The sequence below is a fragment of the Myotis myotis genome, unplaced genomic scaffold (genome assembly GCF_014108235.1).
Source record: "Myotis myotis isolate mMyoMyo1 unplaced genomic scaffold, mMyoMyo1.p scaffold_m19_p_18, whole genome shotgun sequence".
Classification (NCBI taxonomy): domain Eukaryota; kingdom Metazoa; phylum Chordata; class Mammalia; order Chiroptera; family Vespertilionidae; genus Myotis; species Myotis myotis.
The window spans coordinates 34,309,685-34,452,143 of record NW_023416322.1 but is presented as its reverse complement, the minus strand read 5'-3'; the positions used below and the strand labels follow the sequence as shown (position 1 = coordinate 34,452,143).

At 48.6% G+C, this 142,459-nt stretch overlaps 3 protein-coding genes across 19 annotated transcripts; 2 read left to right on the top strand and 1 right to left on the bottom strand.

The window, feature by feature from the left end:
• Positions 1 to 46,586: 46,586 nt before the first annotated feature.
• Positions 46,587 to 87,610, top strand: SLC22A15 (solute carrier family 22 member 15). Of its 12 annotated transcripts, XM_036342710.1 has the most exons (14): positions 46,724 to 46,944; positions 56,787 to 56,999; positions 61,194 to 61,326; positions 62,216 to 62,380; positions 64,739 to 64,868; positions 67,529 to 67,744; positions 71,227 to 71,367; positions 73,276 to 73,361; positions 78,631 to 78,751; positions 80,137 to 80,209; positions 80,556 to 80,681; positions 81,703 to 81,891; positions 87,127 to 87,214; positions 87,469 to 87,610. In XM_036342710.1, exons 1-13 carry the CDS (start codon positions 46,858 to 46,860, stop codon positions 87,169 to 87,171), a joined length of 1,725 nt encoding a protein of 574 aa, XP_036198603.1. In that variant the 5' UTR covers positions 46,724 to 46,857; the 3' UTR covers positions 87,172 to 87,214; positions 87,469 to 87,610. The 12 variants fall into 12 exon arrangements, 9 of the variants coding, with proteins under 9 accessions (XP_036198605.1, XP_036198611.1, XP_036198603.1 ...); XR_004973222.1 differs by lacking the exon at positions 87,127 to 87,214 and having other exon boundaries at positions 46,727 to 46,944; positions 80,556 to 80,598; positions 87,469 to 87,578; XR_004973221.1 differs by lacking the exon at positions 87,469 to 87,610 and having other exon boundaries at positions 46,727 to 46,944; positions 80,556 to 80,598.
• An 8,157-nt stretch (positions 87,611 to 95,767) lies between these two features.
• On the top strand, positions 95,768 to 120,174 carry MAB21L3 (mab-21 like 3). 6 transcript variants are annotated; one of them, XM_036342724.1, is made up of 8 exons: positions 95,768 to 95,935; positions 101,946 to 102,055; positions 103,462 to 103,701; positions 108,248 to 108,388; positions 109,777 to 110,068; positions 112,125 to 112,303; positions 112,776 to 112,970; positions 117,655 to 120,174. In XM_036342724.1, exons 3-8 carry the CDS (start codon positions 103,621 to 103,623, stop codon positions 118,009 to 118,011), a joined length of 1,245 nt encoding a protein of 414 aa, XP_036198617.1. In that variant the 5' UTR covers positions 95,768 to 95,935; positions 101,946 to 102,055; positions 103,462 to 103,620; the 3' UTR covers positions 118,012 to 120,174. The 6 variants fall into 6 exon arrangements, with proteins under 6 accessions (XP_036198617.1, XP_036198612.1, XP_036198616.1 ...); XM_036342719.1 differs by having other exon boundaries at positions 112,125 to 112,309; XM_036342723.1 differs by lacking the exon at positions 95,768 to 95,935 and adding an exon at positions 101,037 to 101,820 and having other exon boundaries at positions 103,496 to 103,701; positions 112,125 to 112,309.
• Positions 100,517 to 100,942, bottom strand: LOC118672829 (40S ribosomal protein S24-like). The gene has a single exon (XM_036342726.1). The coding sequence runs from the start codon at positions 100,925 to 100,927 to the stop codon at positions 100,532 to 100,534; it is 396 nt and encodes a 131-aa protein (XP_036198619.1). The 5' UTR covers positions 100,928 to 100,942; the 3' UTR covers positions 100,517 to 100,531.
• Positions 120,175 to 142,459: the final 22,285 nt, after the last annotated feature.

The following is a 142,459-nucleotide window of genomic DNA, read 5'->3' as shown; positions in this document are numbered from 1 at the left end:
CAGGGCAGGGCTCAGATGTATAACCAGAGTCTAGCAGCCATTGCTGGCAGAGACCTGTCACACATAAACACTGCATATCAGGTAAGAACCATAGACTGAGCTGCCAGCCTCCTGCACTGAGTTCCTGCCACCTGAGTCAACACTTATAAAAGAGTTCCTGGAATAGTATTTCAGCCAATGAGGTGAGACCTGCCCCTCCCGTCAGAGCTGCACGGCTGTATCCTCATTTGCATCTTTATTAACCAATCAGAACAGCTCTGTAACAATCAGGATGTGAGATTTCTGTGGTAGGCTGAAAAATAGCCCCCTCCCCAAAAGGTATCCAGCCATTCAGGACAGTGCTATTTGGACCAATCAAACTGTGTGAATTTGGATTCCTCCTTTGCATAAAAATGGACCAGTCAGGGACCAGGGAGGGCACTTTCTCTATATAATCTGATTTCCCCTTCGTCCTAGGAGAGTGTATTTTCAGTTTCTTCTGGAGGCTGCATATCCCTAGTTTGCAAACTGAGTAGTCTCCCTTTTTCTGCACCCCAGATTGGGGTCCTCTGTTGGCTTAGGTTGCTGGCAGCGAGCTTTTGTGGACAGAGGTCAGTAAAGGTTGCCACAGGATTCTTGTATGATTATAAAGCAGATGGAAAAGGTCCTTAGAAATGTAATGGGGAAATTCCCTGGTTTCTTCTTAAAGGGCTTAGGTCTTAAACTCCACATCCATATTTTAAATCTCATAACGGAAATCTAAATATGCTCTTCATTTGTAGTTTGTCAGCTGAGGGAAAATTACAGAATGGGGCACAGCAATGGGAAGATTATGGGTTGCTTCTGATAAATGGCTATTTACACGTACTGAGCCAGCTCTGGGGTATTCTCAGGGCATAATTTTATAGTAGAGTTAACATCATCGCATGAAATATGACAACAGGTTTTTCACTGCCAATCTGAAACGAAATCGCAGCCTTCTGTAATGAGCAAGTAAGGCCCAGAGGCAGAATGGATTGAGCTGTACCAATACCTGTCACCTCCAGCCTTAGGCCCTTTGAGTGCAGAGGGGAGAGATGGCAGAGGTGACAGGACACTCCTGATTCTCTCATGGCACCTGCTACCCACTTTGGGAGGAACAGGTTCTCACCTCCACGTTATAGACACCACCGCCTTCAGCCCCGAGGCACCTTTTCTAAAGCTTGGGTATAAATCAGTCACATCTCCTGTTGACTCCGAGCATCATGTCATGGGTGACACACCTTCACTCCTATCGATCTTCCATTGGCGAGGACTCAGCTCTCCGTCACTGCATCCCTCAGCTCCGTTAATGATTCATGAAGGACATCTAAGCGCCCCGGAGGTGGTCCACACTGGAAGGAACTACTCGAGTTAATATTTTAAGGGCCCTTTTTGAAATGGAAATACTCGAAGCAGTGTTAATCTCTTTGGTCACCTGGGATTTTGTATCCTCTAATTGTGGGAGGGAGGGGGCTCTTTGTGTGAGCACACCTGTATGTTCCAAGTTAATTTTTCTTGGAGTTGGTCTCACTCCAAGTGAAAGCAAAATATATTCTGTTCTCAGCCCGGACCTGCCGGAATTTCTATGTAGTGAACCCCATTGATTCCAGGAATCTGAACAGTGTTGAGAAATAGAAGTGTGGACTAGGGTATTACACTTGCTAATGAAGTCATGTACTCGGTTTTTCTTGTCTTATTCTCTTATAGCTGGCTGGTCAGTACCACCCACTTTCCCTCTGTTGGTCATTTTAGACATAAAGAACCTTCATCATACTTACTTAACATATTTGAATATACATTTGATTTACATGATTCCTCATCCCCTCTCCCAAATAAAAGGCCAGCTGGCACTGCACACAGGGAGGGTTCAGGAGCCACAGGGTTGCTGAAACTCTGCCCCTATTGCTCTGGGCAAGATGGTGCTGGGGCCTGGCTGTTCCCAGTCACAGCATCTGCTCCGTGGTTTCAAATTACTTGTTAGTGGCAACCAGGAGTGAAAAGAGAAATGCTGACGTTTTCTAATCAAACTTCATGTCTCTGAGTCCTCACATACCTTTTTCTTCCATTAACATCACAAAGTAGACCCTGCCTTCCCCTTGCCCACTGCAGGCCAGCAGGTAAAGTCTTAGGATAGATTACATTGATTAGGATGTGAGGCAATTTTGGAAGGAAAGCTAGGCTGAAAGTTACATTTTCACATAGGGCATTTCCATCCCCTTTCAAAAGATTGAACATCCTTCTTTAGTTAGACCCTCTCCCCATGCAGAACCCCTGGAAACCACTGATCTGGTCTCTTTCCACACTTCTGCCTTTTCTAGAGGGTCGTGTAAATGGGATCATATAGGATGAGACCTTTGGATACTGAGATCTTTCATAATGCGTTTGACTTCACCCATGTTATTGCGGTATTCATAGTTCATTCATTTTTATTGCTGGATAGTGTTGCGTTGTATGGATGGATCATGGTTTGTTTAGCCATTCATCCATTAAAGCTATTTAGGTTGTTTCTGGATTTTTTTGGAATAATGCTGCTAATAAACATTTACGTACAGATTTTGTGTGAGTGTAAGCCTTCATTTTTCAAGGGTAAAAACCTAGAAGTGGGATTGCTGGGTCACATGGTAAATGTATATTTAACTTTATAAAAAACTTCCAAACAGTTTTTCAAAGCATCTGTACCATCTTACATTCTTACCAGCAATGCATGAGGGTTCCAGTTGATTTACATTTCAACAACAAGTAAAATTGTCATTTCATTTGCATTTCAGTAATAAATTATATTTAAGCAACTTTTCATCATGTCATTAATCTCATAAATCATAAGCATCTTACTTGCTATCAATATATCTTCTTTGGTGAGGTGTCTGTCGAAATTTTTTTACCATTTTTAAATAGGTTGTTTCTAATCATTGAATCTTGAGTTCTTTATGTATTCTAGATACAAGTCCTCTTTTTAATATGTGATTGCAAATATTTTCTCCCAGCTTATGACCTAACTTTTTATAAGATTTTAACAATATCCTTTGCAGAGTAAAGTCAAATTTAACTGTTTTCTTTTATAAATTATCCTTATTTTCCTGTTTCTAAGAACTCTTTGCCTAACTCAAAGACACACAGTTTTTTCCTATGCTTTCTTCCACAAGTTTTAGAATTAATTTTACATCTAGTTCTAAATAAGCCAATTAGTTTAGAATTTTAGCTAATTTTTCTTTTGGTTCCATGATCCGTTTTTATTTCAGCTTTGTTTTGTTGTGAGGCACAGTTCAAGTTCATCTCCATTCTGCTATGGAGTCTCTCTGGTGAATTTTTCCATTTTAAAATTTCCATTTTGTTCTTTTATAGCTTTCCTTTGTTGCTGAAAACGTCTATCTTCCCATTTATTTAAAAATATTTACCTTTACCTCTTACAGCATGATTACAATAACTACAGTAAAGTCTGTCTGACAAGTCTAGTTCTTGTCATCTCAATGTTGCTTCTGGTGATTGTTCTCTGAGAATTTTTTGAGTTTCCTGGTCTTTGGTATGTTGAGTAATTTTAGGTCATATCTTGGCCATTCCAAACGGTAGGTCATGAAACTCTGAGTCCTGTTTAAATCTTCTAGAAAGTATTAAGTTTTTTGTTTCTATATTGTCCTTTGCCTACTTTTTTTATTATGGTCATATAATTCCTCTTTACTTCTTTAGGTATTAAGGATAGAAGACCTTTTTCTGAAATACTTGAACCAAATACATGCTCTCTGCCAACAATGCTTTGTTAGAAGGTTTTTAAATATTGTAGAGTCTTTTGATGGACTTCTGTTGTGTATTTTCATTAAGGATTCTATTGCTCTTTTCTGACTCCCTCTGTTCCCACGCAGAGCTCTGACAAGTTTTCATCTCAACATTTTCAAATTTGGTTTCATTTTAAATTTTCTATTTTACCCATCTGGATTTATTTTGATACATTGTGTGTGAGACAGTACTATTTTTCGTTGTTTGCAAATAGCCATATTTTTCAACAGATTTGGATGGACTGAATCTTGTTATAAAATTGGACCAAAAAGGAGGTGGTGGTGGGTGGGTGGTGAATGAAAGGATTTGGTGATGAGAGCAGAACCAAGTGGGGACAAGACCAAGCCAGAAACCAGAGGCGATAGTGGGCCAGCATTCCTTAACCTGGGCCATGTGCCAGGCACCGCATGTGGTACTTTTAAAGTTGTGACACCACATGATCTTCACAGCCACTCGGAAGTAATTACTGCTTTTCATCCCTTACAGGTTGGTGCGAGGCTGCATGTATAGTATGTGGTGGAATTTGTTAGACTTAGAATTCCAAGATCCTAACCATTGTTTTTACCAATGGTGGTGCAATGAAATGGTTTGGATCAGGATCTGACATGGGAGATGGAGTTGGGGGACAGTCAGGACCCCAGTGACTGGGAAAGTAAGGGTCCCCTCAGTAAGCCACTGTCATTGCAAGCTGGCTGGTGGCGACCCATCTAGCTCTCTGGGCCTGCTCCCAGGGCTTCTAAGAGGCACCCAGACTTTTTAAAAAATATTTTTTTTTATTGATTTCAGAGAGGAAGGGAGAGGGAGAGAAAGTCAGACACATGAATGATGAGAGAGAGTCATCGATCAGCTGCCTCCTGCAAGCACCCCCACTAGGGATCGAACCTGTAACCCAGGCATGTTCCCTGAGTGGGAATTGAACTGTGACCTCCTGGTTCATGGGTCCACACTCAACCACTGTCTCATGCCAGCTGGGTGACACCTAAACCTTTACTACAAAGAAAACAAAAAGCATTTTTATATTTGGCAGAGGACAAAACCTGTGTCCATTGCTTAAGATCAGTATTGCCACTGGTATACTATAAGCCAGCGATTGCCAACCGGTGGTCCGTGAGGTCCGAAAGGTTGGCGACCATTGCTATAAACAGATGACAGAAAGAAAATAAATCCTTTCAGCATTTATGCTCCTTCCTTAGTCCCCACCCAGGAAAGTGACTTCAAGGTGGAAGAGGTAGGAGTCCCACAGGTACTGGTGATGGAAAATGAAGCCCAAGGCAAAAGAGCAGGCTCTAAAGCAGCGGTTCTCAACCTGTGGGTCACGACCCCTTTGGGGGTTGAACGACCCTTTCACAGGGGTTGCCTAAGACCATTGGAAAACACATATATAATTACATATTGTTTTTGTGATTAATCACTATGTTTTAATTATGTTCAATTTGTAACAATGAAATTGGGGATCACCAGAACATGAACTGTATTAAAGGGTTGAGTCATTAGGAAGGTTGAGAACCACTGAAGAACCCTCAAGCCAGGGCCTGGCCCAATAATTAGATTCTAGGAGACTGCTGTCTGCTTCAAGGGCTGGAGCGTTGAGGGAAGGTGCTAGAAGCCCAGCCACAGTACAAATGTTGATCTTTTAAATAAAGGGCAGGGAGTTTGGATGATCTCCTGTCTTGTGAGCTGGACACTTGCCGGTGAGAGGTAAGGAGTCCATGCATAGGCATATGCACTTCTTTCTGATGGAGCTGCTGGACTGGTTTTCTGGTTGTTGTGTAAACAGAATGCTTTGGACTTGAAACAGTGCACCTGAAGGTGAAGTCTGTGCTTAAAGTGAGATGCACGTCTGGGCAAGGGCTGATGGTGGCCAGGTCAGGTAGGCGCGTAACTGACTGGATGCGGAGAACTAATTAATGGGCTGACGTGGATCTAGAGAAGGGCTCTCTCACACCACAGGTTTCTGGCCTCCGTCTTTCCTTGTTAAGTATTTTTATGAATGACTTGGATGGAGACATTGGTGGCCTGCTGATAAAAGGTGTGGGTGACCCAAAGCTGGGAGAGCAGCGGGATTGCAATGTAAAAAAGATGCGGCAGGCTGAAACAGTGGACCGGACCTGCTAAGATTGTGTTTAATGGGGGTAAATGTAAAGTCCTACACTTGGCCCTACACGAGCAAATAAAATGGAATGAGCAGCAGAGAGAGATGTTTGGCAGCGGCCTATGTTGACGTGCTGGAGGTGTTTCCATTGATCGAAGGCTCAGAATGGGTCACTGGTGCACTGTGAGCTTTGGTTGCAGTGGGAGTGTGGGGAGAATACAAGGGGGGCGACATCCTTCCTCCCTCCAAGATGATGGCCCCGGTTTGCGGAGTGCTTCCCATATGGCAAACATCCTTGTGTGGATTCTCTCCCTTATTCTCACTATTGGCCTTTGGGGGCTATTATTACCCCATTTTACAGATCAAGAAACGGAAGCTCAAAGAGATTAAGTCACTCGTCCAAAGTCACATACTAGAGCTAGAGCCAGGCTATGGACACAGGTGTTCTGACCGAACAGTAGGCTAGACCGCCTCTCCAGGCTGCCTGCAGGCCCTTAGCTCAGACCTAGAGAACTCTGTGAGGTTTTGGTACATCGGTTCACCTTATAAAGTGAGCATTGATAAGCTGAAGGACTTGAGGACTTGAAATCATGTCACGTATGGAATTGGGAAAGCTTTGGGGCTGGGCCATCAGAGAGGGATGTGGGGGAGGGGTTACTGGTGTTATGACCCCTGACCTTGTATGTGTCACAGGCTTCGGTTGTTTCTCTCTGGGGTCCTGGAGTGAAAGCCAAAGGGGTGAAGATACAAACTGGCATATTTAGGTTCAAATGAGCAGGAATTTTCTAATGATTCGAGCACTCGGCCAGTGCCTGGTACCTTGCGAGGGAGGCTCACTAGATGGCTTCAAGCACAGGCCGTTAACCACTCGTCGGGAAGCAACCTGGGACCAGGTGACTTTTGAGTTCCTATCCCACTGAGAGGTCTGTGCTTCTGGACAGTTCCTGACATCTGGATGTAGAGTCTGGGCATTTGGGGGAACGGGGGAAATTCCTGGGGTTTTCCATTTATTGCATTTCAACAGTGAATGTGGGTAACTGGCTCTCCTCCAGGGAGTTGCTTTATTTATTTATTTTTTTACTTTTATTCCTCAGGGATTTTTGAAATATGTACTACTCTTTACCTATATAGCAAAAGCCCCTAGACAGCTGCCTCAGATCTACCGTGAAAGGATGTAAGAACAAATAAGGAAACAAACACACACATGCACTTTTCCCCGCCTCACTGTAGTATCTGTGTCTTCTTACTTAGTGTCACTTCTCGGATGCCACTCTGATGCCGTCAGGATTTGATATAAATCTAACAGCCTTTGACTTCATCCTCCCTAACCCAGAGGTGGCCTTTCTAAAGTATTTCCTCCATTCTGCCGTGGTCTGATGGAAGAGAACTATGACATTAATCGTTAGAATTATAAGGAGAAGATGAGGAAATAGGTTCAGAGAAAGGAACTGAAGACATACAATCAATAAATTATAGATCTATCATACATGAACTTCAGTCCATCCATTGATGGCTCAGGGACCTCCCTCTCCCCACTCTGCCAAAATTCTAGGGTATTTTTTAACCTTTGTTCTGGAGAAGTAGGATTTGTGGACTCATGAGCCCACATATAAAATCTTTTAAAAATGTGGCCCCCCCATATTAAAAGCAGAAGCGATGGCCTAACAGGGAGGCCTACATTCCATATGCACCCAGCCAGCTCACCCATGGGAACCGCTCCTGTCACGCGCCCAGTGCTGGAGAAAGCAGCGGCTGCCCGGGCAATGGGATGCCAGGCATCTAGGTAAATTGTGGGTAAGCACGCGTGGGCCTGCACTCGACAGTCTCAGGTGCAGCCGCATTTTCCTAGGAAGCCCCCACCATCGCAGTCGTGCTGCCAGGGAAGAAATTCTCTTCCCTCTTTTTTCCCCCAGAACCTATTTCCCCTGTACCCGTTAAGCACATTAAATCACTGTTAGCACGCGGAGTGGGCATCGTGTTAGCATAAGATCTAATCAGAGCGAATCTGCTGGTCTCCAAAGGCTTCATTCTTTTTGTCTCTTTCCTCTGTTTTCTTGTTAGACTGAAGAGCCTTTTTTGACATCCTCATTTGTTCTGCTGTGTAATAGCATGAGAGCTTTCCGAGCTGTCGACATCTGCTCCGCTCTGGAGAGCTGCAGGGCCGAGCCAGCGAAGCAATCATCATTATGCCCGCCTGGGCTGCAAAGGATGCGAGAGATGAGGAGGAAGACAAGGAAAAATACATCCGGTGCAATGGTGCTCTAACTGTGAGTGTGTGTGTGTGTGCGCGCGCATGCGCAGCCTATGCATATGCATATACATGCACAGAGGCCATACACATATGTGTGCATCATGGACACAAATCATGGACGGGGAACCAATCAGGCTCAGAGTTCTTCGAAGTCCCCAAGCTTTGTTCCTTCCCCCGGAGCCCACAGTTATGTGGGTGCTGCTTTCCGCATGTGCAGTGGTGTTTGCAGATGCTGGGGAGAAGGACCCTTTTGCTGTCCCCCGCCCTTGTACACAGCTGGGTCGGGCAGGGCTGCGTGTCTTCTTCCCTGGATACCACTCTCTGGGATAAATTAGTCTCGCTGGGAAGATGCTGTAAGTCTTCCTGATTGTCAAGATACTGGCTATTAAATAACTGGTCTGCTGGCCTCCGACTAATATTAAACAGTGGTAGCATCTGTTGGATGCTTAGTGCCTGCTTGGCACTGTGTGAGCCCTTTGTGTGCAGCGTTATTCCCTCTTTTTTATTTTATTGATTTGAGAGAGAGAGGCAGAGAGAGAGAGAAACATCGATTTGTTCCACTTTTTTAATGCATTCATTGGTTGCTTCTTGTATGTGCCCTGACCCGAGATCAAACACACAACCTTGGTGTATTGGGGCATCACTCTAACCAACTGGGCTACCTGGCCAGGAAATGCTACAAGGTAGATGTTGCTCTGATCCCATTTTCAGACAAAGAGATTAGGACATGGAGTAGTCCCGCAGCAACACAAGGTGGCTTCTGGAATTGACCTCAGGCCTCTGCGGCCCCAGCACCTGCATTCTCAGCTACTAGGCCATACTCCCAGAGGCCTTGCTTGTTCACTAACAGAGGCTGATGTTCTAAGGCTGTGCTTACACAGGAACGAGAGAACAGACCGTGTCATTCATAGGTGAATCTCCAGCTAAGCAGCCGGACTGCTCAGTGACACACTTGGTCAATTCTAAGAACAACCTATCAGTATAACGAAGAGAACTGAAATAAAATAAGCCCCCCAACCAGAGATAACCAGCGCTTTTTAAAATTGGGTTAACATTATTTTGCAGAATCCAGGAATCCTGCTGAGGCCAAATGTCTTGAAGTCAACCAGGACCTGGGGTGAGTCAGCCCTGCATCCCAGGTGAATCCCAGGGCCCTGCTTGGTCCTGAAGACAATGCACTGTGGATGGACTAGCCAGCAGCAATGTGGGAGGCAGGTAAGGCCGTCCAGAGAGCATCTCTTTCCTGCCCAGGCATCCACCTCCCCAGCCTGTTCCCACCGGGACCCACTCCTAAACTTGCGCCATAACATTCTCCCAACATCCTCTACCGCTCAGGCCCTGTCCTCAGAGGCTGGTGGCAGATTGAGCTAAAGACAAGGGTGCAGAACTTCCCACGGCCAGGCTCAAGAGCAGGAGTCCTGAGCTTTGCCGGTTCAGCCCTTCCCCAAGTTAACATTATAAACTGAGAGATGCAATACTTCATGCTGTTCCAGGGAGAAGGGGTGGTGTGTGGGGGGGGGATGTTTGACCAAAACAAAAGCTTGGGCAGAAAAAAGGCAGCAGGGATTACTCTTGGGAAGGAGAAAAATCCCAGGCCTAGCCGAGGAGACAGAAGAAAAATCATGTGCGACACACCGTCTGTAGGCAGCTGTGGGCTGAAAAGTCACCCAACGGGAAGAGTGGGCAGCCAGCGAGATGGAAAGAGCCAGCATAATAAGCACGGAGGAGAGCAGGGCTGCGTGGCCAGGATGAAACTGGAGCACAGCTGGGACCCAGAAACATAGTCCCTCGTGCACATGCCCCGCGTCGGTGCAGACTGTCAGGCCCAGAGTCAGCTGTAATAGCCCCACTGTAGTTACGGCCACGCCCCATTTACACAGGTAGCTCCCAGGACCCCCAGCAGTCATGGTGTGGAATGCACTCGGCCATGGGGGTTTGTATGCGGTGAAACTCCTTCCACCTATGTAGAGAGTTGTAAGCCATACGTGAGCTCTAGTGACCATTTGGGAATTCAGAGGGTCTCTGGAAACTTCTATATGGCCTTCTGAGTCTCCAGCTCTGTCACCTGGATCTGTAGTTGATCTCCCGAGTGAGTTGGAATAATGTGCCCATAGCCTGCCAGCTCTGAGATCCCTGAGGGGCCAGTGGGAAACAGGCCGTGGTCCTCACTGGGAGACGCACAGAGAGCTCCCCCTGAGAGCAGCCCTTGCTGCCAAGGGCCACTGCCTGGCTCAAGTCCATCCTGTCCGCAAATCCTCACACTGCAGTTCTGGGGACTGCTGCTCTTGATTTAATTAATTCTCTGAAGAAGGGACTATTAGCACATCGAACGGATGTTAAAAGTATCCTTGGGCCCTAGCTGGTTTATCTCAGTGGATAGAGCATTGAACTGTAGACTGAAGGGTCCCAGGTTCATTCCAATCAAGGGCACATGCCAGGATTGTGGACTCAATCCCCAGTAGGGGGCATGCAGGAGGCAGCCAATCAATGGTTCTCTCTCATCATTGATGTTTCTGTCTCTCTCTCCCTCTCCCTTCCTCTCTGAAATCAGTGTGTGTGTGTGTGTGTATATATATTTTTTGTCTTCCCTCTCTTTGGTAATAATAAAGACAAACCTCGTTTATCACTTTTCAGTTTCAAGAAATATCACTCAGATGCGCTAACCTTGCCCAGCGAGGCGCCAGGTGGGAAAAGTGAAGCCGGGCCCACTCTGTGAACTAGTTGATGGTGAAAGCCGAAATAATTTCTAGAACGTAGCTACTTTGTTAAAATTGCCTCAAATCTGAAAACTGCCAGAGGCGTGTACGCGACTTCCCTTGCCCCCTCCTCCCACCTAAAAGCTTCGGTGGGGAGCCTGCTGGGCTGATAGCACTCGGTCTGCCTCTCCTGGGAGCACTTGGTAAATGTTTTTAGAACGCTTATGTTTATGACGCCCCGGGAAAGAAGGCGGGCATTCACCTCAAGTCAAGGATGTGTGTGCAGCCCGTCTCTGTCCCGCCTCCCAAAGAGGAGAGAGGGAGAGCAGCAAAGCTGGAGAGGTTAGGAGCCGCCCGAGGTTTGATTCAAGAAAGAAAGCGCCTCTGAAGGCGGGAGACAGAACCAGAGGGTAGGACCACGCCCCTCGGTGGCTCGGGACACCCCAAAGCGCAGGTGAAACCAACCAGCCACCCCGTTATGCGCACCTCCGGGAGGACCTGGGAGAGGTTCTCTCTGTGTGGCAAGCACAGGGATGGGCAACAGTAGGTTTCCGTTGTGCGTACGTAAAACACAGTTTATCCTTGCATGATTATTTATTTATTTATTGTATGATTTATTTGTGTCGCAACGATAAACCAACTTTTGCCCACCCCTGTGTTCTCAGTAAAATCTAGCCAGTCTTTTTATGGAAACTGTGACAGTGAAGACCTGTGGAGCACTTTTACAAACGAAAATTTCATTCCTTTAGCTAAAAAAAAAAAAGTATGTTAGTCTTGTATGTAACACATGCAGCCTCATTTTCTGAGGAAAAAAGATACTGGACATCATTTGAGCTTCTTCTTTATGGTCATCAGCTGGCACGAAGGAGCCTGGTCTTATCTGGAAACTGGAGAACTAAGTTCAGAAATGAACAAAGTATCACGCGGACTAGAATGACTTCTGTAGAGGAGGGATGGTGCCCATTGCTTCCCTCCCCCCGCCTCCCATGCCTGCTCCTGTCTCCTCCTGCCTCTGAGAACCCCAGTTCCTCTGGCATGGCCCCCTCATCAGGAAGCCCCTGTGCCTCAGGGGATGCTGATCCAACCCAGCTCCTGTCTCCACTCGCTCCAGAAAGGGCTAGATCTGACCAGGAGTCACTTCACGCCCTTCCCTGGGGCTGGTTCAGGCCAACAGGCACAAGGGAGGTTTCCTGGAGCTTTTGGGGGAAATCCTTCTTCAGAGACCGCCCTGGGAGGGGTCTCTCTGGACAAGGCTGGTCCCAAGTGTGAGGCCACAGCTGTCTTGCTACCAGGCTGAGGATGAGGCTCCAGTGAGCAGAGGGAAATGGAGCCATAAAACCATCCACCCCTAAGCCTCGGGTATGTCTGGACTTGGGTTTTGTGAGCTCTTTTATCTTATTTTACAAGCCAGCTTGCGTTTTCTGTTGTTTGCAAATTAAGGAATCTGAACTAATACAAATTGTCAAAAACTAAAACCTTCTACATAGCACTAACGACAAAGCATTTTGCTTACGTAAGGAAAGAGTGCGATGTTGACTAATGGATAAAAAGAAGGGAAACTGCGTTGTAGTATAACCAAGACGACATCCTCTGCAGAGCGAATGACTAAGTTGTGAATAATTCAGCACCAAACCTGAACACTGTCATCACTCAAGAGAGTGTGATTCTGACTAAATGATCAGAAGTTTTAAAAACAGGTGTCTACCATGGCCCTCCTCCACCTTAGCTAGGACCTGTTGGAGAGCGTGAAGCAGCTATAATCTAGTGTGCTGTCTAAATGAGAATCAAGCCTTGGCCGGTGTGGCTCAGTTGGTTGAGCATCTTCCCTTACAGCAAAGTGTCGCCAGTTCTCAGGGCACATTCCCCGGGTTGCGGGTTCTGTCCCCAGTGCAGGTGCGTGTAGGAGGAAACTGATCAATGTTTCTCTCTCACATCAATGTTTCTCTTTCTCTCTCCTCCCCCTCTCCTTCCTCTCTCTCTAAAAATCAATAAAAAATGTGCACCCATTGCAACCTGGGGCAGAAGGTAGTTTGCTCTCTTGTCCAGGGGCCATAGAAAAAGGAGAGAGAATCAAGATGCCCTAGTCAAGAGTCAGAGACTCTTCTAAAGGCTCTGACAGTAACGATGCAGTTCCCCGTGGGCGTGCATGGCTGGAGGAGGGTCAGTCAAATTTGTGGGAGCCATGGTGAGTTTTGTGCATAAGTAAAAACAGAAGGCTTCAAGGAATTGGGGGAAAAAGAAGGCTTTTGTGAGAATGAAAATTCACAGGGTAATCCAACAGTTAAGTAAAAATATTGTGGAATGTTTTGGATTTTGTGATGCTCGCAGCATTTAAATCTTTTTTAAATGTAAACTTTATAGCAACTTTTTCATTCTAAATACTCACTCTTGCCCTTAATTTTGTATTAGTAATCTTGTCTTCTTTTTCTTTTCTTTTTTTTAAAAAAAAATCTCTTAAATGATGTACGCTTCAAATCCCAAAAACAATAATTTGTTAGAGGAGATCTTGGATCCACCTCTGCTTTTATTCATTCCAACTCTGGGAAATTAAACCATTACTCAGATTTTAAAATATACCACACACACACACACAGAAGAAAAATTTATAAAATGGGTGAAATGAACTAAAATGGATTTTTCCATATTATCGATTTTTCCTCAATAGCACAGAGACCCTGACACTCCTTTGGATGTGGGTGGGAGGGTGAGAGATATGTGTGCAGGGGACGGAAGGACATTAACAGGGCTCAGGGCTCTGAATTCAGAGGCCCCCCCCCCCCCCCCCCAGGAAGCCCAGGGTCACTGCCCTAGGCAATGGCGTCTAAAGAACAGAGAAAAAATTACTTTGGACTTGAAATGTCTTGGGCTTAAATCCCCATCCCTCTACTTACGTAGTCCTGTGACTGTGAGCCATGGGAGCCTTGATTTTCGTATTTGTGAAAATAGGCAGAATATGAAGTGTCTTTGAGAGCTTTTGTGGGAATTACAGGCTACTGTTGAAATTAAATGAAGCTATAAGAATTAAATGAATAGGACTGTTCAGAGGAGGAAGTGCCCTCCGTAATAGGTGTTCTGTAAATGTTAGCTTCCTTCTGAAGGACACGCAGCAAGGTGTCCACTTAGGCAAAGAATGGACATTTGTTCTGGTCATGAATGTCCGTGCATTTTCTGACAATGCCAATGCATTCGTACAGACTCTGTGGATTATGTTTCACCCTTTTCCCTTATCCTGAAGCTAATACTACCAAATGGGGTCATGGCGAGTATGGGGTAGTTTACGAAGAAGAAATAAGAATGTCTGGCAACGTAGCAAGAATTGTTTAATGTACCTGGTCATCACACACAACTGAACAATCAGAGAACATTTCATCCCTTCTATTGGCAAAGAGTAAGGAGAATGAGAATGTCCGCCCACCGGTGCTAAATGTGTGAGGAGAGGAGCGCTGTCATAACATTACGTGGTTGGAGTTCCAGTTGATACAACTGTTCATTGGCCAATTTAAAAGTAGACACTTCCACCTACCAAAAAAACAACTTTAAAAAATATTTACCCTGCATTTAAAGCTAAACAGACGCCTACTTTATGACCTGGTAATTCCACTTCTAATTGACATTTAAAAATGCATGCATATATCCTCCAAATGACACATACAAGAATATTTATAGCAACTTTATTTGTAATAGCCTAATGTCTATCACAGTAAAACGAATCATAAATTGTAGTGTTTTCAAAAATAGAATACTACATAGCAAAAAAAACCAGAACGAATCACTGCTATATACTACAGCATGGATGAGTCTCACAGACATGTTCATTGAAAGAAGCCAGAAAAAAAAGTTACATACACTATCATCCCATTTATATGAAGTTCAAGAGCATGGGGTAGGCATTGACTAGAAAGAATTATTGAAAAAGAATTCTGGGAATTGCATATATCTAATACATTAATCTGTTAGTGGTTATACACTTGCATATATATATTGAAAATTCAGCTAGCTGCACACTTAAGATTTATTCACTTGATGTATATATGCTGTACCTCAATTTAAAGGTTTTAAGAAAACATACCCTTTGACTTAGCAATGATATTTTCATCCTAAAGGAAAAAATCAGAGGCTGACAAAAAAAGGTTTATATCCAAGAACCATCATCGTAGGTTGTTTATAGTAGCAAAAACCTGGAAATAATTCAATTCACTCATCAGGAAATGGTTAAATAAATTAGACCTCCAAATAGTAGAAAGCTGTGCAGGCATTAAATAAGATGAATAGAAGAATAATTTAAAGCGTAGGAAGTTATTCCTAATGCATTGTATAAAAGGCAGGTTAACCAAATGGTATTTAAAGTTTAACCCTTAGGTGTCAGAAAATTATTAGCCGTGATGTGACTCTTAAGACACGGGCTAAGGCTCTTAAGTTACCAGACTAACTTAACTGTTCTCCTTGGGCATCTGCTGACCTGTTAGCCCTTGCTCTTTAAGGGGTAACAGAACACTGCTGAGATTGGGGGGCAGGGGGGGGGGCTGACTTATCAGTCATCTGAAAGGCCACGGGGACAGCCCTGTCTGATTGGGACTTTTGTTCTGAGCCAGGTCTCAGGATTCATTTGCAGATGCATCAAATTCCTGCTGAAAGCCAGAGCCCGGAGCACATCCTGAGTGTCCCCGGGGGACGGGATGGGGCCCAGGCTGCGCCACACTCCCAGACCTGAAAGCTCGTTGGAAAGTTAGGGCCGGGCTGAGTGGCTGTCTCAGGCAGGTTTTCTTCCCTCCTCCCCCCCCCCACCCCACCCCACCAGGGAGGTGGAGAGGGAGGTGGAGGTGCCTCCCATAGAGGGTTGTAGTTTCACTGTCACCACTTCCTCTTTCCCTTCTTCCTGCTTTCCGTGTGTCTTCCCACTCTTTTCTAAAATGTCCATTTCCAGGGCCGCTTCTGTGCTTCCCTGTCCCCGCGCCAACCCGCCCCTCCTCGCCTCCTTCCTCCCCTTCGCTCTCTTCCTTTGCGTCTCTCTTGAGACAGGTCTAGTGGCCTGGTTGCCATCTGCTGCCTTTTTTTTTATGAGGTTGAGATCAGATGGCATCTAATCGATCGTCATGGTCTCCATGGTTACCAGGGTGACAGAGCACTTGGGAGAGACACGTTCTCCAGCCTGGGGCTGTCAGACCGTCCCTGAGAGGGGGGAGAGAAAACGAAACCTCTTCCATCATAGACACACATGTACATCTTTCTCAAATGCAGGAACACACCCTGTTTATGTCTCACACAGCTACCTAGTGGCTTGAGGCCAGGGATGCAGACTTTTTTCTATCCAAAAAAAAAAAAAAAAAAGGACAAAAGTAAAGATTTTATAAACCTCAGAATCGCTCTCCCGACCCCCAACCCCATACACATAGACCATCATCGTTTTTTCCTTCCCCCTTTGACTGTTTGGGCATTCATTTAATAATGCTCACTAGTTGTTACCCTCCCGATAAACCACAGAGCAGTTCTGAAGCTGACAACGGACACCTATGTGCTTCAGAAAAGAAACAGCCCCTCATGGAACTAGCAGCACTTTCCCCTAACGTTAGTCACGACTTGATTCTTAGGCCAAGAATTCTTTGTGGTACAGGATCATTGTTCCCAGGAACACTAGTCCGATATGATGAAATGTAAACAGAAACTCCCATGATGCAAACAAGTCCCGGACCGGACTGGTCTGTAATGCCTTAACGCCCAGGGCTGGCCAATCCGGGCCTTATTGTAGCAGAACAGGATGGCAGTGACAGCCCAGGTCTGGCTGACAGAGACACGAGAAAGGCCTTGGTCATAAGGATGTGTAACTGAGGGAGCAAAGGCTAGATTTCTGGAGAAACTCAGACAAAAGGAAACAACCCATCACCGAATCGTGGAATAACGTTGAATAACGTGAGAACTGCAAATGGAAATCCGTCCTTGACTTATTCACACACCTTCAGCATTAGGGACAGATGACTTGGAGCTACAGAGCTGTTCTCCTTCTTCACCTGGTAGTATTTTATGCTTTGTGATGCTTTCTAGAATCCTGTTCTTGTTTACCTTTGTCAGAAAAAACCAAACCTAAAGTGATGGCACGGGGACAAGGCCTGGAGCTAATTAGTTTTCACTTAAAGATATGTCACCCCACGGGGTGGGGGGACAGAGCTTGCTTTCCTCCTTGCTTCTCGCGCCCAGAGGGCCCTCAGACCTCCATCTCCTGTGCCGTGTTTTAGTGAGACTCCGATGTATTCGCCGGCGGTGCCGTTGGCTGCTAAGCAAATAGCACGGTGACATTTGAAATAGAAATGATGCCATCAATTGGAGGAGAGACTTTCATAGAAAGGGAAAATAATTTCTCATGCACAGGAACCCTCTTATTCACCTCGGACCTCTGCGTCTGTGCCAATGCCTGCCTCTCCTTCCCCCGCACGCCTTGCCGCCTCAACTCTGCTCTTAACTGGTGATCTTCATAAAATGGCCGGGGCAGGGCTTTTCCTAAGTCCCACCTCTTCAGAGAAGCACTCCACTCCCCCTGGCCACCAGGCCTCATCGCACGCAGACCTGAACTCCTAGTGTTCTTTTGGTCCACACTTCCCATTCAGGACTTAGCCTTGCACTGCCTGACACCCCTGCTGATCTATTCGCTACGTATCTCTGTTGCCTCTCATTTCCATAGTAAGTGTCAGAGGGGAGACCGTGTCCCCTACTTTGTAAAGCCTTGTTCTTAGCCGCCCTTGACCTGCAGTGGTTTTACTCTGTGTGGGCCAGGAAGCTTGCCTTCCCTCCTGGTCTCTCCACTCGTGTGTGTGCCAGTGCGCTTCTCAGAGAAGGTGGGTCCCCCCTGGAATGAAATGAGTCGTTTGCTCCCATCAGGACAACTGCCACAGCAGGTGTCAGCTCACTCCCGCCTCTGGTAAATTGAGTTTGTCAGTGCTCAGCCACACAGCTGAGTGAAGCCTTGTGTGATGCGGGCTGTCTCCGGGGAGAGAGAAACTGGCATAAACCACATCCTAATGGGATCCAGAAACAAAGAAGCGTGAATGAAGTGTTAATTGCATTCATAAAGACATTAACAAAGGAATTAAAATGGCAGAAGCTTCCGTCCCCACCCCCCACCCCCCACTGGAGATTCAAAGGAAAATGTTACCCCAAAGAATGTTTTAACAATAATTGTCACAGTTTATTATTTGCCCACTCTCGATAAATATTAACTTTTCAAAGTACAAACATTTTTGTCCGTTATCTTGAGTATGTGAACTGGCAGGCCGTTTAGCCTCTCCCTTCACTGCCTTTGTACGATGCAAGTTTCTAGAGAATCAAGAGACATTTTCAACGCTGCTTCATTAACCACAAGGATGTCTGTTAACGGTCTGAACCTAATCAATCCTACAGTTCTTATTAGAGCAGAATACTTATTATCTGGACGTTATTTTTGCTTTTTGAAGTAAAATTACAAGCCTGGGGATGGTTCATTTTCCAGTCCTTGAAGATTCCTGAGATGATCTGCAATGTAGGCTACCCCGGGGCTCCCTCCTGAGCCGGCTAAAGGTCAGAGGCTGCATTTGACTGAAGACGGATCACATGGATGGATGTTGCACCTGCTTAATGAAGTCAAGCCACGGATTTGGGGCCTTTTATGGTTCTTCTCCATTCACTCAATTTCACCTTCACTGACCACACCACTAATCCAGCCAATGATTTTGCATATACATGCAACTGGTGACTGGGAGACCAGATAAAAGTAAATGAACCTCATTAGAAAACAGTGGCGGGAAATGGCTGTCTATAATGACATCGGAAGTAGAAAGTGTGTTCGCATAGATTGTCTCCTGTAATGCCTGCAGCAACTCCTTGAGCTCTATGGAGCGGATATTCCTACCTTCATTCTGCAGGTAAGAAAACAGAAGCTCATAGAAATTAAAGTCCCGGGATTAAAAAAGAAGGAATTCTTACCATTTGCAACAGCATGGATGGAACTGGAGACCATTATGCTAAGCAAAATAAGCCAGTCAGAGAAAGATGAATATCACATGATCTCACTCATTTATGGAATATAATGAACAACATAAACTGATGAATAAAAACAGATCCAGAGACAGAGAAGCATCGATCAGACCGTCAAACCTCAGAGGGAAGGTAGGGGAGGGTGGGGGTAAGGGGGAGAGATCAACCAAAGGACTAGTATGCATGCATATAAGCCTAGCCAATGGACATGGACAACCAGGGGGGTGAGGGCATGAGTGGGGGTGGGGTGTGTGTGTGGGGGGGAGTAATGGGGGGATAAGGACACATAAGTAATACCTTAATCAATAAAGAAGTTTTTTAAAAAAATAAAGTCCCAGGATTAGAATTCAGGTAATTTTTACCATTGGACTGCTCTTTCCACCGCAGGAGCCTAACTCTCTGGGGATCTCATTTGATTCTCACAAGAACCCTGGGAAGGGAAGCAGATTGTGTAAACAAGCGGGTCGATTTGCTGGGAGCCATATTCATGGGACCGGAGGAGCAGGTGTCTTCAAGCCCACGCCTAGAATGTGGCTGAACTCCCCGTTTACCTAAACAACTACCTTTTTCAGTCTCATCAACATCAACCATATTCATGAAGGTGGCATCCGCCCAATGGGTGGCAGATTGAAACGTGACCCAGCGCTGGTTTGCTGTAGTGTCCGGCTGATCCATGGGTCGGTCAGAGGAAGGGGCTCAGAAGTGCCGCCTGTGCCTTGGGGAGCTCCCTTTCCAGCCACCAGAATTAGACCCACTGACTCTCTGGTCACTTACCAATCCTCTCACAGGTATTGGGGATATTTCCTCCCAGACATGACCTGTGCACTGAATTTTAGAATATCACTAAGCCTAATATAAAAATGGGGGGATTACACACTGCTTTGCATTATTGTGCTAGTCTCATATATATATAGGGTGGGGCAAAAGTAGGTTTACAGCGGTTCGTGTGGAAGATAAGACATTAATTAATAAGCAATAATAAAAGAGTAAACTGTGTTTTGTGTACTCCCAACTGTAAGCCTACTTTTGCCCCACCCAGTATATCACCACCCACCCAAGAGCTGATTGTCTCTTTTTCTCATTAGAACAAGCCATCGACAGTACTGGACTCCTTAATTTTCAAGTGATGGCAAACTTCGCTCCATTCTAGGCCAGTCGCCGACTTATTCAGGAGTCTGATCCAAACAGCACATTGTATTAATTACCTAGAGTTTATTAATATTATTATTTGCATTTACTTCATATTTACATAATTTTTTGTTCTGGTTAGTGGGTCCTATTATACCTTATTTTGCTCCTAAGATGGAAGACTAGTGCATTGCAGCCTTACTTGTCTATGGCTAAGAGTGGGATGCAAAGATGTACAAGAAATGGGGGTGGTGGGGAGGAAGCAAAGTGAGTGGTTGGTTAGTTACACTTTCAATCTAGACCAGCGGTTCTCATCCTTCTGGCCCTTTAAATACAGCTCCTCATGTTGTGACCCAACCATAAAATTATTTTCGTTGCTACTTCATAACTGTAATGTTGCTACTGTTATGAATCGTAATGTAAATATCTGATATGCAGGATGGTCTTAGGCGACCCCTGTGAAAGGGTTGTTCGACCGCCAAAGGGGTCGCGACCCACAGGTTGAGAACCGCTGGTCTGGACAATTGAGGTTAAAGCCTTTTTCATCAATAGCAAAAGGGATGAATATTTTTCCTGGGAATTTCCTGGGTCCAAATGCATCACTTTCAATTGGCTATAAATGTTGGCTGAGAACATGAAGTTTTAAGCACCTAGTTAATGATCTAATTTTTTTTTAAACCTATTATTTGGGTATTGAGAACATACGGACAGAAATGCCACTTGGAAACTGGGGAAGGTGGGGGCAGTTTCAGACATGTATGCTTCCTATTTATGTCAAAATCAAGAGAATTAGTTAATGCTCCTAAGTCAAAATTGTGCCATTATCACAGGGTGATCATTTATTAATTTCCGTTCATGGAAATCCAAACGGACAACATCATTTTACAGGGTAGCATGCTCCATTATGGTAGCTACTAGCCAAATGTAGCTATTTAAATACAAAATAATGAACATTTAAAATTCAGTTCCACATTCTAAGTGCTCAACAGCTACCTGGGGTTAGTGGCTACTGTACTGGACAGTGCAAGTTCATAGAACATTTTTGTCACCACAGAACGTTCTACTGGACAGAGCTGTTCTAGAGCCAAAGGCTGGTGTTCCCAGAGGCCACAGAAAGGCACACTCTATCCAGTTGCATAGTTACCTGTCAGATACTCCATACAGTTTCAGTGATAGTGACTTGTGGGACAGGCTGCTGGGCCTGGGCAACAAGGAGCCGGTGGCCTGCAGCCTTCCTTCTCAGACCGTGAGCTGGCCCCACAGTCTCTGTGCGTCACAGGAGAGGATGAGCCAAGTCTCTGGAGAAAGGGCAGGTGCGAGTGAGCCATTTCCATTTTCCACTCCTGCAACTCCCCGAACCTCAAGTCAGACCTGCCGCCAAGTTGTGCTCACACAGAAGCCCAAATCAAAGCGAGTTTTGGATTAATTTTCTGGCCGGTATTTTTTATTCTTTTCTTTTCCAAAATCGACCTTGTGCCTGTGATTAAAGACTTTCTTTTTGCCATGAATTTAGATGAATTTGAACCTACCAGTGTTTTCCACCAGCCATGATATTTGGCATAAGCACCGACCAAAAGAAATAAGGCTTTGGACAAATAAAGATTATAACAGAAGGCTAAACAGTACAGACCACACAGCTCCTAGACTGGACCTCTTTAAGTGAATGCCATTCATTGGCTCGTCATCATCGCTAGTCAGCAAGTAAACATATCCACAGGCTGGTGAAAGGTCTTCTTCTAGGATGAAAAAGGTGGGGACAGTCTCCAGTGTTTGCTGCATCAGCCACTTCAAACTTATACAAACATCAAAATAGCCCAGCCAGAGTGGCTCAGTGGTTGAGCATTGACCTGTGAGCCAGGAGGTCACGGTTTGATTCCCAGTGAGAGGACATGCCCGGGTTGTAAGCTCAATCCCCAGTGGGCAGCCGATCAATGATTTTCATCATTGATGTTTCTATCTCTCTCTCTCCCTCTCCCTTCCTCTCTGAAATAAATAATAAATAAAAATTTGTTAAAAGCATCTTGTTTCTTTAAAAAAAACATGTAAAAATAAGAAATCACCAATCATATTCTTTTCATCTGTGTATCTCACTAGGACTGTCTCTGCTATATTAGAAAGGAGATTGAGGCAGAACGTTTGCATAAGATTGTTTAGTCAATTACAGCAAGCACATGCGATATACAACTCGTTATTTTATCACATGATTCTTCAAAGCAGGCTTTATTGGGAACATGTTTTATTTTCTTAGGAGACTCTAAGTCCCCTGAAACTGCTAATAATACACATTTGCATCCCACAAGTATTTGATACAGTAGGGAGTGCTCAGCACCTTGGTTCAGCCCCATCAACAAATACTTATCAAGCAGATGAATGAATGAATAAGGAGATCACCAGTAATGTTACCGATGCCAGGATGCTTGGGTTCCTCAAAATAGAAATTGAGAGAAAACCCCAGAGAAATTTCCAGACAGATGTTATTAAGCTTATGCTCAAGCACACGGGAGTCACACGGGAAGAAAAGCAGAGGCTCTGCTTGGCTGCTTTTACAGACGGGACAAAGCTGCCTTGTGGCAAAAAGGCAGGCCTTTTTAAGAAGGTGGGCTTGCAGGATTTTCCAGTTCAGGATTGTGTGATTTCCTTTTCCAGCTTCATTGCCTGGTGACTGTGTCCATGCCTGCATTGGGGAGGGCAAGATGGTGGACCACTCATTAATGCCACCCTCGCAAGGTCATATAGCAGTCAAATCTTAATCAACTGCACATGCCAGTCAGTAGTTTCAAGGAAGCAGACAGAAGGGAGACAAAACCAGTGGCCTCTGTGTTTTTGAGTAGGGAGTGGAGAGGTGGCAACATTCTTTCAGTCAGTTTATCTGGCAGTCCTTCTGGCCAGATCAGCCAGCATCCTGGTCTTAATGTGGCTTCCTGGTCACCTGGTATTTTTCCATTCTAGGCCCAAGTCTCAATGAGGAAGGGTAGTAAGAAACCAGGAAAATTCCTTAGCTAGTGGAATGGGAAAATGGAGACAAATAGCCCATTCAAACTGACCTTATCCAGCATCCTGACTCACCTGCCTCCCCCTCCTTGCACATCCACTCCCTTAAGCATTAAGCCCTCAGGACAATGATCAGCATCAAATAATCTGAGGAATAAAGCCTCAGGTCTGTTGACCACAGAGACAGGGTTTTGGTCAAACTGGAGACAACATCTAGGCCTCAGTTATATTTCAGCTCCAGGCCCAGAAAAGCAGCAAATCCAGACAAAGCGACACCATGGCTGACATCAGGACCAGATGCAATGACCAGTGACTCCCTACCCTAGTACCAACCAATCATTAGAGACCACATCCCTGACCCTATATGCTCATTTGATGAATCAGCATATTAAAGGCACACCTGGAAAGTTGGTGAATATTCTATTGAGATGCTCCTCTGAGAGCTCCCCTAAAAGTCCTGCCTTTAGAAAACAGATAAAAACCCTTAAGACAAAGGACCCAGTGCGTTCTTATTCTCTCTCTCTCTCTCTCTCTCTCTCTCTCTCTCTCTCTCTCTCTCTCTCACACACACACACACACACACACACACACACACCCCTTCTTTCTTCAGGCATGTATCATTGCTTTCTTTCTCCTAAGCTCTAAGGCAGCGGTTCTCAACCTGCAGGTTGCGACCCCTTTAGGGGTCGAACAACCCTTTCACAGGGGTCGCCTAAGACCATTGGAAAACACATATATAATTACATATTGTTTTTGTGATTAATCACTATGCTTTAATTATGTTCAATTTGTAACAATGAAATTGGGGGTCACCACAACATGAGGAACTGTATTAAAGGGTCGCGGCATTAGGAAGGTTGAGAACCACTGCTCTAAGGGTTATTATGAGACTTGCAACTAGGGGAGCAGTGGGCAGTGTCAGCTTGTCCTGGACTAACTCCCTGAGCCTGTCTCTAAGGGCCCTTCTTTTGCCTCTGTAACTTGCTTCCTGAGTCCATGCAGCCCAACTGGTTCACTTCTTCTGCCTCTGACTTTTTTTCTAAAAGGCCAAGGCAGCTCTCTGAGCAGCCCACTCAAATCATCTCTTCCAGCAGACTTTCACTTTGTGTGCTAAACAAACTTCCTCTTGCACTAGAGGTCTTGGCTCAGAATTCTTTCTTTGCTGAATTCAAGAACCGAGAGCCAACATCACTACTGATATCTGCACTGTCCCAGTAAACTAATCTGTCTAGCCTGGTAAACTTGAGCTGATAGCTGTAAAAAAGGGGGGAGGGCATAAGAGCTGCAGAAATTTGAGAAGAAACACAGATTGTGAGCTGATTGAAAGTATGTCACTTCAAAGCTTCCTTTGAATTTCCATAGGGATATGATGGGAGAGAAAACATTTCTTAAAGGGCAAGTGCGTGTCGATTGGAGCAGAGGTTCAGAGACACGCATCCACTCTGTTGTCTCCTTAACAGAATGTCCTTTCTGACATTCTTCCTGGAAGTAGGGAACCTAGAGGTACTGGCTATTTTGTATTGTCTTGTTTTGTATTTTTGGCTGAATGGCACAATAAGAAAGTTAGCTGACACTGAAAACGATTTATGCAATCGAGCCCAAGCTCCCATACACTTCTCTTTTCAAAAAAGATCCTTATTATTGAAAGTATTACATAGGTCTCCCTCTTCCCCCATCCCATACACTTCTTTACAAACAAAATGGAAATGAATCCTGAAAGTAAAGCGACCACAGGAAAACCTTGCAATCCATCTCCATGCTTCCAGTCATCTCTGATAAATCAGGGTCCAACCCAGTCATCAGCATGCCCAACCTACAAATATGATAAAGGCCGTAAAATAGTTTTTAAAATGTGGGTAAGCTCTTGGGGGTTTTAACAGTGCCAATCACCAACGTAAATGTTGCGATGCAGCTTTCTAGTCCACGCACCTTTAAACCACCGTGACTCTTGTTTGTCTCTTGTTCCCACTGTTTCCTGGTGCCTCTCTCGCTGAAATGATTTCAATTAGAGCCTGGAAGGCTTGCCTCCCAACTCTTGCGCGGCGCTTGCCAACACGGGAATTGGTTTTAAACGCTGCTGTTTTTCATCCAAAAAAAAGTCCCCCCTCCCTGCCCTTGCGTTAGAAGAGATTATTCTCAGACAGGCATTTAGCTGATTTTTAATGTCAAAGAAACTTAATTTGCAAACTCGTTAGAAACTCTTTAGTAAAAGCTGCCTAGTAAAACAGATGATTAATATTGGTAAGCTCCTCATTTGCATGTTAATTAGTCTCTATACTCAACTAATTAAAACTGCACTGCCGGTTTTAGGACTTCCTTCGACTGCTGGTCTTGTTTCTATGAACAGCGATGCCCTACTTAACGACAGGTGTATGTTCTGAGAAATGCGTACGTAAGCCATTTCATCATTTTGCGAGCATCACCGTGCCCTTACACACCCAGATGGTACAGCCTCCTACACGCCCAGGCTCTATGGCCTCACCTATTGCTCCAGGCTACTAACCTGTGCAGCATGTTACTGTGCTGAATACTGTAGGCAACTGGGACACAATGGTAAGTATTTGTGTATCTAAATATATCAAACCATAGAAAAGGGGCATAAAAAATACAGCACAAAAGGTCAACGATGGTGCACCTGTGTAGGGCCCCTGCCCTGAATGGAGCTGGCAGGGCTGGAGGCTGCTCTGGCTGAGTGAGTGTGAGTGCCTGGGAAGGCCCAGGACATGACTGTGCACTGATAGGGACTTTATAAACACCGTACACTGAGGCTACACTACATTTATAAAACAACACGAGATTAAGTCAAGCACAAGAGAGAATCATGCAATCAAGAGACTTGGTAGCCCTAACCGGTTTGGCTCAGTGGATAGAGCGTCAGCCTGCGGATTCAAGGGTCCCAGGTTCAATTCCGGTCAAGGGCATGTATCTTGGTTGCGGGCACATCCCCAGTAGGGGGTGTGCAGGAGGCAGCTAATCGATGTTTCTCTCTCATTGATGTTTCTAACTCTCTATCCCTCTCCCTTCCTCTCTGTAAAAAATCAATGAAATATATATATATAAAAAAAGAGACTTGGTAAACATGAGATGTATGAGGCTGCTGCCCGGTCTAATATGGCACGCTATTTTATAGCAAACTTTTTTAATAAGTAGAAAGAATACACTCTAAAAGGATGATTAAGTGGACAGTATAGTAAATACATGCACCAGCATCACAGTCGTTTATCACCATTTTTGAGTACTTGTACTGTATATAGTCGTATGTGCTATATTTTTACAGTTGACGGTGCAGTAGGGTTTTTCACACCAGCAGCACCACCAACACGTTAGTAATGGGTTGCACTGTGACCTTACTACGGCTACAGTGTTACTAGGTGATAGGGATTTTTCAGCTCCATTAGCTTATGGAGCCACTATTGTATATGTGGTCTGTCCTTGAGCAAAATGTTATGTGGCACATGACTGTGCAAGCATGTATTTTAACTAAATTAAGGCTTACTGGGACAGCTGGGGTCTGGAATTCTCTCTCCACAGTCTTTTACCCTCCCATAGGCTCCTTGGGCCCCCTATCATGGTGGTAGCTTCGTTCCAAGGCATCCAGTCTATTATGCCTCCTTTCTGACATTCTCCCTGGGAGTAGGGAACCTAAAGGTGTTGAATTAATTTGTATTCTACTTGTTGTACCCTCCTTCTAATACGAATTTCTGTCCTACAGAGGCTTAAAAGCTGAAAGACTACTATATGTTTATCGGACTCCTTACAATTAAGGTTCTTAATGTGACTTAGCTTCATCCAATCAGATGTGCACATTGAGGAATGACTTTGAAACTATATCAAGTAGGAAAATAGGCAACAGCTTAAAGGGCATTAAAGGGCCTTGACTTTGGCTGGTGTGACTCTGGCAGCTGTAGCACCCCTCTGGGAGGTTGGAGTCACGTCCCAGATGCATGGCTCTGATGAAAGGCTCTCAGAGGCTGCAGTAGGTGTGGAATCTTCTGGGCTCCTGGCATTCCAAGGCAGCAGAGGGAGCAGTTCCCGTGGCCGGTCTATGGTGGCATCTGGGGAGCCATTATTCATGGAGGTAAAGCTTGTTCCTTTAGTTCTTTCAGGACTTTAGAAAGGACCAAGTTCCCTTTGTGTTTAAAGTAGCCAGAGTATTACTGTTTTCTGCACCAAACCCTGATGGGTAGATTTCCTCCCAGGGCACTTACGTAGTTTACATGAGACACTTGATGTAAAAGTGACTGACACTTAGAGTGAGTACTTAGTAAATCTTAATTTTCCTCCTCTTACAATGTGTATATACAAAATGACCCAAATGTTTTGAAAAATTCTGATAACTTCTCTCATAGTTTTCAGTTGACATGTAAACACCATCTGTTTTTTTTTTTAAAAAGATTTTCAGTGGATTTTTAGAGAGAGAGGAGACAGAGAGAAACATCAATGTGAGAGCAGCATCGATTGGCTGCCTCACGCACGCCCCCTACCAGGGATGGAGCCCACAACCCAGGCATGTGCCCCGACTGGGAATCAAACTGCCAACCTTTCAGTACTCAGGACAACACCCAAACAACTGAGCCACATGGGCTAGGGCTGTTAAAGCAGTCTTTAATCAAAAACCTAGACTCACACCAATACATAAACATAGAAATAAATAACAAATCGGAATCATTCTTACAAGTGAATTGGATGCCTGCTGAATTAATGAGGAGAAAAATTGTGAATCTAAGCAATTAATTATTAAACACCTAACGGCCAAATATAGTACCTATGGGCAGAGGGGGCCTCTCCTTTGAGGAGGTAAAAATTAATTGCAAAGACAGAGCTGCGGGGAAGTCACACTGGGAAGCATGGGGTGCGCAAAGCAGTTGTCCTTTTCCATTTGCTGCGCCACATTGAAAGAAAGGTGGGGATCTAAGAAAAAAAGGTATTTAAAAACTCTTGGGAAATTTGTTCAGTAAGTACGCATGAAAAAGAATAGGTGATCATGGAAGCCAGTGAGAAAGCAGGTGAGGGGATGTTTACACTGGGTTGCAGGGAGCTCTGTGAGTCCTGAAAGAGCACAGGTGTGGCACACAGTGGATGCTCCAAAATAATGAGGATAATCATCTAGCCCCTGGCCGGGTAGCTCAGTTGGTTAGAGAATTATTCCAATTTGCCAAGGTGGCTAGCAGGTTTGATCCCATCAGGGCAGATACAAGAATCAGTTAATGAATGCACAAATGGGTGGGACAACAAATCGAGGTTTCTCTCTCTCTCAATCTATAAATAAAAATTGTTTTAAAAAGAAAATAACCACCTAATCAATGGATAGATGCATGACTTTTTCCCTCAAAGTTTGAGAAAAAAGAAAATGTTATATTCGTAAATATTACTGAAAATAGTACCTATTACAGACTGAACGTTTATGTCCCCCCAAAATTTATATGTTGAAGCCCCAACTGCTGAGTGTGATGGGATTTGGAGAATGGCCTTTCGGAGGTCATTATGGTTAGATGAGGTTATGAGGGTGGAGCCCTGGTCTGATGGGATTAGTGCCTTATAAAAAGAGACACCATAGAACAGTGATGGCGAAACTTTTGAGCTCAGCGTGTCAGCATTTTGAAAAACCCTAACTTTGGTGCCTATTTCTGCTTATAGAAATTTTTTGATATTTGCAACCGTAGTAAAACAAAGACATATTTTTGATATTTATTTTATATATTTAAATGCCATTTAACAAAGAAAAATTAACCAAAAATCTGAGTTCGCGTGTCACCTCTGACACACATGTCATAGGTTCGCCATAGAATGTACAGCACCAGGAGCGACCCCTAATCTCAACTACGGGCTTCGGGGAATAATGGTGCATGGTGTAGGCTCATCACGTAATAGTTGTACCTACCATTCTGTGGGGGATGTTGATAGTGGGGGAGGCTATACATGTGTGAGGGCAGCAGGTAATTGGAGACTCTCTTAATCTCAATTTTTCTGTAAACGTAAAACCACTCAAAAAAAAAAAAAGTCTTAAAAAGAAGAAGCAGGGGCAGTGGAGAATGGATTTCTGCAGCAGCCCCAGCGGTCCCCAGGCCGGCAATGCTGGAGGTAGGACAGCCCGGACGCCACTATTCACAGCGCAGCAGTGGGTTGCTCACAGGCAGTTCCAGGGGTGTAATTGATCGTGGTGGTGGCTCTTACTGCCTCACCCATTTGTTTCTGGTCATTTCTGACCAGATTCTCCAACTCTCCCAGTGAGTCAGCGAGCAGCCCAACATCTGTTCCGTATCATTTTCCTGTCTGTATCTGCAAGAACTGATTTTTGTTGTTCGTACCTAAGCCATCTGACTGAAAACATGGTTGTTTGATTCATTGAGAATGAGGTTTTCTCTTTTTCCTTTGATCTTGTTGGGGTTGAGGGTATCAAAAGATGGCCAGAGATAAATAGTTAGTAGAATGCAGGTCATACTTACCAAGTCTCTATTTTAATGGCCTCTTCTCTGTAAAATGTATACGCCCTAAGGATATCCTGGGAAAAGGGATCTAGCTGCTTGCAAATCCCATTGATGGAGTGCTTCACATGAGCCAGGTGCTAGAGAAGCGCTCCAGTGCGGACCGAGTTCTCACGTCTTCCTTTGAGGAAGAGGTTGCTGTGTGATCTGTGTCTCTGGGTGAGGAAGCCGGTCTGAAGACCGGTCACACATGGTGAGGTGGCCATTTACTTACACCATCGAAATGAAAGTGGCAGGTTTTCCCTTAACATCTCCACCAGCCTGCTCAGCCGGAGTTGAAGCTAAGATCAGAAGCATCCACCTTGGAGTCCATCCAAAGGACTTTGTTCTGGACGGACCATAAGGACACTGATTGCTTTTTAATGTGCAGTGAGGTCAGTGACACACACTCGGAAGTTGCTCTTAAAGTGTGGCTCCAGGCAGTGAGCTTCCCCCGCCTGGCACTGGGCTCCTTGTGGAGCTTGTCCACCCACGTGCCTTCTGAGAGGAAGTCCCGCCTCCACCCAGTCCCTGGAGCTGAGGCACACATTTTCTATACTGATTGGACAGCTGACGCGTGACAGACAGCTTGCCCAAAGGCCACCAGTGTATAGACCAGCCTGTGGCTTGTGCAGCCTGCGTTGTAAAGATGGGCCGTTCGGGTAGATCTTCGAGGAACTAGGAATTGGGAACCTGAGAGTGTGGGCGGGTTAGCAGTGCAGCTGAAGGTAAGGGAGGCTCTGATGTCAGCCTGATTCGAAATCACACAAAAGCTAATGCTCCGAGGAGGTGAAATTTAAGCTCCATAAGACAGAGGACAAGGAAGTGATTGGTAGAGCGAAGAGGTGCAGCGAGACACAGAGACACGGAGAGAGCGAAAAAGGAAGGGGAGGGCTGAGGGGAGAGAGGAGAGCAGCAGAGATGCCAAGAGAGAGACCCAGCCCTGGGGCTTCTGGGATTTTCGGGATTTTCCAGGAAACTGGTGAATTTCTGTTCCTTACAACCACGTGATCCTGTCTGAAACCCTCTTTCTCACCAACCTTTGAAAAGAAAACGTGTGAACTAATCTGTCACCATCTCTTTAGCTTTACCCCCATTCTTCCTCTTGCGAACTAGCTAATCCTAAGGCTGGAACCAAGAGAAAGTGGAAATGGAGGGAAGAACTGGAGTAGACTGTGCTGAGCCTGGGGCCTTTGTAACCCTCTGCTCCCCTCTGTGGACAAAAGTAGAATTGAGGTTATTTTTCATCCTCCGAACTCTAAACACAGAAGCAAAATGCATTTCTCTTTTTCTCTTTCCATTTCATAACTTCAAATGTGACACATCAATCCACTTCTTTATGAAATATTTTTTCCCTGATTTAGCAACCTGCTCCAGTTAGGTGTAAGGCAGCGGTTCTCAACCTGTGGGTCACGACCCCTTTGGGGGTCGAACGACCCTTTCACAGGGGTCACCTAAGACCATCGGAAAACACATATATAATTACATATTGTTTTGTGATTAATCACTGTGCTTTAATTATGTTCAATTTGTAACAATGAAAATACATCCTGCATATCAGATATTTACATGACGATTCATAACAGTAGCAAAATTACAGTTATGAAGTAGCAACGAAAATAATTTTATGGTTGGGGGTCACCACAACATGAGGAACGGTATTTAACGGTCGCGGCATTAGGAAGGTTGAGAACCTCTTGTGTAAGGTGTTCTAAACACACACCGCTGGATCCTTTCTGCTGCCAGAGAAGGGTCTCCTGGCCCCTCCCTGTTCCTATTCCCTCTTCTGTGCTATGGTTTTGCTTTGATCGGCGCAGCACAGAACACGAGTTAGCAAAGAAGGAACAGTGGTGTAGTGTTTATACCCCTGGACTCGACACACGCTTCTAGGGCTCAAATCTTGCTTGTGCCACTTACAAATCTCAGTCTCCTCGTCTGGAATATGTAGGGAACATAATCAGTTTCTACTGCGGGACTGAGGGAGCTATTATTTGTAAAGGGTCCAGTAAGTGTCTGCTCAATCAGGTAGCAGCTCCTCCTCCCCTGACAGCACTGCCAGACTGTAGAAATTTGTTTGAAACGAACTGAGTTGTAATTGTCTGTTATAAAGTGATTTTTTTTTCCTGGCAAAAGAATGTCCATTTGCTAATTAATCTCTACTAGGCCACTGAATATGCTAAGGTCAGAAAGAGTTTCCAATGATAAGTAACTTGTTTTTAGAAAAAAAGGAAACCAAGTACCATTTAAGCAGAGGTTAATTAACTGGCAATTTAGAGCCCACAATTCAGCAACAACAAAAGGAATGGAGGGCTTGGCGGAAGTTGTGCCAAAAGGCCTGGGCTTGATCCCAACTCTGCATCCTTTTCATTGTTTGACCTTTGGCAGGGCCCTCACTGGCCCTGAGTTGTGTTTGCATAATGGGGACACTTTTGCCCACTCGCAGGGTGGTCCTGGGCATGAGGTAAGAAACACAGCACAGTGCCGGCCAGTGTGGCACTTAATGACTCAACAAACGTTTGAATTTAAATTTGAAAATAGTTTGCACGGTGCTCGTGCAATCCTTCAGTGCTTGGCTCAGGACCTGCTAACTTCTTCAGGCAGTTAGTTCTACCAAGATGGGCCATCGGATCTGTGGCAGGCAGTCGAGAACGCTGCAAAGGGGGACATGTGCTGACCAGGTTAGAGAGACAAACCTGGAAGAGACAAGAGACATACAGGGTGTCCCCTAAAAATGTGTGCACACTTCAATAGCTGGTAGCTCAGTTTTGAAAATGAAATGTATTTTAGTAAACACTGCCTTTATAATTATTCAAAGCGTGTGTATACATTTTTTGGGACACCCCATATAAATTAGAAGATAGAAACTTTTATAAAAATAAGAAAAACAACTCCAGAGTTTAGTTGTCTGGGATCTTAGTGCAGGTCAGACCTGAGTCCTCAGCCCAGGGCAATGACCGACACTCACGTGCTCTAAAGCCGGATGGCGGACAGACATGCACCACGCGTGTCTCTGAAAGGTCCTGTCAGGACTGGACCCACAGAAGGGCCCACCAGACAGTCTTGGATTATTTGAAAATGAACCTCAAGAGACTAGGGAAGGGGCTGCTTGAGGCCCCGGGTCCTCACAGCAGGGTCTTGAAGGCCAGAGAGGCCGGGAGGACACCCTCTCACTATAAGAGAAGAATCATTCAGAGCCCAGGTAACGTGTGTTTCCATCCATTAGACACGAAGCTGTCTCCCCTCGAAGAGGAAAAGAAGGCCCATAGCAGAAGGGACTGGCTGGGAAGGGGGGAATGGTCAGACCTTCCTGGAAGGTCTCAGGAAGAGACACAGTACAGACAGCAGGCAGCCCCGTGCCACAGGCGGTTCAGTGCTTGGCCGCTGCAGCCAGATGCCTGGGTTCAAATCCAGCCCTGCCTCCTCACTGTCCGCACAACCTCTGCCTTAATCTGAATCTCTTCTGCATGAGATGAATACCATGTAGCATTGCCGTGAGGGCAGTTGTGTTAATACACACCAGGTACTGAGAAGACATCCCAGCACACTGCAATCATTTGACCAAGGTTAGCATCCCTCACATACATTTTACTGGCCTGTAGTTCCAGTAATAGATGATTGCGTTGCCTCAACTCCACTTGCCAAAAACAATGCTGTGCCCTGACTGGTGTGGCTCAGTGGTTGAGTGTTGTTCTGTGCACTGTAAGGTCACCCATTCAATTCCTGGTCAGGGCACATGCTCAGGTTGTGGGTTCAATCCCTGGTCAGGGTGTGTGCGGGAAGCAACCAATCGATGTATGTTTCTCTCTCCCTCTCCCTTCCTCTCTCTCTGGAATCAATGAAGAAAATGTCCTCTGGTGAGGAAGGAAAAAAAAAAGCATGTAAAATCTCTCAATTATTTATTTACTCATGTTGAAATATTTTGGATAGATGGGATTAAATAAACTAACATTAAAATGAATTTCACTGTTCTTTCTGCTGTTTTTAATGTGGCTACTAAAACATTTAAGTTATGTATTTATTTTTATTACTATTTAAAAAATTTTTTTTTATTCTAAGTTATGTATTTAAGCATAATGTTCGGACAGCACTGAGCTGAAAGTTGCCATGCCTATGGCAACTGAGCTGAGAAGGCTGGGTTCTTTCCAGAACCTACGGTCTCCTTCAAAGAGCAGCTCCCGGCTCTGGAATCAGGCTCTAAATTATGTGCCTTCAGGGAGTGGTCATGAAAGTCCTTTCCTTAAGAGTAAGTACTTTCCCCGGGGGGTAGGTAACTTCCCAGGTTTTCAGGTAGATAAAGGCCTAAAGGCAAGCGGACCATCAAGCACCAGTTCTGTTGAGTCAAAGCAGAAAAGCAGAAGCGCCCTGCAGGGAATTTCTTCTTCGCCTGGGCGCGCAGGTCTGGATCTGTTTAGATCAGAAACATATTAAAACTTGTCGCTGGGCACTTGGCCGAACAGAGATCTCTCCACGTTTTGTTTTCGACATCTCCAGAAAAACTGGAATCAGATAAATATTTATTTGAGTTTCACAGGAGGGGCTTTCAAAAGAGAGGCCAGATGTGAAACAAAACTCAAGTTGTTGTTTTACAACATACTTTCTTTTTCTTGTAAAAACAAAGCTTGGGTCTGGGAGGCATGAGAGGCACTACACTTAGAGTTGAGGTTTGATTTGCATTGGAAATTGTGAGAGCTCTTAAGAAAAAACAAAAACAAAAACCTTGTAGGGTGCCAAAAATAAGCCAAACCAAAACCAAACAAACTTAAAAAAAAAAAAATAGGCATGATAGACGTTCAAATTTGAAACGGACCCAGGATAGGCTAAGTAATGGCCCTCAGGGAAATCTACATCCTACTCCAGTGATGGTGAACCTTTTGAGCTTGGCATGTCAGCATTTTGAAAAACCCTAACTTAACTCTTGTGCCATGTCACATATAGAAATTTTTTGATATTTGCAACCATAGTAAAACAAAGACTTATATTTTTGATATTTATTTTATATATTTAAATGCCATTTAACAAAGAAAAATCAACCCAAAAAATGAGTTCGTGTGTCACCTCTGACACGCGTGTCATAGGTTCGCCATCACTGGCCTAGTCCCTGGAACCCGTGAATGCTACCTTATATCAAAAAGGGACTTTGGAGATGCGATTGAGTGAAGGATCCTAATACAGAAAGATTAGCCTCCATGCAGGCAGCTTACCCTGTGCTGCCCAGGCCGGCCCTAAATGCAATGCCAGTGTCCTTCTAAGAGGGAAGAAGAGGGAGACCTGACTACAGAAGAGGAAAAGGCGATGGAGAGATGGGACACAAGCCAAGGGATGTCAGCAGCCACCAGAAACCAGAAGAGGCAGGGAACGGACTCCCCCTGGAGCCTCCAGAAGGACCCAGCCCTGCTGACACCTGGAGCTCAGCCTCCTGGGACTCCTTTCAGACCCGTGCCCTCTAGAGCTGTCACAGGGTAAATTTCTCTGTGAAGTTGTTTTCAGCCACTGCATTTGTGGCAGTTTATTATGGCAGCAAAAGAAAACCAAGACAGGATCCCAATGACATGCCAAATTTAACCTAGAGGCTGCATTTCCCCCTTCAATCACATTAGTTTTTACAGGTTTAAGGCAGGGAAAATAGAAATCTCTAAGACAAAGGTCTTAAGAGAACACAAATCAAAGGATTAGGTGCTCCCTCACCTTTCCTGTCCTTACCTTTTATCCCACTCTCTAGTCTTGGATTCTCCACCCCCTTGTCCTTCCCTGACCTCCCAAAATCCCTCCACCTCTAGTTTAGCACTCCATCCAGATGTGCCTTCAGATTTATTTTAAGTCTGGCTCACCAAGCCCCCATAATGTTAACCAGAGCATTCCAGTTTTCCTTGTCAAGCTATGTATGATACGATAGTTAAGAACTATAATGATCAGCTCATGGCCTATTATAAACATTAATTCGTTTACTCAACAAATTATTTGTTGAGTACCAACCATGCTCTAGGCACTGTGCTGGATCTGGCGAAACACATTGAACAAGACAGCTGCCTTCATTTATAGATTATTAGCAAAGGGGATAAACTAAAACCAGTAAATAAGTTGCCATGTGTGACTAAGTGCTATGACGAGACAGAGCGTGCAGTGACAGCGAATCGCAGAGCTGGCCTCTCTTGGAAAGTGGCATTTGTGTTGCAAAGGAGCTCACCTTGTAAAGAGCAAGGTGTCGGGGAAGGGAGCATCCCACAGAGGACAGCACTCAAAGGACCCAGGTGGGCAAGAGGTTGAGCACAGTGGGAGGGGAGGAGAGATGAAACAGGATGAAGTCAGAGAGACAGGCAGGGGGCAGATGACCTAGGGATTCAAGGGTCATGGCAGACTTCTCTATTCCCTTTTCTCCAGGGGGACAGCCTGAGGTGTCAGGAGCTGGAAAGCTTCCGGCTAAGAAATATGCCAGTCATTGGAGCTTTACCAACTTTATCTGGACATCCTCCACCCTCCAGGGAGCACTTTAGACCATGATCACGGAATACTTTGGTGGGAATGGGTTTTCTGGACTCCTTTCCTTCACCCAACATTTACTGCATGCCCTCTCTATGCCAGACAGCCCCATGGGGGCGGGGAGGGGGGGGTGCTTTGTCCTGGGTATGGAGGCTAGGAGAGACCCTGGCCATGCCCTTGTGGAACACAGTGGTGGTGAAGTGCTATGACATGGGGCAAATGAGAGTGGCTCCCAAGAGGACTCAGACTGAAATGGACAAGGGAAGGTGATTTCAAAGAGGAAGTGGCAATTGAGCAAGGAAGTGAAGGATGACTAGGAGTTGGTCAGGTTGGTGTGTGTGTGGAGAGGGACTGAAGGGTGTGATCCAGGCAGAAGGAGTCCTGTGGAATTAGCTGGAGGTGAAAGAAGTCCAGGGCATAGAGAGCAAAATGAGAATGAAGAAGAGAGGACTGGAGGGGAACTAGCCAGATAGCACAGGGCCCTGGAGGGCCTGGTAAATGAATTTGAACTCTACAGGCAAAGAGAAGCTGTTAATGGATTATAAACAGAGGAGTGATAGGATAAAATTTGCATTTCAAAAAGATCACGCATGTTTTGGTGTGGAGTGGTTATTGGAGGTAAATGTGAGAACATTTAGGGAGTGATTCAGGCAAGACGTGATTGTGGCTTGGGTGAGGTTGGTGGCAATAGAGATTCCCTCATTACAGAACCTACTTAATCTTTGCATTTGCCCTTGTTCACAATTTAGGTTAAATATAGTCTTTATCAATGATGTAGTTCATATGTTGGGTATGATTTTTGTTCCTCTACAAAGAAACAGAACATTCTCTTTTTTTATATAAGCGAATTTGTGTTTCAAGCCTCCATTCTTCGGAAAGTTGGAAATGTGATTTCAGTCACTTTGGGGGTCTCTTCCAAAAGTGTACACTGAGATCTTGTACAAAGCACTATAGTGTGTTTAATCTGGACTTGACCTACCCCGGAATCTACTGATGCATTCTGGGTCCATCTGACCTATGGTTAGAGGTTCACCCAGTTTTCTGCTGCACCCTGTATCCTACCTTGACACCGCCCCAGGTTCCCTGATTCCTACCTAAACTGTTCTCCGAGGATATAGAAAATGTTCTGCTTCTTCCAAAGCATTCTGGCTGCGGGCCACACTCCGTAGCATGTCCCGGCCGCTCTTCCTCTCTAGACCCATGTGTGGTGTGCAGGACCAACCAGGATCTTGGAGACACAAACAAGTGACACTTAGAAGGAAAAATAATGGTATGGGATGGTTCAGATTCATCGGGAGTGAGCCTTCAAGAATGACTCCTAGATTTTTTTTACATGAGAAACTGGATTGTGCCTTTCGATGAGACAGGAACCTTGGGAGAGGAGCAGGTGTGGGGCAGAGGGCTGGATTCATGAGGTCTCTTTAGACCCTGATGTGTTCAAAGTATCCAAGAAGAGACATTGAAGAGGTGGTTGGTAATGGAGGAGTCTGAGCTCGGAAGAGGTCTGAGATTGAGTGGTACATGCACACACGTGGTTTCTTCAGTGTAAATCGATGGTAGTGGAAGCAATGGGACAGCATGAGATCCCCTGGAGAAAGAGAGACTATAGAGTAAAGTTAGAAGATGGCTGGGGAAAAAGAAAGCTCAAGGAATATTCAAAGGGTGGAAGGAGAACCAGCAAAATAGCTACGAAAGGAAGAGGAAAATAAGGAGAATGTCAAGAGACAGACATCTCAGAAGTGTTTCAAGAAGGTGGGGTGGTTAACAATGTTAAATGCCACCACCAACAACAGATCAAGGAAGATGAACATTGAAAAGTATCCTTTGGATGCTAAGTCATTGGTGATCTCAGAAAGCAATTCCAGGATACAGAAAAGGCAAATGGGACGAGTCTACCGTGAACACCTGGAGCAGGCTCAAGGCCCTTGGAGCCATGCCTGTGCAGAAGACTCAATTAGTCCTCAGGTAAAGACTATTCCAAACCCACCTCAACCAAGCTTAAGAACAAGCTTCGAAGGTCAAGTGGATGCACAAGTAAATTAACCGCCTGCTAGAACAAAGTCTACCACTCTTCCATTAAGACAACAAAATCTGGTGCTCAATAATAAAAACTCACCATTTCTAGCATTCGATAAGCAATTATTATATACTAGAGGCCCAATGCACGAAATTCGTGCAAGAGTAGGCCTTCCTTCCCCCAGCTGCTGGCACCGGCTTTCCTCCGGCAAAAAGACCCGGGCTTCCCTCGCAGCCCTGGCTTCCTCTGGAGGGTTGTCTGGTCTAATTAGCATATTATGCTTTTATTATTATAGATTATTATAGTTGAGAAGCAGAAATTTGGTACCTATAACCAAGAGAAAAATCAGTCAACAGAAATAACCCAGAAATGAAGAGATACCAGAATTAGCAGATTAGCAGACAGGGACTTCAGAAGTTATTATAAATATGCTCATGTATTTAAAGGAAAGAATGACTTTGATGAGAAGTGGAAGATATAAAAAAAGAAACGATAAGCAATCATAGTAAAAGTTCTCCCCTCCCCCCCCGCTACAAACCCCCCAAAAACTATAACCAGTCCTATAACCTCTTTTCTATAAAAGATTGTCTCATGAAACTTTGTACGTTTGTTTCCCTGTGTGGAAGTATTTTAGAATTGTCCTGGGAACATTATACATTATGTATAATCCTGAAGTGACCTTGACAGGTGCTGGGGGTAGCAGGAGGAAGGGATGATTGTGACAGAATTCCAGATGCCTTTCTGCCCCACACTGACATTGTTGGTAGGAAGTACAGGACTTCTAGGTCGCTGAGGACAGAGCAGCAGGCTAAGGCTGACGGATGACCAGGTTGAGAACAGGTTGGTATGTCAGGTCCACCTGCCTGTTGGCCCATCTGACTCTAAAGTCTAATGGGCTGAGCCTTATTGTGGCAGACCTCTCATAATTGCTGGCCATAATATCTTCCCCCCTCTCCTTTTCACTATCCTTTAAGGGAACTTTTTAAAAATATATATTTTTATTTATTTTTTTGAGAGGAAGGGAGAGGGCTAGAGAGTTAGAAACATCAATGAGAGACATCGATCAGCTGCCTCCTGCACACCCCACACTGGGGATGTGCCCGCAACCAAGGTACATGTCCTTGACCGGAATCGAACCTGGGACCCTTCAGTCCGCAGGGCGATGCTCTATCCACTGAGCCAAACCAGTTAGGGTAAAGGGAACTTTTTAAGGAACACTTAAAATGATAAAAGCAATGTTAATTAAAAGCATTAAAGTTCAGACATGATATGAAATATTTGTGAAAGTCTCTATCATAGCTATGTTGAGTCTCAGACAAAGCAAGCAATGTAGGGTCTAAGGAGAAGGCCTGGGTCTTCTCACCTAGCTCCGCATCCCCCTCAAGGAGGTACAGGTCTCTCTTATGTTCAACATACTTAACACTGACCGGTCTCAAAGCTGAATTTTCAAATTTGAAATCTCCCATATGATTAGCTTTTTAAGTTTGTTCATGTGGTGAAGAACTCATGGGGCTCACAAAATTTTAGTCCATACATTACCTTAGTTCCTAAAACACTTCTACCAACTTTAAATGTTAAAATGATAGATGATTGGAACTATTTTTATTTAGGATCGTTCACTGAAAACTCGTTTATTTCTGCACTGCCCCATGCCAGTAAGAGAATTGGAGATCGTGTTTTTAGCTATTCCCTGGATGAAGGAAAATAGAAACATGGGTCTCAGTTGAGTGCCCCAAGCTGTCATGCTTATATTTGGTGCCAGCTGGTCACCTGTTGGCAGGGACGGCAGAGAGCTCCATCCAGCTTCAAAGAGAACATCTGGGTCAGAACATCTACGCCCTGTGCAAGCCACTCACCAAATAGAAAACTTCTCTGCTCAAGTGTTTAATACCCAACAAATTAAAAAATAAATTAATGAAAAATCTTTCCATTATATGTTGTTTCAAGAGACACCCATCTCCTTGCAAGAGAGCACATTTTTATCTCACAAAACCACACAGAGTTGGGAATAAACAGGATATGTTTTAAAAATAAAAACATAAACACAGAACAACTCAAATATCTTTATTCTCACCTGTACGAATGCATGTTTTGCCTTGGACATTTTGCTCTGAAAATCTCTTCTTTCACTTGCCTTAGTGCTTCATTTTGTCCTCTATAAACATGTCTCCCCTGGGAGGGAGAGGAAAGAAAAGGAAAGCTGGTCACGAGGACACGGTGATGACAATGAACATCAGGAACACGGTCATTGAACACACCAGGCTGAGAATCCATTAGCAGCCCACACAGATCATCCTCTCCATCATCTGAAATTAAAAGGGACCTCCAAAAAAAACAAAACCAAAAAAAAACCACCCCCCAAAAAAACCATTTACTGCTCTGTCTGCAAAAAGTGCTAGAACAGTAAACCAAAGAGACAAAACAGCCGTTAGTGGATCCTTAGAGCACTTCAGAAGGTGTAAATGGTTATTAGCCATATGCTACCCTCTCACAGACCATCAAGAAATATGCCTGACGGGGCAGGAGCTCCGTGGCCGTTTTTCAGGTCAAAGGCAGAATGGCTGTTGAGTAAGGAACAGTCCACAAAGGAAAGCTACACTAGTCCATTCTTTGGCCTCACACACAACAGATGAGAACACTCTCTTCATGGGTCTGTGCTTGTAGCCAAGTTGCCGAGTTAGTACATATCCCAACTAGTGTCCTGGCTTGGGAGACAGGAAGTGCCTCTTCAGCGACAGCCCCACCCTAAAACTGACCTAGTTACTCTGTTTACAGAGGAATCAGAGCACAAATGTGTTACAAAGATACTGTTGTTTTATATTAGTATTTCCAGATAAAAAAAGGTTCAGAGGCACGGCCTATACCTGAGAGTGGCTTCAGATTGTAAGACCAACCAACCAACCGACCGACCAACCAAACAAAAAGCCCACACACTTCTGAGAACTTGGTTTTATGTGTTGTTCTGCCAACGGTGTGACTTTCAGTAAATATATTATCTAACCTCCTGTAGCCTTAATCTATCATTTTTATAATGTGGGAGTTGGACTCAGCGATTTTTAAAAAATGACATTAACAGTGTCTGTGGGTATGAGGGCACCCTCTCCAGCATCTCATTTTCCTGAGATAAACCATTAGCTTTCCTTAGATTGGCAGAAGGTCCTGTGACTAACAAAGGTTAAAGGAAGAATCTCAGCCTGGTGGGAGAGGAAAATGAAACAGAATATTCGCAATCTTGTGCTGGAACAGAAAATTGACAGGAGGATTTGATTTGCTAATTTGGCTGAGAATAAGACACTTTTCTCATGCAAATGAAGACTGAAGAAGAAGATGAGTTTATATGGTTTAAAATGTAATACGATCCTTTGGCTCAAATAGCTGTATGCCAGTACCTTAGGGATTCATTTGGTTCTGAAAATCATGCCAATTCTCTTTGTGAATTTGTGCATTCATGTAACTTTCTACTCAGTGGCTTTCACTATTGGGAGACAAGATTTGGCTACATTCTTCTTACAGCCGATAAACACAGGGACAAGAGCCCTTCGAAGACTTAATGGATGATAAAGTCTCCTTTATAATCTAATCTACTTGGTTCAGGCTGTTATGTGTTGACTTGGGGTTGATTTCATGATCAGATAACAGAGCAGCAAGCGTGTAATTTCCATAGCCAACAACTCCTCCTTCTCCTGGCTCTCGCCCCACCCATCCCATCCAGTATTATGGCCAAGAAGAAAATCTTCTCTGGAATGTAAGCACCGCCAGGGACTGGTAGAGGCCTTGCCAGTTTAATGTTGTAAAGCAATGCCCAGTAGAGCTAACTGCTCAGCAAGCCTTTGTTGAATGAACTGTAATACTTAGGAGTTTCAGAATGGTTTAGGATTGGCGACCCCTCTTTCTGAGACTGCGTAGGTCAAGTGTAGCAGACTTGACTCTCTGAAATCGACTTTGGCTTCCTATTTTCTGAAAGCAATGTGGAGTGCTGGTTTTAACTTATACAGTCCATTTGGAGCTACGACTCTTGATACGCAGGCTACCATCCTCTCTGTGCAATACTTTAACCAACTAAAGAGGTTCAGACTGTTCCAGAAGCATCCAGATTTTAATTATAGGAGCATTGAGGCATTTCTCCTCCTATAGGGCACATTTTCATCCACCCCATCAAATCACAGCCTCAATGTATTGATCCCTGAGTATAGTAAATTCACCATTTTGGCCTGTATTACATAGTTGTACAACTCTCCCATGTAAGAAACACCAGCAATAACAGCAACAACAACAACACTGACATTTTCATTAAAGTTGGGCACTCAGGAATGAATTTGTTGAATTAAATGAATGTCTTATTATCTAAGCTCAGTGCCTCTTGAAAAACATGTAAATTTGGACTCTTAGCAAACAAAACACTCTAGTATCTAAACTCAAACATAATTTCCCCCATATTTCATATCTCTCTACTGTAACTCCTGAATTTTAGACCTACCTCTATTCCTACTCTTTTGTTTTATTGCTAAGGTTTGAGACATAGAAATGGCCTATTTCTCCGCATTAAACTTCGATCTGTTTTAATATATATATTTCATCAACTTAGGGATGGTTTTTGAATGATGGGTGTTGGTTTGAGCAGCAAGATGACAGACACATGATGTCCATCTCACTGCAAAGTCCATTTTCTTTTTGCTTCTCCTCCCTTTGTCTTCTTGCTCCCTCCTTCCAGAAATCTACCCACAGAATCTGGCTTCCTTGTGATCTGATTATTCCCTTGTATTTGCTGTGTTTATATCAATTTAAGGTTGGCAGGTATCTGCACTCTGACTACGTTCATTAAGGCATCTTGCTGTGACAAACTAACAATCTAGGCAGGGGTGGGCAAACTTTTTGACTCGAGGGCAAAAATGGGTTCTTAAACTGGACCGGAGGGCCGGAACAAAAGCATGGATGGAGTGTTTGTGTGAACTAATATAAATTCAAAGTAAACATCATTACATAAAAGGGTACGGTCTTTTTTTTTTTTTTTTTTTTTTTTTTAGTTTTATTCATTTCAAATGGGCCGAATCCGGCCCGCGGCTGAATTCTAGGGTCATCTCAGCGTGAAGGTTCCTGCAGAAGGAACAACATTCTTCAGATTTCTTAAAAAGACAATAACTCCAGGTACATTTAGGCTGGTGTACAACACTGATTCCCAAAGGATCTGATACAACGCTTAACATACATGAAGTCTATTATCTCGCACAGCAAGTTTCAGTTGACTTCTGGGACACCACATTAGCTGTGAAGCAAAAGACAGGACACAGTGGTTAGGTGTGCAGGTTTTATGATCAAACTGTAATGATTGAGTATAATTGCTTCAGAGCTTTATGTAGTTCACCAAGTTAAGCTAACCTGTTTTCCTCTCATAGACCCCGAGCTGTGTATTGGATAGATACCCTATTCTAAACATTGTCTTATAATTTTTTTACTATTTGAAAAACCTCAGATGTTCATTACTCTTGAGTTATCAAAGAAAGAGACAGGTACTGTAAAAATTATGGTAGAAAAGACTTAAGAGAAAAAATGAGAAAAGAATGCTTAGATGGGGAAACTGTGCTCTCAAAATGGAGCTCTTTGCCGAGAGCCACAGATGCAATACCTTGAGCCCCAGGAGAGCATTGGTTAGTCCAGCTCTGCCTTCAGCGCATGCTCAGAAGCTCTGGCAATGACAGTAAACTGGGGCACGGAAATCCAGCTGGGCCTGGGTGGGTTAAGAGGGAAGGGCAGGATCTTAAAGGGGTAGTGACCATTTAAAAAAGCAACACTTCGCCCTGCCGGTTTGTCTCAGTGGATAGAGGGTCAGCCTACAGACTGAAGGGTCCCGGGTTCTGTTCCAGTCAAGGGCACATGCCCGGGTTGTGGGCTGGATCCCCAGTAGGGGGCGTGCAGGAGGCAGCCGATAGGTGATTCTCCCTCATCATTGATGTTTCTATCTCTCCCTCTCCCTTCCTCTCTGAAATCAATAAAAATATATTTAAAAAATAAAAATAAAGCAACTCCTCAAAAAAATTTTTTTTAAATAAAAGAGGAATACCTCTCAGTCCCATTATTCCAGTCATAGGCCCTCCAACCTATCACCACCAACTTATCCCACTTTCTATGTTCCCTGTCTCAGTTAAGAGTACTCCCATTTTCCCAGTCATTGAAGCCAGAAACCTAGGAGTCATTCTTCATTACTCGTTTGCCTCTGCAAAATGCAATCACTATCAATTTTTACCTTAAATTTGACTTTATTTCTCCATCCCCGGTGTCACTGTTCTGGTATAAGCCCTCACGCCCGCACTGGGTCTGAGGCCTGCCTGGGCCATTACAACAGTGTTGCAACTGGTGCTGTATGTATTTCCTACTGTGGTCAAATCATCTTTAAAAATCACACTCCTCCAGCTTATGGCACACCAGTGGTTCCCATCTCCCGTAGGAAAAAGTTCAAACTCCTCAGCACTGCACACCTAGCCTCTAGCAACCATCAGACCTCATCCCGACACCATCCGGGTTGTACTTTCTGCTCTCGCAATAACCAACTCCTCTATGCTCGGGCCCACTTAAAATATGTACACTTTTAGGGTAAGATGAAATAATCCCATTTTTACTTAATTTATTAATTTATCTGTAGGTCCTATATTAACACCTAATTTTTTTCACTCGTACACATCACGATGTCAAAGAAAAAGTTTCAAAAGTTAAAAATGTGCCTCTAACCAATATAGAATGAACCCATGTCAGAGATTTTATTTTAATTAATGAAAGCATTAGTAGGATGGTAAAGCTGATTCTAAGAGCATTTGAGGAACTGGTTATTTCAAGGCAAAACAAAAAAAAAACAAAAACCCAGAATGTTAAAATAAGATTGCTAGATCAGATACAAAACGAGTTAATGTTTTACGGGGTAATGAAATAATAGATGATCTTTTCTATTGAATATAATCATTTTATCTCTACTGAACAAAAATCTACAAATTTACACATTAACTGCACAGTACCTGGGTTCTAACTCATAGCAAATAGCAAAGTCAAACACAGGGAAATTCCCTACAGAATTAAATAATCCCAGCTTCCTTACTGCATTGAAGGACATACAGGCCTCTTCCAAGTGCCCGATAATTTTTCTTAACAATAGACATTTTTTATTAAAACACTTCACACAAATCGCTTCCACTGGTGTTTTCACACTACAACAATCACTTCTTGAGCCACCTATCCAAGTTTTCCAGAATGGCATTTTCATGTCGTTAAGTTTTCTCAGGTAAAGCACTCCTGGGTCTTGTGTAAGTTCTTATGAGTTTGAAAAGAGAACAGATACGTTAGATTACTGTAAACATTGAGACAGTGTATAGTTATGTGGATGTTAAAAATGTAGGAGTAATGCCCTGGCTGGGTGGCTCAGTTGGTTGGAGTATTGTACACCAAGACTTCAGGTTCAATTCCCGGTCAGGGCGCATACCTAGGTTGTGGGTTTGATCCCTCCTCAGGGCTAGTTGGGAGGCAACTGAGCAATGTTTCTCTCTCTCTCCCTTCTTCTCTCTCTAAAAGAAAAAAAAAAAAACCAAAAAACTAAAGACATGGAAGTACTACATGATAAAACTGAGACACAGAAAAGTAGTACCCAGAAAGAAATGCATATAGCCTTAAGAATAATTATTCTTAAAAGAAGAAAATTGAAAGCAAGTAAGCTAAGCCTTCAAGTCATATAACTAGGAAGAAAATGACAGAGTAACAAAAGAAGGAGGAAAAGAAAAGAATTGATAGAATCCATAAAATAGAAAATAAAAAAAAATATATATAGATAGGAAAATCACAAAACTGGTTCTTTAAAAAATAATACCTGGTAAGACTGATAAGAACAGAACAATAAAAACGAACAATATTAAGATTGGAAAAATGGGTCATAAACACAAATAGAGCATGATTTTTAAAAATCCTAAGAGAAAAAGATGAACAAAGGTTTCTAGAGAAAAAAATGAAGTAATTCAAGAGCACAAAGCAACAAAGGCATGCGCTACCTACCTACCTACCTACCTACCTACCTACCTACCTATCTCTGTCATAAAGAGGCTCACTCTGAAAAGCAAGAGGAGTCCGGATGGCTTCAAGGAGAGTTTTACCAAACACTTCCAACTCGTTTTACTAAACTACCATAATCCTACAGCCAAATCCAGACCAGGTCAGCAGGCAGAAAGGATGTAAAATCGAGGCTAGAACATTAGCGGGTCGCCCCCTCCTCCCAATACTGTGTTGGGGGCCATGGCCTGGACGCTGGAACACTCTGCAGCTGTCAAAACCAGCCTTAGGAGGCGGGGGAATGAGGGGCCAGGCCGGCGGCCCTGCCTCATCTTCTTCACCTTCCCACCCACCCACACACCTGGGCAGCCAGGGCCTCTCCCGCAGGTGAATCCTTCCTCTCCGCGCTCCCGCTGCACCTCGTGCACGTTTGCATAAGGCACGTTTGCATAAGCGAAGCTATCAGTGGTGCAAAGCCGGTAGGACGGGGAAGAAACGCCGAACAGCCCTCTTCCGCGAAGGATCTAGAACGCCCCCTCCCCCCTCCTCACATTAAACTGCTTCACACAAAAGGACAAATACTGCCGAGCCGCCACCAGGTCGCCCAGCCTTCCTCCCGCCTCCGCGCCCCCAAGCGGGGGCCGGGGGTGGCCCCGGCTGCGGTTCCCGGCTCCCGGTTTCTCCATCAGAGAGGATGCCGCTCGGGAGCCACTTCCTCTTCCTCTCCGAGCCGCTGGCACCAGCCGTTTCTGTTTCTGTCTCGGATACAACCCGTAACAGGAAGCGCCGGGCCGGCCGGGTACCGGGCTTCCCGCCCATCGCACGCCCCGCGCCCCGTCCCGGGGTTCCGCGCCGCCCCGCCCCGCGCTCCCCAGCGGCGCCCGCGAGTCCCAGCCGGTGCGGGTGCGGGTGCGGGTGCGGGTGCTGGGAGGGGGGCGCGGCCCGCCATGGAGGTGGAGCAGGCCTTCCAGGTGGTGGGGGAGATGGGCATCTACCAGATGTACTTGTGCTTCCTGCTGGCCGTGCTGCTGCAGGTGAGTCCCCGCCGCCCCGACTGTGCCCCTTGTCCCTGGCCCCGGGGGGCCCCCTCTTCCCCCCAACGCCGGGGGCCCGGACGCGGAGGCTCTGCGGACCCCCTCCCCAGGCGCGGGGAGCCTCCCGGCGTCACCCCGCGCCGGGACGGGGCTGGCTCCCCCAGCAGGCCAAGGTCGCCGCCGGCCTGACGCCGCAGACCCTGCAACTTTGGCGGTTCCCCAGGCCCACCCAGCCCTCCCCTCGAGCGTGTTTGTGTGTGGAGGGTGGGGCAAGGGGGGGTGGAGAGTTGGGAGGTAGGGTGGGGCTACTTCATCAGACCAGCCTGTTACTAAGGCATGAAAATTCTGTTGTTGCCTGTGAGCCACTGTGAATGCGAAAGCGAATTGTTGCTCTAACCTGCGGGCTGTCACCTTGGAGTGGAGACAGCTGAGCGTCCTGGCCAACCGGTCAGGACAGCTCCGCGCCGGAGCGACCTCCTTCTGCTCTGGGCATCTGCCTGCTGCCTTTCACTGGATTCCAGGGGCTTCCTGTTCCTGAGGTTGTCAATGCATAGGTTTTTGTTTTTTTAAGTTCTTCTGGGCCATTCTACCTAGAGGCCAGTGTCGGTTGAGACTGAGTAAGTCGTATAGTGTCATCTCAGTGTGTGATTATAAAATGGAACTGCTTCTTCACTGTACAGAAGTTCCAGAAACACTTGCACATCCCAACTAAAAGCCTGGGTTCCCGGTGCTCAAGGTCACTGCAAGTACACTTTTCCAGGCAAGAGTTACTCCTTTGCCAGCTTAAAGGGTCCGTTTGACATCATTTACCTCTCCCAATATTCTTAAAGGCATTTTATTCACAAATCCTTTTATTAGTATTGACTATGAGTCAACCATTCTACTTCTTCATTCAACACATATGTGAGTGCCTACTGCGTGCTTAGCAGGGGCTACAGTGGTGGACAAATCAAAGCCCCCGTCCTGTGAAGCTTGTATTCTAGTGGGGTGGGGTGACAGGTAAGTAATTACAGTGAATAGGTAATGCGAGAGATTCTGAGAGAAATACTGTTCATCAGTTGCTTAAACCTTGCATAAGGCAACTGCTCAATCGGAAGATGGGGTGGGGAGAGGTAAGGGTGGACTTACTGATTCTGTTTTCCTTTGAAATGTTTGAAAGTTCAGTTGATTTCATCACCAGCTAGGAGAACTGTTCAAATGGACTGACAGATGACGTCAGTTCTTTCTCTAGCAAAGCAAGTTCTCAGTTGATAAATATGCAGTATTTTGTTAAGTTTGTTTTAGCTTTTACTTTTCCTACGAGGAAAAAAAAGTGTTTGTGCTAAATTACAAAAGTGTGTTTAAAACAGAGAGAATAGAATAGTCACCATGATGCCGGATTTCATTTGTAATACTTCCTCCTTGAGAAAATTCTTCTCCCGTTCTAACCAAGAATCGCAGGAACATAATCCCTGGCTGAGAAATCCCGCCTCCCGCTTCCCCATCCCTGCACTCTGCCTTTGGTGCCATTAGCTTCTCACCTGCCCGGCCAGGTACCCAGCAACCTGGGATACGTTTGTATTGAGTGGAGTGCGGCACTAAAAAGGCCACTGCTCGGGGCTCAGGACCCGTTAAGTTCCCCTCACTTTTCTTTACGGTTGACTCAGTCGGATAGAGTTTGGTACCAATGTTACAGAAAAACCGGACAAGAACCAAACAGCGCTCTGAGAGTTTGGAGTTACACTTTATTCACCGCGGCGGGCTCAGGGAAATGAATCCAAATTCTAAGCAAAGCTACAAGCAGAACTTCCCTTTTTATGGAAGAGCCAGCCCTTTGTGCGCTTGCTGGCGGCGGCCTTGGCAACTACACAGTTCTATCAATTAAAAAATGAACCTGGCATGGCATTGGGTGTTTCTAGTCTCTGGCCTACAAGGTCAGACAGCTAAGTTTATCTCCCCCACTATTCAAGCAGGCCAGAAAGCAAAGTTACTTTTTCAGAATTAGATAGAGGCCGTCCAAAGAATAGCAGAGAATTCCAAACATTAGTTTTACAGAATAGGGGTTTTCCTTCACACCAAGGAGGTCTAAGCACCTGACCGTGACTGTTCATTGATCTCTAGGCCCAACAGGTGGTCAGTATTTGCCGTAGAAAAACCAGGTCCGGAGTGTTGGGAACGAAGTGACTGTTTATTTTGTAGGTGTGGGCTGGGAGGTGCCTTTAGCTGTGCCAGTGTCAACGGAGGAGAGGCCCCAGGACAGGCAAAAGGGAGTTAATTCTTCACAGCTGTCACACGTGGATGAGGACCCAACCGCCCCTTTAAGATAGTGAGCAAGTGGTCCTAGGATCGCCCCAAGTTTTCCTGGATATGGGTGTGGAGGTCCGCAAAGACCTCTCCATCATGTCTGTTGTTGGAGAGGTTTGGCCTGCAGGTGCCAGTGCTGGGCGCGCCTTACCCAGTCGTAGCTCGAGGCTGTCATCATTCTGGAGGGGGGTGCTTCCTCCAACGGAGGGAAAAGCCAGGAGCCCTTTTCAGAGTTACAAGGAAGGAGGTTGATGTCTGGTTTTAAAACCAAAGCACTTGTCTGCTGTTGCCCAAGGAAGGTACAGAACAACTGCTATCAGTACTGGCCGGGGGGGGGGGGGGGGGGGGGGGCGCGCGTGCCAGAGAGCCCTGCACATGGCGGATGGGACCATGCCAGAGGGAGGGAGCTCTGCGGGAGCAGAAGCCGTCTCTGCACCTGAGATTTGGTGACGACCAGCCACAGCTGAGAAACATAGAACCGGGGGGGGGGGGGTGCTGGGGGGGGCTGGTGGGGGGACAGAGATGCAAACTGCACGGGTCCTGTGGTGTGTGATTCCTTCTGGGACTGTGATTGTTTCTTAAATGGTTTGAACTTCCTGTACTTCAGACACATCCAAGTTCAAATAAGAGGACAAAACCCCTTTACAAAGCCAGCTCTAAAGGTCTTTCGGTTAACTGTGTTCTTGGTGCGATATGGTCATCTAGCTCCTCAAGAAGTGGCCTCAGTACGCAGTTACCTTTGGCTGGGGGACAGTCCTGCACACTCCTGCAGACACGCACGATCTGTGGCATCTCCATAGTGGTCGGCTTTCAGATACATAAAGAATATGTGTAGACTTTATAGACTTCCCTTGCGCGTGATAAGATGCAAATGCCCTGTGATAGTGATATGTGGTTTTAAAGTCTTTAAAAAATGTTTTTAGAGAGAGAGGAAAGGAGAGAGAGAAACATGTGAGAGAGGAACATCAATTGGCTGCCTCCTGCACACCCTCTACTGGGGATGGAGCCCACAGCCCAGGCATGGACGGGTGAGGGTGTGGCTCAGTTGGGTGAGTAAGTTTCATTCCATGCACCAAAACGTTGCCAGTTCAATTGTCTTAAGAACAAGCAGTAGGCTTTACAATTTTACAGTTAGAAAAATTCTTACCCCCCAAATATACATGCCCTCCCTGGGGTTATATGTGGTATTGAAATATGAATAATTCTGTTTCTTACTGTTTCTGTTTTCTGATGGTGACTCAGAGTTGATGTCATCGCCACTATTTGTGTGTGTGTTTGCCAGGCTGTCTGGAGGAGGAAGGCTGGAGTACAATTCTTTGTTTTTTTTATCTCTTTAGACGTAAATGAAAATGGATGCTACTTCTTTGTTTTAAGCCAGAGACCCCAGCACCTCCCTTTTCCTCATGATCATGAATCATAGGTTGTAGTATAATTTGCACAGGATTTAAAACATCCCTTAACCAACAGGAACATGTAACCTGTAACAAGCATTCGTTTCACCAGCAAAATTGTGATGCTGCGGCGAGCCTCAGCTTGAGGTGCGGTTCTCGTGTTCCCGAATGCATTATTCTTATGTCAGCTGTTAATAACCCCAGCACTCCCAGTCCATTCACACCCTCCACGCAGGAAGTGCCTTTTCATGGTGTTTTAGAGAGTGGAGGGACTGAACAGGTATTTTGCAGAAGATAAAAGTGTAACAGTCATTTAAAGATGTTTACCTTCAGCGGTCATATGGGGCAGGCATATTAAAATGACTATGAAATATCATTTCACACTTATTAGATTAGCAAACATTGAATAGTCTCACAGTACAAGTGTGATGAAAACGAGCAGTAGAAACTACTGCCATTTAGAGAACGATTTGGTCTTGCTAATAAAATCCAAACCCAGTGTGGGACTCCTAGGTATACGCCCTGTACAGTGGGGCCTTGACTTAGGAGTTTAATTCGTTCCGAGACCGAGCTCGTTAAGGAGCTCGTTAACTCAAATTACTCTATCAACTCAATGCAAAAAATCCGCCGAGAGACAGCTGGTATCTCAAAAAACTCGTTAGTCGGGACACTCGTAATTCAAGGCCCCACTGTACTATCTCTTAAACAGGTGCATAAGGAGATTGGTAGAGGATGCTTATGCAGCATGGTTTGCAATAATAAAAATTAGAAGCCCCCTACATGAATCTCAAAAAGGGACTGGATGATTAAAGTGTGGTATAAATTTGTTAGAACATAACAATTAAAATGAATGAACCAGATCTGTATACCGATACGTGGATGAATCTCTAAAACACCAAGTTAAATTACAAAACAAAACACAACAAACTATATAAATGTGACACATACTCATTATAGATTTTAAAAAACAGGTGGGACAGGACTATTTGGTGTGTGAATGTGTATGAACAACATGGAAATATGAGAACTTGGAGTAGAAGAGCCACGCCCAGTTCATGAGATTGGCTGTCTCTTGGGAAGGAGGGGAGGGAGTGGCCCCAGGAAGGGCAGGGGAGGGGAGTGGTGCGAGGAGATTTCCTCTTTATCCCTAATATTACGTTTTAAAAACCTGAAGCAAGTGTGATACAGTGTTAATTGTGGCTCTGGTTTCATGATCCGTATTTTGTTCATTTTGTTTTGTGTTTTTTTTTTTTAAATTAAAAGATGGTAAAGCAAAGGTCTGCATCCCTAGGAGAGAACGCTGCAGTTCTCTGTATGAGAAGGGGCCCCTCTTTGATTGATATCCCTTTAGCCAGTGATGGCTGTGAACTGCGGTCATTTAACACTTGGGAGGGTGAGGCAGAGTGAGGTGCGCTCAGGGTGCTTTATTAAACTTCATAGAGAATGCTGTCACAACTAGTATCGCCCACCTGTTTGCATTTGTGGCCATGCCCCACTCTCCCCAGAAATTCACAGGCAGCCGGCCTTTTGACGAGGTGTCACTAAGGTGGATAGCCGATGGTTCCAACCTGGCAACCAGGAGCAGGTGACGAAGTTCGTGCCATACACATAAGCGAAGGCCTTTATGTATTGCAGTCATGGAGATCAGCGCTCATGCCCAGGGCGTTCTCACCACCACCAGGGGCTCAGCCATGATGAGAAGCTTCAGCAAGTTTCGCTACAATGACTGCAACATGTGACCATGTACCAGGGTTCTCTGCTAGTCTGAGCAAGTTTTATGCGGCCGCTACCCTCTAATTTAGTTCTGTCTGCCCTTAGGCAGTGGCTCAGAGCTTGGACTATAATCTGGCGATCGTGTGCTGGGCGTGCCTTTCATTAGTTTAGGTTGAGTGGGGCACCATAGGTCAAAGACACCTCGCTGCCCTTGCTCTTAGTATGTCTTCAGGAAGCTGTTGTTGTCTGTAGACAGACACTGCCCCCCCTGGAGTAAAGCGGGTGAAGCTTCGAATCTATGAGACACTCGGATTTCCATGGGGGGGGGGGGGGGGGAAGGGGTGGATGGAGGTACCGGAGGCCTCTGGAGGTTTAGGGAGCTCCCTTGAGCCTGGAGCATTTCAAGAACTGGATGTGTCTTGGAAAGCAACTCGCCCAACACCTCTACAGCACCTCTACAAGCATGTCAACCAGGGCCACCCACAGCTGCTTGACATGTGCCTGACAGAGAAAGTATCTCCCAAGACAGCCCCAGAAAGTCACTAAAAATACGACGACAGGAAGTGTGACTGTGGCAGAAGAAGCACTAGGCTCCAACGCTATGACAGTCGGCTGCAAGGTGGCCGAGTGAACTTCACAGACGACCCCTTGTCCTCACCGCGTCTTGGGAGTGGCTGGATCATAAAAGTTTAATTCATTTGTTTGCAAGTTCAGAATTTCTTAAAGGTGCGCAGTGCCCAGCAGTGGGCATTGTGTCAGTGTTGAGCTTGAGGTTTTCAGAATACCAGTTTGCTTCTTCACCACAGTTAGACGCTGCCTTCCAAGAAAGAGCCATCGATCAAAGACACACACACTCAGGAATCTTCTCTCTGGCTTCCTTGACCCAACCCTCAAACAGAAGCTAACATCTGCATTCATGCGGACCATATGCTACTCAACAGATAGCGTAGACTATAGGAAAAAGGGAAAATATGGGGGGGGGGGGGCAAAAATTACCAGAACACTACCGCTGCAAACTAAAACATGCTTACCTTTTGATGTATGACCTGCCAGACATTTTTATTACACAAATGTGTACATTTATCTTTTTTTTTTTTTTTTGCAAAATGTATATTTTATCTGATTTTGTTCATCTCAACAATATCGTGAATGCCTTGCTGAGCTCCTAAATGAGCAAATCTGTCTTTTTAATGGCTGTAGCATAGTGTTCCAGTGTCTGGCTGTCCTGTCATTTGCTTATTCAGTCCTCTTATGTTGCAAATATAGGTTAGTGGTCTCCTCTTTTTCACAGTTCTCAAACCCACACAGCCCATGCTTTGGGGTCATTCTTTGGCTCCGGCCTTCACTTCTCCCAGTTGAATGTTTACCACTCTTCTCAAGCTCAAATTTCTCCTCGCACCACTCCTCTCATTCTCCCCAGATGTTCTGTGTTCCAACTTTATGAGTGAAATAGAGGCTACTAGGTGTAAATCTCCTAAACACCCGTTTACTGCAAAATTCGTTTTTTACCCTCCCCTGTCATTATGTTTCTAACACTGTTAAATAACGATACGAAATAATATTCCCCCAGGAAACAGTGCAGGCATTGCACGCGTGGGAATGAAGAAAGGAGACATCAGCGTAGTCTAGAGTGGTTGGTTCATCGACTCAGAGAGAGGGCTGGCTGAGCTCGAGCTGAACTTTGAGGCTTGGGTTTAGGGAGAAATGGGTAGGTCATTTCAGGTGGAAAAGCATGCGGTTGGAAAAAGAGTGGAAGAGGGAATAACCTGTACTCTTGCTACACATGGTGTGGCCCAAACCTGCAGCTTGGACCCCGGGAGAGCTTGTTGGAAACGCAGAGTCTCAGGTCCCTCCCCGGCCTCGGGGATCACACTGCACGTCAGCATTTGGGAGACGCTGATACGCGCCGTTTGTGTGGCGCTGCTCCGTGGACTGCTGGCTGAAGAAGCATCGCATCACGCTGACCCTCAGAATAGATTGGCTGGGTCTGAATGAGTTAGATGAAGGTGTGCCACTGTGTGTCCATTCTTTCTAGAAGAATCCATGAAGTTTACTGAGGTTTCGATTTGCTGAAAGTTTACTAGAGCTGAGCTCCAGACTCAGTTTTACAGATTCCACGTTCTTTGCCCACCCACCACCGCGCAGGGAGAATTGAATAGGCCGGCGGAAAGCCTGAGCGTGGGCGAGGCAGCAGCTGGGCCATGTGGTGGATCTGGAATGCTGGGCCTTTTGTTATTCATCCATTAATACGTTTTGACCAGAAGAGTTTCATGGGTGTCTCAGGGAGACTGGTCTGGGGGAGGGATGAGAGTCAGGAGGACACAAGACTTAAGAGACACCAGTTATTCAGGACACAAGGACTAAAATATGTTTTTATTGATTTGAGAGAGAGAGAGAAAGGGAGAGGGAGAGTGAAACATCGATATGAGAAAGAAACATCAGTTGGTTGCCTCCCATATGCACCTCAAAAAGGACTGTACCTGCAACCTGGGGATATGCCCTGACCGGGAATCGATGACACTCCACCAGCTGGGCCACACTGGCCAGGGCTAAATTCTTTTAAATTCCAAAGCTACGTAGTATTAGTAAGTCACCCCAAAATATTTGTGGGATACTCACTTTGTTCTGGGTAAGGGGCATTTGGTCTTGCCTTCGTGATACGGTCTCGCCCATATAATGCTCTTGGTTGAGTCACTTAGATAACCAAGGACCAAGTGCCCGGAAGACTGACAATAATGTCAAGAATAAAATCGCCTTTGGTTTTTTCTGTTTCTTTTATTCTCGGAGAAAAGCTCTGGCCCCAACGTTTGGTTTTGCTATTAGTGTTGTCAGTAACCTTGAATGAGTCACTAATCGCTGTGTCGCTCATCGTTCCTGCCACAACGTAAACATCCTACTCACCATGACTTCATAGACGAGATATTGTAATGAGATCATTATGGGAGACAGTTTTGGTTTCCTGAGTATTAGGAAAGCTTGTAATGCCGTTAAGTATAAAGTTACTTTTAAAACCTCCACTTTTTGAAACTTTTAAAATTTCAGTCCCCTAGTGCGTTTTAGTCACTCTTCTCGGTATAATTACACGGGGAGGGAAAGAGCCCCAGCCATCTGTGGCTCCTGCTCGCCTTCCCTGGAGGTAGCACTTGAGAAGATAATGATTTATTTGAGGTGTTGTTAGTCCCACTCCGAAGGAGAATGGATGGTGGTTTCTCATTGTGCCTCGAAGGCCCATCTGCTGATGGGTGCGATTCATTAGACAGGAATACGTGGGCATGCATGTGCCTGGTCGTCATAGAGAAACAGCAGAGAAGAGTGAGGGAAGATTTGTGCTGGGGGCGGGGGGCGGTGAGCTCTGCGACACCGTCACAGTGGAGGAAGGGAAAGCCACCCCTGCATTCCGCGTGCAGGTGGAGCATCCCCGTGACTAGATGAGTGCTACACGTTTGACTTCCGATGACCGCATGACCCGTGTAGGTGGCTCTGGGGCAGAGGACCTAACGGTGATCTCTATGCAGTTTACGCATCACCTTTCACCTGTTCCTCACGGGGCCCTTTCCATGGCGTGTATCACACAGTGTCAGAGCTGCCTGCTGCCTGACTCCCGGACCTGTAGAAAAACCAAGCATGGCCCCACGTGTCCGAGAAGACAGGCTGGTGCCGTTTTACGGAGGCTGCACGGCATAGAAGAGTGCGCGTCACTGATCCTCCTGGTGGCATGAAGCCATGGCCGTGTGTGCTCAGTTGGGGTGCGTGTGTGCGCACACGTGTGCATGGAATGGGCAGCGGAAACCTTGTGAAGGGTGGTGGAGGGTGGACAACTATGTGCAGATTAAACAGTGGTTAAGTCCAGTCGAAGGTTATAAAGGACTATCCCTGGAATTTTGAATTTCTTTAAATTGTATTGTAAGTTTTTATACTATATTTTAAAATATAACTCAGTCAAGTACATATTATGCTTACCTGCTTTAACAAAGCACTCTTGCTTGTGGTGTGTGTGTGTGTGTGTGTGTGTGTATACTGTTTTTGGAGACATTGAACTATGCCACAAAAAGTCCTCATGTTTAGATCGTGAATTCAAGGCCAGGAGACTCCTGGCCGCTGGTGACTGCTGTCTGAACTGAGGCTACAGTGTGGAGGAGGGGAGTGGGCATGTTAGTCTTTAGATCAGCAGGTGGTGTTTCCCCTCCTCCCACGGTGTGAGCCAGCGAGGTGCAGCGTCCTCAGCGTGCAGGCGGAAACCCGTGGAAAAGCGTCGGGTGCCTGACAAGTGGGGCTGCTGATGGCTGGTCAGTAGTCCATCTCGAAGCTCCCTCTTAACGCCTTTCTCCTTCGTTTCTCCTGTGTCTCGTTTCTGTGCCTCGTAAACCCACAAAAGCCAGAAACAGACGTCTCCAGCTCTGTGAGCTTATGGCTGGCGTTCCCCGCATCGATGGTTTTGTGTGTTTGCTCCCCCAGCTCTACGTGGCCACGGAGGCCATTCTCATCGCGCTCGTGGGGGCCACGCCCTCCTACCGCTGGGACCTGGCCAAGCTCCTGCCGAACCAGAGCCACGGCAGCCAGTGGGCTGGTGAGGACCTGGCCCTGGGGGACTGGCTTCTGAAGGCCAATGGCAGCGAGGTGCGCAAGCACGTGCACTTCAGCGGCAGCTTCACCTCCATTGCCTCCGAGGTAAGCCCGGGGTGGGGAGCAGCGGAGCAGAACCCGGCCATGGGGATCGCTAAGCCAAGGCGTCTCCTTGTCCAAACGGAACCGCTGTTTTGTCTTGTTGATTTAAATTTCAGCCACATCTGCAGGTAACTGTCTAGTGAATTTGAGAGTTAAAGGAGGCTGATCTATGAAAGCATTTTCTTTTTCCTTCCTTCTACAAACGGGAGAAGCACGAGTCTTACCAAGTTAGTAAGCTATCAACTCCAAAAGAGCTGTACTTCGATGCTAGTGCCCTTTGGAAAGGTGAAGGAAAACGTCCATGTTTCTTTATTACAGACACAGAAATTAACAAAGTAGCGAGAAATGGAATGACCCATCGGCAGCGTCCATGGTTCATGCTGAAGTCCAGTCCCGTGTGTAGGCCTTGCGGGGCACCTTGACTGTACAACCTCAAGGCCAAACGCGCCACCTCGTGTGGGCAGGAAGCCTTATGTTCAAGTGGGGCTTTGCTGGCTAAGGTGGTTCTTACAAGGACAGTCCCTCCTGAGCCAGCCAGAGGGAAATACGCTGAGGCTGGACAGCTTGGTGGAGAGAAACCCTAAGACGAGACGGGCCGGCTCCTGCTCAGCTGGAAAGCACCCGTACTGGTTGTTAAAATGCTAAAATATCGTGTCCTTTGCCTGCTTCCCACAGCTATCCGTTTGCTCACCGCCATCCTAGAAATCCCTCCCCCCATTCATTTTTTTTTTTTTAGTTTTTATCATTGTGTATTGAATTTTGTCCTATACATCAATTTACAATTTTCTATGTTAATTGTAATGATCGTGTGATTTTTCTTCCTTAGCTTCTAACAGGGTGGATTATACTAATTAATTTTCAAATACAGTGGGGCCTTGACTTACAAGTTTAATTCGTTCCGAGACCGAGCTTGTTAAGGAGCTCGTTAACTCAAATTACTCTATCAACTCAATGCAAAAAATCGGCCGAGAGACAGCTGGTATCTCAAAAAACTCGTTAGTCGGGACACTCATAAGTCAAGGCCCCACTGTATAGAACCAGCCTTGAATCTCTGGATGGCATATAATTATTTTCATATATTGCTGAATTCTATTTGTTAATATTTTGCTAAGGATTTTGGCTTCTATATTCATGATGGATATTGGCCTATTGTTTTCTTGTACTAGCTTTGTCTGGTTTTCATATCAGGGTAATACTAGCTTCATAAAATGCATTAAGAAGGGTTTCTATTTTCTGGAAGAGACTGTGTACAATTGGTGTCAGTTTTTTAAACATTTGGTAGAATTCTTCATTGAAATAATTTTGGCCTGTAGATTTCTTCTTGTGGAGTTTTAAAATTATGAATTCAATTTTCTTAATAACTATAGGGCTATTTAAATGCTCTGTTTTGTATTGTGAGTTATAGCAGTTGGGCTTGTCAAGGAATTGTCCATTTCATCTAAGTTGTCAAATTTATATGTGTAGAGTTGTTCGTACGCACACACATATACATGCAAAGGAATACTGCTTAGCCATAAAAATAATGAAATCTTGCCATTTGTGGCAACATAGATGGACCTAAAGAGTATTATGCTAAGTGAAATATGTCAGACAAAGACAGGTACCGTGTGATTTCACTTATACTTGGAATGCAAAGAACAAAACAAACAGACAAACAAAGCAGAAACAGACTCACAGATACAGAGAACAGACTGATGGTTGGTTACCAGAGAGGCGGGGGCTGGGAGGATGGGTCAAGAGGGGAAGGGACTTAAGAGGTACCAGCTTCCCGTTATGAAGTAAATAGGTCACGGGGATGCCATGTGCAGCATAGGGAATGCAGTCAGTAATTCCGCAGTATCCGTGCAGAGAGAGGCGCTCACTAGACTTACGGTGATGATCACATCGTGAGGCGTATAAACGTCGAATCACTGTGTTGTCCACCTGGACTAACATAATATTTTATGCCAGCTATACTGTAATGAAAGAAAAAAACAGTAAAAGTACAACTTAGGAAAAAAATTTGTCAAGCCCAAATAAACGTACAGGTTTCCTGCAATAGCAAAAAATAACAAAGGAGAATGAAATAAAATGAACGCTGACTCTGTGCTGCTCAGGGGCCGCCTGGGTGTTCAGACCCCAGCAGCTGCTGCCCATGTGTTAACAGCATCGCCCCGTCTCCACTCGGAGTGTATTCAGGCAGATCCAAGGAGAGCTCGTCTGCTTTGCGTTTCAGGGCAGAATCTCATGTTCCCCCCAAGTCATTTATTTTATTTCCATGTACAGGTGAGGTGCCCCCCTTTCCATGCGCATCCCCACTCCCAGTGTGTGAGTGACACGTGTGTCCATACGTTCTATCTCTGCCTTGGACGCCGGAGCCCTAATTGGGTGGCCTTGCAAGTCCCGGAGTGGTTCCAGGAGGTGGGATGGGTGGCTCCCGAGTTTCCTGCCGCCGCCACCAAAAATGCCGGAGCTGGCAGAGAAACGGTGGCAGAGGGAAGAGTAGCGAGAACGGTGATCCCTAGCAGCAGGGCCAGCAGGGCCGGGCCGTGGCCACAGAGCCGCTCCGTCCAGTTCACCTTTACTGCAGTGCAGTCCCAAACCCAGCCCCCCGCCCGCTTTCTTAGCGCTCACTCCATTCTGATGACCTCTCTGGTGCTGCAGTTGCTCCTCAAAATCCCCAGAGCGGCCGTATTGAAGCTGGTACCAAACTTGTCATTACGTTGGTAAATATCCTTAATGCACAGTCTGTGGCACATAGATAATATATGCTGCTTCCTGAACTTATTTGCTATAAAATTAGAGTTAAAAAAGCAAGTATAAAGTCTTGTAGGCACTTTTAAAGGTAATTATCCAGATAGGGCCTGCAGAACTCTATAGTTTGGGATGGCGTTAAGAGTACTCATTTTATATTTATTTGCTTATTATTTATTTATTTTATTTTTTATTGTTGACACTATTACGGATATTCTTCATCCCTCCCCTCCTTTGCCCACCTCTACCCAGCCCCCATCCTCCGCCCTCCCCTGGCCCTCACCACACTGTCGTCTGTGCATGTATGTTCTTTGGCTGCTGTCTTCACCTTCTTTCATCCAATCCCCCACCCCCTCCCCTCTGACATCTGTCAGTCTGTTCCATGGATCCCTGCCTCTGGTTCTATTTTGTTTGTCAGCTTATTTAAAACTCTCACCTGCCCCTTATTACATTCAGGTCAGGCCTTGCAGGAGTTATTCATGGAGGGTTTGGGGGAGGGTGAATAAAAGGTTATGTAGATATGATTAACTTGGTATTAATGCAAAAAAACCCACACAAACCCTCTAATTTAGGAGTCTTGACTATTTTAAAATGAGCTAATAGCCATTGGGGTGAATTGATGTAGCAAATTGCTGTCTGCCGTATTCACATTACTCCCCGAGCTCTGACTCATTGAGAAAGGACCAAATATCACGGAGACATGCAATTATCGTGCTTAATTAATGTTTGCAACCAAAAAGAGTCAGGCTGGAGTCTTCAATATCATGGTAGATGTAACAACCGAAATTGACTGATTATTATCTTGAGATTAATGTATTTTCGCAAGTCATACCCTGGGGTCAAAAGACAGAATAGTAAAACTATTGAAAAATTGACCGCAATAATTGCTTGAGGGGCTAATTTTTTAAATGTCTTGCTTCCCTACGCCTGTGCTTCTGACCGTTCTAGACTGCGCACTTCACCCAGTAAGTGGTAATTCCGAGTGACAACTGCACCGAGATGAAGCAAGTTCGTTAATCGCCATGAAATTGTTCCTGAAACACCCTGTCCGAGTTCTTCCTAATCACAGGAGGCCTCTGAGCCCCCGATTTTCTCCCGAAGTGAGATTTTTCCTGCCCCCAACTGGGAATATTTTGGGGGGTAATACAGGACAGTGGGGGAACGGAGTGGCGTTGGAATTGTTATCAGGATTCTTCCGAATATGTCCCAGAACAGCCCCCAGCTCCCCAGCGGTGCCGAGCGCCCGGGGTCCTGCAGCCGGGCGGGGGGAAGCTGCTGTGTTCCAGCCCCGCAGCCTCGATATACTGACAGCAGGCTGTGGCACTCACAAGGTGGCTCACCGTGGCTAACGCAGTAGAGAAGTTCGGGTGTACAGGTTTCGTTGTACGTTTGTTTTTTTCGTAGCTGACTCAGTCCACCCATCTTTTCGGTGACCTAACTCTCTCTTGTTCTTCCTTCCTCCAGTGGTTTCTGATCGCCAACAGGTCGTACAAAGTCAGCGCGGCCAGCTCCTTCTTCTTCAGCGGCGTGTTTGTGGGCGTGATCTCTTTCGGGCAGCTTTCCGATCGCTTCGGGAGGAAGAAGATCTACCTCACAGGTAACCCACCGGAGTGTTCGTGAACCGAATGAGGACACGTTTCCCCGAGGTTCCGGGGAATGGCCATGTGGACGAGGAACTGTTTTTCATTACACTATCAAGAGGCTGAGCGGCAGCCAGCGTGGATTCCGGCCAAGGTTTTCAAGTGGCCAGCAGAGATGGCAAAGGCCAGATATTTGCATTGGAAGCTTTTCAGAGATGATGGTGCTTTCTGTCACCCCCAAATTCTAATTTATGCCGTTCCTAAAGAGAGCAACGATTGAGATAGTCTTCTAGGCCCATTTCCTTCTATCTTGTGTTGTTGATTCATTTTGAATGGGCTCTACAGGACTCAGCATAGCTCTCTTGACAAGCTGAGTATGAGCTAGGGTTATCTTTATCTATCTATCTATCTATCTATCTATCTATCTATATACACATACATATACATACATATATATTTATTTCAGAGAGGAAGAGAGAGAGGGAGAGAGAGATGGAAACATGAATGATGAGAGAGAATCATAGAGAATCACTGATTGGCTCCCTCCTGCACACCCGCTACTGGGGATCAAGCCTGTAACCTGGGCATATGCCCTTGACTGGAATCGAACCTGGGACCCTTCAGTCCACAGGCCAACGCTCTAGCCACTGAGCCAAACCAACTAGGGCTGAAACAGAATTTTAAAAAAATTACCAGCGTTTTTGATCGACAGAAATCAACCTGTGGCAAAGAAAGAAAAATCTCAGTGTTTGTTTATGGTTTACAAGAGAAACCTTTTTTAAAACAAACCGGCAGAAAATTTCAGCGTGCACAGATTTACGTTTGCAAACTAATGAATAGGATTGTTTCCTCCCACCAGGTGCTGTTTCGTTTGTGGGTCACTGAATGCTGTTCCTCTCTTTCCAGGTCTTGCGCTTGACATCTTATTTGCTATTGCGAATGGGTTTTCACCCTCATACGAGTTCTTCGTGATGACCCGCTTCCTGGTGGGCGTGATGAATGGAGGGATGTCCCTGGTGGCCTTTGTCCTGCTGAACGAATGTGTGGGCGCCGCCTACTGGGCACTCGCAGGTACTGCTGGGTCCACGCAGATGTGGAGGTGGTGCGCGGCTTCCGAAAACTCTGCAGGGAACCAGTTTAACCCTGGAGTCTAAGGATGCACTTGGACTGGAAGTGCTCTGTCCAACCGTTAGATTTGCAGTCCTGACCGTGAAGGAGTCACTTGAATTCCACTGTAGAAAGTCTGCCTCACAGACGGCGGGCGCTCTCGGCCCACCCTCACAGAGTGTCTCCAGATTGTTGGGAAAGGGTCGGTTTCCCTGAAGGGCATTCACTGCCCCCTCGCTGCCAGACCATTCCGATTATTCCAGTTCCGTTGCAACAGTGGAACCAGAGCGTTGCCAAATTCACGGTAGAATTAGAGCAGTAGAATTAGAGCGAGTGTGAGAGAGTTCCCGGAAAGCCCGCCCACTGACCCGCACCCAGGACAGCAGGATTCTGACGGCACCTGGAGCTCTTTTGAGATCCGGCCGTCCCCAGGGTCCTGTCCTTGGCCCTCAGGTCGCAGCTGGTTTCTCTCCAGCAGTTGTGCACGCCGCTGCGGCTGCAGATAGGCTGTTGAATGGCAAGAGGGTGGGGAAAACCTGAGTGCTCAGCAGCAGGGGATGGATCGGAAGTGGCCTCATTGTTCACAGTAAAAAAATTATTGGAAGATTACGCTTGATTACAAAATACTGTTTGCAGTACGTCCAAAATGCTAAGTAAAATAGTTATAAGAAAGTGTAAGCATAAACCTAAAACATCCTTTTTGTTGTTGTTGTTAATCCTCCTCCAAGGATATTTTTCCATTGATTTTAGAGAGAGTGGAAGGGAGAAGGAGAGACAGAGAGAGAGAGAAACATCGATGTGAGAGAGACACGTTGATCGGTGCACCCTCATGCGCCCTGACCAGGGCCAGGGGTCAAGTCTGCAACCGAAGTACGTGCCCTTGGCCGGAATCGAACCCGGGACCCTTCAGTCCGCAGGCTTGACGCTCTATCCACTAAGCTAAACCAGCTAGGGCTGGAGCTTATGTTTTCATCAGGAGGGGCAGAATAGATTTGAGGTCATTTCAGAAATCATAAGTACAGTGAAGAAAAGGTCTCATCCTGTGGTCACCTCTTTCTGCCAACACTGTTGTCAGTGGATGTTGGTACTCGGAACCGATCCGAGTGACAGAGGCCTCATTCTTGGGAACCAGGTGCTCTCAGATGCGCTGTAATGAACCTGTAATAGCTATCGATTATCTTGCGTTTCCAGGGAAATCACACTCGCCCATTCCCCTGCTTATCGGGCCACATGTTCTGAACACTGAGCATCGCTCTCCCTTTGGTTCCCCTTTGCCTCACAGGGCCCACAGTATACATGTCGTTATTTTTAGTTACCGCTTGATAATCTACGAACAGAATAAAACATTTGTTTTACAGGATTTTTGTAGAGATTTTTTGTAACAGGTTCAACAGAGCCCATTGCTTTGAGATGCCCACAGAAGCTCACCTTTCCTTAGAAGGGCGATAGGAGAGAGGGACGTAGGCAATGCAGTCTCACCAGTCAGACTGACCGGGTTCGGGTCCCTGCCACCCACAGCACCTGACCATCTGAGCTCTGTCCTCACTCCATAGACGGCTAATGATGGTCCCTGCGGTCTAGGGCAGTATATGCAAAAGGCTTACTGCTCAATAAATCATGGCTATTATATAAATAGTAGCTACTTCTGGTACTGTTAGCAATAGCAGGTATGGAAAGCGTGACAGAGGAATAGACTTTGCAAGTATATTGGACAAGCCGGTGGGTTTAATACCCACCCAGCATTTCTTTTAAAAAATACGAGTTTTTTTAACAATCCCGTGGTTGGTTTTTTCCCCTATTAGTGTGTTGACAATAATCCATGCTTCATGGCGCTTATATTCTACTTGGGAGAGATAGACAAGAAAATAAATATGAAGTGTCATATCTGATGGTGATAAATTAAGTTGGGGAGGGCAAAAGGGAGAATTGGGAGGTAGGTTGTGATTTAAGATAAGGACCCCAGGGGCAGCGTCTGTGACGAAATGAAGTCGCAGTATTGCACTAATCTCATGACCTAACCACCTCCCGGTCATATAGCAAACAATGTTTCCAAGCCTCGGCCACGGATCAGGCGCGTGCCAGTCCGACAGGCACGGCCTTCAAATCCGCCTGGACCGCGTGGGGTGTGTATTTTTCATCTGTCCTTCCCCCCTTTTCACTCGGTTGCTGGCCTCCCTTCCAGTTTATCATCTGAGGCTCGATATTTGTGTAGGTTTCTCTTTCCCGCTGACTTCTCACGAGGAAGGAACTGGCTCGGTGTCGGGCTGGGAATGGTCTGCAGACGGGGCCTCCCCAGTCACAGGTCTCTCTTCCCTGAACCAGGGTCGATCGGCGGCCTCTTCTTCGCAGTCGGCATCGCCCAGTGCGCCCTGCTGGGGTACTTCATCCGCTCCTGGAGGAGCCTGGCCGTGCTGGTGAACCTGCAGGGGACAGCGGTCTTTCTCTTATCTTTGTAAGTAGTTCCCTCTCGCGGAGTTTAGGCTCAGTAAGCAGAAGGAATGCCTTCAGAGGATGCGGGTCAGTGAGCGGCGTTATTCCCTTGTAGGAATTCGCCTGCACTGACTCGGGTGAAGAACTAAATTCCGCGAGCGCTCCCATGCTTGGCAGCTTCTGGGAAGAGAGATGCCTAAATTAATTCAGAATGCAGGTATCCCTTGTTTAAAGTAACCTCTCCCAAAACTGCATTTTAGCCTTCAAATGATGGCATCGGGGTCCAATTTCTTTTTAACCTGATGCCTCAAACTTAAAGGTCTTCCGGCTGGATCACAGCGTGGACTGGATGTGCGACAGAGTAGGATTTTTTAAAAAAATCTATTTTTTATATAAAAGACCTTGCCGAAACCGGTTTGGCTCAGTGGATAGAGCGTCAGCCTGCGGACTGAAAGGTCCCAGGTTCGATTCCGGTCAAGGGCATGTACCTGGGTTGCGGGCACATCCCCGGTGGGAGATGTGCAGGAGGCAGCTGATCGATGTTTCTCTCTCATCGATGTTTCTAACTTTCTATCTCTCTCCCTTCCTCTCTGTGGAAAATCAATAAAATATATTTAAAAAAAAAATAAAAAAAAATAAAAGACCTATTCATAGTAATATATACTGTCAACTCTTCACCTTACAGATGAGTATCATTTCAGGGCCTTTGCGTGTGGATGCGGGAAAATTTTCAGCTACGGGAGGAATCCTTAGCTAAGGTGCATGGGCTCAGCAGTAAATGGACGAGCCCTGGTCAGGGAAGGGTTTACAGACGACTCACCCACAGTGTTACCTTGGTGCTCTCGGCCGTAAAGGCCAGCCGCCAGCCTCAGCTGCTTCCCCAGAAGTGTTCAGGGGCTTCTGAAAGGGTTTCTCTGGAGGAGTCAGACGCTCAATTTAATCATCAAAACCTTTGGGCTAAATGCGATGTGCAGGCCATGGTCCCAGCTCTCTTCCGTGGCAGACAGTGAGGGAGAGCTGTGGTAGAATTTTCACTCACCTAGATCTTTAACCTAGCAGCTCTTTATTCAGGTTCAAAAGCAAGTACGGAAATGAATAGAGTAGAAATAGTTGACCTCTGTTTAAAGTGGCCCATTTACTAAAGACTTAATCAGCTAGTGTACATAGCACCTCACCTGTGCCCAGGGCCAGCTGATCCGACGGATGATCGGCACACGTAACGCCCAACAGAACAATATTTTACTTGATCATTTACTTGTATTAAGTAATAATAACCACGTGGTAATGCGGACGGAGGTAGAGGGATTTTTCAGGATCTTGTAGAAGGCCCCAGGTCCCGCTTTTGTTGACAATTTAACATTGTACATGAATATTCCCTCCCCAGTAGCAGAGCTCCTGGGAAAGATCCTGCCTTTTGTTTGCATAGTCTTTCCTCTCTGCACCTGCCACCCTGGGGGTCAGAATGAGACGGCTCCATAGATGGCCCTTGACGGACTGGCTGTCCAGGAACCTCCGAATTCTGTGGCGTTTGTTGCCAATTCACTCCCCTTGCTGACAGGCACCTTCAGTAGCCAGTGTGATTTACACACGTTTCATTTTAGGCCAATCAGGTCACATTAGATCCAGAGGTACTTGATGTTGTGTTTAGTAAACAAGGCTTTGTGCTCCTGCCACCGTTTTGTCTTTGAAAAGTCCTCCAGGGGTGCGTGCAGAACTGGGAGGAGAAGACACACGTGCCCGGCCAGCGTGGCTCGGTGGTTGAGGGTCGACCTATGAACCGGGAGGTCATGGTTCGATTCCCAGTCAGGGCACATGTTGAGGTTGTGGGTCCCAGTGTGGGGCGTGCTGGAGGCAGCCAGTCAATGATTCTCTCTCATCATTGATGTATCTCTCTCTCCCTTCCTCTCTGAAATTACATATACATATGGGTCTTAAAACTGTTGGAAGATGTCAGTGGCGATATCAATGTCCAGTACGTTGTGCTGTAGTAGAAAGGAACTGCTGTTTTGTAACTGGAAGTTAATAAGGAAGCCACTCTTGTTTCATAAGATCTTGGGGGGGATTCAGGAAATGCCCTCAGATGCTTTGAATATTTTGAAGCAGTAAATGCTCCAAAGTAACTGAATAGTGATAAACCCTGTTTAACTTTTATGTGTGGCCTTCAAATAATCTCTGCCCTCATGGTCACATATCACTACCTTTAAAACACTTTGTACCAATTTATTTTTTCTGATGAGATAATAAAGATTTTTATCTTCTTTATGGGGCTTTTCGAGAACTGAAAACGCCTGCTACCTCCACAGTGTAATTCCAGCAACACCTGGCTGTGATTTAGGGCCGTAACTCTGACCCCTGCTTCAGGAGGCATTGGTAGTATTTAGTGCGATAGTCTGACCTTGCCATTCATATTAAATGGTCTTAAACGTGACCGCACACTGTTTACCGGTGTCACTGCTATTTGGGAAGCGGGGTCTAAGTTCCCATTCAGAGAGTAGATCACCGCTTAGCCCGGGCAGCTGTTGAGTCGCCCGCCCTGTCTTCCCTGTGTCTTTGGGAGCGTCGGCTTTAGGCCTGCGGTGGAGTCAGCGGTGGTGAGGGAATCGAGCGCGGCCTGGGTGAGCTGCCCCCGCCTGGTCACGTGTGCCTGTGTGAATATACAGCCTTTCATGACGTCTCTTTCAGATTCATTCCTGAATCACCTCGTTGGTTATACTCCCAGGGTCGACTGAGCGAGGCGGAGGGGGCTCTGTACCTCATCGCCAGGAGGAACCGCAAGCTCAAGTGCACGTTCTCACTCACTCACCCGGCCAACAGGAGCTGCAAGGCGTCGGGGAGTTTCCTGGACCTGTTCCGGCACCGGGTCCTCCTGGGGCACACGCTGACCCTGATGTTCATCTGGTAACTGTAGCCGCGTGTGTGTGTGTGTGTGTGTGTGTGTGTGTGTGTGTGTGTGTGTGTGTGGGGGGGGGGCGTTGATCTCCAGCTCCCGCTGCGAAGGGTCTGTTGGGAATCTGGTCCTTCAGGGTGACATACGTTTTACCTCTTTTGCCAGCACAAAGTTACTTTCACAGACACAAGGCCCCCTCCCCAAATGCCTGGCCTTGGCCTCTGTGTCACACCCTCCCACTCAAGGAAAGGATGGTGCCTGAAGGCAGGTTTACCAACTTTGATGGCAGAAGCACATCTCTGCTCCTGAGATATTTGACGCCAATATTGGTCGCCTGCAAAAAAACGAACAAAACAAAACACCGGGCCCGCTCAGTGTGGCTCCGTTGGTTGGAGCACCATCCTATACACCAAAAGGTGGCGGTTTGATCCCCAGTCAGGCCACATAGCTTGGCTGCAGCTCCGATCCCCAGTCAGGGCCCATGTGGGAGGCAGCCTGCCAATGTTTCTCTCTTCTCTCCCTTCTTCCCTCTGAAATCAATTTTTTAAAGAAGGAAAGCAAGCAAGCATAGCAGAAACGGAAGTGTTTCTAAATAGGCTTTGGTTTTGGCATCGAGCCGTGGGAGGGCACATTGTGGTTGGGCTGCACCCTGTGTGGCATCGCCACTTGCTCACGGGTGGCCTGTCACTATCCGCTGGACAAGTGGAACCCTGGGAGTGTGGAGTGCGGGACTCAGCACCCCCCGTGCAGATCAGGGATGAAGGGGTCGGCCTCTCTGGAGCTGATCTTCAAGTTTGGTTTATTCCAGCCCACCTCTCAGCGTGCTCTCGGCATCAGTGTACATGGCAGTGAAGGTTCAGGGCGAGGGGAGGAGCGGATGGGCAGTGCGTGCGGTGTCTGGTGTGTGTGATGTTGTGCATACTGCTGGTGCCATAGATGTTACCTGGTCCAGCGCTGGGTGTCAACATCAGGTTTACAGGCCCGGAGGACGTGTGCTGTGGTCTGTACGTGTTGACCGTGAAGGCTGCAATCATGGGGATAAAGAAGAATCATTTCATAGGAACGCGATCGTGGGTCCAAAGCTAAAGGGAATGGGAGGATCGGGAATAAGAAGCCGTGGCGATGTTTTTCTACGTCAGTATTCTCTTTACTGGCTCACCTACTAGCACTGGCCGCCGCCTGTGTGGTCAGGGCTGGTCACACCGACCGCCCCTCCCTCCCGGTGCCGGTGGTGTGGCACAGATGCTTGGCATGTTGCACGAAGGACACGGGCGTGGAGGCGTGGAGATGAAGGGAACCGTCAACAGCGCAGCCTGACATCACAGCTGCTAGTCTGAGATGCTCCCTGTTGTAGATACTCACAAAGCACAGGCAGGTGCCTTGGGCTTCACACACTCTCCCTGTGTGTGTCCCATGGACAGGCCAGCCCTCCGCCTCAAAGGAGCCCCTACTTCTTGGGGAGTACTTACGTCTTGTTTTTAATGTGTGTTTTTTTTTCGAGGCATATTAACTTTGGGGTTCTGGCCTTCAGGGGATAAAGCATAAACAGGTGAAAAAACCAACAGACTGGACTTAGAGCCCGGGGAGCACGTCCCTGCTTATATCATGTCTTACACAACCAAAGGGACTGTTCACAAATGAAATTCTCTCCCCCGGGCTCAGAACTGTAAAATCCACGATAACAGAGACGTGTCCTGGTGCACACTGGTTCTCCCGGAAGGAGCTAGAAAGCTCTGGATTCTTCCTGTGGTCCCCGCCATTAAAAACCACGCCCTGTGATTACTCCCCGTGTTAGCATCTGTTTCTGGGCTTACCTCCCTCAGTGGTGCCTTTTTGAGTGCTTGCTTGGCGCCCTGAATATACTGCTGAAGGTTGTGCAAGCATTCTGAATTTTGTTCGGGGCCCATAACGAGGATTGCAGTGATTTTAAACACTGTCGTCACTCATCCCAGTGACCGGCTCTGCCATCAAGGAAACAAGCGAGCGAGTCCGCCTTGGGGCCAGAGCCTTCCTTGCCCACGCCCTCCCCTCTGTCACCCCCAGCTGGTGACTAAATTCCCCCGGTGTCCTGAGCCGGCTCTGCTCACTCGCGCCCTGGTTGCTACCGTCGCAGCTTGGTTTAGATGGGCGTGTGCTTCCCTGGCTGGGAGTCCTTCCCGGGATTTCTGTTTTCCATGCAGAGCAGACACGCAGGAGCACCGACAGCACGTTAGGAGCAGCATCATTGAAGGGCAGGGTCTCTACGGCAGGTAGAAAGGATTTTAAAATATTTCAGAAAACGGCATGGGTCCAAATTGACTTGAGAGCAGGTAGGACTTCGATTTAGTAGCTCCTGTGCTGTGCGGTCAGGTTTGGCTTTAAAGCTTCCCTTCATGTCCACATCTCCCAGCTCGTGTCCTCTGTTCGGGCAAAGTGCAAGGGGACAAGGGAAACAGACAACTCGGTGGCACCTTGCGTCCTTACCTGTGATGTCCTGGCTACCGCACTGCTCGTGGCCCTTAGTACACGCGTGACAGCTCTGCCCAGTAAGAAGTCACGGAAGTAGCTGCTGCCTGGCTCACTGGCCAGAGAGGCATGAGCACCAGGCAGTCCAGCTGCAGGACCTCTCTCTCTCCCTCTCTATCTCAAAACTGAGCTCCTTTTTTTCCCCTTGGAAGATTGTGGCACTTTTTTAAAAAAAATATTTTTTTAATTGATTTCAGAGAGGAAGGGAGAGGGAGAGAGAGATAGAAACACAAATGATGAGAGAGAATCATTGATCGGCTGCCTCCTGCACACCCCCTACTGGGGATCGAGCCCGCAACCCAGGCATGTGCCCTTGGCTGGAATCGAACCCGGGACCCTTCAGTCCACAGGCTGACGCTCTATCCACTGAGCCAAACCGGCCAGGGCAGCCAGACATCTTTTCAAAGGGCTGTTCCCGAGGGGGTCATCTGCCCTCACCATCCCCTGGCCGTTTCTCTCCTGTTCGGTGTCTGCAGCACGTGCACCTGCTGAGTGCCGGGTGGGGCTGAGGGCCTGGCGGGGGTTGCAGTGCAGTCATTTCTGGCCCCCAGGTGACACTGGCGACCCAGTCACTTCTCAGCCCACATCCTCAACGCCACTCTCTGTCGGCTTTCCCCTGGGACTTCTTTTCTAGAGTCATTTTGATAATCTCACAGCAATTGCCTAAGGCCAGTGTTCTATAACTTGTGTTAAATAAAGTAAGACTGGAGTCCCTGTCTGCTATTCGGTGCAGAAATGCTGGTGATGGCACAAACCAGGTCTTTTCTCTCAGCAGGCCGCCCCTTTGCTTCGACCAGCATCTAGACAAGTGGTTTCCAAGGCCCTTTATTCTTCGTCTTCTCCTCGTTCAGAAATTTAGATCAGGATGGCAATGTTAGCGGGAGAGTCGGACCCATTGCTTGAGGCAGATCGCAGTCTACCAAACTGGCACTGGGATCCCCGGCAGATTGTCATGAGCGTTCCCTCTGCCCCTTCCCTCCTCCTGCAGGTTTGTGTGCAGCCTGGTGTACTACGGCCTGACTCTGAGTGCCGGGGACCTGGGCGGGAACCTCTACGCCAACCTGGCCCTGTCTGGCCTCATAGAGATCCCCTCCTACCCTCTCTGCATCTACTTGATTAACCACAAGTGGTGAGTATGGATGAAGATTGAAGTGTACCCCCCCACACACACACAAACACACACTCACACTCACATGTGTAAGTCCCTACATATGACTGTCTTTGCCAACATACAGTATCTGTTAATTATACCACAGTGATTAGAATTCTTTTCTTTTCACGTTTTGTACAGTATCTCTAGGCTTTCGTGTTTCCGAGTGTTTATGTGGGCGTGCAATCCAGGGTTGAAAGGCATCATATCCTGACGGCTTTGGACTCACCTCTGCGTGACTTGGTCGTCCCAGCAGTGGGACTGGTGGCTCCGTGCAGATGGAACTAGAACCCCACCAGCCCCATCGCTGTTTAGTTCAGGACAAAGAGCTGGAGGGACTGAAAGGTGTTTCCTACATCTAAGACCTGCGTGACTTGGTCGAGGGGAAGAATTTAGCCTGTTTGCTGCTCCTTGTTAGTGGACACAGTTTAAAGTTCTCCTGTAGAGCACCCTTTCCTCTCTTTTTTCGGATCCCTCCTGTCACGGAGCCCCTGGGCAGGGCAGCTAGCAGTCCCGCTAGTGTGAGCTCGGAATCCGCTGGACGGTGCCACTTCTCATTCTCCAGAAACCCAGGCCCCCCGTTCCCAAGCAGCACCCCTCTCGCCTTGCACTTGGCGCTGGTGCAGGGAGAGTGGGCGCAGCACATTGGGAATGGGGCGGCGGGAGGGGGGGGCCTGGGTGCGGCTCAGTTGAAGGCTTTTCTCCGCTGCCCACTCTGTTTGTGAAGAAGCTTACGCTCATCGTTGTCTAAGAGCGGGTTAGGCAGCGTATTCAGAGAGAGAGATCTGTCCCAGTGTCCCCAGGTGCCAGCACCCCCTTTGCGCTGCTCTGGCCTCCTGTGTGTGCCTCTGGCGGCCGCTTAAAGTGTCCTCAGGACGCTGTCCACGAGGGCATCCGAGGTGTCTTTGCATCCCCAGTGCCTGCCTAGCGTGGGACCTGTTGCTTGAAAGGTGTTTGATGCTGACTGTGAAATTACGCCAGGTGCCCAGAGACTCACATCCTTCCTGGCCTCCCAGCTCCTACCACCAGGGTCAGGATTGAAGTCGGGGACAGACAGAAGGGCTGCTGCTTTGGGGTCAGGCAGGCCGGAGGTCAAATCCAGGCTCAGCCGTGTGTCAGTCCTATGACCTTGACAGGTCACCTCCCTAAGCCCCCATGTCCTCATCCTTCAAGGAGGGATTATAACATCCCCCTGGTGAAGGTGTCATGAAAATTACAGGTAACATTGCATTTCCTCACAGAGGACCTCACAAGCTGCAGCCCCTAGAACAGGGGGCTTACTGACCTGAACATCTTTCTCCAAGTCTAGAGCTCTTACTTGAAAATTGCATCTCCCAATAAATGAGCAATAAATGTCACTTAATTCTGACCCACCAACAAGAAAACTTTTTGTATTTTTAAGAGGGAGAAAGGACAGTGTTTAAAATGTTAACTGCTTAAGATTCAAGTACCCAGAAATTGAAATGAGCTACAGGACTCCTATGAGCTACAGTGAGCAGCAAAATAGGCTATATTTTCCCTGTTTTAGCTCCATTCTCTGAGCGATGGGGAGTGGAACAAACAGTACATGCCTTGTGGTTTATTATGAGGACTACGTGAGGTCATAGGTAGCAAGCCTTTAAAACAGTTCCTGGAACATAGCACACACACAAATAGACAGAGTGGTTTTTTCCCCTTACACGTTATTCAGCCCTGCCGCCCAGCTACTTTCCCTTTGTCTTAGGATGGTTACTTATTTTTTCCCTGGGCAGTCACATTTGCCGCCCAGTCCTTAAGAAAAGATGAGCGTGTACCGTGAAACAGGACGTTTAACAGGAAGGCTGGGGAAGAAGCAGACGAATGGGTCATGACCTCAAGAGAAACTGGTCATTGCTTTCTGTTATCCAGGTTTGGTCGGAGGCGGACGTTAGCAGCATTTCTGTGCCTGGGAGGACTGGCTTGTCTCGTCGTAATGTTTCTTCCAGAAAAGAAAGGTAGGCCTTCCGGATTCCCACTGAAGGGCTCTGAACAGCACGCTTATTACAATGAATCTCCATCTAGCCAGGAGATTACCATATGCCAGGCTTCATTCCTGTGATTGCATGTGACTGAGCAATTGTGTGGGGTATAATGGGCCAGATTCTTCCCTCGCCTGAACTGCTCTCTGGGTGAATGATGTGCTTCGAGGTGCACTATTAATTCTTTCAGGCGATTAAGCTACCATCTGGGGTGTCTGGGCCACAGCACTGAGCTGTTAGGGTTGCAGATTTGAGGAGGAGGGGGACCGCTTAGTTCCGTAGAGAAAGGAGCTCCGTCCAGGGCTACATCTTAGTCATTCCAGCCCATCACGAGCGGGGACCTCAGAGTCACCAGTGTGGTCAGAGGTGGCTTTGGCACCTCTCAGTATCTCCATCAATACTCCCAATAATAGTAATAGCGACAAAAAGCAGAATATGCACTGTTAGTGACAATGGGCATTGCCTGAGTCTCATATAAAGTATAAGGAAAACATTTTCGGGAAACTTTGGTACTTGTATATACTGAGAGCTTTGCTGTGCAAACACAGCTTCAGAAAGGTCCCTTGAGGCATCTTCATCTCGCCTTACCTGAGCCTGTATAGAAATTGTGTAGACAGTGCTGTTCTCACCTGTGTTCTGGACCGGCACACCTGAGGCATGCTCCCTACGTTCAGGAATAAGCAAGGTGTCCATTCTACCACTTTTATGGAGCATCATGCTGAAACTACCAGCAGATACAGTAAGTGATACAAAGAAATGAGAAGGGATCCAAATTGGAAAGAAAGAGTAAAACTCTTAATTCACAATTGTCTCCATTGAAAATCTTAAGAATACACCCCCCAAAATCTAGAATTACTTAGTATAGCAAAGTCATGTGACACACAATGTTATTTCTAGATATTAGCAGCAATCAATTTAAAATGGAAACCAAACAATGCCATTTATAATAAAATATACAATATTTAGGGATACATTTTACAAAATATGTGTAAGACCTATGAAAAACTATAAAATGTAAAACATTGAAAAGATATAAAGACTAAATAAATGAATTGGTGGTAATAATAATAAAATAAATGAAGAGATTACCATGATCAAGAATCAGAAAATATTGTTTACGATAACCATTCTCTCCTGGCCAACGTGGCTCAGTGGTTGAGTGTCAGCCTACGAACTAGGAGGTCACGGTTCAGTTCCCAGTCAGGGCACATGCCCAGGTTGCGGGCTCGATCCCTGGTGTGGGACGTGCAGGAGGCAACCAATCAATGATTCTCTCTCATCTGCCTTTCTCTCCCTCTCCCTTCCTCTCTGAAATCAATAACAATATATTAAAAAAAAAAAAAAAGATATTCATTCTCCCCCAATCAATCCATTTTCAGCACAATCCCAATAAAATTTCCAGCAGCCTTCTTTTTGTTGATTGATAATGACAAGTGGGCACCTAAAATTTTATGGAAATCCAAAGGATCTAGAATCCCCAAGGTTAAGTTAGAGGACTTACCCTGCCTGATAAAAAAATGACGACTAGTTACATGAATCAAGGCTGTATGATACTGGCATAGGATTGGTTGTATAGATAATGGAACAGCGTTGAGTATGAAATAGATCCACATATGGCCAGTTGATTTTTTTTTTTTTTTTTTGAGAATGAGGTTGAGATTTTATTCACCTTTAGAAAATGTTTTATCTAGTTATCCATAGAGAAAATACACATGGTTAAGTGATTTTTAACACAGATAAGTCAACTCAATGAGAAAAAGGTCATCTTTCCAACAAATGGTGGCAGACTGAGGGGCATGCTCTGGGGGCCTGTGGCTGAGCCAGGCTCCCCAGACGGGCCACAGCTGGAGGTGTCCGGAGCCTCACGGGGGAGGGGGCCCTCGTCCAGCCTTGGATCTCGTGGGTGTAGATGATAAGCCATCTGTGACGTCCGTTCCAGTGTGGCCGCCCCCGGCCTGTTGGGAAAGGGTAGTGTGTCTCCATGCAGCTCTACAGGATGCCTTCTGGTGTGGGTTGAAAACAGACCGAGTCGTTGGCAGTCAGGCACATGTGCACATTCCTGTTTGCCCCAGCGCCACCCAATACCCGTTCCTGACTCACTCCGTTTTCTGGAGAATAATTGAAGGATTTCATCTGCCCGCACAACTGGTTTAATTGAAGTTGTTAGCTCACAAGAGTCCAGATACAGATCTCGGGGCAGGTGCAGAGGCAGGGATCTTTTTCCAGGAAAACCTCAGGGATTAACATAATATATCCAGTACTTCACATCCCAGACAGCTCCTTCCAGAGAGCCTGGCGGGAGGAGCAGCCCAGATGGCGGCTGGCAGTGCTGGGCCGCGGTGTGCAGGCGCCATCTTTAAAGCAAATGAAGATTTATTTCCTTGTCAAGCAGCGGAGGTGAAACATATTGTAGAACGGAGTGTATGGCAGGCCTCCTCCGCACACAGGTTCTTTTCACTGAATTAGTCCCTCTCATGAGGATTCAATAGTGCATGACAAGTAATATTTTTAAAACTGCACTCAATTGTCAGCAAATGCTGGTTGAACAATATATACAAAATACTTCTTAAAATAAAAAAAATAAATATAAATTATGGAGCGTGAGAGATTTTCTATGCAGTAGGATATACTTTTTCTTTCATGTGCTAGGTAAAAGTATTTGCAGCCCTGGCCAGTTTGGCTCAGTGGATAGAGCATCAGCCCCTAGACTGAAGGGTCCCGGGTTCGATTCCAGTCAAGGGCACGTACCTCAGGTGCAGGCTCCATCCCTCGCCCATACAGGAGGCAACCAATCGATGTGTTTCTCTCTGTCTCTCCCCCTCCCTCCCACTCTCTCTAAAAGTCAATGGAAAAATAGACCTTCGCGTCAGGGTTAACAACAACAACAAAATAAGTATTTGCTACATTCTGTTAAATACTGAAATGCAGAAGGAACTGCCTTGTAAGGGTCACTCCAGGAAAAGTTTACAAGAGAAGAAATAACCTCTACAGGATAAGATTTCTTTTATCAAAATAAAACTTTATAAAAACAATAATCCCTGTCATGGCCCTTCCACTGATTTGTTCAACAAATATTGAGCGAGCATCACTGAGCATCTTACTATGGAAGATGCTGCAAGCAAACTAGACCCGCCTTCGCCTGTGCTAACTCGAAATACGTTGTGGGCAGACCAGGTGGAAGAGCAAGCACCTGCAAGAGAGCCTGGCGCATGCCGGTTGAGTGGGTTGGTAAATAGGGGCAGTGAAGGTCCAAGGAAGAGGAGGCCATTGCGTATTTGAGTCATTTAAGGGAACAGTGGTTTGTGTGAGTCATGCACGCAGTCCCAAGGAAGGGGCCGGGCGTGTTCTCTTGGGCAGAAATGTCAAGGAGGATGCGAGGCAATTACCTTGGTGATCAGGACATCACTCTTGACCTTCAGGAGCAGGCATTTCAGGGGAGGGTGGCCTTGGGAGCCACATGGTGGTGAGTGACGGGCAGCTGCCTCTGAGGAAGTGGAGGGTGGTCACTCGCTGGAGATGTTTGATAGTGAAGGGGGGAAAGTACAACAGAGACGATGAGCATCTTTTCTTCTCTCGGGAGAAATTTGTTATTTTGGAGGTAGAAGCTGGTGAGTGAGTGAAGAGGGGAGGTTAACGATGTTTGAAAGGGAACAATCCTGTATTTTTAATACTGCACTCAATTGTCAGCAAATGCTAGTGGAACAATATATACAGAATATCTCTTAAAATTAAAAAATAAATGTAAATTATGTAGCATGAGAGATTTTCTATGCAATAGGATATATTTTATATAATAAAGAGCTAATATGCTAATTAGACTGGATGATGGAATGACCTTCCTGAACAACCGGGGGCGAGGCCGCGGGGCCTTGAGGCAGCCAGGGCACGAGGGCCAAGCCTCTTGCACGAATTTCCTGCATCAGGCCTCTAGTTAAATTAGAAAGTCCCAGAGGGGATATTATTAATAGAGGAAAGACCCACAGGAAAATTGATTGTATTTTTTTTATTTTTAAATATATTTTTATTGATTTCAGAGAGGAAGGAAGAGGGAGAGAGAGATAGAAACATCAATGATGAGAGAGAATCATTGATTGGCTGCCTCCTGCACGCGCCCCCACTGGGGATCGAGCCTGCAACCCAGGCATGTGCCCTTGACCAGAATCGAACCTGGGACCCTTCAGTCCACAGGCTGATGCTCTATCCACCGAGCCAAACCGGCTAGGGCTGATTGTATTTTCAATAGAGAAGTGAACTGGCATAAAATGTATTTCTTCATGTTATGTGAAAACGGGACATTAAGAAACTCAAATATCATTGATTAGTAACTCAAGTAAGTTTGGGAGGAGGAAGGATCGAAAGTGGTTCTATATTTAATTCTCTTTTTATTCACGAACATTAATGTTTCATATCTCTGGTAGTGATTTAATGGGATTATTCCTAATTTTTGCAATGGGACACCAAGGATAGCCAGTTAAATTAGAAAGTCCCAGAGGGGATATTATTATATAAAAACAATAATCCCTATTGTAGAACGGAGTGTACAATAGGGCGCTTTCCTGGCCCTCAGCCCTCGCCCCTGCTCATCTTCTCTGTCAGCCTGAACTCCCACTGCCAGCGCTGGCTGTGCTGACCACTGTTTTATTTATTTTTTATTTTTTAAATATATTTTTATTGATTTCAGAGAGGAAGGGAGAATGGAGAGTGAGACAGAGATACATCAATGATGAGAGAGAATCATTGATTGGCTGCCTCCTGCACACACCACACTGGGGATCAAGCCTACAACCCTGACCAGGAATCAAATCATGACCTCCTGGTTCATAGGTCGATGCTCAACCACTGAGCCACTCCAGCCAGGCCCGACCATTTACAGCATTGATTGTTGAACAAGGTTGGGAAGAAAGGAGACGCAGTTAACGTCTGTGGTCCATGAAGCGGACAGTTTCCCGGCGGCTCACTCTCCTCCAGTGGGGACGTTTTCAGGGAGCCCTGTCCTTCAGGAGGGAGTGCGGGTTTGGTCACAGAGTACCTCACCATGTGAGACTCCGTGGGACAGCAGCACAGCGGGAAGTACCTGCATGTGTGTGTGGGTGAGCGCTACACCTCTGAACGTGGATTCACTGACATTCCCTCCTGGCTGTTCCACATCCGCATGAATGCCCCTCCCTCCTTCAGAACGAGATGTGTCGTTTCTAAAAGCCTAGTTCCACCAATGACCTCACGGGTGTTACCCTTTGCTCCTCAGACACGGGCGTGTTCGCTGTGGTGAACAGCCGGTCCTTGTCTCTGCTGGGGAAGCTGACCATCAGCGCTGCCTTCAACGTTGTGTACATCTACACCTCTGAGCTCTACCCCACAGTCATCAGGTACGCGTCCCACAGCCTCCCTCCCACACACACAGCCTCCGCCCCACACACACAGCCTCCGTCCCACCCACACAGCCTCCCTCCCACACACACAGCCTCCGTCCCACACACACAGCCTCCGTCCCGCACACACAGCCTCCGTCCCGCACACACAGCCTCCGTCCCGCACACACAGCCTCCGTCCCGCACACACAGCCTCCGTCCCACGCACACAGCCTCCCACCCACGCACACAGCCTCCCACCCACGCACACAGCCTCCCTCCCACGCGCACAGCCTCCCTCCCACACGCACAGCCTCCCTCCCACATGCACAGCCTCCGCCCCCCACACACAGCCTCCCTCCCACACACACAGCCTCTGTCCCGCACGCAAAGCCTCCCTCCCACACACAGCCTGCCTTGTGGCCTAGGTGCTTGCATCCCAGTGCGGCCAGCAGCAGGTCAGCAAGCAGGCGGAGCTCAGAAACTGTGTGGGTGGCTCTCGGCTCCCTGGTGAAGAAATTGTAGCTTCACTTGAGCTGAATTCTCTCATGGAAATCGTGAGATGAGGACTGTGCTCTGAACATGTCCTGTCGCCCAAATAGTGCCCAGATGTCATCTCATTTTGGTGACTTCATTTCTTAATAAAGTCACCCACCCCCGTGTCAAGGCACATGACAGGCAAGGGGACATGTTCTCACGGAGCCTACATTTTAGTGCAAAATGTACACATTTTAAAAATTAAATTTATTAGGGCTACATTGGCTAATAGCATTCTAAGATATACACATTTTAAAGAGGACAGTTCCATAGAGGCATAAGTAAATGTCAGATATACATAGTAGGTGGATTTAATGAGTAGGACAGGCTTATATTAAAAAGAACCTATTCCATCCCAAGTTTCCCCACAGAGAATGGGCCTGAAAACAAAAACCAACAAATGTGAAGGCCCGGGATGCATCTCAGTCCTCACGGAACCGCCCCTGTGAGCTGGGCCGGATTCCCTCAGCCGCACTTGCCAGGGATGCGTGTGGGAGGCAACCAATGGATGTGTCCCTCTCACATCAATGTTTCCCTCCCCTCCATTCTCTTTAAAAAAAAAAAAAATCAATGGAAAAATATCCTCAGGTGAGGATGAAAAAAAAAAGGTACCAATGCAGCTCCTCATCCTTCGTCCCACTTGGAGCAGAGGCTCCGTGGCTGCGTCCAGTGGCTTCCACGCTGGGCGGTCAGTCGCAGACACCGGCAGCACCGCAGGGCTCGTGGGCGGCACTGCTCTCCTGGACCCCGAGTGTTTACTGCAGGATGTTGTTCTAGGCCCCCCCCCCACACACACACACACCCCAGGGTCTTCAAATTGCCCCCCTAGAACTTACTGAATTTTGTCACTTTCTTCTGCCTTTCAGGAATGTTGGGCTTGGCACCTGCTCCATGTTCTCCCGCGTCGGTGGGATCATTGCTCCCTTCGTCCCCTCTCTGGTTGGTTTGTTCCTCCTTGCCTTGTTTTTCTTGATCCTCTGCTTTGGAGATGCCTGTGGGTTTTCGTAGAAAGAGGTCATGGGCCGCTGCCATTTAAGATCAGCCCGACGCACCCGGGACCGTGTGCCTTTTAGAGGCAGGGTCTGCAGGGCGGACGGACTCCTCCCGGGATGCTTTCACCCCCCGGCTCTGATTTTCCGCTCATCCGTGCTCTCCGGACCCTCAGCTGAAGCCAGCTTGTCCCTTCTTGTCCCCATTCACAAGCTAGTCCATTAGGGAGCGCTTATGAGGCGTCTGCCGTGTGCGGGCTCCATGCTCAGCTCCCTCCCTATGTCGCCTCCTGCAGTCACAGCGACACAGAGGCGGGCGGTGTGCAACCCTGATTAGAGGTGAGAATGCAGCAGGAAGAGGTGACATATCTCCCCACGCACACCACTTGGAAAAGAAACTCAGAGGAGAAACACGCCTAGCAGTGTGTCTATGAATGCTTTCTGCCATTTTCTAAATGTAACAGAGCGAAGAGTTAGACTTAAATGACAGCCCGAATCCTTCCCGCCAGGAAGGTTCTCAGGCTCAGCTCGGGGCCCGCGGAGACCAGGCAGTCTCTGCGGGGTCTGACCTAGGACTCCCCGCCTAGACTCGCGGGGACAGGTTTGGGTGGCGCTGTGGATGTTCTGCGGACAACTGTCCACCACCCACCGCCTCCTCGCCCCGGACGTCTCTGAAACGCACCGTAGCTGTTCCTTGTTTTGGGTTTCAATGCACTTCCTTTTTCTGAGTATCTCTCCCCGTGTCTCGTGCTTCATTTGCGGTTACAAGACCCTTCTTTCGAAGGACTCATATGAGTTCCCTCTAAAGCGTGCCTGACATTAGGGTTCATGGTTAAAGACCCACCTTTGGCTGCCACCCTGGAGCATGGAGACCCAGCCCTGGGTCTCTGTTGGCTCCCGCCAGGCAGAGAAGAGGCGAGAGTGTGTTCACTGTGATTGAGCAACACGTCCATGTGCTGGACGTGTGTTTGCCCAGAGGTGGCCAGAGGTCAGAGATCCTGCTGCTCCCCGTCTGTCCCCTCCTCTCCCTCCCCCTCCCCCTCCTCCTTTTCCATCATCTCTTCACTTTTGAAAAATCAGCAAAACTGCCAGCAGCAAATATCGGGGGCGTGTCCTAAGTGAAGAGTATGGGCTGGAAGCTGCACCCCTGGAACGGAAGCTGAGCCCCAGGTTCCCTGCGAACTCTGGCTTTGGGGGCTGGCTGCCCCGCCCCCAGGGGGTGCCCCATGCAGAGCACAGCCTGCCCTGACCCCCAGGGCTGTTACTCTCACTCCCCTCCGTGCCTGAGGGATCACCATCCCCAGGGCCATTCTCTCTGGGGAGAGACTGGTTTGTAGTGTATTCCGGTGGAAGGCATGGGCGGGGCAGTAAGCAGGACGGGTCATCTCCAGGGAAACTAATGCTGAGTTTCTGTTTGTTTCCATTCCACTCCCTGCCCCACAGAAATATGTGCAGTGGTCTTTACCATTCATTGTCTTTGGAGCCACGGGCCTGGCCGCGGGCCTGCTGAGTCTGTTATTGCCTGAAACCCTGAACGCCCCGTTGCTGGAGACCGTTTCCGACCTCCAGGTGTACTCCTACCGGAGTCTGGGGGACGAAGCTCTGTCTTTGCAGACCCTGGATGTCCCACAGGTATGGCCGTGTCCTACGCATTCAGAATCACCACTTAGAGGACAAATAGTTCTTTTTAAACATGTATTTTTATTGATTTCAGAGAGGAAGGGGAAGGGATAGAGTCAGAAACATCCATGATGAGAGAGAATCATAGATGGGCTGCCTCCTGCACGCCCCCCACTGGGGATTGAGCCCGCCACCCGGGCCTGTGCCCTGACCAGGAATCCAGCCGTGACCTCCTGGTTCATAGGTTGACGCTCAACCACTGAGCCACACGGGCTGGGCGATGATGGTCATTTTTCTTTGGGCCGGGGAGGGGGAAGTGTGTCTGGTTAGAGGAAACAGATCTGAGCAAAACTCATGGAAAAAAAAGGTGGGGTGTCATAGCAACTGCTTTTCAGAGAAATAAAGATGATTGATGGTTCAGTAGCTTCCTTAGGACGCCTTGGGGCTAATTCCTAGGAGAATAGATGTCACAGAGAGACGCGTCAGTTAGACGCTCGATAGTAATTCTCATTTTGGGAACGTCATGACATCCTTTCACGCCGCTGTCCTCTCCTGTTGCAGTCCGCGGACAAGGGCGGCGCTCTGGGGAGCGAGAGCGAAGAGGAAGAGTTTTATGATGCGGATGAAGGGACTCACATGATCAAGTGAGAGGCCCCAGGTTCCGCCTCCGGGGCAGGGGGCCATCTTTCATGCCTCCGGCGAAGGCAGGTTCTGCCGGGAACTGGAGAGAGCTGGGCTCGGACACAGGTCGAAGGTGCTCCGCTTCGGGGCTGACTGTTTCCAGGCACAGATCGAGCTGGAGAAGAGAGTCCCTGAGTGAGGCCATCACTGCATTGAGGACACAGATGCTACTGTGTCCAGCATCCGGGTTTAGCTCAGAATCACGACCTCCGGCCTGACGCTCAAATCCACAGCCAGAGCAGCAAACCCACCTGTTTCTAGAAGTGCGATCGGGCTGCTGTTCCTTCGTCAGGACCTGAAGGCAGATAGGTGAAAAGTTTTTCTCACCGTTTCAGTAACAGAAGATAAACACCCTTAAGGTTTCATTGCTAGGTCCTTACGATTCATCTTTATATCCTGTTTGATGTCTCCCCTCACCGGTTGCTCCTCACCAGGAATCTGTGAGGCACGCTGGCCTGCGCAGAGGAAAACCCAGCCTCTGTGTGGCCCGGGGCCCCCCTCCCGAAATCTGCGGCCTCGCCTTGGTTTGCAGCCTCCTGGTGGGCTTGAGCTCCGTGTGTCCTCAGTCCCACAGAGAATCCTCTAGGAAAAGCCAGCTGTACCAACACGTTCTCGGTCAGAGGTTGCCTGCGACTCCCTGTGAGCCCCATCAACGCTCCCATTGTGGAATTTCTTCAGTTCCCACTGTGTGCCCCTCTGGAAAAATTCCATCGCAGATTCTAGTGCCAGCAGTGACTTCAAAATCTCGCCCAGCGCCTGACGGAGTTTTATCAGGGTGGAGGGCACTTACCAAAAATAGCATGCTGAGCACGTGGATGTTGGAGGTGAGGGGGGAAGGTGCCATTTTTAATAAGGAAGAAGAGAAAATGACCTTCCGCAAGTTTTAAATGTGCTTTGTTTTCAGTGTCATGCAGTGAGGGACTTGGGCAACGTTTAAGAACTTGAACCCTTCTAGTCCGAGGCCCGCCCTTCCCCATGTAGTCAAGTGGAAGGCACAGTAATTTCATAGAAAGACTTGGTTTTTCACTAAGTACTACCACCTTTCAAGAAAATCAAAATCATACTGAGTTTCCTAAAATCATTCACTAAGATCTGTTTCCCCATGAAACTTGACTGTTACCTCACATCGGAATATTCACCCCGAGTCAGTGGGCTTGGGCAGCAGCACTTTAAGTCACTTTCCCACCCAGGAAAATGTGTGTTTTCAGAATTGCCATTTCTACTGATCTCTTAGAGAGAGAGATTGCATTAGAGGAAAAGAGATGACGTCGCCGTGACTGCTTCTGGGAACTGGGAGGCGTCACCCCACCGGCTGCAGCACTCTCCTGTCCTTCCGCATCGGCCTCTCCGTTCGCACTGTGTCCGTCTGTCCTCTGTATTTGCGGAAGGGTTTTCATGTCCTTACGCCCTGACGATGTGCTGCGCTCTTCATAAGCAGGGCGTCTCAACCACGTTTTACATCTCTGTGCCACGCCCAGAACGTGGGCCTGGATGCCGTAGGGACTAGTAAGGGGCACTGTTTCGCCTCCAGGGAGGTTATGGAACTCCTCCCAGTGTTGTAAAGCCCGGGCAGATGCAGCCCAGACCCCCAGATTGGGGAGTCCTGCTTCTCTGGAAGCAAAGACCCTGTCCACCACCTGCGAGGAAGAACTTGCAAGGACACTTAGCTCTTCTCCGGTGGTCGGGGCATTCAAAATAAAACAATAAACTAAGACACTTGTGGTCTGGGGTCGTTTGAAGCTCTTTCTTTGCGTTGTAAGAGTAATGCATCCCATTATAGAAAAGTTGGAAACCAGAATTTAAAGAATGTCTTACTCATCGGCTCAATACCCAGCGACAGCCAGTGTTGACTTGGTTCTATTTGAAAACCAGTTAGGACTCTGTCTCTGGGTTGGCACTGAGGTTCCCTCTGCCCCTGGCTGAATAGAAAAGAGCTAGCTTCGGGACTGACTGAAGGAAGTTAACAGAAAAGCAATAGATTTGGGGAAAGTATTTGCAACTTCTTTAAGAGACAAGGATTAATATCCAGAATATATTAAAAATTAGTGAAATCAGAAAGAAAAGCTCACAAAAAAATCCTGTTAGGCAATTCCTCAGCCTCTCTGGAGAATCAGAGAAATGCAAGTTGAAACAAAAATATTTAAAATCCATAAGATTCGGGGAGGAGGGGGGGGTCATAAAATCAAAACGTGAAGATATAGAGAAAAGAATGTACTTACATCCTGATGGAAGCATAAATGTATTCAACAACATACCAATAGCAGCCAGTTGAAAATGTGCATATTCTATGATATAGAAATTCTGCTCTATGTCCATGTTGTGGATCTGTTTTCAGATATTTTGATTGTAACCCATCATAAGAAAAATGTTTTACACTATGACACGTACAATACACAAACCTACATACATGTCCGTGTGTGTGTGTGTGTGTGTGTGTGTGTGTCTCCACAATTTTATAGAATAATACTTAGCCTGTATTCTGTATTGTCTTTTCTCTGCTATTTTACTTTAAAATGAAAAGAATTCTGGTGAAAACACACAAGTGATTTCACAATTCACAAGCAGATCAGAACATGCAGGTGGAAAAAATGAAACATCACACCGTCAGTATTTTCCTTATTACTTACCTAGTGCACATGTGCAAGGAGGTGTGTACAAAGATGTAGTTGCAGTGAAAAGTGACATTAAATACTTTCCCTAAGCAAATGTATAGATACTATTTTATATTCATAGAATGGAATGAGTAACATAGGAGTTCTGTGTATTGAGGTGGATGGATCCCAACAACATTGACCCAAATGCGGCAAATTTTTGCTAGATCAAGGTCATTTCAAGGTTAAATTATTTAGTGAATGACTGGAGTCCTTGCTCATTAAAGAGATTCAAATGCTTTTTATGTCATACTTCACAATCAAGACTGTTGATATTGTCTTGTAGAAATACAGAAGTCTCACAGTTATTCCCACCCTGAAGAGGAGCTATTCCTCTTCCCTGTGGGCCTGAATTTCTTTGGAACAAGCGTTTTGCATCATGGAAACATTTAGAAAACTTTTCAGCTGAGACCCTAGAGCTCTGTAGGATAAAGCTTAGGAGAGATTACTTACCTATTGAAAAGTGTCAAGGGCCGACGAAGCCAGATAGTCTTACAGTAACTTCAGTCTAGGCCCCGCAGAACAATTAATTTCAAATAGAATAGATTCCAGTGGAATCGCTTCACTTCAAAATACAGCTTCAAGAAGTTGAATGAAATGAATGTGTAAGATGGCAAAAAAAAAAAAAAAAAAATGTACACCCAACTTGAAGGGAAGCTTAATAAATGAATGCCAATAGGTGGACAGAGCTTCCAGAAACCACCATAGAGGCAGTATGTAGAGGAAGCCTATTGCTGTAGTACAGAGGGCAGCCTCCTGGGCACAGCACAGGGCTAGGAGTGCATCCAGGGAGGTAAACAGGAAGCATTCAGCACGGGAGGCACTTGAGAGTAGGTGAACATCCATCACGTCAGATAATTAGGGGTTGGTTGGTTTTTAGCCAAATTCAGTTTATCCTGTTAATTTAAAAAAGACTTACTATTAGAACATCGGTTGATGTTATACATTAGAATAACAGACTTTTAAATTTAATTTTTAAATTAAATATATTGGGGTGACATTGGTTATATTAGGGTTTTTTAATCCTTGAAGCTCAGCTATTCTTGCTGGTGATAATACAACAGGTTCCTTGACTTTCTAGAGCCACTTTAATTATGAATGCATTTCCCCACAGATAGGAATTCGCTCTCCTGTTTGCTGTTGCAGGTGGCATGCCTCCATTTAATCGTGTAGCAGGATCAAGCAGTATGTGTCTGAATGTGAAAGAAGAGGGTGCAGAACACGTGGCCCGCTGCCCACAGCTGGCGTGTGATCTGACCAGCAGCTTTCCTTCTCTACGCTAGTCCTTTTTTTAATTTTTCTGACAATTTTATTAAATGTATTAGGGTAACATTGGTTAATTAATAAGATTATATAGATTTCAAGGGTATACTCCTGTTATACGTCATCTGTCTATTGTATTGTGTGTTCATCACCCAAAGTCAAGTCGCCATATATTTGACCCCCTTTTCCTCCCTCCACCCCCGCTTTCCCTCTGGTCACTACCATACTGTTGTCTGTGTCTGTGAGTTTTTTGTTTGTCTTGTTTGTTCGTTTGTTGCTTTCTGTTTTATATCCCACATAGGAGTCAAAACACATGGCTCTCAACTTTTTCCATCGGACTTATTTTCCTAGCATGAGATTCTCAAGGTCAGTAGTACTGAAGAAATACTAACAACATCTCATGGATGATCCTTTCTTGAGGAAACAGATGGACTGTCATCAGCAAATACATTAAAGTCTCACATCTATTTGCTTGATATACAAAACAGGAAAACAATGACCTGCAATGAAGTATGCCTGTCATACGCTTGCTTCTAGTGCAACATAGATTGGAAAACTTAATTCTAAAGTTTATAGAGAAGAACAGCAGAGAGCAGTTCATTTTGAGTAATATTCTTCCCATTTCTTATGGTAATTAATTTTTCCATTATAGTTTCCTCTGATTGGATACTATAACCGAGGGAGAAGAGGAGGATGAAGATCATCCGCTTTTACAGGAAGAAGGGCAGCAGAAAACTGAGGTTAGGAAGCGACAATCACGCTGACTTTTCCATAAAGACTCCCAAGGACCTTCTTAGTAATTGAGGGTTGTATTAGTTTCCTACTGATGCTGTAACAAATGTCCACACACCTAGTGGCTTCAGACCAAGCAAACTTATTCTGTTATGGTCCCGGCGGTCAGACGACAAATGAATCTTACGGGGGTAAAACGATTATGTCAGCAGAGCCGGTTTCTTCTGATTCTCCAGAAGAATCCATTCCTTGTCTCTTGCAGCTCCTGGAGGCTACAGCATTGCTTGGTCCTGGCCTCATCCCTCCAGTCTCTGCTTCTGTGGTCGCTTAGCCTTCATCTCACTCTGGTCTCCTGCCTCCCCCTGTAAGGAAGGGCCCACCGAGATAACTCAGGCCTCTCTTTCCACTTGAAGATCCGTACCTTTTGCCATAAAAGGTAACATTCAAGGGTTATGGGGAGTAGAATGGAGATCTCTTTGGGGGCCGTTATTTAGCCTATCCCAGGTGTGTTTTTTGAAAATTAGATTTATTGGGGTGACATACAGGTTTCAGGTGTGGATTTCTATGTTACAAGGTCTGTATATTGCACTGTGTGCCCAACACCCAAAGTCAAATCATCCTCCATCACCATATATTGGGCTCCTCCCACCCCCGCCCCACCCACCCCCTTCCCTCTGGCCACCACCACCCTGCTGTTTGATACCACAGGTGTGTTATGTGTATCAGCAAGTGATCCTAACTAGAGGGAGCCTGTTGGAGTCTTCAGTGTATAATGTTAAGTTTTATAAAATAACCTAGTCATCGTCAGGAGAAGCCAGCCCCAGACATGGGTAACAGCCTCAAATCTGCATCTATTAGTATTATTGATCTTATTGACTCCCACTTACTGTTTGAAAGGATGAATTTTAACCCCGCTAAGCCTTCATTTCTGAGTTTATTTTTGCTGCATCTTAACAATTTCCAGCAGGTTTTTTAAAAATGGAAACCAGTGCTGTTATTACCTCTGCTTTGCTGTGTGCTCTTAATCATCCTCAAGTTTCCATTATAGCGCTTATGGTGATTTAATACATCATGATGCCTCCCCTGGTAGGTCGTAAGCTCTGTGAAAACTGGGTACATGTCTTCTTTCGTTCCTACTGCGTGGACCCAGTGTGTCCTAGGCATTCAAATGTTTCTGAAAGAACGCATAAGTCTTTCACCATTTTTCCATATGAGCGCTGTTGCTACCTCACATTGAAAAGCAAACAAAGGCTGTATCCTATTCATCTTAGTAACTCTAAGAACCAGCACAATATCTAGAACACTGTAGGCATTTATTAACTTTTTAAATGAATGCATGCCCAGGCATAAGGCAGTCAGGATTGACTTAACTGGTCGAGCAGGTAATGTACTCAAAAGGGACACTTCCCCAAAATCCATTTTCGAGGGAGGCCTATGGATTACTTAGCTTCAGGAAAGCCCCTTATAGATAACCAGAAAAACCTTCATTCCAATGTAACCTTCTTATTCCTTAATCTCACCATTCTGTGCAAAGTTAGAGTTAAGATTAGAATACATTTAAGAGAGAAACGATCCCTTTTAGCAGGGTCTCCGGTTTCTACCTTGAAAATGGAAGTAAGCAAGGAAGGATTGATTATTAAATAAATTCTCCATGTACTTCTAGACATTACTAAAGTACCATTCACCCTACTGGTTGTAGAATAAATGAATTTGATGATTTTTAAAACGGAGACCTCTCCCTGCCCCCACTGAGAGGCAGTCTACCCTATGAAGGTGTTCTTGAGAGGAAATTTTGGCATAACCATCAATGTTATACATTCAGTTCTCTTAAAATAATTCATCAGGGAAACACACATAACAAGTTTGGAAATACTGTCCATTTGATTCCAGGCACGTGAGGGATCAGCACATTAAGAAAAAAAAAAAATCAGCCCTAGCTGGTTTGGCTCAGTGGATAGAGCGTCGGCCTGCAGACTGAAGGGTCCAGGTTTGATTCCAGTCAAGGGCATGTACCTCGGTTGCAGGCTCAATACTTGTCCCTGGTTGGGGTGTGTGTGGGAGGCAACCTATCGATGTGTCTTTCTTACATCGATGTTTCTCTCTTCTGTCTCACCCCTCAGGTGAGGATTAACAAAAAAGAAGAAAAAATCATTAGGTATTGGATCAATGTCTCGATTTTTCTGTTTGCTTAGTAGCTGAAAAACTGACTCTCCTATGTTGACTAAAATGTAGGTCACCTTTGATTTAGCAGAGAAATGCTTTGTCGGAGGAGTGACTGAAAGTGACGCCTACGGGGAAAGTTGGACAGTTGTGGTAGTTGAATTTATTTCTCCCTCCTGACACATCTCAGAAGAAGCCCTTTACTCACTGAGTAGGTTCCCAAACATCTTCAAGCAGAAACGTGACAAAGCAGCATCGTTCTCTCAGTGAAAGAATTTATGATCTTCCCAACCCGGTCTGTCAGGGGAGGGGATAAGGCTGGGAAAGGGCCCAGCTGACCAGGAACAGTGACTGTGTCACAGGTGAAGACCTGGGGCAGTAGCAGAGAATTTGGGGGTGGAGGGAGGCGGGGATTATTTGTAAAGGAGCAAAGTCCATGCTGTTTTTCTCTTGTGCAACTAAGTATTTGAGTTAAGGAATAGAATCATTAGCAAGTTTAGCTGCCAAAGGCGTCATAGAGTGACATCCCAGGAGAAGTGGAGTGGCCACCTTGGCTTTGTCCGACTGTCACTTCTGTCACTTTCCTTTCAAGCATTTCAAACCACCCCAAGGAGCTTCAAGTTTATTGTAGGGAGATGTGCACAAAACATCAAAAGATTTCCTTAAGCGTTTGTCATAGTCAAGAGAGTGTTTCAGGGGAGGAAAGATCACAATTATTTATTCATCAAATATTTTGAGTGCCTGCTATTGCTGCGTCCTACTCGAGGTGCTGGGTTAAAGGAGAGAACATGTACTGAGCATTGTTCTAAGTAGTTTATGCTTCTTGGCACATCCAATCCTCAGAAGAAAACTGAAATGTTTTACTTTCGGTTCCATTTTATGGATGAGAAAACTGAGGCCCGAATTAAGTAACTTGCCCAAGTCAGGTATCTAATCACTGGCAAAGCCTCGATTGTCTGACTTCAGATGTCACTTCTTAAGTGACTGTGCTGTACTGCTATCATTCTTGAAGGATTCTCGCATTTCATTCAGCCAGGCCTGCTTTTTCTATGGGTTGTTTTGATGATAATGATGTTGATGGCGATGGTACCTGCCATGCATTGAGTGTCTTGCACCGTGTCGCCATGTTAGATACATTTATTCTATGGCTATGTCAGACAGTTCTCACAAGTCTATTCGATTAATAATTTCTACTCTGTTGATGAAAACAGTGAAGCTCTCACGCATTAAATAACTTTCTCAAGGTCACGGCTAGTAAGTGGCGATTCGAGGCCTAGATCCCATCTTGTCCTGTGCCACGGCCCAGGCACTTCATTCTCCCTCTGACCTGCCTCCTGTGAAGGAGGGTTCGTTCGAGAGAAGAGGGGACACTTCTCTTCCACAGACGGTTAGAAATGGCCCCAACTTCGCCCTGGCTTTCACGACCAGGACAGGGAGCTGAGAGGAGGGGACACTGGTGGAATCCTGAAGCCAAGCTCAGATGTTTGAATGAGGCTCCCCCTGGGGACAGAGCGTTGTAAGGAGGATTGTAAAGCAAGGATCCTGTTTTACAACCACTGAGGGTTTTTTTCTTTACAATTAAATCAATCGAAATTTAATTTTTGTCAGTAACTAATATGGGTGGAGAAGCTTGTCAAAACTCCTCGTTTGGGGCCAAATCCAGTTATACAATCTCATAGAGAAAATGGGAACAAAATCTCTGGGGTGCCCTTTGGGCTCCTTTTCTTTTTTGTATGTTTGTATTGATTTTAAAGAAAGAGGAAGGGGAGAGGAATAGAGAGATAGAAACATTAATGAGAAACTTCATCAGTCAGCTACCTCCTGCACACCCCCTGCTGGGGGTCGAGCTGGCAACCTGGGCATGTGCCCTGACTGGGAATTGAAACCCACGACCTCTTGGTTTCTGGGTTTACAGTCAACCACTGAGCCACACCGGCTGGGCAGATTAGCCGCATTTTTTAAGCCCAGAGCAACTGCCACCAAGTCTCTCATGGGCACACGTGCACCCCCCTCCCCTCCCACACACACCTCATTAAACTCTTTATTTGATGCTTAACAACTTTTAGCTCTGGAGTAGTTTAGAAGACATTTTAAATATCCTCTGAAGTCTTCACAATATCTCATCAATATAGTTTTAGACTCAGGGAGACCTATTTCTCATTCTCATTTTTCTCTTTAACATGAAATGTTAACCTCATTTTTATTGTGTCTAAGTCTGTTGTGCTGATTTCCAAGTAATAAATATGTAAAAGTCCAGCTGCCGTGGGGGACAGCTTCAGTAAGTCATACCAATTAGGAACTACCGAAGATTTTAGGACAAGGATTTAATCCACCCATTTAAAAAAAAAAATTTAAGTGCATTCTCATGATGCCATGTTTTTCCAGACTGAAATGGATATGACATGTTTCCAGAAAACATATTTCACCTGATCCACGTCATTTGCTAACTAATGAAGAAGTAACTGGAGAAATATGACTTTCATGAGACCACTTTTCTCCTCTTTATTGTCCATGAAGATTTGCCATTTCCCATGGAAAAATGCCTGAGAGCTGACTTCCCCTTTCCCCTCCCCCTTTTCTGAGGTCCTGGGGTGGGGGAGGGGGCAGGCGCCTCTGGTGGGAGGAATGGCAGGATTATACAAAAGCTCTTCCTCTAAGCCTGGGCAGCAGTTTTCTCTCCTTGGAACCAGAGTGGAGTGGTAAGTGCAGGCCCGAGGGAGTTTCCAGGTAGAGCTCTGCAGGGAAGTGGGGAGAGGGAGCTAGGAGCCGTCTGCACCGTTCCCTGGGCCTTGGGGAGAGAAGGTGGTTCCTGAGGCTTCCTTCTGGCTGCAGTTGTGAAAGAGGGACCCGACCAGAGTGTCTTCTGTGTTTCAGTCATGGAATCCAAGGGAGACTTAGGTGAGTGAGCAGGGAGCAAACTCAGTTACATGGCATATGCACCACCCTGATGATGGTGGACGGCTCATTGCTTTGAGGGCACAAACGCATTACCAGACTCACTGATATGTAGTTGGTCACCTGGGTTCTATCCTTGGCCCTTGGCCTTTTATACTTGCTCCCTGCGCAACCCAACATCCTCTGCTCTGACTATGGAGTGGTATTATTTGCATATTATCTCTTTTTTTTTTATCTCTTTTTTTCTGATTATGAAAATAGAAGTATGTTAACTGTAAAAAAAAAGATAATAATAAAAAGCTAACATGGAAAATAAAAATTAGATGTAATCCCACCACCCAGAGAAAACCATTCCTAAACTTTTCTCCATGTATGGGTAATGTTTTAGTCTTCCATCAGATGGATGTATCATTAGCCAGCGTCCAATTAACTATTTACTTTAGGTCCATATAGAGTTGGCATTCCTCACATTTCCTTTCAATAAATTTTAAGATTTTAAAATTTTTGATGAGCCTTGCCCTGCCAGTTTACTCAGCCATTGTTAATATACGAGGGCCATATTCCCTCATAAGCACCAATACCTTTTTCTGACTTTTGCCAGATTATCACATTGGTGTGTGTCCGGGGTTAGGGCTTAATCTGCATGTTTCTGGTGTAACTAGAGATGTAAGGGTTTTTATGCTTATTAACTCCGTGTATTCCTGCTTTTGTGCATGGGTTGCCTGCTTGGGTTCTCTATTCTATATTATGGAATCACGTTTTCTAATTTTGAAGTTTTGAATTTTTATTTAAAGTTTGCAGGACCGTCAGCCTATGTTCCTCATACACACACGTGTAGGTAAATGTTCCTCTCCCTTTTCTTCTGGCAGCTTTATGATTTGTTTTTATATTAACTCCTTAATTTACTTGGAATTCGTGTCAGTGTTTGGAGGGAACCGGGACCTGGCTTTGCTGTTTTCTGAACAGCTGAGCACTTCAAGTCTTTCTTCCATTTGCTCAGTCGTTCATCTTGGCCCACTGATTCAAGTTCTGATTTGAATTCATTTTCAATTCTTGTTGTATTTCTCACACTCCTTTAACTCAGCCTGATCCCTCTTTGTCTGTTGCATTAGAGTGTCGCCATTGACCTTATAATGAATCAATCCCTGTTTTCTTGAATTTGATCGACACCATGCAAACAGAAGCTACCTGTTTTCTTTGTTATAGTAAATCCGTTCATAAATATCCCCAGGCCCCATGTCCTGGGGATTCTTTTCCTCCAGGTTTCTAGGTTATGTAATATTTTCATGATTCCATGTTAGTAATTCACGGATCTGTAACAAAAGGACAAATCCAATTCTGACGTTTGCCAGCAAATTTGAGGGGTTCTAATTGGAGCCCCTAAAATGAGAATTTTACTCCTGGGATTTGAACTTTGGGAGATGGTTGGTAAACGTTTGCCTAACTGGTTTAACATTCCAGGACCCGAAAGGCAGGGGGACAGGACTGGGGGCTGCCGGCCGCTCCAGCGGGGAACTCGGTTTTGTCCGGGTTGGCAAAGTCTCTACAAGGTCTGCTTTGCTGAGTTTAACTGTCTATTTGATTTGGTGTAGAGTTTCCTCAAAAAATTAAAAATGGAATTCCCATTTGACCCAGTAATCCAACTTCTAGGAATATATCCCAAGAAATCAGAAACACCTATCAGAAAAAGGATGTCTGTTGATTTGACTCCAGGCCAGATGGTCCGTGTGTCTGTATCTGGGTTCTTCTTGGTCCGCGCTCCCAGGTCTGTCTGGCAGGGTCACTGGCTTCCTCTCCAGAGGCTCCCAATGCAGCAGCTGATGGCAGTGGCGCCGCACGGGGACCTGGGAGGTGGAAACAGTTCTTGTCTGGATCTTTCCACATTGGGGGACCCTTAATGGGTTTTGGAAGAACCCCGGTCTACTAGAATGTATAGCACTTAGGGAGTTGGCGCTCAGGGTCTTCTGATTTGTATCGATCTGCAGTTGGTGACATATTCCTGGTATCACCCCTTAGTTTCCATGTGAATTTGAAGAACCACGTATCTTTTTATTTGTCATTTTGTTGCTTGGGGTTAAGAGGGGATGCTCGGTCTTATTTTGCCATTTGATTGGAAGTCTGCTGTTCAGTGGTCCTCTAACTGAGCATTTCTAGTCAGCTGCTATCTTTCTGCCTTCAGAGAAATACATTTATCTTTTCTTCACTCATCCATTTATTCATTCTTTCATTCAGTATTTATTGAGTGATTCTCTACGCACTTGGGATAAAATGAACAAAATAGACCAAAATCTCTGCTGTGCAGTAGCTTAGGTTTTATCCGATATTAAGGCAACCGATTCCATCATTATTTTCTTTTCAGCACTTACCACTCACTGAAAATGTCTTGTTTATTGACTAACTTATTTATTTTCTCCTCCCTCTCCAAAAATGAGCTGGAAACCTTTTTTATCGTCTTATTGTATCCTTAGGGCTTCAGAATGCCTGGCACAGGAGGCTTTTAATGTGTATTTGCTGGGAAGTGAATAAGATATTGTGGAATTAAATTTCAGGAAGAAAAAACATATGTAATGATAGACCTTCCAGAACAATGTTGAATAGAAGTGGTAGGAGTGAACATGGTGTCTTGTTCCTAATCTTAGGGACAGAGCGTTCAGTCTTGCACCAACAAGGATGATGTTAGCTGTAGGTGTTTTATAGAGGGCCTTATTAAACTATTTATAATTTGTTGATCATTTTTTATCATGAAAATGTGTTGGACTTTTTGTCAAATACTTTTTTTTACACCTGCTGAGATTATGTGGCTTTGCTTTTTATACTACTAATAAGTTGTGTTACACTGTTTGATTTCCATGTGTTGAAACCACCTTGTTGGGATAAATCTGATTTGGTCATGTGTATGGTCTTTCTTATATGTTGCTGGATTTGGTTTGCTAGTATTTTGAAGACTTTTGAATCTATATTCGTAGGGAGAATGGTCTGTAGTTTTCTTTGCTTGCAATGTCTTTGTCTAGTTTTAGTATTAGGTTAATACACTGAGCTCATAAAATAAACTGGGAAATGTTTCTTTTTCTTCTTTTTTGGGGGAAGAGTTTGTGAGTGACTGAGGTTCTTTTTAAATTGTTTTATAAAATTCACCTGTGAAGCCACCTGACCCTGAGCTCCTTTTTTTTTTTTTTTAATTTTTTTCTGGAAAGTTTTTTTAAAATATATTTTTATTGATTTCAGAGAAGAAGGGAGAGGGAGAGAGAGAAACATCACGCCCCCTACTGGGGATTGACCCTGTAACCTGGGCATGTGCCCTGACCAGGTATCGAACCCTGACCTCCTGATTCATAGGTTGACGCTCAACCACTGAGCCACACCAGCCAGGCTGGAAAGTTACTTCTTGGTTGCTAGTGTTCTGGCTGCTTGTGACTGGTTGTCATGGTGATGGGAGAGAATGAATTGGGAGGTGGCTGTGATAGGCATTGCACTGTGGACTTAACTTACATATCCTTTGTTAATAGGACTTTGTCGTAGCCTTCCTCTGACCTGGGCTTGAAATACCTTGTTGTCATTCATGATGCTAGAGTGCAAATATCCTACCATCCTGCAAATCAGACTTGTTTCTGTCCTCACTCCATGACCCCGTGGAGATTTAGATCCTGAGGCAAAGACTTGGCAGCAAGAAAAAGGTGAGTGTTTACATGATAAGGTGAGGAACTAAAGCCAAATATTAAAGCGTTGTCGCAATTGGTCCCATCATTTGGCGCTTTGTTCCACCAGGTGGTTGTGTTTGGGTTTTTGTTTTTTCTTATGAAATGTTTAATACTGAAAAGACTCGTTGATGTTTAAGTACCAAGCTTCACTTACGTCTTTTCTATTCGTTGTTGTTGTTGTTTGTCTGGCTGTTTTGACCTTGATCATTTTTATTGGAGCTCCTGCCCACGAGGTCAAATTGTATTTTCTCAGCCTGATTGTCGATTACAAACTGCCGTAACCTGTGGGGAAAGCCACGTGTTCCTTGGCAGTTGGTGTCCCGAATCATGTTTCAAGAACAAATATTGTGGCTCCTGAGTAGTGAGACAGGGAGTGGGGGGGGGGGGGGGGGGCCTGAGCGTCCCGGGGGGCCCCTCCCAGCGTGCCTTTGAGAGGGTTTCCCTTTCTCGGGGAAGGCCAGGGGTTGTCCCGGGCAGCCTTCCTGGCTTCCTTGGTTTCCTGGGGTCCTGAGGGAACGCTCAGAGACCTTCCTGTAGTCGATCCCTAATTTGGATGCCTAAGCCAAGAACTCTCGTTCCCAAGACTGCCATCGGGGGGCTCCTGTGAAGAGCTCCGGCTAGGCCTCCTGGAGAAAAACAGTGAAGGGGGGACCGGGATGCCGGTATCAGAGAGCTTTCTATGGTTCTGGCATTGAAACCTCGAGTAAAAGAGAATGAGAAAGCTGGCCCGACTTCTGGGGCGGGTGGGAAGAGAAGCAGAAATGTGGCCCAGAAAGGCAGGAAAACCAGCCTTCAGAAGAGGCCCTGAGAGCGTTGCCCCTTCCTGGGGCAGTTGGTTGTGCAACAGAGGGTGGTGCCCCTGAGCTGTCTGTCTGTCTAGATGCCTCTCCGTCCAGCCCTGGGAAGCCCAGGTGAGTTCCTCAACACAAGTGTCTTAGTCGGCTGGGGCGGCCGTGACTAAATACCACGCACTGGGTGGCTAAAACGACGACAGTTATTTTTGCACAGTTCTGGAGGTTAGACGTTCAAGGTCAAGGTGTCATCAAGCTTGGCGTCCCCTTGGCTGGCAGGTGGCCCCTTTTCTCGCTGTGCCCTCACATGGCCTTTCCTCTGTGCCGTCCAAGCGTGGTGTCTCTTCCTCTTCTTACAAGGACACCGGTTGGATGGGATTAGGATTCAAATGGCATGCTTTTCACTTCATCACCTCTTTCAAGATCCTGGCTCCAAACACAGTCACATGCTGAAGTACTAGGGTCTAGGAATTTAACAGATGAATCGGGGTGGTGGTGGGTGGCATAATTTAGTTTATAACGAGAGAGGCCAATAAACTCCACCGCTGAGGGATGGAGGAACGGGAAGGCCCCATGAAACGACCTGCAGCTTACCCGGGATCTGTAAGGATAGTCAAAAAGAGCTGAAGGGTGGTCAAAGAACGGAAACGTTTGGGACAATTGAGACCTTGATCCCAGTTTATCTTTCTCCCAGAGCAGCAGGAGAAAGTGACAGCAGCCGTGGGAATGAAACTGCTAATGCTCCTGGGGAAACCCAGGGTTATCTGTCAACAAACCAAGCCAGCCGGGACCTATTGAGCACTGAGAGGCGCAAGACACACTCCCAGACATTAGCGAGCAGAATCTCATCCAGGCGCAAGTTAGGAACATGTGGGAAGTTCCTAAGCACAGAGAAATGACCCAAGGAGTCTTGGAGGCCTCCATGCGTCCAGCACTGGGCCTGGAACTGGGGATTCGTCGGAGAGCCAAGGAGACCTGACCCCTGACCTCTGGCGGCTCCTACACTAGAGGGGTGGACAGATCTTGGTCTCAGAGCCACACAAAGAATTTCAAACTGTGATAAGTGCTCTAAACACAAAGGACAGTGGGACGGGATCGAGTGCGACAGAGAACAAACCCACCTCAAAGGAATTCTCAGCAACTGGCATGTGAGTTGAGACCTGAAAGATAAGAAAAGGTTAACCAGGCCAAGAATCAAAAGGACATTGGTGCAGCCGCTATTATTCTGTGTGCCTAAGCCACTACAGGCCTGTTCACATAGCTTAAAAATAGATCATGCAATTTTTTTTCTGATTATGTAAATGAGTCATACTTATAAAAAATGTTTTTTACACAGCAAAGTATTAAAAAAATTACCCGTGGGGGGTAAGAGATCAACCAAAGGACTTGTATGCATGCCTATAAGCATAACCAATGGACACAGACAGTAGGGGTGACGGCCTGTGCTCGGGGGTGGGAGTGGGCGGGGAGAGGTCAATGGGGCAAAAAGAAGACATATGTAATACTTCCAACAATAAAGAATTTAAATAAACAAAAAGAAAATAAGGTAAATAAAAACCTACCAGAAGTCTTACTTCCTTGAGGTAACTACTTGGAGAACATATGCTGTTTTACATGGTGAACAGTAGCTTGAAGTCTTTTTGTTTTTTCGTTTCTTCCCATTTTCCCTCTGCCTAGTGCAGTGATGGCGAACCTTTTGAGCTCGGCGTGTCAGCATTTTGAAAAACCCTAACTTAACTCTGGTGCCGTGTCACATACAGAAATTTTAATATTTGCAACCATAGTAAAACAAAGACTTATATTTTTGATATTTATTTTATATATTTAAATGCCATTTAACAAAGAAAAATCAACCAAAAAAATGAGTTCGCGTGTCACCTCTGACACGCGTGTCATAGGTTCGCCATCACTGGCCTAGTTCCTCTCTGTCCCCTACTCATGAGGCATTTGTACCCCGTTTCTTTTTTTTAATTTTTAAAAAAATATATATTTTATTGATTTCAGAGAGGAAGGGAGAGGGAGCGAGAGATAGAAACATCAGTAATGAGAAAGAATCATTGATTGGCTGCCTCCTGCACGCCCCCCACTGGGGATTGAACTGTGACCTCCTGGTTCATAGGTCAACGCTCAACCACTGAGCCACGCCAGTAGGGCTCCCAGTGTACTTTCAAATATTTCTGTTAAATGCTTGCCCTTGAAGTTGTGTAGCTACCTTGAAAATAGAGACGTATACTGCGACATGATTTATGAATGTTCTCTTACTGCCGCTGACCTACATATATTTTAGTTTCTTTTTCTGCTTGTATCTTTCCTGTCTCAGCATGATACATCTTAATAAAGAAAACTAACACAGATATATTACTTCACAGTTGGGCTAATGATAATTTCCAACTTTCAAACGTTTATGTTATAAGACTGACTTTCTTCTTCTTATGCAGAATCATGTTGGCAAAACTAGTTAACCAGAGCCCCACTTGCTGGGGTATCATCAGAGCCCAGCTGACCTGGGGGAAGGGAAATACCCAACTCTCATACGGTCTAGCCTTCCGCGGGGGAGAGGACAGAAGCCGGCTGCAGCCCCTCCGGCCGCACCGTCCCATTTCAGGAGGGAGGGAAAGGAAAACCGAGCAACACTAGTGGGGTTCACAGACCAGAAACGCACTGAGACCTCATCAGGGGACTGGAGAACGCTTCCCCTCCTCTACAGCGCACCCCCCATCACCACAGGCCTGTTTACAGCGATCCTTGCACCCGTGCATTATGTCCAACTATTGGAGAAAACTGCAAGCATTTGACAGGCAGGAAACCATAATTCGTATCAGACGTGGCAGGATGTTGGGGTTATCAGATATGGAATTTGAAACCACAATATGATTAAATGCTAAGAGCCCTAGTGGATGAAGTAGACACGTGCCAGAACGGATGGGTAACACAAGCAGGGAGATGGAAGTCCTAAGAGAGATCCAAAACAAAATGCTGGAGGTAGAAGGAGACATGAGGAATGCCTGGGCTTCTTCGTAGACTGGCTGAGAAAAGACGCTCTGGGCCAGGGGCCATCTCCGCAGACACCTCCAGAACTGAAAAGCAAAGAGAACCAAGATCGTAAAACACAGAACAAAATATCTAAGGATTATGGGACAACTACAAAAGGTGTCACACATGTAATGAGAAGACCAGAAGGAGATAAAACAGAGAAAGAAACAGAAGAGGTATTTGCAACAATAATGACTGAGAGTTTCCTCGAAATGTGTGATTCCCCCCCTTATCCGCGGTTTCACTCTCGGCGGTTTCCGTTACCTGCCGTCAACCTCTGTCTGAAAATATTACATGGAAACTTCCAGAGATGAATAATGGATAAGTTTTAAGTTGAGCGCTGTGCTGAGGAGCGTGATGAAATCTGGCGCCATCCCGCTCTGTGCCGCCTGGGAAAGCCGCTCCTCATCCCTTTTCCAGCGTCCGTGCTGTATACGTGACCACCTGTCAATCACTTTGCAGCTGTCTTGCTTATCAGATCGACTGTCAGGGTATCTCAGTGCTTGTGGTCAGGTAACCCTTATTTTACATAATGATGGCCCCGGAGCAAAAGAGTGCTGATGCTAGCAATTCGGATATGTCAAAGAGAGCGTCCTTTCAAAGAAAACATGAAAAGGTTCCCAGTTTTATTTATTTGTTTGTTTGTTTAAAGTTTATGGTTTATTAATCCTCTCATGAAAAATCTGCACAACCATCACAGATAAAGTCACTGAAGAATCTTGACTCCTTCTGTAGTTCAATCTCCAGCTCACTCTTTGCCAGCACCAACAATGGCCTGTGCAGTAGTCCCCCTGACTTTCTTCATTCTGTTCTTGCGTTCCTTTCTCTGTTTTCTTGAGGTCTTCTTCTTCTCATATAGGCCATGTCTTGCAAATCTGTGTTTGGGTTCGTTTTTCTTTGCGTAATCCAAGGAATCATAAATCATGCCAAAGCCAGTGCTCTTGCCACCACCCAAGTGGGTTCTGAATCCAAACACAAAGATGACATCAGGTGTGGTCTTATACATTTGGGCTAGTTTTTCCTGAATTTCTGTCTTGGGTACTGTTGCCTTCCCAGGGTGAAGGACATCAAGGACCATTTGCTTCCGCTGAAGTAGCCTGTTGGTTATGAACTTCCTGGTCTGGATAGTTACTGTGTCATTCATGATCTTCAAGCAGCCAGGGAGGAAAAATGGGGGTTCCCAACTTTATAAAGTGATTCCATGCAGCTCAAAATATTTCATCTATAAGAATGTCACGTCAGTGTGTAATGCAATCAAATACTCACCGCTATTAACTGAGGGTCAGTTACGTGTTAGGTGCTCAGCTACTCTGGGGGCACCGAGCACACAGGGTCCCTGTCTCGTTCAAGGCTGGGGGCTCCCTCCAGCCTGGATCTGCAACTCTGTCTGGGCCTCTGAACTGTCACAGTTGAGTCACCCCAGGATTGAAGGAAAACTTTGAGAGAATAAGGCAGAGTTTGTCGCCTTGGTGCACTTTGCCAAACGTGTGTGTTTAAGAGCGATTTGGATCCAGCCAACCCTTCACCTTCTTGGAATAAATATCTGGGCCGCCAGGTCAGTCGGTAACAGACGCCCCCGCTGGTGGGCCAGGGCGCATGCCTGCCCGGGACTGCGCCTCTGGACGGGTCGGGGTTGTGAGCACCTGGTTAAACTGCCTTGAAAACGTAACTTCTCGGTCCTCAGAGCAGAAGCTGAGTCGAGCTGGTTGACCTGTGCCTACTTGCGTTGGTGTGAGTCATGAGAAGTGAGGAGCCGTGTATCCCGAGGAAGGAGAGGAATCTGAGTCAACGCGAATCCCTCCCAGTGGCCAGGACAGTGCCTTAGGCAGCCTGTTGCTCAATGCATAGTTGTTGACCCAATATCCAATTAACCGGAGATCGGTATCTGCAGAGAAAGTGTCTTTTCCACTCGTCAGAGGCCGTGTGTGTGTGTGTGTGTGTGTGTGTGTGTGTGTGTGTGTGAGAGAGAGAGAGAGAGAGAGAGAGAGAGAGAGAGAGAGAGAGAGAGAGACTGCCTGAAGTTTGGAACCTTTGCCTGTAAGGAACCGTGTCATGGAGTGAGGAATGGGTTGTGTTTATACAACACCCCTATTTTCCGGGCCTGACATCCAGGCCTGACGGCAGTAAGCCACCTGAGCACCTGCCTCTTCCTTCTTCTCCAGGCTCCTCCGCTGGCCCTGCTGGTGGTTTCCCCTGCTCACATCTGGCAAGTGCCGCTGGCCCCGGCGCCAGAGAAGATCCTCTGGACCAGCTGCAGTCCGGAGCAATCTCGGTAGGACAGCCGCAGGCACACAGTAACGAAGTGTACACATCTGGGGATGCGTGTCAGGGGCGACCGCAGAACGAGAAGAAAGGCCCCGCCAGGGGAAAGGGAGTCCAGCTAACGACCAGGACGAAGCAGGAATGAGGACAGAAACAAGAGCACCTGGGAGAAACAGGAGGGCTTGGGTCCAGTTACCACTAGGGTGGGGCAGGATTCTGAGCTGCGCGAAGCCCCCAGTGAGAGGCTCTGGTCCACCTGCTGTTGGGAGCACCTGGCAGTGGTCAGGGAAGCTGAGATACCCAGAGCTGATGGCAGGAGGAGACGGAGTGACAAATGGGAGGACCTGGAAACTTGAGGCAGTGCTGAGGGTGGCTTTCCCCGTGCCTGTCGGAGGCGGGTCGCAGAGGGACCTGTGGGAAGCAGCTGGGCTGCACCCTGGGATGAGGGAGTGGGTGGAGCACAGAGCGGCCAGGGGGCTCTGTGGTGGCTTTCTTGCCCCAGGGCAGGGCAGGGCAGGGCAGGGCGTGAGATATGCAAATTCTGAGGCTCCGGAAGGGGGAGTTGCTGGGCAGCCAGCCTTGCTGAGCCCTGGGAGGCGCACTCGGTGGGTTTGGACACCCGCGGGCTAAGCGGGGCTGGGCGCTGTTTCCTTAGCAGACGTCATGTTTACGCTCCGGGGAGAGCAGACCAGACCATTGCGGGTTTGTTTCTGTCAGGCAGGGGACTTACCGCCTGAGCTGCGTCCCAGCGCGGCCTTGCTGGCCAAGCCAGGCGCGATTGCTTCCTCCCCTCTCCAGGGGCCTGTTTACACTGACTTCTCCGTTACTGCCAGCTCTCAAGTGGGAAGAGGGAGGTTATAGTGAAAGGTCAGCAGGTGAGCAGAGGGTCCCTGTCCTGCCATTGGTGGGTATGCATACGTGTACCTGTGTGTGTGCTTTGCGCACATGTGTGTGCGTGTGTGCCTGTGTATGTGCCTGTGTGTGTGAGTGTGTGTGTGTGTGCACTTTTCTATGTGCAAATCGTGCCCTGATCTGGTTGACAAGACCTAATCGCTTGTTTGTGGGCACAATTATGGGTGCCAGGCTGGTTGTTGGGCAGTTTCCTGCTTTGTTTATTGTAAAGAAGGAAAATCAATCCGTGGGCTTTCTGGGTGGAGGGCACGAGATATTTACTGTCAACAGGAGAAGGACGAGGGGATGTGAGGTACTGAGCCCCGGGGGGCACCTGTTATAGGACCGGAGCGTGAGGGGTGCAGACGCCAGCTGAGGGCGTTCTGCCCGACGTATTGGACGGGGAGGACAACTTGGAACACTGCACTTTGGCCAAAGCACAGCGCTGAGTGGAATAAAATTAGGTTGGGCTCGAATTCTATTTCATCAACTGTCCTTTTTAAATGATTTTTTAAATCCTCCCAGAGATAACAGATGGATGCTCCCTGTTTGGAAATAGGAGCTTGAGTGAAGAATCGAGAAGGCCAGTCTTGGTCCACGCGCACGGCCCCAGAGAATCTAGCAGAGAGGCTGACACTGTTGTGAGGAGCCGCTCACAGCGCTGTCCTCCCCTCAAGCCACAGGATGGAGCCTCCACTTGGGACTCAGCAGGGAGCCATGCAACCCCTGGTCGCGGACAACCTCGAAGCCTGCCTGCTGGATAAGGTGAGGACGGGTACCCGTCTCTCCCACACACCCCTCCTCACCCCTCCTCACCTTCTACCGCCTTCCCACCCCTCCTCACCCCTCCTCACCTTCTACCACCTTCCCACCCCTCCTCACCCCTCCTCACCTTCTACCCCCTTCCCACCCTTCCTCACCCCTCCTCACCTTCTACCCCCTTCCCACCCCTCCTCACCCCTCCTCACCCCTCCTCACCTTCTACCACCTTCCCACCCTTCCTCACCCCTCCTCACCTTCTACCCCCTTCCCACCCCTCCTCACCCCTCACCTTCTACCCCCTTCACACCCCTCCTCACCCCTCCTCACCTTCTACCGCCTTCCCACCCCTCCTCACCCCTCCTCACCTTCTAACCCCTTCCCACCCCTCCTCACCCCTCCTCCCCCCTCCTCACCTTCTACCCCCTTTCCACTCCTCCTTACCCCCTTTACTCCTCACCCCTCTACCTTCTCCTCACACCTCCTCACCTCTCTACCCGCTCCTCACTCCTCTACCCCTTCCTCACCCCTCCTTACTCTTCCTCACCCCTCCTTATCCTGCAGGGGGCTGTCTGCCACTCCTGCCCCACCAGAACTTTTCTGAGAAGGTCTCAAGCCCCAGCTTCCCCCCACACCCTACCAGGGGAGAAAGCCTCTCTGCTCCCCACTTTTCTGCCCCATAGACACCCATCAAACTCAGCTGAGTCCACTTTCTCAACGCAATGTCCTGGGCACCGCAGCACAAACCGTGTTTGCCTTCCTGTGGACTCCTCTCGTATTATTAGTGAACACATTTATCTGACAATCAATTGTACATGGACTCCCGAGGCTGTTCTTGTTATTATCTTGGGGTGGTAACGTCAATGTTATATTGTTTTGTTGCTCAGTTTCTGGGGCGAAGAAGAGAGTCTTGGATATTTTTATTCCCCTTGAAATTCACATGGTATCTTTGCACATATGTGACCCGAATTATGTTCAGGGCTCATTGAAGACAATGCAGGAATAGTGTGAAAGGTGCTGGCAGCTTGAGGCCGTACAGTGTCTCACTTAATCTAACCAACAGCTATGGGGTGCATGCCATCGCCCCCGTGTTCACAGAGGAGGGAACGGAGGCTTGTGTGGGTTAAGTAACTGGTCCGAAGTCACACAGTGGGGCAGAGAATGCTGAGGTTTCAGTCTACTCTTTCTCTACCCCGAAGCCGCATTTCTTCTGCTAAACCCCTCCGCACGCATCTCCACAAACACAGTGGGCACTGCTTCGTGCAGAACACTGTGCCCAAACACAGGTCTGGGGTGGGTCTGCTACGAGAGAGAGACTCTGTGCTCTGGGTCGAGCCGCAACCTGGGCCTGTGCCCTCACGAGGAATCGAACCATGACCTCCTGGTTCCTGGGTCGATGCTCAACCACTGAGCCACACCGGCCGGCATTTAGAAACAAACAAACCGGTTCTTGGATTTAAATGCAATTCCAGAATTAAAAGTCTGACGTCCTGTTGTCGGGAAGGAAGTCCTCAGCGTTTTCCCCAGCGGCACTGATCATGGGTGACATCTACACGGGCACATGCTCGGGGGTGTGACCACGCCTGTGTGACATTTCGTTCCTGGCACACTATTTAGTGCCATCTCCGTGCCTCTCTCTCAAGGAAGCATTTGCAATGCAAGTGGGTCAGAATGTTATTATAGGGAACAATCTTGACGTCCAAATAATTTATATTTGAAACAGTAAAAGCTGTCCACAAACTTGAGCTATTAATAGTAGCAAGTGATGCGTGGGACAGCAATGGGCCTGACACTGGTTCGGGGAGAGGGACGTAGCCCGGGATGGGGACGCGTACATAGAGCCGCCTGGAGAGAGGGAGGCCAACCATGGATGGTGCCCTTAAGGGATGGATGGGTGCTCTCATGGCTGCTTGTGCATAAACTGTGATTAGTAAGAGTGACTGAATCTGCATGCTGACCAGTGTAGCGTAACTCACCCACGGCCGGGGCACTGGGAGGGCTGGCTCAGCCTCAGTCCTCACAACACTGAGAACTTTACTGTGAGATGCGGCTCCCAACCACTCTGACCACAATTCTATAGTCAGCTCCTGTGTTACTTTCCCTGCTGTTCCTGGTCAGACTTCTGGTCACCCAATTCCGTTCACCTACTAACCCGGCTTTGTCCATTCTCTGCCCAGAGTGCGAAGCATGGCCCGCCGCTGAAACCCTCCCGTGCTCTCCTATCCACCTGCAGATCCACCCAGCAAACCCCAGGCTTAGCCCCTCAACTGTTACCTTTGTGCTGAGAGCATCTTACAGTGGGGCCCACTGGTATCCCACAGCCGCGTGGGCCCACCCACAGACTCATGGGCCCACCCACAGACTCATGCGCCCACCCACAGACTCATGGGCCCACCCACAGCCTCATGCGCCCACCCACAGACTCATGCGCCCACCCACAGACTCATGCGCCCCACCCACCACTGTCTTGGTCACTGCCTGGCAGTCTCACATGTGCCCAGGCAGCCCCTCGTTCCTTAGAGAAGCTATTCCCAAGTCTGTCACCCGCAGTCCCTCCCTCCCACCTCTGTCCTCCCTCTCAGCCCATTGCCTGGACTCCTGCTCATAAAGAAAACAGTCATCAGAGAGGAAGTCTCGGATTCCCACATTCCCTGCCCTTTCCTCTGTGTTTGCACCCATCTTTCCTTCCTGCTGGCACCGGTGGATTCCTCACCAGGTTTCTGCATTTGCCCAGCTCTTCCTGGCTGGGAAACCCTTACTCAGTGGCTCTCCCCTCCCCACCCCCCGCTCCTCCACCTGCTCTCCTCAGTCAGCACTTAAACGTGCTTGAACCTGCGTGTCATTTTGAAAATACCTGTCGGTGTCCTTGTTTGTTTTCCCTTCCCTAGCCAACTTCCTGGAGGAGTTGCTTACCTCTGTCTTCACTTGCTTGTCTCCCATTCCCTTAAAAAAAAAAAAATTATTGATCTCAGAGAGTAAGGGAGAGGGAGAGAGAGATGGAAACATCAATATGAGAGAAAATCATCGATCGGCTCACCCCCTACTGGGAAGAGAGCCCTCGACCTGGGCCCGTGCCCTTGACTGGGAATCGAACCGTGACCTCCTGGTTCATGGGTCGACACTCATCCACGGAGCCATGCCTCTATTTCAGAAAAAAACTTAGACTTCCCATCCAAAAATTATTTGGATTTTTCTGTCTCTCCTGGAGTTGACTAAAAATTCCATTGTGTTTCCCACAAACATCTATTTCCCTAAACCTTACATATCTCTAAAGGCATGTATTTTTGGTGTTCAGTTTTCTGGGGGTATTTCCCAATTTTTGGAGACTTGCTGTGCGGAGTCAGCAGGTCCAGGAGGGGTGAGTTCTGAGGAGAAGGGAGCCGTGGTTTATGGACATAGCGGGAAGCAGTCGCTGGACGTTACACTGTTGAATCTCCACACGTGCGAACCCGTTTCATAGTCAGCAACCTGGACAGGAGGCGTCATCGCCCCCTTACGTCATCGTCTCCCCACAGTTCACAGCCCCTGCGTGACGGTCTGGCCCTGCCATTTCCCAGCCGCCAGCCCCAGGGGCACCCTTGCTGGTCCCCCGGCTTTGCCAGGCGTGCTCCTGCTTTGGGGGCCAGGAATGTGCTTTCCCAGGCTGTCAGCAGGGCCCACTCAAACGTCACCTCCTTAGAGATGACTTCACTGGCCACCTGATTCCAAAATAGTAGCCTTTTTATTCTCTAATCCCTCATCCCATGTGACTTTTCTTCATGGGACTTACCCTACCTGATATCACATTGTACACACACACACACACACACACGAAGTGTGTGTACACACATACAGAGGGCCATGAGTAGTTCTACAGTTGTGAGCATGCGAAACAGTTTATCCTTGAATTATTTATTAATTATTATTTTTCCACATGAACAGCTGTACACCTACTTTTGCCCCACCCTGTATGTATATGTACATGTGTGTATATGTGTGTACATATATACCTAGGTCCTGTTTTTTCAACTGGCGGGCAAGTATCCCTGTCTTGTTGTCTGTTGTCTTGTTCACTGTGCGCCAGCCTGTGAAAATGGGCACGGACCACATGGCTGGGGACGTCCGTGAACTCCCAAGTCTGTGAACTCACACTTGAACGCATGCTTCTATTTTATGTTTTTAAGATTTTTTAAAAATTGATTTCAGAGAGGAAAGAAGAGGGAGAGAGAGATAGAAACATCAATGATGAGAGAGAATCATTGACCAGCTGCCTCCTGCAAACCCCACACTGGGGATGGAGCCCGCAACCCGGGCATGCACCCTGATCAGGAATCGAACTGTGACCTCCTGGTTCATAGGTTGACACTCAACCATTGAGCCACGCCAGCCGGACGAATGGATGTTTCTATTTTAGAAGTGAATTCTGAGGCACTGAGGCACCATCAGACCTGAAGTCACCTCTCCCGGACCCCTGCTCCTGTGGTCACCCCACTGTGTCCTGTCCCATCACTTCCTTATGCCAGTGCCCGGGGCAGCCCCGGAAATAACCCCTGTGCTGCTTCCCGCCCCCCAGGTGGACCAGAGGCGCCAGCGGGTGTCCCAGATGGTGGAGGAGGTGCAGAAGGTCATCTACCACCTGACCACAGAAATCAGCAACCAGGACATCCGCTTTCAGGCCATCCCGTACTCCTTGATGTACAACGGGAACATCACGGTGAGCGGCCTCCCTCGCCTCCGGGCGCCCACCTGGGGCTCCCGGGAACCGCACATGACAGGCGCTGACACCACTGAGAATACTAGAAGTACTGCCTGTTTCCTCGGGGACTGGGTTTTTACCACTTACACACTCATGTGAGCGGCCACATTCCACCTTCCAGTTGACGGACTGAGACTGGGAAGTCACAGGCACGGTCAGTCCTATGGGGCGCGGAAGCCAGAAGGCACCCTGGAGCCCTGAGCCAGGCCTGTGCCACTCTCACAGTAACCATAGATTGGGGGCTGGGCAGAGGGAATTGTCGAGACAGTGGCTGAAAGTATTTTGTGGGTTGCAGGTGGGGAGGGAAGGCAGTGGAAGAGGTGGCCTTTAGAAACAGGGGTTCCAAGCCGCCTCGGAACCCCTGTCCCTGCCGAGGAGCCCCCAGAGCTGTAAGCCGCCAGGGGACCAGCCCGAGCACGTTCATGCACCACCGTGGAGTGGGCGAAGCCGTCCTCACAGAACGATCTCACCTGCAGACAATCTCGCTGAGCAGACACGAGGGTTCTCTCCCTTTCAGGGACAGGCGAAGCGAGGCTCTGGATTATTCTGGATCCCCGTGCCCCTTGACCTTGATTTTTCTTACGGCACACAAGAACCCCTTTCATTTGTGTTAAAGTTATCTGTATTCACGCCCCTCTCTCCCACCAGACTAGGTCCCTCGTTTGTAGGGATCATGTGTGTTGATGGCTCCGTTCCCAGCCCCCAGCAGGGTGCAGCCTTCGGTAGACACTCAACTTCTGTTGAATGAATGAATGAGCAAAAGAATTAGTATGTGAGCACATGATGTACTGGTGCGTACACCTCGAGGTCGGTGGGCGTAGGGACCAGCCGTAAGATTCTGGGACTTGTTGCATTTTGAAACAGTAAGATCCTGGGAAATTCACCCCCGGATGCAAATGAGAAAACTAGATTAGATCCTGGAATGTCAGCACATTTCCACCCCCCTCTCCCACCCACTTCCACTGCCTCCTAAATTAGACAAAAGTAGACCCGTGACTAGGAATAGAAGCACAATATTACTTTTCCTAGAACTACATCCTGGGAAATGTCTTTCTGGGAGAAAAGTTCTCCCCGTAAACATGAGGTGCCCTGCAAAGCCCAGGTTTCCTTCATGCCTCTTCCTTGCGGACTCACGAAGCCAAGGGCTCGGTGACTTCATGTGCTACTCGAGGCATCACGGGGTCAGTGGCAGGACAGGATGGGCCCTCACCATAGGCAGTGCAGTTCATTGCTGAGGGCGGAGTGGTTAACGGAGCTGCCTGGCTCAGCAGGTGGCTCCAGGGCACGCCTGTGACCTCCCAAGCCTGTGAACTCACATTCGCTCTCTCTCTCCTCTCGGACCCCAGGTGTTGTCCCCCAGCCAGTTCCTCGTCACAGTCCCAGTGAGAGGCCTGTCCGGGTACCGGGAGGCCAGGGAGCAGCGCTGGCGGTACTACACGCTGCAGGGCGCCAGGCTCACCTGCCCCCAGCGGAGCCCCGAGGGCCTGCAGCAGTGGCTGGAGGTGCAGCAGTTCACGAAGAACCTGTGGCAGTGGCACAAGGCAGACGTGAGCATCGAGGAGGACATTGTGCCCGCCAAGGTGCTCCAGGTGTTCCGGAAACTGGTGGAAAACGCCATCGAAACCTGTCACCTGTCAGGTGAGAGGATCGAGAAAAGTGGGGTCTACTTTTTATAGGGTAACTCATGATCTGCTTACTTGGCAATTCAGTAATTCCAGTTCTAGAGAGATTCCTACAGACACACACGGACATATGTACGAGGATCCCCACGGTCACAGGCTGTGTGGTCGTAGGGAGCTAGGGAACTGACCGAGCAAATCCCGCTGCCTCGCCTCGGGGACTGTGCAGCCTTCAGAAAGGGGAGGTGCCTGTGCTCGCACACAGGGGTGAGAACAAGTCAGTGGAGAACCAGAGAGCTGAGCAACACCTGTTCCATCTGCACAGGAAGGAATGGGGGTCCGTGCACATTTCCTTGTCTAGACAGAAGGATTCTGGAAGGTTCCATGATGGAAATAGCCCGTGTTTAATGGACTGTGACCATGGGGAGAATGCTCCCATGGATTATTTAATTTAATATGCATAGCACCCCTAGAGAGTAATAATTATTTTTCTACCTGTTTACAGATAAAAAATGAGATGTAGAGAGATTAAGTGCCATGTGGGTGAGCGGAGCCGGGCTCGGGCCAGGCAGGCGGGTCCGGCTGTCACCTGCTCGCTTTGCCACGCTGTCCGCAGGGAGAGTGGGTATGAGGGAGTCACACCCAGCTGGTTGAGGAGAAGCCCTCAGTAAGTCATGCTGAAGTGGCGGGTGCCCTTGTGTTCCTGTCTGGGCGGCTCTGAGAGGAGACAATAGGCTCCTCCTCCCACCCCAGCAAGGAAAGAATGTTCCCTGTGGAGCAGCCCACACAGGCAGCGAGGGAGCTTCTGTTCCCTTCTCCGGGCAAAGAGCAAAGTACCAGCTCCCAACCGAGGGGCTCGGCCTTCTCTCATGAAGTCGGACAAAAAGCCTGCATCCAGCCAGCCTGGCTCAGTGGTTGAGTGGCAACCTATGGACCAGGAGGTCAGGGTTCGATTCCCGGTCAGGGCACATGCCCGGGTTGTGGGCTGGATCCCAGTGTGGGGTGTGCAGAAGCAGCCAGTCAGTGGTTCTCTTTCATCACTGATGTTTCTGTTTCTCTCTCTCCCTCTCCCTTCCTCTCTGAAATCAATAAAAATATATTAAAAAACAACAACCACCTGCATCCTTTGAAAGAAGGGGGACAGATCAGAAATGGATTCTAGCCTCTGAGCTGGGAAACTTGACCAAGTGCGTTTCTCTCTCTCCCTCTCTCCGCCTGGTTGGAAGCGATGGTGTGTGGGCTTCCTCTGCTCATGGGACTCTCTTCTTTTAAAAAATATATTTTTATTGATTTCAGAGAGAAAAAAAGAAACATCAATGATGAGAGAGAATCATTGATCGGCTATCTCCTGCACTCCCGCCCACACTGGGGATCGAGCCGGCACCCCGAGCATGTGCCCTGACTGGGAATCGAACCATGACCTCCAGGTTCAGAGGTTGATGCTCAACCCCTGAGCCATATCCGCTGGGCAGCTCACTGGACTCTTGAAGCCAGTGACTGGGCAGCAGGTTATGATTTCGAGGGCTTAGGATGGTAATGCAGCCAGGGGCGGGGCTGGCGTGATGCTGGTGAGAACAGATACCCCCAGGAGCCTGTGACTTGGACAAGAGACGGTTAAACCGAACGCCACCACAGGCCGATGAATTAGCAAGGGGCGAGGCTGTCTCAGATGAGGTCACCGTCTGCGTCTGTGAGTGGAATGAGGGGGATGTGGAAGAATGGTCGGATTTCATCTTACAGCAGCAAATACTCTACCTTTTGTTTGTATTCAGCGTCTCTTTCAGTTGAGCCTCCTGAAAAGAATTCATTAATTTCAAAGAAAAGGTACCATAACAGCCTTGGGGGAGGGAGGAGAAAGATACAAGAAAAACCCACCAACCATGCGATTTTCCTAGCAAGGCTTCTGTCGATATTTACTGGGCTCATTGTCTAGTTTTGCTATAAACCGCGCCCCCCTGGGTGCGCCATTGACACCGTGGAAATGGCCCGGCCGGCTGCGGGCGCTGGTCAGAGTCGCTGCTCCCAGACTCCCTCTTTGAATGCTTTTACTGAGCCCGTCCGTCATTTCCCACCAGGAAAGGTCAGCATGCTCACCACCGGCATCACAGTCCATGTTGCCATGGAAACATCCAAAGGGCAGGTGGAGATCGAGCTGGCCCCCGAAGTGGAGATCCCCACCGCCTGGTCCAAGAAAGCCCCGTGGCCTCGGTGTCTGTCGCGCTGGCCCTCCTCCGACAGGGCGAAGTGCGTCAAGGTACCGGTGAGCGGGCCCCCTGGCCGTGCACAGCCCTCACAGCTGCCAACCGCGGCATCCCGGCTGCCAGCCAGCTTCCCAAAGAAAACAGGTTTCCCCAGACCCGCGGTTCTCCAGTGGGGACCCCACAGGGGAGCGGCACCTGAGGACCTGGTTAGACATGCAGGTTCCTGCGCCCCCTCTGATCCGATCTCTGGAACGAGGCTGGGTGGGCAGGCCCCGCCCTCTGGGTTTTAACAAGCCGCCAGGTGATTCTAGTGCAGAACCCCTCCCAGAGGAAGCCAACGCAGCTTCTGCCATTAACTGCCCACGTGCGAGGGGCGGGCCCCGAGGCTCCCGCTGTGTCCACGAGGGATGCTCGCCTGCCCCGGGGCTGGCCCCCAGACCAGTGGATGCTGTGGAGATGGCTTTCTCCTCCTTCCTCCTCCGGCCAGCATCCTCCTTCTCACGTTCCTGCGTTCTCTTCCTCCAGTCGTTTGGATTCTCCCTGTTGGCCCGTTGGCATTATCACTGGCAGCTGAGCTTCCTGCAGGCCGAGCGGGTGCTGCTGGAGCACCTGGACGAGGACGGGGGCTGCCGCCGGCGCTGCTTCCAGGCCCTGCGGCAGATGAAGGAGGACGTCTGGTGTCCAGGGCGGAGGCCTGTGATCACGTCCCACCACCTGCAGGTGAGTGTGCGGCCGGGGCGACCGGGGTGGGTCCCCTCTGCGTCTGGTGGGGCCTGGCCTGGCCACACGGACTGGGCCTGTGTGTGTGTATGTGTGTGAGTGATGCATGTGATGCATTCGGATGGGCGTCCAGTGTCCCCACTTGCCATACCACAAAGGGTCACTCATGGAGAGAGAGAAACCAGCTGTAAGTGTGCCCACAACTCCCCTGGCCAGGGTACCATTTCCTCCGCCTCTCCCTCCCTCTTCCCCCTCCCCCTCCTTCCCTTTTCTTTCTTTGTGCCTTTCCTTTTTTCCCTCTGTCTCTTTCTATCTCTCTCTCCCCTTTTATTTCACTCAACAAACCACAAGTGCCCACTGTGCGCCAGAAACCCCGCTGAGCGTTAGGACTGAATTGCAACTCGTGGCCTCTGCACGCGAGAGGTCTTCAGTCTGGGGAAATCGTGCGAGCTGCTCAAACCTCAGATAAAGTCCCGTTTTCCTCGTGTCCTGACTCAGTCCCCACTCAGACCAGGTGCAGCCACTCAGGCGCACACGCTCCGTGCAGAGGAGGAAACCAGGGAGTGATCAGGTTAGACCAGGACCGGAACTTCCGGGTTCCAGCATCGGGCACGGTTTCCCGTCACTGCCAGCACCTGCCTCCCCACCCCCCAAACCCAGCATTGCACCTTCACGCCCACCTTCACTCACTCACTCAGCAAATGTGTGTTGAGATGACTACAAGCCAGACACCTGCTGCACCTGGAGGTACCTGGGGAGCAAACACAGACATGGTGCTGCTCTCGGCTCCCGGGCTAGCAGGGGAGACGGGCGTTGATCAGGCAGCTCTGCAGGTGGAGTCACGATGCAGGGAGCCCCAGGGAGAGGAAGAATGCTGCTCCGGGAACCAGGGCGCCCCTCCTGGAGAGTGGCCTTTGATTACCCTCTTCCGCTCCTCCCTCCCAAATTTCCGACCGCACACGGTGAACTGGACGCTCAGGTCGCACCGTGTGCAGCTCACTCGGGTCGGGAGGTGTGCGACTCTGACGGGCAGCACAGCCCCAGCCCGGCTAGTTCCGCTGGGAGCTCAGGCTTCTCCCTGAGCCCTACCCGGGAGCACAGGTCTATGTGGTGTCCTCCCTGCACGCTCCTACCTGTGCCTCCTCTCCCTCAATGGACAACGATATCATGTTGGTCTTATTCACCCCTGTCTCGCCCAGTGCTGTGCACCCAGTAGTTGCTTGGTAGATATTGGTTGACAGAGTGCATGAGTGATGCCACATCTTGTTCAGCTTCCCCACAGCCCCTCCCCAAACCACTGGCCTTTGCTCCGCCTTCTTATCTTTTCTGATGATCTGTCCTCCTCGGTCTGGCTGAGAGTCTCTTCATGTCTGGGACCTTTCCCTCTAGTGTCTACATTCTTAACATGTTCTCAGGCACATGCCCCTGAAAGCACACACCTGTGCTGGGGGAGGGGCACGCACTGCCTGTGGCCTGACCTCTCTCTTGCTTGTCTTTCTCCGCCGGGAAGAGGTAGAGCTGAGCCGCAAACTCTAGTCTGTCTCAGAGCAAAACCTCATCATCTTGACCCCAGTGGCATTGCTCCACCATTAAGATGGATAGAGACACTTTAAGTGGCATGAATAGTTAAGGCAAGATTGACGAGGTCGCCGTGACTGCTCTCAAAACTGCATCCCACCCACGGACCACTTTCATCCCAGTAGCTTCTAAGCAGCTAGAGCAGCGGTTCTCAACCTGTGGGTCGCGACCCCTTTGGGGATCAAATGACTCTTTCACAGGGGTCACCTAAGACCATCTGAAAACACATATGTAATTACATATTGTTTTTGTGATTAATCACTATGGTTCTCAACCTTCCTAATGCTGCGACCCTTGAATACAGTTCCTCATGTTGTGGTGACCCCCAACCATAAAATTATTTTCGTTGCTACGTCATAACTGTAATTTTGCTATTGTTATGAATCATAATGTAAATATCTGATATGCAGGATGTATTTTCATTGTTACAAATTGAACATAATCAAAGCATAGTGATTAATCACAGAAACAATATGTAATTATATATGTGTTTTCCGATGGTCTTAGGTGAGCCCTGTGAAAGGGTCATTCAACCCCCAGGTTGAGAACCGCTGATCTAGAGTCTTAGAGCAACTCCTTCAAGGGTTTCTGCTTCCGCCCTCCCTCCCCACCCACAGAGCACAGCAACACTGTGTGCGCTCAGGAAGGGGCGTTTAAAAGGGAGTCAGGTGTTGGAAGGGTGGGATGAGAGGAGCAGCTGCCTTGTCCCCCAGTCTGCCCCCTTGGTCAGCGGGCAGTGCGATGGCCGCGGCTGGTGGCGGTGTGGGTTGTCCCCAAGGAGGGCTCGAGCGTGCAGGACCATTGCAGGGCGTCCGGCTGGGAAACGTGGAAGAGATTGTGCAGAAGAGCCCATCACGCTCACCTCCCCTGAAGCCTGGCCCTCCCCCAAAGGGTCCTCCCCTCCCCCCAACAGGCTCTCCCCCGAAGCGTGAAGCCAGAGCTTACCTTTCCCTGGCTTGTTTATTCCCAAAACCCACTCAGAGGCACGGGGCCTGGACTATCATGGGCTCACTCGCCTCGGTTTGCCTGGGGAGGTGAAAGGTTAAGGACAGGAGAGGAATGCGCCCCTGTCTTTCGTACCCAGGTTATCTTGACCAGCATGAGATGACCTCCAACTCGTTTACGCCAAACAATTTAATCTAAGTCGAAACGTAGTACTTGCCGTGACCCTAAAACTGTTCTTTTACTTTTTAGTCTAGACTGAATTTTTAAACATACCCAACATCCAGACCATCACAGTAGTTAATTCACTATTTCACTCAGTTGGTCAGCATTTCCTGAGTGCCTCCCGTGCGGGCCAGGCCCCCTAGGTGGGGGGGGGGGGGGGGGGCCTGGTGACACAACAGTGACTAAAAGCAGGTATAGTCCTCTCTCTCAGGGAGGTCACTGCCCAGTAGGGACCCCATGGCACGTAGGAACATGAGGGCTACTGGGCTCATTGCTGCTTATGAGAAATAAGTGACAAAGAGGGCGTCTAATGGGTGTCAAAGGGCAATTGGATGTGATGAATGAGTTTCCTGGGAAACGGGAGGGCAGGTAGGTGTGCTCCAAGCTGAAGTAGAAAGTAGGGTGTGAAACGCCCTGAGGGAGAAGAGTGCATGAAATGAGGCCAGTGTTGCCCAATGGTGTGGCTCAGTGGCTGCGCTTCCACCTAGGAACCAGGAAGTCAGGGTTCGATTCCCAGTGGGGAGTGTGCAGGAGGCAGCCAATCAATGATTCTCTCTCATCATCGATGTTTCTCTCTCCCTCCCTCTCCTCCCCTCTCTGAAATCAATACAAATATATTTTAAAAAAAGAACTGAGGGCAGTGTGGCTAGAAGGAGAAGCTCAGGAGAATGCAGGGCCAGACGAGGCTGGAAAGGCAGGTTGGACCAAACCTTGTGAGCCAGACTATGTAAAGGTTTATATTTTTAGCTGAAGCAATGGGAAGACTTGGAGGTCCTTATATTTCAAAAAGACCACGTTGGCTTCCGTGTGCCTGGCGACAGGTGGGAAGGCTGTTGCGCAGGTCTGGGCGCCATGTGGCGAAGAGGACGGCCACGCCGCAGATGAGATACGTGGGTGGATTTGAGACCTGCATCGGCAGCAGGATCGGCAGGACTTGCCTGGGGTTGGCGAGGGCGGGGGTGACCCCAGGTCAGAGTGACTTGCATGACTGGCTGGATGAGCAACTCTGGAGGCAGACCAGGTCGGGGGGAAGGCCATGAGCTCAGCTGGGACATGTTGAAAGATGACTTTCAGATTTTCAAGAAATACCAGGTAAAGAAGTCAGTGGAGCAGTCTGGGCTGGAGAGAGACTTGGGAGTCCCCTGTGTCTCGTGGAAATGAAAGCCACTGTGGTGGAAGGACGATAGAGGAGGAGGGCCTGGAGCTGGGGAACGCCGTGCTTAAGGAGGAGAAGCCTGCCGAGGAGTAGCTGCGGTGCTGGGAGAAACCCGAGGGTGTGGTGGCCTGGAAGCCACGTGAGGAGTAACCCCAGAGGAGGGTGTGGAGGAGAGGATCTGCCGGCTGGTCGGGTGAAGCGAGGGCTGGAAGAGGCCTGCGAGGCTCAGCCGTGTGCAGGTCACTGGCCCTGGAGGAGAGCAGCTTGTGGGGGCTGATGGTGGGAGAGCCCAGCCGGAGGGACTGAGGCAGGGAATGGCGCAGAGGAAATGAAGACAGAGACGGGACGATTGGAGAAACCTGGATCTGCAGGGGAGAGTTAGGGCAGGAGGAGAGGTGGGATTGGCGGGAGCAGGAGATCCGTCACATACAGTTTCCGGAAGGAGAGGGATTCGGCCGGCTGGGAGGAGCGGGGGGGGGGGGGGGGGGGGGGGCAGCGAGGAGGATGCCGAAGTCTGGGCCCGAGGGTTTCCACTTTCCCTGCAGGGCAGAGGCAGAGGCAGAGGGGCGGGGAGAGCTGTGATCCCTGGACGTGTTCGTGGGGAGCGAAGGCCTGAACGGAGAGGCGGAGAGGCGTAGGAGACGGGCAAGGCTGGGAACCCGCTGAGGGTGGGGATCCGGAATTCGGGGCAGAAGCAGCTGGCCCCAGGGTCACGTGAGCTCGGGGTCCCCGAGGATGCCCTCCTCAGGGGCCCACGCGTCTGACCCCCCCCTCCCTCCGCAGACAGTGCTCTTCTGGACTTGCGAGAAGTATCCCCACGCCAAGGACTGGGGGGCCTTCAGCAAAGGGCTCCTGCGCCTGGCGAGGAAGCTGCACAAGTGCGTGCGCCAGCGCTTCCTGAAGCACTTCTTCGTGCGCAGCGGCAACCTCCTGCAGCACGCCACCGCCGCCGAGCTGGACGCCGTGGCCCAGAGGCTGGCCCTCTTCCTGCAGGACCCCGGGCCCTCCTGTGGGCTCCTGACCTTCTGCTCCGGCTCTAGCTCTGTGGATGGGTGCAGGCAGGTGCCAGGTTCCTGCCCAGGAGGACAGCGCCGGGCGGTGAAGGGAGTCCTGCCGACCAGTAGCACCTCAGAGGCCTGACCAGGCCTCCCTGGGCCACGCAAGCCCTGGCCCTCGCCATCGCTAGCTACCTCTCTGGGGGACAGCTCTCATCCAGCTGCCCCGAGCAAACTGATGACAGTTCTGAGCCTGTTTCCCTTGCTCAGATGCGGATGGTCCGACGGGGAGGATGGAGACAGAGCCCCTGGAAGCCAGGCATCAGCCTGCTGCCCAGCCCTGGTCCCCCAGCCCGCCGGCCACGGGTGCATTGTTTCCATCTGTGAAATGGGACTGTGACTGTGCCTCCCTGAGGGCGGGGCCGAGAGCCCACGGACTGGGCGGTGCCCTTCGAGGAGGAAGGCATTGGATCAGCACTCCGTGCTGCTGTTGGTTTATGGCCGGCGTTCGCATCCCGGATGAGTACCTGACCGCTGATTAAATGATTGCGTCTGTTGCGTTGGCCTGCGCGTGTTTCCCGCCAGCTCTCCTGTGGTTCCGTCTGTCTCGCTGGTGGTCACCCGGCAGAGAAAGAGAGGTTTCGATGACAGGTGTCAGTCAGAGGTGAAAGGGCCGATCTGTCTGCCTCCTGGATCCCAGCCACTGGCCTCTCCTTGCGTCCCACGCCGTGGGTCAGGGATGGGCCTGCCGTGTGTTGATGAAGGAACCTGGTACGGCGATCTGCATGGAATGGCTCGGGTGCTGCTCACCTCTCAGCACCTTCCTTTGCTCTCGTCATTCACTCCCTCATTCATTGATACATATGTGCTCCTTAGGCGTGGGGAACGCGGCAAAGGGCAAGATGGACCAGGCTCACCCGATGGGTGATGCCTAGTGGTGGAGACAGGACATGAACAGTGAGATCAATAAACGCGTTATTATAAATTAGAGCGAGTGCCACGGAGGAAATAAACAGGAAACTGCAATAGAGCCACAGAGAGAGCCAGAGGATAAAGATGCAGGCACTGGCGGGGAAGGAGAGGGAGCCGAGTGCAGGCGTGGAGGGGCCGCAGGGTCAGATCCCCTGGCCTGGGACGCCGGTAAGGAATTTGTACTTTGTTGTAAAGTCGAAGGCGAGGCATTTGGCCTCTCCTGGCATCGTGATGCGATTTGCATTTTAAGTTCCTTTTCTAGCATCTGCATAGAGAGGGTGCGGGGCTCGCCCTGGCGTTGGGCAGGGAGGGCTCTCCAGCCCCACATTTTGAACCTCACTGAGGTCCCGAGGCCACCCACCCTGTGCAGCACGTCGGCCGGGAGTTCTAGTTCTTGGTGAGGCCAGTGGTTTCTCCTGGCATTTATGTACTGCTTCTCAGGTCAAGGGAACCCTTTACCACCTAGAACGTTTTCCCCAAATATATAACAGTGACATTCCTATAAGCATGAACTGCTGCCTTTTTAAAAAGGAAAGTCACATTTGAAAAGGAAAACGATTATTTTTACAAAAATACTGTAACCAAACGGTGGGGTCCCTGGGCCATCACTTGGGAAACGGTGGTTTCAGAATGATGGAGGGAGATCTTTCGAAGCATAAGTTAATAATTTTGACAACACGAACTGACGAGCAGACCAGTGTTTTGCTAAATCATCCAGACTTGCATTCAAATTCTCCTATTCTTAGATCTTGGGAAACATGTTTGAGAAGGTAGCAGACAGATATAGCAAGTTTTAAAAATGTTAATGATGAAAACAGCTGAAGCAAGTTTCGAATCAGCTCTGCAGTCTCACAGAACACAAAAGGTGTACGTCGCCTGTACCACTGATTCAGATGTGTTTGGAGAGGGTGGGCCTGGCACACTGCGCCCGGGCTGCTTCCGGTAGATTCTTCCCACCTTTCCCTGTGGATTTGGTTTCTGGAGGAAGGAGGGCTGTCAGTAGATTGCAGAGAGTTCCAACTGCTGGCCAGCAGAGGGCAGGCGGGGACCACACATGAAGGAGCCGGGTTCCCACCCAGCACCCTTTCAGCCAGCAGGCGTCACCCTCCTCGGCCCTCGTTCTCCAGAAAGGGAGCCAGGGATAGAGGATTCAAAATTGTTTGCTGATGCAAAATTGTTTACCTTTCCGGCCATTTTGGCTAAAATTCACAGTCTTTCTGCTTAAAGCTCAGATTTACAAAGGGAGCCTGTGCAAGTATAGTCCATCGTGGGGATTCTGGAATATTCTGCTCATAGTTCTGAAAAGTCCGATAATATTACTCCTTTATTCTGGTCAGCTTTTTGTTTTGTTTGTTTTGTTTTCAATTCTCCAAAAGGCCGTTTCTGTGCATCTCCGGTCTTCTGGGAGCAGGGCTATTTCATGGTGAAATGCTTGGTGTCCAGCCGCAGGAACTGACCTGCTCGATTCTGCATCCAGCTCTGACACTGTAACTGCCTGTCCTGGGCAAGTCGTCCAGCTTCCGAAACCTGGATTTCTCTGTGGGCTTTGTTATGGCTTGAATGGTGTCCCCCAGAATTCATATGTTGAAGCTCTAACCCCCAACACCCCAGAATGTGGCTGTATTTGGAGACAGGCTCTTTAAAGAGGTGATTGAGTGGAAAGGAGGCCTGGAGGGTGGTGCCCTAACCCGATAGGACTGGTGTCCCTAGAAGTTCAGGAAGAGAGATCCTGGGCAGGTGTGCAAAGACACCAGGCCATCTGCCAGCCCACGGAGAGAGGCCTCAGGGGCAACCATCCCTGCTGGCACCTTGACCCTGGCTTCCAGCCTCCAGAGCCGGGAGGAAATCGCGTGTGTTGCTTAGGCCGTGCAGTCTGTGTGCTCTGTTCTGGTGAAACTAACGCAGGCCTCGGGGGAGAAGCCACACCTCCTCACTGGTGAGGAGAACCCATGGAATAATGGTGCTTAGTCGAATCAATGTTTGGTGTTGTAGACACCTATCCCCCACGCTGTCCGTCATCGCTGCCAGTCCTGGTAACTACCCCCGCCCCATGTATAAAACCGCCACCAGGAAAGCAGGCACAGCATTCCAGTACGAACCCCGTGCGCCCATCTTTCCCTGGTCCCTCTTGCTGACGTGGGGAGGCATCCCTCCTCGTGCGGAGTTCTCCGCCTGCGCTGGACCAACGCCGCGAGCTTCGCAGGCCACCTCCCTTTATTTCCTGGCATCGCCGTGTCCTCCTGCAGCCCCCTGCCCCGCTCTTCTCTCCGCGATCCAGTTTCCCGAGTTACTGTACGTGTCTCCACTTCCTCCGCTCTTCATACTTGTTTACTGAGAGAGTCTGAGCTGTTTAAAGAATCACAGGGACACCATGCTCACTGTCTGGGTGGGAAAAATGGCCCACTACCAGCCAGAACTTTAGAATTCTCCCAGGTGCGCCTCTTCCCTAGCCCCCTCCCTCCCTGACATAGGTGAGCCTGGTCCCCTATTTGATGTATGACTCTGGCTTCCATTTTTTGCTGCCTGCTAGTCAATCATGAGACTGTTGTTTCTTTGTAGGGTGTCTGCTTTTCTCTCTGACTGCTTTTAATTCTCTTCCGCCTCCTTTTCTCTCCCCACCCCCCCTTTCCCTTTGTAGTCTTCCTTTGTCACTCTGACACATGGACAGAGTTCCCTGGCATCCGTTTGAGACCAGCTCTGCCACTCACGGATTTGTGATCTTGCGCACAACTTCGTTTCTCAAAAGGCTTTCCCTCGTCTGAAGATCAGTCCGCATTGCGAATGTTGGTTGCCTTGTCTAGAGTCAGACAGCCCTGGGTTGGAACTCAGCTCTGCCACGTACTAGCCCATAGCCTTGGCTATTACTCAACTTGGCGAGACCTCAAGTTCTTTGTCTGCAGACGGTAGAGATTATGCCTTTTATCCCCGCATCCCCAGTAATCACCACCCTACATGGCTGAGCAGATGAAGCTTCCAGTGGGGACAGTGCGGGCTTCTCACCAAGGCCAACAATTGTGGTTTAAGCATTTGCTGGAACAAATAGAACTGATAGCTTTAGAGCTTCAGGCATCTCAACACGGTATCTGGTATCCCAGAGACTTCCTTGTCTCCGTGGACCACTCAGTATCCGGGGCCTCTTTCAGTTGTTCGGGTCATGTAGCCCTCTGCTCACAATCCTCCAACCATTGCCCATCCCGCTCATGCTAAAGCCAGAGCCCTAAATGGCCCCCAGCCCCACCTCTGAACCAGTATCCTGTCCCTCACACTCATCCTCACCCATACTGCTTCCTCGCTCTTCCTAGAACACGCCAGGCATGACTCGGGACTTCTGTGCTTATGGCTCCCTGTGTCTGGAGGCCTTCCCTAATGGCTTGATGTAAACTAGGACATTTTATATACCTCAACCTGGTCTTGACATGAGCTACCCTCTTTTTCTGCTCGATTTCTCTCCATAGCACCCTCTGGACAGTATCTAGCTGTCTGTCTGTCTGTCTGTCTGTCTGTCTTGCACCCACCAGAGTGAACGCTCTCTGAAGAAGAGACTGTGTCTGTGTTTTCAGGGCTGTATATTTACAACCCCGGGCACATTGTCAGTGTCCAGTACATCAGACCGTGAATGAAAATGTTTGCCAGACTCCTTCAAAAACGATCCATTCAGGCCTCAAGCTCCTTGGACCTTTCCATGTGTTTGGTTTGTTTCTTCCCTTAAAAGCAGCGGAATCGCGGAGTTTCTAGCTTGCAGAGGAGGTGGAGGTCTGCCTGTGGCTGGGAGGAGAGGGCCCCGGCAGGGTGAATGACTGGCCTCAAAGCCCGGCTCCGAGGTGGTTTGCAAGGGAGACACTCAGACGTTTTTCCTTTCAGAAGCCCTTGACCTTCCACAGTGCAAGCCTGAGCCCTGGAGGAAATGCAGTCTCACAATCTAACTCTGAACTTTGGCTCTTCTTCCTCATCGGTGCCCGGGGCTGGGACTTCGCCCCTCGCCCTCCACCCTGCTTCCTCTTTCCTGGTTGTCAGGAGGGCGGTGTGGGCGGGACCCCTGTGGGAGGTGGGGACTTGCTGTTCTCCCCCCCACCCCCCTTCTCTCTCTCTCCTGAAAAGAAAACTTAAAAGAGTCCCGCCACTTATTTTCTCTGAATTCGAACTATATTGGTGGGTTCGAAAGACACGGGAACATGGGGAAATAACCCTAATCACCACCAAGAGGTTCTGCTTCACAGACGAGAAGGCAGAGGCCAAAAGAGAGGAGAAGAAGTAATTTGCTCAAATGTATCCTGTCCCAAACGGAACTTCTTTTAAAATATATATATTTACTGATTTCAGAGAGGAAGGAAGAGGAAGAGAGAGAGAGAGAAGCATCATTCATGAGAGAGAATCATCAATTGGCTGCCTCCTGCACGCTCCCTACTGGGGATCTATTCCGCAACCAGGGCATGTGCCCTGATGGGGAATGGAACCATGACCTCCTGGTTCGTGGGCCGATGCTCAACCCCTGAGCCACACACAGGCCCAAACAGAACTCTTGATTCCTCCTCTCCAGTGTGCCCCTCGCCTCAGTAACTGGAGTCATTATTCCTCCACTCGCTTCAGCCAGAACCCAGGCGTTACCCTTGAGCCCTCTCTTTTCATCACCCAACACCTTCAATCCGCCAGCAAATCCTTTTGGCTCCGCTTTCTATATATAGTGCAAGTCTGACTCGCAGCCCTCAGCCCTCGGCTGCCTCCACCCCCAGGCCACACCTTCCTCCTGTCCCTTCTGGACTGCCACAGAGGTTTCCTAACTGGTCTCCTCACACCCACCCTCACCCCACCCCCTCCCACCCAAGTGTCCCCCACACAGGAGCCAGAGTGCTCTTTTCAACATGCACATTGAACCATGGTGTTCAAATCCTTCCAATAGTTCCCATCCCTCTTAGAAAACAAGGCCCCCAGGATCTGCCCCCTGCTCCTCTCTCTGCCCTCGCCTACCACCACGCTCCTTCACTTCATTCCAGCACAGCTGCCATGCTCATTCCTGCCCAGGGCCTTTGTGCCTGTCGGCCCACATGTCAAAGCCCGCTCCTCCCTGGCAGCCTAACGCAGACAGCGCCCCATCGCCGGTCCCTTCCCCGGGTGGGGAGCCCAGTCCCCTGTTAGAATGTAAGCTCCCTGTGGGCAGGGAGGTGTCTTGTTCGCTGCTGTGTCTCCTGCACCTAGAACAATGCTGGGTGCATAGCAAGCGCCCAGTATTTGTTGAAGGGATGAGTGGAGGAAGGAAGGAATGATTTGGCTTCGTGGCAGGCATCTACTTCGTGGCAGGGTTCGAACTTGAACCCAGGTCTTCTGACTCAGGCCAGGCTCTTTCCCCTACAACGTGCCACCTTGAAGGTTGGAAAGTCACATCTTTAGCTGCAGAGAAAGAAAAATTACCGTGGCTCCGGCAGCCTTTGCTCCAGGCAGGGCCTGGCTCCCTGGACGCAGGATGCACGCTCATGCTGCAGGGACCCGTCATCCCGGCCTCCACCACCACCAGCAGGGACGCAAGCACACGTGCTGTGGCCGGTGCTGCTGGACACCGCCAGCCCAGCCAGACCCGACTCCAGCGCTCTGTGCACTGTTTGAGCAACATACACACACACACACACACACACACACACACACACTTTGCATGTAAACAAAGCACGCCAGAAAGGCCTTCAGGCCCAGCCCCTCCCTTCCTGCCAAGCGTGGGGACAAATGGTGGTGGTCTTGGCAGAAGGTCTCTGTTGCCTTCTCTTTGTCTCCGAGTCGAGACCATTCATTTCCTCCCATTCAACCCGCTTTATTTTTGGCCGTGTGACTCTCCTTTGTGCACTTAAATATTCGGTTCTCAGACTTTGTAACCTGTGCACCTCCCGCCAGGGCCTAACTCCTGAACACTGAGTACCAACGACCAAGTGAGCGCACAGGTCCTTCCTTGTAAAGGAGCAGAACGCCTTAACATCTAATGCAGGCTCTTAGTGATCATGTAAAAAGTCCCGGCTCCCCCCCCCCCCAACCCCTGCCCGGTGGGCGTGGCTCAGTGGTTGAGCATTGACCTATGAACCAGGTTCAATTCCCAGTCAGGGCACGTGTCCAGGTTGTGGGCTCGATCCCCAGTGAGGGACGCACAGGAGGCAGCTGATTGATGATTCTCTCTCTCTCCCTCTTCCTTCTTTTCTGAAATCAATACAAACAATTTTTTAAAAAGTCACCGCCCTCTTAGGGCACAGAGGGATATGAGGGTATTTGGTGGAGCACCCAACACCTGGCACGTTCATGAGTGAGTGCCCACTGTGGGGTTTCGGACCTGAGACCGGGGAGCAAGCCAGGCTGCCCTGCGGTGGTGGAAAGCATGGCTTGGGACACTTCGTGGTCGTGGTAGTCGCGGGAGGGGACCAGGGAGCTGAGCTCTGGGCTCCTGAGCTGCTCTCCATCATCACAGCCCCCGGGTGGGGCCCCCCTCTCCTCTCCCGCCTCCTCCCAAGGTGTTCTTTGTCCTGTGAGGCATCCAGAAAGCTCTCTGCCCTTGACTCTGTCCAGGGGCTACCATGACTGACTTATGCCCTTGGTGACCAGGACACGGGCCCTTGAAAGGATGAGGAGGAGCAAGAGAGAGGGTGGGGAATGGGTGCCCGCCCCACTGCGCAGGGCGGTCCCGGTCACGTCCTCAGCCAGCCCGGCTGGGATGGAAAGGGACGGCTCTGGGGAGCGCTGCGCATTTGCGGCAGCAGGGGGCGCCCGCGGCTCCTCCTGCTCGAGCCCGGAGTGCGCAGAGCTCCCGCCGCAAGGAAAATTCCGCCGCCGAGAGCAGACCGGGGCACTGCGGACCCGCCCGCCGCTCTGCAGAGTCACCCGTCCCTGCGCGCTCGCTCGCTCGCTCGCGGGTTCTCGCCAGGCGGCCTCCGCCCACGCTGGCCCTTGAGGGAGCAGGCGGCCCCCGCCCGCAGCGGCCCCCACCCGAGCCCGCACCTGTGGGGTGACCCTGCATCCCCCTGGGCGTCAGGGCTGACCGGGCCCCTCATTTCAGTGTGTGTGTGGGGGGCGGGTGTTTATTGCACGAAGGGATCAAGGCCACGTCCGCACAGACACGGGCTCCTGCGCACACATCTGCGCCACCGCAGCGAGCTCAGCCGCCTCCCCTGCAGGACTAAGGGAACCCGGGCAAGGGCAGGAAGCTGCGCTGGTGGGCTTAGGTGATGTCAGCAGGAAGAGGAGAGGGAAGAGTAGCAACCCGCGTGTCCCGGTGGTGGGGGGTGAGAAGGGAATTGGGGGGCAGGGGTGAGGGGCGGCGGCTCCAGGAAAGGAAAGGTGGTCAGATGCGCTGGTGTGTCCTATGTGCCAGGCACGTTTTGGGAGTGCTTGATGCTTGATCTCATTTTTTAAAATATATTTGTATTGATTTCAGAGAGGAAGAGAGAGCGAGAAACATCACTGATGAGAGAGAGTCATTGATTGGCTGCCTTCTGCACACCCCACACCACGCTGGGGATCGAGCCCGCAATCCGGGCAGGTGTCCTGATGGGGAATCGAACCGTGACCTCCTGGTTCATAGGTCAACACTCAACCACTGAGCCAGGCCGGCCAGGCTGTGCTTTATCTCATTTAACCCCCTCAGCAACCCTTCGAGGTCAGTGGGCATCAGAAACCCACTTTGCTCCTGGCATGCGGAGCCACCTGTACGGTCACCTGGCCGCAGGTGAGCAGAGCCAGGTTTGGGGCATCTGTCCTGGGAATTTCTCACAGAGCAGGTGACCAGGCCCCAGGCTCTGGAAGCCTCAGCCTTCCTGCCGGCTTCGCAGCCAAATGAGCTGGCAGGAACCCAGGGAGCGGGAGCTGCCCGGGAGGAGCCTCTGTTCTTGACATAGGACACGCCTCACATGGACCTGGGTCACGGTCCTCAGGGGAGCGCGTGGGGTGATGGGTGGGAGAGGAGCCGCTCTTAGAATTTGCCCTGGGCGAATGTTTCCTAGCTGCACCTTTGACCGCTGTAAAAAAACAAAATCCTCAAAACTCACTTTCAGGGGAGTTAATTATTTACTCTCTCCACGGGCCAGTTGACCTTTGCCATGTGCTTGAGGTTTTGTTTGCTTTTCTTAAAAGTCCTGGGGTTTGCAGTTGGACCGATGACCTTTAGGTGAGGAAGAGAGGGACTCGGGGTGCGGGACGAGGCTGGGTTTTCTTGCCGCCCTCTGTCTCCCAGGAGCCTGCAGACATTTTCTGAGAGAGGTTATGAGATGAATGCAGGCCTCAGCTGCAGCCTCTGGGGGCGCTGTGTGCCCGAGACCCTGGAAGACAAAGGCAAACCCAAACCAATGTCCCTGCTGCGCCCACCCTCCCCGATTCCTTTGGGCCTTGCTCTCTTCTGGGTGGCAGCATCGTTTGCCAAGAGAGATCCTTCTGTCTTTTTTTTTTTTAAATTCATTGGGGTGACATTGGTTAATAAAATGAGATAGGTTTTAGGTGTACAGTGCGATAACACATCACCTGTATGTTGTTTTGTGTGTCCACCCCCCCAAGTCAAGTCTCCTTCCATCACCATTTATCCCCCCTATACCCTCCTCTACCTCCCCCACCCCCTTTCCCTCTGGCAGTCACCCTACTGTTGTCGGTGTCTGTGGGTTTGTTTGCTTCCTGCTTTGTTTTGCTTAATCCCTTCACCTTTTTCATCCAGCCCTGCACCCCCTCCCCTCTGATGGCTGTCCGTCCAGAGAGCGTTCTCTTTATTTCATGACCCGACTGCCGTCCCCGAATCAGCTTTGCACACAGAGAGGTGCACGTTGGGAGATGCTCAGTTTTAATATTCCATTCGCCGGAACGTTAATTCTGAAAAGCAGGGAGGGCACATTGGCTGTGCGACCTTAGGCCAGTCACCCCACCTCCCTAGGCCTCCCAGTCCTCTTCTGTGCAGAGGAGGCGTGAGCTCCGAGGTCCCTTCCCCCCGGTGCTGCTCGGGCTGCTATCAAAGGCCAGCCCCGCTCCATGACTATTCCTGGCTCAGTGATTAGCGAGCTCAGGCCACACCCAGATCTCTGCATGCTGACAGCTGGCTGGCCATTTTCACCAGGCATCCCACCGGGCGCTCCAACTTAAGATGCTCCAACCAAACACACCATCCATCGCTTCCTCCCCTCCCTTAGCCAACTCCTCTGATTACCCCTCTTCCCTCTTGGCTCTGAGCTGGGAACCTCAGTATCCGCTTTGCAGTCTTGCTGTTCTTCAGCCTCCACGTTCACGTGGTTCCCGAGACCTAACATCCTGGTGGTGACGTGCTCTCAGCGTCTGCCAGCTCAGGCCCTTGTCACCTCACGTGTGGGCGCTCGCTGCTGCCCTGAACACCCCCGACGCCAGCCCTGCTATCATTCTCCACGCTGACCCACACCAAGTATCACCACCAGATCAGCGCATAACCCTCCGCTCTGGCCCGCCTCTTCCCTGCTGTGGCCAACTGAACAGTCAGCTGCCATCCGGGGCCTCCGTGATGGGGGCCCAGCCTGGCTCCCCTCCCACACGTACCCTACACTCCAGCCGAGCTGACGGCCTCGCTCACAGCCCAGCTGTTTTGTCTGTCCCCACATTTCCCTGCTGCACACCCACCTGCCTGTGAGCTACCCCTTCCCCAAGGCCCCTGCAAATGCTGCTATTTCCTCAAAACGTTCCTGGGGCCCCCAGTGAGGGTGGATTTCTCATTTACTCAGCAGTTCACAGATATTTGTGGAGCGTCAGCTCCATGGCTGGCACTGGGAATCCCGTGGTGAGTAGGATGGATGTGTCTCTGCTCACAGGGAGCTTGTGTTGGTGGGTTCCCTGGCCTTCATGATGGTCTACTGGTAAGACGCCTGTTCATGAGCAAATACTACCTATGAGCCTTCCAGGGAAGGATGTGAGTCTCACTGATTCCTGTAACTTCCACGGGCCGAGCATCAGCTCATCGTAGCGGTCCCTCCGTGCGTGTTTGTGGAAGGAAGCGAGGGAGGAGGACGCGGACTTGGGCAACATTTAAACAAATACCTCCGGCCGGCAGTGAGGCCCCTATTCATACCTTGCCTTGTTAAATGCAGAATTACAACAAAAGGACATTCTCATCTTGCATTTGTCAACTTCGCCATCCCTAGGGATGGCCCTGCAGTGTGAGAACCGCCCGCCAGGAAGGAGAGGTGACATAGGGCAGGGGCCGGACACGGGCCTGAATTTGGTCTCTGCTCCACCTCGTCATTGTTGAGAGGGGGGAGCAAGTTCCTTAATCTCTCTGAGCGTCCACTTCCTCCCCTGTAGAATGGGCATCACAGAACCTGCCCCAGGGAGCTGGGAAACCAGATGAGACAGCGTTTGAGAAATTGCTGCTTAAGCTAAACTAAAGCACCTCACCATCATGAGCTTCATTCAGCGTTATCCCGGGACCTTGCGCTGGCTTCGCCCGGGGAACACTAGGCCAGGCTGTCTGTCCCCAGAAGAAGCAGCCTTCTGGATATAGGGATATTTTAAAAAATTATTTCAAAATCTACCCTCTGGATCCTCAAGGAAGAAGGGACCCGGGCTCCCGGGATCAGCTCAGGCTGCCAGACAAGCACCTGGTTCCCTCGTACTCTTCCCTGAAGTATGTCCTGGGATTGCACCTCTTTCAACCCTTAGGTTGTGTTGCTTCCGGCACAGGAGCCCACAGTTGCTTCCCTGAAAAGCATGCCCAATGCCTCACGCTCCCAGTAAGAATAGAAGGGATCATCTCTTGCCTTTTGCCATGGTTTGCGAGTGTCAGTACACGATACGTGGCCTGCCTGTACTCCGCCGCCACACACAGCTTGTGGAGGCCCCTCCGACGTAGTCTCGCACTCAGTTTTACATCTCCTGTGCCTTCCAAAACTCACTCATCCCCACGCCAGACGTCTTCCCGTGGGGCTGGGATGGTGGGGAATGACTCAGCCTCGGACGTCACAGCCAGAATCAAGCCCACGGAAGCCAACAAAGAGTGACTGCAGTCGGGTACCGACTGCGCTGGTGACCCCTGGGAAGCGCACTGGCCCCTCGCTTGTCCACAGTTTCCCGATGGCTTCCAGGGTTTTGGCAAAAGTTCCTGCCGTGTCTTGAGCTGTTACTCCATTTTAAAACGAAGTCCCCTAAAAATGGCCCTTGGCCATTGAGATCCACTTCTCTGATGAAGAGGGGATACAAAGAATTGCTTGGACACATACCCCTCCAGATGTATGATAAATAGTAATTGACTTGAAAGATAGGAAGAGAGATACAAATATCTAACAATTTTCATTAGCACAATTCTCAGTAGCATGTTCCTGGCACATCACCCACTCTTCCTGGCCACTTCAATTAGCCAGGACCCCAGTGGGCTGTGGCTTGGCTCTGCTCACTAATATGTGTGAGGACATTCCACCTCTTGAAGACTCAGTTTTCCCACCTGTAAAAAAACAGAGCAATAATCCATACCCAGCATGATTTTGTGGAGAAAGCTCTGGGAAATGTATTTGAAAGGACTTTGTATTGAAAGGATAGTACAAATGCTAGTGACCATTATCACAGAGCTAACACACACACACACACACACACACACACACACAACGCAGCTTTTTAAACTTTATTTTAGGAATTAGAGTAAAATTGACTGGTATGTGTGTGTGTGTGTGTGCATGCATGTGCGCATATGCAGTTCTATGACTTGTGTAGATTTGTGTAACCCTCACCACAGTGAGGATGTGGAAAAGTGCCATTGCTCCATTTACTCATTGAAGGACGTTAGTCCTGGTGTAGTTTTATTTGATTTAATTTAATTCATTAATTCGCGATTTAATTCGCTAATATTTTGCTGAGGATTTTGCATGTAGGTTTATGAGGGCTATATATACTCCAACCAACTGAGCCACACCAGCCAGGCCTCTAAGGGATATTGATTTGGATTTTTCTGGATTTTTCTTCTACTGCCTTTGTGTGGTTTTGGTATCAGGGTAACACTGGCCTCATGAAATAAGTTAGGGAAAATTTCTCGTGTGTTTTTTAATTTTTTGTTTACAGTTGGCATATCTATATATATAAAAGCCTAATATGCTGATTGTCCCTCCAACCGACCTTTTGACCAGTTGCTATAATGCACACTGACCACTAGGGAGCAGACGCTCCAACCAGTAGGTTAGCTTGCTGCTGGGGTACAGCCGATCAGGACTGGGCGAGATGGGCCAGACACACCCTGGAGCCCTCCAGGGTCCCTCCCTGGCCCCAGTCGTACACTAGTGGGGTCCCTTGGCCTAGCCTGTGCCCTCAGGTGATGTCAGAGAGCCAGTTTCAGCCCATTCCCCACAGGTCAGGCTGAGGGACCCTACCGGTGCACGAATCAGTGCACCGGGCCTCTAGTAACACTATAATAGTTTTAGATGTACAACATAGTGACTAGACGATTATATACCTTACAAAGTGATCACCTTGCTAAATCCATTGTGTTCCTCTTCTATTTGCTCTTATTTCCTCTTGAAATATCTGCTAGAATTCACCAGTGAGACCATGTGGGCCTGGAGATTTATTTTTTACAGGGCTTTTAACTATGAACTCAGTGTCTTTACTTAGTATAGGACTATTCTGATCTTCTATTTCATCATCACTGAACTGGTAGTTTGTGGTTTTCAAGGAATTGGTCCATTTCATCTAAATTGGCAGATGTGTGTGTGTGTAGATTATAATAATTCCCTTATTATCTCATTGATTAATGTCTGCTGCACCTGGAGTGATATCCTTCTTTCATTCCTGATATTGGTACTGGATATCTTCTTTCCTTTTTATTAGATGTTTATCAATTTTATAGATCTTTCTGAAGAACCATCTTTTGGGTTCCTTGCTTTCCCTATTGTCCTTCTGTTTTTAATTTCATTGATATCTGCTCTTATTTGGTTGCTGCCTTCCTTCTGCTTGCTTTCGATTAATTGTGTTCTTCCTGTTCTAGCTCCTTAAGGTGTAAGCTTATTTGATACCTTTCTTCTTTTCTAGCATAAGCATTTAATCCTATAAGATTCCCCCTTAGCCCTGCTGTAGGTACAACCCATACACTTTGAAATGTTATGTTTTCATTTTCATTCAGTTCAAAATATTTTCTCATTTTCCTTGAGACTTCCCCTCTAAATAATGGATTTTTTAAGTGTTTTGTTTAATTTCCAAGTATTTGGAGATTTCCAGACAGATGCTTTTAAAGCCATTAAACCTAGGGAAATAGAAGATATCTAAAATAGCCATTATTTACAAAACTGAATTAGTTATTGAACACTTTTTGTGTGCCGAGTACTAGGGTAGGTGCTGTTGGGAGACCACGGCTGCATGAGATTTAGCTCCAACCTTCAGGGACCTGACTGTCCAGGAGGGAAACCAGGATGCTCATGCAAAAAAGTGGGATGCATGCTGGTCGCTAATACATGCATCTTTGTAGGGCAGATCAACGCGGCAAATGAGGCGGTCAAGGTCAAGAGTGTGAGGTGGGCTTTGAGAATGGGTAGGATTTCTATATTGTGAAGGTCTTAGGGGATGGCCATTTCTAGTTAGAGGGAACCTTGCCTGGCAATGGACACCTCTCCTCTCAGAGCCCAGCTGAGCCTGCTCAATTCACACTCCTCTGGGGCGTGAACTAATCGGACTCTCTAGACTAAGGCTCTTCCAAGAGTTGAAGGCCTCTCCGAAAGCCTTTGGAGCAATGGGTATGGTCAGTGTTTTCTGGGCCCGCAGAGGCGAAGGTGAGGTGACAACAACAAAGAAAGAATGTTCTACTTCCCTCACAGATGTAGCCCGATCTTCCATTTTGTCCGAAATTAAGCTAAGAAACTGGAGTCGAGGAGTCCAGACAGTAAAGCTGCTCCTCGGCAGGTCCTGGGGCAGGCCGCCCTGTTGTGAACGCGAGTGGAATTAACGTTGGGACTTTGGCCTCTCTGGCTGACAGGAGCCAGGCAGGCGAAAAGGGAGTGGGCATGGCAGGGGGTGGGAGAGAAACATGTGCTTCAGGCCCGGGGGCCCTTGCTCGTGCGTGAGGTAGAAACAGCTTCCATGCCTTAGAGACCCAGGAGGGATCCACCAACCTGAAGAGAGTGAGAATTAACAGGTCACAGTCCTATAACCCAGTCTTGTTCATTCTCCCCGAAGTGTTCGTACATAGTTCACTTTCTTTCCTATTTTGCTTCAAAAACTGATTTGCAGACCAACTGCAATGTTTCTGAATTTTGGAATTTGCATTTTCCCATTAATTTATTTTGCACTTCATATTTTGTTGTTGTTTTTTTTGTTTTGTTTTGTGTTGTTTTTTTTTACTGAAGAATGATTGTGCCTATGTTGGTGATTTAACAAGAAGAAAACACTTGTTTTACATCTTCTAGCCAAGATGAAATAACTAAATTTCATTTCATAGACAATGGTTGTGTCTGTATGTGTGAGAGTGTGTGTGTTAATTGCTTGTTGAATTTCCTTGGACAAGTTAAACTCTCCAAGTCTCCGTTTCCTTATCTGTACCAGGGAGATCATACCTCCCTCACAGGGTTGCTATGATACAGGGAACGTAAGCTGGCGATCTTAAGAGCACCTTGCACTGCGGGGCACATGCCGAAGCTTTGAGGTGGAAATGGACGACATGAAGACATCAGTGACAGAGTGAATGAACCATCCCAGCGCTTTATGAACGTCAGTCCTGGAACTCCCAAATAGTGCTATGAAATTGGAACTCATCTTGGTACCTTATTTTTCCGGCCCCAAAATAAGGTCACTGTGACCTGAGTTCTCATGCAGATAACAAGTTTGTTTCAAAGAGGAATAATTCCAGGCAGAAAGAGTTTTCAGGAAGAACCAGATTGACTCATTTCAAAATGAAGACCTCCTAAGGGATTTTTTATATTTTTACTAGAGGCCCGGTGCATGAATTCGTGCATGGGTGGGATCCGGCCAGCTGGGGGGAGGGAACATGGGAGGTTGGCTGGCCAGCCCCGAACCCCTGGTCGAACTCCTGGTTGAAGGGACAATTTGCATATTAGCCTTTTATTATATAGGATGGCACTCTATAGTTTGTAAAAGCTGTTTATCGGGCCTCATCTCTCTTGGGTTACCAAAATCACACCCGGGAAAGAAGGCTGGAAAGTGAAGCTACTACGCAAGTGAAGAACTCACCCATTGCTAAGAAGGGCTGGAGGTAGCCTTGAACCCTGTCTTCTATGTCCAGGTCTAACGGATCCCTATGGCCTAGGGCAGCGTTTGCCAACCTTTTAGACCTCACGGACCACCAGTGGCCCACGGACCACCGGTTGGCGACCGCTGGCCTAGGGGACACTAATTAAAGCTATTCGAAAGGCGATTGAACCCTCTGGGACTTGGCACATTTTTCTAAAGTGCCTGCAAGCACTTGAGGAATGGCTTACACTAATATTCGATGCGTTTTCATGGTGATGGTATGAGAGTTTGCCCTAGTTCCTTCAGTCGTGACGTGTGCATGGAGTCCAGATGTGGAGTGGGATGGAGTGAGGTAGACAGAGGGACAAGCCGGCTCTCTGCAGGTGCTCTGGGCTCACTGGGCTGCCCGCTCACCACGCCTCTCCACTGCGTGGCTCGCTCCTGCATTTCCCAGGAAGCCTGCCAGCATGCAGCTCAGCGCCTCCGAAACAGCGGCCAGGCCTCCCAGATGGGCCTGGCCTGTGGGGGCCCAGGAGCCTGCTGCCCCACCCCCCCCAGCCTCCTCGGGTGACATCAGCGCTTCAGGGCCCACCTGCTCTGGGCACTCAGAAGACAGAGCTGCAGCAGGTCTTGGTGCATTGCAGCCGGCACCAGGGAACCCACCGTCAGGACACTTCAGACCTGGGTTTCTGCAGTTCTAGGCCTCACGCGGAGGCCGTAAGACAAGTGCAGCCACTGTATTCCCAGTGCTTAGTTGATGCGTGGCGCCCTCTGCCACGCCTCAGAGCACGTGGGCGACATTCACAGACACGGAGGCCACGTGTGCTGGTACCACGTGGGGGTCCCATGGAGAACCACGAGGGGCCTTGCCTCGAGGCGCGTGTTCTCACTTCCCCTTTCCTGGGATCTGAGAGGGACCTGCCTCTCTAATGTCTTTCCTTTCGGTGAATTCCCCAGGCAGTGTCATTGCTGCGGGGAGGCGGAGGGAAGCGGCAATGGGTAGCCATGCTCCTCGGTGAGTCGCTGTCGCCGTTCTGCAGGGATGCCCGGAGCACGGGCATCCTGGAGGCAGGCACTACGTGTGGCTGACCCTCCCCCCGCCCCGGTCCGGTGACAACCACGAATGTCTGCCCACCCTCTACCCCATTTTTGAGATGCCTGTATGGCCCTCACAAGAAAAATCACGACATTGGTGTGGCTGGTCGTTCTTGCTGGGAAATGTCTTACCCAGTGGCAGTGGAGCTGGCAGACTATGAACCACGGGCACAGTTTTGCCCAAAGCCTGATTTTGTGTGATCCTTGTGCTAAGGATGGTTTTCATGTTTTCAAAGGGTCGGGGGGAGGAGGAGTAGAGGAAGTGGTAGGCTCTGCATGGGGTCTGCAAAGTCTGTGTTTACTCTCTGGCCCTTTAAAGGTCAAGTTCACAACAAGCGAGTACCCACCACCCTGCCAGGTGCTGGTGAGGCCGTGATGGGTAAGAGGTAAGAGGTCATGGTCGTCCTGAGGGAGCGAGAGCTGTGGGACGGAAAATAGCTGCACCCTAATAGCAAGTGCAGCGTGTGCAGTGCTGGGGTCATACACGTGTGCATGTGTGTATGAGGCACCACAGAGGGGCGCCCCACTCGGCCTTGGGGACGGAGGGCGTTCAGATCAGGGGAGCCTTCCAGAAGGAGGTGGCCGGAGTCTGGGAAGGGAATTAAGTATTCGCCCGGAGAAGAGAGAGAAACGGACAGGAGCCACAGCTGGAGAGGGAACTGAGTAGCTCACAGCTAAATGCCTGGACCTTACTCGACCGCTGTGTGGCCTTAAGCACACAGCTTAACCTCTCTGTGCCTCAACTTCCGCATCCGCCTGCCTCCCGGGGTTGCGGAGAACATTAAATGAGATCATACACTCAGCGTGCAGAACCGTGCCAGCCCATCATCAGCCGATGCAGGGGGGCTGCTGTTGCTGTCAGGGTCTTGGCTCTGATGATGCTGTCGGCGATGGGAAGGCCTCAACAAGCCATGTGCACCTACTATGTGCCTGGCTCTCAGTAAGCACCAGGAATGCAGTGGTTGCACTTGTCTTATGACATCCGTGTGAGACCTGAATCTTGCGGAAACCCAGGCCGCAAGTGTTATGACGGTGGGTTCCCCGGTGCCAGATACAATGTTCAGGAAATGGTAGTGGTCCATCCATCCTTCACTGAAGGCGCTTGGGGTCCAGCTCCCAGCACGAGTGTTTGCATCTGAGAGCCCAGGAGGGCAAGGCGGGAGGCACCTGCTTCTCTCTCTCTCCTGCAAGGAAAGTATCAACTGTGGCTTCATAGTGGAGGAAAGTATCAAGTCCTCACTGCATCAGACTTGCACTTGATCCTGGACAGCTTTTCTTTGCCTGTGCAAGCCGGGCCCTGACTGCGCCATCTCTAACCCAGGCCTGTGCAAGCCGGGCTCTGACTGTGCCATCTCTAACCCAGGCCTGTGCAAGGCAGGCTCTGACTGCGCCATCTCTAACCCGGGCCTGCGCAAGCCAGGCTCTGACTGCGCCATCTCTAACCTGGGCCTGCGCAAGCTGGACCCTGACTGTGCCATCTCTAACCTGGGCCCTGACTGCGCCATCTCTAACCTGGGCCCCGACTGTGCCATCTCTAACCCGAGCCTGTGCAAGCCGGGCCCTGACTGTGCCATCTCTAAGTGCTCTGGGCTGCTCCGAGGAGGACATCATCTTCTGTATTATTATATAATAACGAGAAAATGTCCCTGTGTTCCCAGCACACTGTGTTCCATGCTCTTATTTATTTTCTCTCCAGAATATCCGAGTTGACAGCACAGAGACACAGGTCTGCAGTCATTGCCAGACCATTTATCTCTCCCCACCCCGCCCTCCTCTCCTCATCAGCCACCTGTCGCCTGCCCCTGGGCCTCGGGCCTCTCGCCAGTGCCCTGCCCTCCTTGGAGGGCCCCGCGTGCGCACCGCTGCAGCCTTTGGCCGACGGACTCGTTCAGCTCTGACAAGAGCCAGGAGGTGGTTGTTGCCATTGTTCTCATTTCACAGTTGAGGAAACTGAAGCCGAGAGAGGTTAAGTAACTTGCTCAGGGTCACACAGCTGGTGAGTGGCGTCATCAGATGTGTGTCTCATGAAGGTGCACTTCACTGGGTTGCCGGGTGTGTGTGTGTGTGTGTGTGTGTGTGTGTGCACACGCGCATCAGGGCTTATGTACCAATATGAGCATAAAGTGTGTCAAAGAGTGTGAGGGCCGGGCCGAGGTATACAGCTGTGTAGATGTGGGTGTGCATGGGCACACGTCCCGCGTGTCTGTCGGCGATGGTGGCTGATCCCGCCCCGGCATTCACCTTTGCTGCTCCGAGGCCCCCAGCAGTGCCCCCCGGCGACCCTGGCCCCTGTAGAGGGAGGCAGCTGGTTCTTGGTGAGCCGGGAAGTCCTGCAGGGAACGGCCCTCCAGCTTTCCCTGGGCCCCGCACTGGTTCCTGCTCTCCTCTCCTGCTCTGCCCCCGCCGTGCGGACCGACCCCTGGCCACATCGGAAGTGAGCGGGCAAATATTTGCTTCAGACACAGTGCTGAGCCACAGAAAGGACAGTGGCCAGGAGTCGCCAGAGCCGTGGTAGGACCTGCCCATGACGCTCTGCACATCCCCCACCCCCAACATCCTCTGACCAGGCCTCTCCCACCCTAGGCAGGCACACGTCATGGTGGGGGCCTCCCCTCTCAGTGGGAGCAGCATCCCTCAGAACAGCCGCGGGCAGGATCCGGCCCATTTGAAATGAATAAAACTAAAAAAAAAAAAAAGACCATACCCTTTTATGTAATGATGTTTACTTTGAATTTATATGAGTTCACACAAACACTCCATCCATGCTTTTGTTCCGGCCCTCCGGTCCAGTTTAAGAACCCATTGTGGCCCTCGAGTCTAAAAGTTTGCCCAACCCTGCCTCAGAGCCACTGCTAGGCTCTGGGCTGGGTCTCAGGGTTTCGCTCACAGCCTCCCCACTGCCCTGCACAGCTGGTGAACTGGGTCTGTGGGGGCTGCTGGGACCGGTGACTCTGGAGTCTGACGGACAGGGAGATGCTAGGCGGCTGGTGGCTCTCAGGAGAGGAGTTGGCAGTCCAAGAGGCGGGGAGATGGGTCCGCAGCCTGGCAGGAGAGGCAGCTGCTGGCACGGCTCCAAGCTGAAGATGCACAGTCACTGCCTCTGCAGCAGCCCTGCTGCGGCCTCCGCCTCCTCCATCCTCCTCCCTTTCCCCTCCTCCCCACACCTGCTTCCTCTCCCCCTGTCCTCAGTATGGGCCCAGGTCTCCACCAGGACTGCCCCACAGTGCTGTTTAGCCAGGAGGACTCAGTGGGGTGCCTCCAGGCAGGGGCAGGGTTCTCTTAGGAGGAGGAAAACCATCAGAAAGCTCTGGACAGATTGGCTTTGGACAAACTGCTTAAGCCCTCTGTGCCTCCATTTTTAACCTGTGACATGGGGATGGGAACGGGGTTGTGGTGAGAATTAAGCGAGTCACTGTAGAACACGGGGACAGCGCCTGCGTGTAGGAAGCGCTGTGATGGCGGGTCACTACGAGACCATCCCAGAGTCCAGTCTGGCCTTTCCCAGGGCCCACTGGGCATGGTGGGGGGGCAAGGGGAGGGGGAAGAACAGGAGGCAGGGTTTCTAGGCTCGGAATTGGGGAGGGGCAGTGCCTTCTCGCCTGGAAAGGAGCTCCTCTGTCCTGGCACTGTGGGTGCACCCAGGAAGCCAGGGGGTCCCAGCCCGGGGCTGCCTCCCTGTCTGGGCAGGTGAGCTGGCAGCACGCACAGCAAGACCTGTTCCCCCGGGAGGCTGTTCTCAAAGGTCAGAGAGCAGAGACCCCTCCAGAATTGGTCTCTGGTGATAAGGCCAGCAGACGCAGGCTCTAAAAATAAACCTTAACAAGATTGTAAGGCAGCGCTTTCCGCCACAGTTCTGAGCGCGATGATTGTCTCTCCGGGAGCAACGTGCCCTGCAGCGCAGCCCACCCCGCAGAGGAAGCCTCAGACTCGGGTGCGGGATTGAGTCTGGATAAGGCTCCGCTCCGCTCTGGGCTGGCCTGGGCCCAGGATCTGCAGCCTTAGTGTGAGGGCCCCCCTCCCAGCCCCTGGTACCCACACTCCAACCCCCACTGTGGGCTGAGCGAGCAGCCTGAGCCCTGCTGGAGTGTGTGCCCCCCAGAGGCACGGGAGACAGGGGAAGGCATCTTGGTTTTGGGACCTTTCTCCTCCCCAGCCTGGGGCTCTGGGGTTGGTGTCTGGTGTACTGGGGCTGGGCGCCAGCCTGATCTGAGCACACAGGGCAGTGCCGGCTGTGGAACCCCAGGAGCCGGCCTGAGGGGGGTGGGGGCGCAGGCCTCCTGGGCCATGGCCGCCAGGGCTGGCCGTGAGCTGTCTTTCCTGCTGCCTCTCACTGCAGAGCGAGAAAACATCAGCGGGAGCTGGGACTGCAGGCGGTGACACCAGCCTTCTGGGGCTGTCTGAGCTGTGGGAGACTGCAGAGGAAGGAGAGGGGAGGGGGAAGGAGAGGGGAGGGGGAAAAGGAGGAGGAGGGGGAAGAGGAGGGGGAGGGGGAAAGGGAAGGAAAAAAGGAGGAGCCAGGGGAGGGGGTGGGGAGAGGACAACAAAGACAGTGCCTCTCTGGTGCCCCCCCCCTCACTCCCTGACCCCCACCTCACTGCAGTCCATGGGGATCTCTGTCCCCCACCCCCCTTAGGCACCTGGAGAGGGGCCGCTGGAGCCGAGGGCGGGGCGGGGAGGGAGAACAAGGAAGGCATCCAGGAGAACAACAGCACAGGGAGCTCATAGCTGGTACCCAGAGGCTGGGCTGGGGATGGGGTGGGGTCCCACCTGTGCCCTGAGAACAGGGCTTGCACCCAGCCAGTGTGGCTCAGTGGTTGAACGTCAACCTATGAACCAGGAGGGGGTTGATTCCAGGTCAGGGTGCATGTCCCGGTTGCAGGCTCCATCCCCAGGAGGGGGTTGATTCCAGGTCAGGGCGCATGTCCCGGTTGCAGGCTCCATCCCCAGGAGGGGGTGCGCAGGAGACAGCGATCCATGATTCTCTCTCATCATTGGTTTCTATCTCTCTCTCTTCCTCTCTGAAATCAATAAAAAAATACATTTTTAAAAAGTGATCGGGGCTGGCTCGGTCACGCCTCCAGCCACAGCCCTGGCCACCCTGCCAGGCGGGCCCCAGCCCCACCTGCGCCTGCGCTGACCTGCCTCCCACCTGCTGGTACCTCCAGCTCTCGCTGGGATGGGGGGATGTTGTCTCCATCCCCTTCCTGGGCGGGCGAGGCTGGCTGTGGCTCGCTAGAATGATAAATGATTATTGTTCTCTCCCTCCTAACTCGGTTTGGGATTTGAGGAGGGAGAGGCTGCTTTCTCTCATCATTAATTTAGATGGCGGCCGCTGTGGTCACCGCAGGCCCCAGGCAAGGAGCAGAGCCTGAGAAATTGAGGTGAGGAAGGGAAGCAAGAACCACAGCCTAGATGGGACTTAACCAGTGGGGGGCAGTCGGTGCTGCAGGGCCCTCACCCAGCCCTCACCCAGCCCTCACCCAGCACCCACCCAGCCCTCACCCAGCACCCACCGGCCTGCAGGGCAGCACTGAACAGGGTCTACGCACCGTGTTCCCAAGCATATCATTCATTCATTCATTCATTCATTCGTTCGTTCGTTCGTTCCTCTTTATTATTTTTGCTGTGTGTCCCCAATCGGGAATTGACTGAACAAGTCAGGACAGTGAGGTGTTGCATGGTAGTCCGATAGTCACACTGTGGGTGGGCCCCCAGCCCTGAATACCTGCCAGTTCCACCTGAGGGCAGGAGTGGGGGCATGGAAGGGAGTCAGGAAGAAACAGAAAACCTTTTGAAAGAGACTCTGGAGCAGGCCTTTTCTCTCCCTCCTCTCCCCCTCACGCCCCAGAAGCACTGTGGCCTGGGGCAGGGGCACGGAGCCTCAGAGGGGCCTTTATACTTATTTATTTTTAAATATATTTTTATTGATTTCAGAGAGGAAGGGAGTGGGAGAGAGAGAGAGAAACATCAATGACGAGAGAGAATCATTAATCAGCTGCCTCCTGCACACCCACAGAGGGGATGGAGCCCGCAATCGGGCATGTGCCCTGATCAGAAATCGAACCGTGGCCTCCTGGTTCATGGGTCAATGCTCAACCACTGAGCCACGCTGGCCGGGCAGAAGGGGCCTCTTTAAATGCCCCTCACGCCCCTGCTCTGGGCCGCCCGACTGAACTGCGGCACTCTGAAGATTATGAGATCATTCTGAAGTGTCTTGTGTGTCTAAATGGACCGAAATCATCATTTTCTTTTTTTTTATTTCCCATTTCAACAGAGGATGGTTTTTAAAATGTGCTTAACTTATTCTCCAAACTATTTATGCTCATGCATATTTAGCATTCTTTATTATTTAAGGTATTTGGGAATAGATAAATTGTGTCTGGCTTCTTAATTAAATTATAAATTCCTAACAAAATAAATAAATAAAATATGCTTAACGTAGAGAATAAGGATTTAAAAAAAAAACAAAAAAAAACAGCGTTGGAGCCTGAGGTGAAAATGGAAAACAGATGAAACCCAAAGAGCTCTCAAGGTGTCTTTCCCTGCGTTTGCACTCAGCAGGTTGTAAAGGCAGAATTAAGGTGGAAAGCAGAGGGCGGCTTCTCTCCCGCGGCCTTTACATAAGAAGCACATTCAGAAAAAGAGGCTGCGCTCGCTTCCGCACACGTGCCCTCATTCTGCGGCCTGAAAAGCCCCCTGGGGATCCGAGACGGTGGAAATGAGTTGGGCAGAGGAGGAAACCAACCCCCCCTTTTCACATCGCAAATCTCTCCCCAACTGAACATTTCACCCCGGGAAATGGCCGCACTGTGTCCGGGAGCAGACAAAGCCCTCTTTGTGTGAGGGCTGCACCTCCCAGCGCCGCCATTACCATTCCCAGCTCTCCCGCGTCCTTAGCAAGCCCGACCTTGCCCTTGGTGCTGGCTCACCGGCCGTGGGCGCCACCGTCCAGGAGGCACCGTGTTTAGTGGTTGTGCATGTGGCTGTCGAAACGTATCCACGGGCCATTTAATCGACTCGAGAAATCAGATTCAGTGGAAGTAGCACCAATGTCACGCACGTCCACAAGCCCATGTGATGAACGTGCGCATTTGTATATATTTTCTCTGCCATGTGTCAAATATCCGCGTGTGAAGTGGCACAGAATTTCACATACAAGAAGGACGCTGTGTACACAATGTTCTGGTTATCTGTGGCTGCGTAACAGACTCCCCTAAGCTCGGTGACTTAAACAGCAATCGTCTTGCTGTGTCTTGTACACCAGGGATCAGGCCAGGGCTCAGCAGGGCGGCTCTCCCGTTCTAGGTGACATTGACTGGGATCACACAACGGTATTCAGCTAGTGGTGAGGCTGGGTTGGAGCGTCCAAAACAATATTACTCACGCAGCTGGCTCCTTGG

Coding starts and splice junctions, on each gene's coding strand:
- SLC22A15 (XM_036342709.1), top strand. CDS start 46,858: ATGGAGGTGGAGCAGGCCTTCCAGGTGGTGGGGGAGATGGGCATCTAC. Junction 80,682..81,702: donor GAGGAGAAACACGCCTAGCA/GTGTGTCTATGA, acceptor CCTGCCCCACAG/AAATATGTGCAGTGGTCTTT. Junction 81,892..82,440: donor AGACCCTGGATGTCCCACAG/GTATGGCCGTGT, acceptor CTCCTGTTGCAG/TCCGCGGACAAGGGCGGCGC.
- LOC118672829 (XM_036342726.1), bottom strand. CDS start 100,927: ATGAATGACACAGTAACTATCCAGACCAGGAAGTTCATAACCAACAGG.
- MAB21L3 (XM_036342719.1), top strand. CDS start 103,621: ATGGAGCCTCCACTTGGGACTCAGCAGGGAGCCATGCAACCCCTGGTC. Junction 108,389..109,776: donor TGTACAACGGGAACATCACG/GTGAGCGGCCTC, acceptor CTCGGACCCCAG/GTGTTGTCCCCCAGCCAGTT. Junction 112,310..112,775: donor CGAAGTGCGTCAAGGTACCG/GTGAGCGGGCCC, acceptor CTCTTCCTCCAG/TCGTTTGGATTCTCCCTGTT.